The sequence below is a fragment of the Lissotriton vulgaris genome, chromosome 1_1 (assembly GCF_964263255.1).
Source record: "Lissotriton vulgaris chromosome 1_1, aLisVul1.2, whole genome shotgun sequence".
NCBI classification, from domain to species: Eukaryota; Metazoa; Chordata; class Amphibia; order Caudata; family Salamandridae; genus Lissotriton; species Lissotriton vulgaris.
In genome coordinates, this window is record NC_141685.1 from 224068868 (window position 1) to 224213046 (window position 144179).

General features: G+C 48.9%; 1 protein-coding gene, 1 long non-coding RNA gene and 1 other non-coding gene across 3 annotated transcripts; all 3 read left to right on the top strand.

The window, feature by feature from the left end:
• The first annotated feature begins 28077 nt into the window (after positions 1 to 28077).
• DTX4 (deltex E3 ubiquitin ligase 4) lies at positions 28078 to 92705 on the top strand. Its single transcript, XM_086952232.1, has 9 exons — positions 28078 to 28930; positions 59769 to 60492; positions 80241 to 80302; positions 84862 to 85023; positions 86328 to 86389; positions 86759 to 86911; positions 88802 to 88963; positions 89865 to 89954; positions 90708 to 92705. The coding sequence occupies exons 1-9, from the start codon at positions 28723 to 28725 to the stop codon at positions 90936 to 90938; spliced, it is 1854 nt and encodes a 617-aa protein (XP_086808358.1). The 5' UTR covers positions 28078 to 28722; the 3' UTR covers positions 90939 to 92705.
• Positions 49840 to 50014, top strand: LOC147740942 (small Cajal body-specific RNA 16). The gene has a single exon (XR_015300186.1).
• Positions 92706 to 92768: 63 nt separating the features above from the next.
• Positions 92769 to 98876, top strand: LOC147740943 (uncharacterized). Its single transcript, XR_015307481.1, has 2 exons — positions 92769 to 96961; positions 97197 to 98876. It is a non-coding gene; the product is annotated as an uncharacterized LOC147740943 (long non-coding RNA).
• The last annotated feature ends 45303 nt before the right edge of the window (positions 98877 to 144179 follow it).

Below are 144179 nucleotides of genomic sequence, written 5' to 3' on the forward strand. Positions count from 1 at the left end.
GCTGTCCTAAAAATGGCGGGCCAGATGCTTCATTCATCCTATTCTACCTATGCCAGGGGGGTCCTAATCTGGGTGGCACCTGGGGTTCCCTGTGCCGTGATTGTGTAACAATAATAAATGCATGGGGCTAGTGGCAGACTGTATGAAAGGAAGGGCTATTTGTATCAGGGCTTAATTTGTGCCGGGGCTTGCCGGTGCTTAGCACCGGCACCTAATTATCAGGGCCGGGTCTACACAGTGAGTCATGCATCGCATTGAGTGCCCCTTTGTGCATGTGTGCTGCTTTCACTTAGTTACCGCGTACTAAATGGTTGTGTTGTTTGATCATGATGAGTCATGACTCTGAACTACTTACTGTCTTAATGGTGACGAGTCCGACTTAATTTCTCCCCCTCACTCGTCTAGTGTTTTTCACTGACAGCAGACTTCCGGACCCAGGGGACGAGGTCACGTGGGTCAGTGTTGCCGGCCCCTAGTGGGCGGGACACTGAGTTGGGCTGGTTTTCTTCTTCTGCAGGGGTTGGCCGTTGGGGCTGTGCGCGGCAGAAGGAGTGGCGCGTGCGCAGATTTTGCAATTCAATGCCCGCGCTTTCACTTGCCTCGGCACGCCCCGGCATACCCCCATCATTCTCATTGTCGTCGTGCTCACCACCAAGTAACTGGCAGCGGTGGTTGAACTTAAACGCTACGCTGCCGCCTTTGAAAGTAGTGGGAGTCGGTCGGACCTGAGGTTGGCTGACTCGGTAGACGTAGAGACTGACTACTACTGTTGCAGACGAGCTCACCAGGTGAGGGGCGGTGAGGCATGGCCTGGGGTAGGCCGGCGGCCTAATCATCTGCATCCAGGACTGTCTGCATCATGATTTATAAAAACATAATGCTGCGCAGGTGAGGGAGAGCAGGGGGCAGGGTTGGGCAGGGTCTGGCAGGCTGCAGGTGCCGTGATTACTGTCTGGATAACATTTCATGTAGATAATTTTTTTATTTGTTGGTTGTTCCGATCATGATGGCCTGCTGGGGTAGGCCGGCGGCCTAATCATCATTTAAAAACGTTAATAAAGCGGCGCAGGTGAGGCAGGGCCTGGCAGGCAGAGGCCGCAGGTGCCGCTGTGATTACTGGTTTACTTCTTTTTATTATAATGTTGATTGGTGAGGGTTTTTCCGGTCTGATGTTAATGATGATGAGTGGCCACGGCCATTAATTTGGGGCCCTGAGTTTGATCATCATGATCATGTTGCCAGGAGTAGTGTGTGGGGCTATTGACTGCGCAGTTGTAGGCCGTCCCGGGCTGCCTGGATGGATCGGACATTACAGGGCTAGCCCTGGTTTCAGTTTCGGTTCAGGCTCGCTCGTCACCAAATCTGCGGGGGGTTGGTTGGGGCTGTGCGCAGCAAGCAGCGTGCGCAGATTTAATTTTCACATTGCAATGCAAATGCGCGCGCATTCGCTGCTTTGCCACACCCAGGGGGCCCAGAATACTTGCACTGCCTACAGTCACTGAGGCTCACCAGTCACTCACTACCACCGTAGCGGCGATGATGCCTGGCCTTGGATTGATTTTGTCACTTGTGCACGGTTCACACAGTAGGTTAATGGAAGGGTCCGTCCGACTCCGCCATGCCTTCTTCTCCCCACCCTTCCACACACCCCAATGCCACCATGCTTCCTTCCAGTGCCTTCTAATCCAGTGCCAGCTGCACCTGTGCCGTGCACAATTAATTTCTCACTCAAACTGTGGAAAAAGCGGCCTCTACCTTACGGTAATGACAGCACTCCGGCCATAATGTAACTGCGCAGTGCGCACAATCTGGGGGAGTTCGCCTGGGCTGCGTGTTTTGCCTTTTAGCTGTAGGTTATACAACCATCATTTCACTTGCTGCCTGCTACCCACCTCAACTCACCATTCGTGCTACTCTCATGCTAATGAAAGACTGAAGGGTGCCAGCAGCGCTGCCTGAACCCGTGCACTTGTCCAAGCACAGACTGCCCTCTTCACACCATGGCCCGTCCGTCCAACCTCACCCGGGCCCTGCACAGACTCCGGGTCTACGCGGGTGAGCGCTGCTGGCCAGCCATGCAGGGAATAAAGAAATGTATTTACATCTGACTATCCTCCGCACGTTTCCCTGGCTCAAAATTGCGTGAGCATAAACCGAGCAAGGCTCGAGCATGAACTGCGTCCAATTCCAAATATCTCTGAGTTCTCCTAAGGACAGTCTCCTAGCTCCTTACCTTACCCACTACAACTCTGCTGAATCACTACAATTTGTCAACACCTGCTCACAATGCTGACAATGTCCTGTGCACAACGTTGCTGTAGCTCGTTTTCCATCCTTGAATCTCTTCAAGGAGATTCACCGGAGCTCAGGGTTATTCTCATTCTGACCAGTTTCATGTAAACTGACCCAAAAGCATCGCGTGAGTCAAGAATTTCACCCGCATGGACCGAAAGGCAGTGTTCGCTTCCCAAGCCCTGGGACTCTTATCTCGCGATAATTAACGCATAAATATGTGTTCATCTTAGCAAATAACAGAATACATGGTCTGCACTTCAATCTCACGCCCTTTGGTTATGTCCGTCAAACACAAGTTACAACTGATTATTAATTCACTTTGATTTTTTATACAGTGTTACAAGTAATTCGCTCACTGAATGATGGCAGCCATTGTACATGTTCTGGAGAGTATCCATGGTGTAATAATTGAAGCAAGTAGATGTTAAAAAGTAGCAGCAGGGAAATGAGTAATCCTTATGGGAGTTCTCCTTTTACCTAGTGGGATGATGAAAGAAAGTCCCCAACCACTGTCGGCCAAGGCTGACCACAGTAACCCTACACATTCCGAGAGGCTGCTCCAAAGGAGGGTGTGGCAGGGCTGACTGTATAGCAGGCAACTTTGAGATGAGAAACGAAGCCCCTGGTTAGCCTTTGCATTGGGACCCTTGTTCTACTTACAACATACATACGCCCAAATATGCGCTTTAAAAAAAATGGCTCGTAATTATCCACATAGACATTTGTTTGCTTTCATATCCACTTTAAACTTGTTGTCAAATACATTACATTATTACAAATACAATCTTGCTAAATCGACATTATTCTCATAAAGAAATGTATTTGCATCTGACTAAAACAGATGAGGCCAGCGCTGCCCCCACTCAAAGCAGAGGCCCCCGTGGTTATTGTATGGCAAACAGGAGTGCATGTGTTAAGCATGCGCATGACTCTTAAAATAAACACAGGCGACAGTCAGACGCCCACCCTGGACCCATCCCGCTTTTTGGCCCCCTAGACTAGGGCTTTACAAACCTCCGACCGCAGCCCGGATTATGAAAAAGGGTTATTACTGCCCTGGCTCTGACCCATTCCTGCTTTCCTTCCTAGTTTCACACCCACCTTGCCATCTGTAGGGCTGCAAAGAAGCGCCACCCTGGAGTGTGATGTGAAAAGTGAGGGTATTGCGCTGCAACAATTCAAAGCTGCGTCTTTGTGGTATTTCTGTAGTGCGTGCGTTGCCAAAAGACAGTGAGTGGATGAAGCTGTGACTGCTTGAAAGGTAGTACAGGGTTATATACCTGCTGCAAAGAACCTTTACCATGCATATAATGTAAAATATCCCACTGTGTTTGTTACCGCTTCTGTCGGAGAGATCCTTTTGTTACTTGCAGTTTGTAAGTTAACATCTTATCATAGCACAGCAAGCTATTAATATTAACTAGTCTGTCAACAAAGAGCTGCATGCAAACGGCAACTTATTTATTAGCGCTATATGTTGTTTGGGCCAATCTTTCATTATCGTAATCTTGCAAAAAGGGTTAATGTGGATAGAAATCGATTTTTATTGAAGAGAACCCCTAACAATGCTGGTATATTTTAAATTCAGAATTTGCACTTTTCCAGACTTACAACTCTTAATCTATATTGCCTACAATGACAATCATGGATGACATGTGACTCCTATACCTTGTAGTCCTGTCTGATGTAACATTCCATATCAACTGATTTACACACGTAGGATTGTATGTATCTATGCAATGTATGTAACATTCCCTATATACTGATTTACACATGTAGGATTGTATCTATGCAGTGTGTGAATGATGCAGAGTGCTCTGACACCTTACACTGGTACGAGAGACGCTATAAAACTAAACGAATCTAAGACAGTGGTTATGGAGGCTTGAAGCCAAGGGCATTGTTAACAAGTGGTTCTGACTACATCTGACTTTTAGCGGTACCAGTTGAAGATGTGGGTGGAGCTAATATAATTGGGTGGAGCCTGTGGGGAAGTGGGTGGAGCCTGGGAAAAGTGGGTGGAGCCTCTGACAATTTTTTGAGCACCTGCACTTCATATTTTACAAATTAAGCACTGATTTGTATTTAAAGAATGTAAATCGAGAGAAGATTTCTGGTATCTACAGTCCAAAGACAATAGAAATAGAGGAAGGACTGACATCCTTATTCTATTAGATCGATATCTTTGGGTGGCGAATTATCAGCAGAGTATGTGGCTCACTGTCTATGTGCAGGGGCTTTGAGTGAGTTTTGACCAGGGTTCAAACCCCAGGTGGGGTAAATCGATTTTTTTTTTTTTAAATTTTATTTCTAAATTCCACAAATGAAAGCTGTGCCTTTGTAAATGACCCCCTAGCAGTATCTGGGAGAACTATGGCCTCCTTACTCATAGTGCATGTCAGGCATTGATAATGGCATGCTGGGTGGCACGTGGATAGGGGGGACAGGTTTGCTATGAAAGAAACCACTTATTTAGTGGAATGAGAATTTGGGGATGATTGTGTAAGAATTGGAAATGCATGGGGCTAGTGGCAGACTGTATGAAAGGAAGGGCTATTTGTATTTAAAGAATGTAAATCGAGAGAAGATTTCTGGTATCTACAGTCCAAAGACAATAGAAATAGAGGAAGGACTGACAACCTTATTCTATGACATAGATAGCTTTGGCTGAGGAACTTTCAGCAGAGTACGTGTCTCACTGTCTATGTGCAGGGGCTTTGAGTGAGTTTTGACCAGGGTTCAAACCCCAGGTGGGGAAAATCTTTTTTTTTTTTTTTTAATTTCATTTCTAAATTCCACAAATGAAAGCTGTGCCTTTGTAAATGACCCCCTAGCAGTATCTAGGAGAACTATGGCCTCCTTACTCATAGTGCATGTCAGGCATTGATAATGGCATGCTGGGTGGCACGTGGATAGGGGGGACAGGTTTGGTATGAAAGAAATCACTTATTTAGTGGAATGAGAATTTGGGGATGATTGTGTAAGAATTGGAAATGCATGGGGCTAGTGGCAGACTGTATGAAAGGAAGGGCTATTTGTATTTAAAGAATGTAAATCGAGAGAAGATTTCTGGTATCTACAGTCCAAAGACAATAGAAATAGAGGAAGGACTGACAACCTTATTCTATGACATAGATACCTTTGGCTGAGAAATTTTCAGCAGAGTATGTGGCTCACTGTGTAATGGCAGGGGCTTTGAGTGAGTTTTGATTAGGGTTCAAACCCCAGGTGGGGAAAATCGATTTTTTTTTTTTTTTTAATTTCATTTCTAAATTCCACAAATGAAAGCTGTGCCTTTGTAAATGACCCCCTAGCAGTATCTAGGAGAACTATGGCCTCCTTACTCATAGTGCATGTCAGGCATTGATAATGGCATGCTGGGTGGCACGTGGATAGGGGGGACAGGTTTGCTATGAAAGAAATCACTTATTTAGTGGAATGAGAATTTGGGGATGATTGTGTAAGAATTGGAAATGCATGGGGCTAGTGGCAGACTGTATGAAAGGAAGGGCTATTTGTATTTAAAGAATGTAAATCGAGAGAAGATTTCTGGTATCTACAGTCCAAAGACAATAGAAATAGAGGAAGGACTGACAACCTTAATCTATGACATAGATACCTTTGGCTGAGGACCTTTCAGCAGAGTACGTGGCTCACTGTCTATGTGCAGGGGCTTTGAGTGAGTTTTGACCAGGGTTCAAACCACAGGTGGGGAAAATCTTGTTTTTTTTTTTTTTTAATTTCATTTCTAAATTCCACAAATGAAAGCTGTGCCTTTGTAAATGACCCCCTAGCAGTATCTAGGAGAACTATGGCCTCCTTACTCATAGTGCATGTCAGGCATTGATAATGGCATGCTGGGTGGCACGTGGATAGGGGGGACAGGTTTGCTATGAAAGAAATCACTTATTTAGTGGAATGAGAATTTGGCGATGATTGTGTAAGAATTGGAAATGCATGGGGCTAGTGGCAGACTGTATGAAAGGAAGGGCTATTTGTATTTAAAGAATGTAAATCGAGGGAAGATTTCTGGTATCTACAGTCCAAAGACAATAGAAAAAGAGGAAGGACTGACAACCTTATTCTATGACATAGATACCTTTGGCTGAGGACCTTTCAGCAGAGTACGTGGCTCACTGTCTATGTGCAGGGACTTTGAATGAGTTTTGACCAGGGTTCAAACCCCAGGTGGGGAAAATCTTTTTTTTAATTTTATTTTTATTTTATTTCTACATTCCACAAATGAAAGCTGTGCCTTTGTAAATGACCCCCTAGCAGTATCTAGGAGAACTATGGCCTCCTTACTCATAGTGCATGTCAGGCATTGATAATGGCATGCTGGGTGGCACGTGGATAGGGGGGACAGGTGTGCTATGAAAGAAATCACTTATTTAGTGGAATGAGAATTTGGGGATGATTGTGTAAGAATTGGAAATGCATGGGGCTAGTGGCAGACTGTATGAAAGGAAGGGCTATTTGTATTTAAAGACTGTAAATCGAGAGAAGATTTCTGGTATCTACAGTCCAAAGACAATACAAATAGAGGAAGGACTGACAACCTTATTTTATGGCATAAATACCTTTGGCTGGGAAACTTTCAGCAGAGTATGTGGCTCACTGTGTAATGGCAGGGGCGTTCAGTGAGTTTTGACCAGGGCTCAAACCCCAGGTGGGGAAAATCGATTTTGTATTTTTTTTTTAATTTCATTTCTAAATTCCACAAATGAAAGCTGTGCCTTTGTAAATGACCCCCTAGCAGTATCTGGGAGAACTATGGCCTCCTTACTCATAGTGCATGTCAGGCATTGATAATGGCATGCTGGGTGGCACGTGGATAGGGGGGACAGGTTTGCTATGAAAGAAATCACTTATTTAGTGGAATGAGAATTTGGGGATGATTTTGTAAGAATTGGAAATGCATGGGGCTAGTGGCAGACTGTATGAAAGGAAGGGCTATTTGTATTTAAAGAATGTAAATCGAGAGAAGACTCTGGTATCTACAGTCCAAAGACAATAGAAATAGAGGAAGGACTGACAGCCTTATTCTATGACATAGATACCTTTGGCTAGGGAACTTTCAGCAGAGTATGTGGCTCACTGTGTAATGGGAGGGGCTTTGAGTGAGTTTTGACCAGGGTTCAAACCCCAGGTGGGGAAAATCGAATTTTTTTTTTTTAAATTTTATTTCTAAATTCCACAAATGAAAGCTGTGCCTTTGTAAATGACCCCCTAGCAGTATCTGGGAGAACTATGGCCTCCTTACTCATAGTGCATGTCAGGCATTGATAATGGCATGCTGGGTGGCACTTGGATAGGGGGGACAGGTTTGCTATGAAAGAAATCACTTATTTAGTGGAATGAGAATTTGGGGATGATTGTGTAAGAATTGGAAATGCATGGGGCTAGTGGCAGACTGTATGAAAGGAAGGGCTATTTGTATTTAAAGAATGTAAATCGAGAGAAGATTTCTGGTATCTACAGTCCAAAGACAATAGAAATAGAGGAAGGACTGACAACCTTATTCTATGACATAGATACCTTTGGCTGGGCAACTTTCAGCAGAGTAGGTGGCTCACTGTGTATGTGCAGGGGCTTTGAGTGAGTTTTGAACAGGGTTCAAACCCCACCTCGGGAAATTATTTTTTAATATTATTTTTATTTTTTTTAAACAATTTCTTTATTTTAGCAGAGTGAAACATAGTCCTTTGGAAATGCTCAAATGATAATAATGAAAGACCAAGTAGAAAATCTATGGCATATGTCACATAAGATGTGGCATATGCCACATGACAGAGTGACACGTGTCACATGCCAGACTTGGGCTCCAACCCTTACTGGGTGGGCGGCCGCGCAGCACTGACCCATTGCGGTGGCCTTTATAATTTATTTGGGCACACTCACTGACACTACTGTGAGTCAGTGTACCCAAATAAATTATGAAGTCTGCCGCAACGAGTTAGTGCTGCGTGGCCGCGGTTTAAAGTGCAAGCGCTGCGCAGGAGCCCTGCACGTGACTTCCTTCCTGCTTCCTGCTCGATGCGGCGTCAGCGGATGTCGGCAGTGCCTCTGTGCCTCAGAATGAAGTTGTGGGAGGCTCCAGAGGCAATGAGCGCGCCTCACACGCAAGAAGTATTTTCAAAATGACGCAGCCCAGGATGACGTCCCACAGCTCATTAGAGTAGCAACAGCAACAATTATGTTCTCATTGAAAGCCGTCACATTTCCAGACAGGAACTATGAATAATATTTCAGTGAGTCTTTGGTATTACCCTCCTTAGTTTTGTCACGTAAAAGTTGTGAGTAGTCAGCCAGTGATTAATTTAAGCGGGCGGTTGGCGGTGGGGGCCACCACACTCATTCTGGGGGCCAACAGTTATTTGTCCTCATCAGACATTTCCTGAGAGGGAGAAAAACCCTCGGGAAATGAGGGAGAGTAAAACGGGCAAAACACTCATCAAGGGAGAAAGCGGGAACCTGAAAGAGTTAAATAAGAGAGAGCAGGGAGTGTTCGGCAGTAGATTAAAAAGTCATGAGGGAATTCAGGGCTATACAGCCATGGTGTTCACACTGACCTATTACTCCTACTCTAGATTCACAGCGAGGGGCTGGATTCTGCAAGTTCATTATACCGAGACTTTATGACCCTAATGAGTTTATTTTTTCGATCCTTGCCACACTCTTTCCTTTCTTTGCCAAATCCTTTCATAGTTTATACTTTTTGATTTTTCCAAGTGACAGGCCTTTCTATCCCTTGTAGTAAGTAATAACAAACTTTTTACACTGCCATAGGTTCCTGCCTGCTAATTGGGTTTAGAAAAAAAATGAAATAATTTTTACTCCAACGTTTTTCACAGAGATCTGTTTAAGCTAAATAACCTAATGCCCTGATAATGATGATGTCTTAAATAAACACAGGCCGAAATGTCGTCAATGCACTTTATAATTGAACCCATTAAATTATTTATTAGTTATATATGTTACAATTAATTAACTTTGTACCATTAGTTTGGGTTTGTATGGTCCATTGCTGGATCTCGCATGTACATCCATCTTGCTCTTCGTGCAATCTCACTCTGCTCTTCTACGAACCTTATACAGCATTATATTATTTTCGATTGTTGTGTCCAATTGTACGGTCTATGCATGCTTGAAATTGTTATTTTTTTGTTCAGCACGTCGGTTGCATTTCAAATATATTCTATTTATACTATTTCAGAAGAAGCATATGTGCATTAATCATCTTTAAGACAGAGAGCTCTTGCAGTTCAAGTCTTCTCTTCTGTCAGTTGTTGAACTCACAGCAAACCTCACCCTTTAAAAAAATAAATAGAGTGAATTAATGGTAGCTCGCACTCTGCTAGTTAAAGATGTGATTGCTGCCTTTTAAACTTGCAGGGCCTAGTGCGCAGTCAAGATTATCTTCAGCTGCCTGCTCTGTTACAACATGTAGTTTTGCAGCCACTCACAGCCTGTGTCTGTTGAATTACTCGTTTTCACGCGACACGCCACTCCACATACAGCCGCACTAAACACGTGTTAGGCAGCTCGGGGTTTCTGAGCCACACTGTGTCATTTAAGTCAATAGAGCCTAGTGTAGCTCTGACAGCATGTGGGGGTCATGGTGTGATCTGTGCCTTGGGCAGATAGAGGTTCCCCAACTTGGGGAGGGGTGGACACGGATCCCTCAGAGTTAATGATTTTTATTACAGTTGGAGTAAAGTTAGCTTTTGGAAAAAACATTTTTACTCATTCATGTTGCATTTTTTTATTTAACCCCAGCATGTTTCCCTTGCTTAATGTTACTCTTGTGAAGGTGGCACTCATTGAAATATCACTTATAATTTCACTGAATTTATGAAAGGTCACATATAGCAGTCTAAAATCTTGGCAGCTATGGTGCTTTCTTTGTTATGTGTAGAGGGAGTGGGTTGCAGGCTCTGGCCTTGGCCTTGGACACAGGGACAAACCGGCATAGTAACAGGGGCAGTGTTTTCAGTGGGCATGCACTTCAAAATACTCTTCTCCTTAGTAATGGAACTTTTGTTTCGCCGTTTTGTAGCAGTACAGAGGTGTTTAAAGTACTACAATGTTCCTTGTATATTGAGCGGTTTTCGGGCAACACACAGTGTCATGTAAACTCTGGTGATTCATTTACCTGCAGTTCCATCTAGTGGCAGGTTTCATTTGTTTGAGGTAGCGCAGGTGGTTAAGATCATAGCTGCCAAGTATTCGCATTGCTAATGTGACATTTCCATTGATCCAGTGACTAATGAAAAACATTCCACAGAGAAATGTGACACTTCAAAAACATTTTATACTGTGTTAAAATAATGAGTTGCATATTTATTGTGCTTTAAGTCATAGGCTGGGACATCGTAGCACTTTAAATACAGAAGTTGTTAACCACCACTCCTTACCCACCACCACCAGGAATCTTTTCCTTTACTGTCTGGTTACATTCATCTGTAGTGACTAAATTATTCAATAAAATATCATAATGCAACCAAATGCATTTCCTACCGATTACTTTAACTTGGATTTATCCTTAAACATACAGTGTGCCTTTATTTTATATGCTGTTACAGGTGAAGACAATCAAAACATGGGACAGAATAACCATATTTTGTCCTTCCAGCTTTGTTTCTAACTTACTGCCCCTCCCAACCCTCTTCTCCCTCATCCGGCCTGGTACTGCCCCAACTGCAGATGATGGGGAAATACTGGCACCCTCCCAGGAGCAAATGAATGAAACTCACCAGACATGGCAGGTTTGCTCAGAAACAGAGTTACATTTATTTATTGGTACCAAAAGGATGCATCATTGCTAGTTAGCAAGCAAGAAGTCAGATCTGCCACCTTAGGGGCTCTCAGACCGCTTCTTCCCCGGTGACAAGTTTCTAGGTGTTATATATTCTATGAAATGCCATGTCAGCAGAACTAGAATAAGGCATCAAGCCAAATATGGCTGACATGAATGTGCAATGTCTGCACCATGCAAAACAGCCAGATATGGGCAGATCAGAAAGGCAGGCTCTGCAGTCAAGACAAGCAAGGTGACCTGTAAGGGGGTACAGAATAGCTTGTTGAGGCTTGTCCAGTCAAGGTTAAATAGGAAGCCCTTTTTAGCTCCAGTTCTCATTTTAATGTCATAATATCTTTTGAAGTGCATACTCATGAATTTATATCGATATTCATATATATTTTACAACAGCAGAACTCAAGTTAGTCTAGTGATCAGGTGCATTGGTCTCACCTGTAGTATCCTGAAGGTGCTGCCAGGGGAATCGTGGTCAAACCCAGGGTGGTGGAACGGTCTGCAGATATTGCTGAGGCCATGGACGGGGCAAATAGGGGACAAGCAACAAGAGTCCTGCACAAGCTGTGATGTTATGAGTGAAATGTCACAAACAGGGTAGGTAGAAGTGATATAAGTTTTGGGTTTCCTTCTGCTTTTCCTTCAGCGGCGTAGCTAGGTGTGGGTGGTCTGCCCCAGGTGGCACTATTTTGGGGACGGGCTGTCTAGCCCTGGACCGTGTCATGTATGTGCATGTAACTTGCATGATCGAGGTAACTATTAGCGGCAATACTACGTGTCTCTCGGACCTCTTTCAGGTGCTCGTCGTCATTTTTCCCCAGCACCCCCCCCCCCCCCCCCCCGGGTCGGCAATCTGAAGAATAGCCCCAGGCGCCACATGCTCTAGCTACGCCTCTGCCTTAGTGTAAGGAAAACGGAACTGAGGAGCCCTTCGGTTCTTGCTAGCCCCATACAAAATCAGACCTAGTCACCCTATTTTTCACAGGGGGTTAGGGTACAGTATAAAGAGGTGAAGGCAACACATGACAAACAAGAGGAAGCCCGGAGGGTCTTGGCTCCACAGAACAGAGCCCACCGATCAAAAATAGTACCAACTCTTCTGTATGCAGGGGCGTGTCTTTCAGAGGTTAAGGGGTCGCTGAACCCTGATTATTGCTGTATGTTATCATTCCAACTGCAGAAAGGGGGACCAGTGCCTTTTGTTTTGCACTAGAGCCCATGACACCCTTGCTACTCTACTGTCTACAAATATTGGATTTAGGGCCATATGTATTAAGCAAAATGTGGTGCAAAACAAGGAATCGCAAAATTTGTGATTCCTTACTTTGCAATTCCATTTAGGAATCGCAAATTTTGCGATTCCTTAAACGCAATGTATGAAGCAAAATAAATTTGCAAAATGTCCTTAAGGAATCGCAAATTACCACCAACTTCTAGTTGGTGGTAAGTTGCGAATTCCTTGAAAAATGCTAATTTTTGCATTTTTCAAAGTGCCATGTGACGCAGATACATGCCCTTAGGGCATGTATGTGCGCCACATGTGCACCCATGCATATTTCAGGGGTGCAACAGGGTGTCCTTTGGACACGCCTGCACCCTTGAAATTATTCTCAATTTGCGATTAGTAAATTGCAAATCGCAAATTGAGAATAACTTCTCATTCATTCCTATGGGCCTCCTGGCCCATAGGAATGAATGAGAAAGTATTCCTTAATTGCGATTCGCAATTTTCTAATTGCAATTAAGGAATTTTAAGAAATCGCAAAAAAAATGTGATTTTGTACATACATACCTATTTGCGATTCTCAAATAGCGATTTCTTAACAATCGCTATTTGAGAATCGTAAATCAGCATGAAGATACAAATGGCCCTTAATTACAACATTCAAAAGTGCTAAAACATTTCAAGCAGGGTGTTTGAAAAGTATTTCGGTCTTTACAAAATCTGCCCCGATGGCAGCCATTGGATTGGAATGAGGCAAACGAAACATCAGCTTTACCCTGGAATGCCTGCCTGGGAGTCAGCTTTCTAATCTGGTTAATGACAAACATCAAACAATGCCAGCTTCAGCCTTGTGGGAATTATTGTTGAGAAAAACGCCCTGGGCGACAAATAAACAACAGTTTCTTGTTACACCGCAGACAAAACACAAGTTGTGTACTTGCACTGAAGCTGCTGCAACACCTTCTCTTACTGAGTGCAAGAACAATATGTAAAGAAGGGTCAGAGGTCAGCACTTTCAGATCACATGTGCAGTATAGTTCTACAAAGGCTGCCTTGTGCAATCCCTTTCAGTATAAAAATGATCTCTGTGCGACACTGTCCTTATAATACAATCATTAAATGCTGAAAGAAGGAATCAAAGATTCCACGACGAAGAATCTTGGTTCTGGCTGATAACGACTTTTTGAGGAGTTCTGTGCACTACCTTATGTTTCAATGTACTGCCAAGGTGTGATTAGGAATGCAATTGCTTTACCATCCCTCTCTGTAAGAAACATGACTTGATATGGGTTTTACATTATTTTTTAGATTGTTGACACTTTATGTTGCGCCTGATTAAGGACCTTTTTTATCGTATTATGTAATTAGTTGGCTGTATGAATTTGACAGATAATGGCTACATGTGACGTGTTTTAAATGTTTTATGAGTAGTAAGTTACCTAATAAACTTTTTAGATTAAGAGAAATGTGCCTCATATATTGCAATGGTTTTCAAGATTTAAATCATGTTTTACGTCTGCCCCCAGTTGCCTGGTTTTATAAACTCTTTATTATGTCATATGTCCTTAAATAATAATATTTTTACAATCGATCTTGTCATGGATAATGGCCCCAACTGGACGTGTAGACGATGAAACCAACCTGAGGAGAACAGCAAGAACATGCTATCTCCAATACATACACACATACAGATCCCCGCCCCCATTAGTAGACCTGTGGGCATTCTCGGAATCAAGAGACACCCTGCTGAGACATGTAGTGGCAACTTGTAGGGAGGCCGGTGAGACCCAGAGCGAAGACCCATACACCCAAGGAGAAAATGTACGTGTTTCAAGGCCTACAAGAAACATAAAGCATCGTTGCAGTCCACTTCATCACATATAATGCAATGATACACATAATTAGGACCCGATGGGGATAAAGAGGGGCGGAGCTGCCAACATTGGTGCCCTTCCGAGAGATCCTATTGCATGCCACGGAGAGCTATTACGGCCTATACAACTAACGAATCACTGGGGGTGGGCGAAGAATTCCGCTCCGCCGGCAGAGTTTGAAGCGTTTTACCCACTCCACACTCCGCGCAGAGTTCCGAAAAACCCTGCAAAACAGAGCGTCGTTTTTTTCTCTTGTGTGGCTCACCAATGTTAAATTGGTGAGCGCGAGCGAGAGAAATCGCGTGCTAGAACACATCCTGGCGAGATTTCGGAACGCAGGCTGTCGCTACTGCTCGCTTTGAGAAAGCTACGGCTCACGTTAAGGATGCTGCAGCTCGATACAAAATATACTTAAGCGGTAGAAAGAAGCAGCGCACTCTGGTACTCAATGTGATGCCGTTTACACTGATTTTACAGCATGGGACAAACTCTTGGCACTAAAACTCAGCACAAACAGCGCGATGCGCCACACACCGCTGATAGCAAAACTCCGCGTAGCGTGGCCGAGTTATTGGGGCACTTCGCAGAACTCCACGTAGTGCAACTCTGCCCAAACCTACTCAATACACAAAGTTGCACTGATTGCCCAATACCCAAAGCCACCTAGGAAACCTGCCTGCCTGCGTAGCGTTGCCGAGTTTTTGAGGCACTTCGCAGAACTCCACGTAGTGCAACTCTGCCCAAACCTACTCAATAAACAAAGTTGCACTGCTTGCCCAATACCCAAAGCCACCTAGGAAACAGATCTGGGACAGGAAACTCCTGACGAACAGTGGCAGAAAATTAGGGGGCAGGTCAAATGGGTCTCGCGGAACCGGAGATTCCATGTACACATAATTTAAGTATCTCCATCACACATGCCTCACCCCAAAATGCATACAGCGCAGGTATGTGGGGGCATCCTGGGACTGTACGAGATGCCGGCAACCAGAGCCTGGATTCTCCCTTATGGTATGGCCTTGTCCGTGGATATGCCTGATGTGGGGAACGGTGAGAGATACAGTGTCGGACTTGTGTGTTCGAATGTGCCAGAGGCCCAATGTCTTTCCATGTCACCTCTCACTGTAGATATGGCTTGGCCCTGTGTTTTTTTTTTTTAGTATATTGACCACTTTTTTTCCTATTTATGAGCTCTACTCAAAAGTAAACAGCACCACTATGCGGTGGAGTGTAATAAGTGCTGGTGTTTTCAAATAAGTGCTAGTGCCAAGCACCGGAAAACACCAGCTCAAATGAAGCACTGCACCTCAATTTCCCTCAAATTCCAGATCAGTAGGACGGTGGCTACCTGCTTAGGGCTTATAAGGATCATAAAGAAGATTGTGCAGTGTCTTCCACTCGCTGCCCGCAAACAAGTTGTTGTTGCTTTAATACTATCCAGATTAGATTACTGCAACACCTTTTATTTGGGCATTAATAAGGGACAGCTGCAGCATCTGCAGCTGGTTCAAAACGCTGCGGTTAGGCTGGTAACTGATGTGCCCGAACATCATTCAGTCTCATCCTCCCTTCGGCCTCTGCAATGGCTTCAAATCGATCGTAGGGTCATGTTTAAAGCTCTCTGCCTTACTCATAATGACTACTATGGCCGGGTCCCGGACGCCATTAAAGCATTATTTCATCACTATGTCCCTACTAGGAACCTTAGATCTGCAAGTAAGCATCTTCTTACGGTGCCCAGAATCAAGCGGCTGAGATGGGGCGGGTGATCCTTCTCAACGACTGCTGCTAAATTGTGGAACTCTCTTCCTGACGAAATTGCTGGACAATGCTCACACACTCTTTTAGGAAAGGTCCGAAAAACCTGGCTGTTTCCTCAGACGATGGTTTAGGGGCACCTCTGTTGCCTGCATGTGTCTTCTGCTGTTAGCGCCTTGATGCCCTTAGGAAAAGTTAGCGCTTTACAAGTTTTATATTCATTCATTCATTCATTCACCGTACAAAAGGGGGACAGGGTACATAAAGAAGCCATACATGTTGATTAATAGAGGAAATGGTGTACCAATGTGAAAGTTAATTGTGTGTTACCAAAGACCAAGGGTCGCCACTATTAAATTGTATAATGCGTGTTGAAAACCAATAAAGAAATAATAAAAGCAAAATAATAACATTTTTACAACTAGTGGAGCCATGGTCTTTTCAGCTCCCTCGAAATCTTACAATGTGTAATGTTGATTATGCACATGTTTTAGGCACTTTAATAGCTAGTGTGAATTGTACGTTTTGACCTTTAGCTGTCTAACCAGTCTCATGCAATTTAAAAACCATAAATGGTTAAGTACATACTAGAGTGGCAGTGGATCAGCCCGTGTCTTTTCCACTGTCAGTCGCATGATGCTTCCACCCACCACAGCATCACCGGGGACAATGGGTGAACCCACTTCATCCATTGGCTCGCTATCACCTTGAGTGACAGCCTTTCTTCCTGAGAGCACACTTCAGTGCCAGGGATGGTAGGCTAACAACCAACTTTGCCAACTTTTTTTTTCTTTCCATTCTTTAGCCTTTTTTTAAGTCATCTTGGTGTGTTTAAACTGTGGGCCTGGTTTAACATGGTTTTGTGTTGTTCATGTGCCATGCAAGGGGGCGCAAGTTCAATGCAAAACCTAAGTGAGATTTATCAAGTCACGCACGGCCCCCCTGCGTGGCCCTGCATAGCTTGATAATCTAGAGCATGGGTACTCACAAACTTTCTCTCGGGGGCCGAATTTACAGTGTGGTTTGTGGCCGAGGGCCGCACCGGTGGAGGCGGGGTCAGTGGGGGAGGGGGAAGGGGCTAGAAAGAAAAAAACTGTGACCATGAAGTTGAACACAGGCCACTGCAGCGGACGCGTTCATCCACTAGCCAACAGACCAGTATATACACACACATCTCTCTTTGTCTCTCTCTCTCTCTCTCTCTCTCCCTCTCCCTATCTCTCACCTTCTATCTCTCTCTCTCGCTCCCTCCTTCCCTCTCTATCTCCCTCTGTCTCTTTCCCTCTCTCTCTCTGTCTCACCTCTCCTTGTCTGTCTCCCTCCCTCTCTTTCCTTCCTTCTCTCCGTCTCCCTCCACATGCCTCCCTCTATCTGTGTCCCACTGTCCATCTCCCTCTGTCTCCCTCCCTCCGTCTGCCCTCTGTCTGTCTCCCTCCCTCCCTCTACTTCCGTCCCTCCCTCCATCTCCCTCCCTCCCTTCCTCAGTGTCCCTCCCTCTGTCTGTCTCCCTCCCTCCCTCTGTCTCCATCTGTCTGTCTCCATCTGTCTGTCTGTCTCCCTCCGTCTGTCTGTCTCCCTCCGTCTGTCTGTCTCCCTCCCTCTATCTGTCTGTCTCCCTCCCTCTGTCTGTCTCCCTCCCTCTGTCTGTCTGTCTCCCTCCCCCTGTCTGTCTGTCTGTATCCCTCCCTCTGTCTGTCTCCCTCCCTCACCCGGGCTCTCACTCCCTGCTCTGCCCTCCCACCTCCCTCACCCGGGCTCTCACTCCCTGCTCTGCCCTCACACCTCACCCAGCTCTCAGTTCCTGCTGTCCTCCCCCCTCCCCCCTGTCTCTCCTGTGTGTCCGCCTGGCTGACACAGCCTCCCGGGGACCCCAGTACTTCACAGGTCTTTAAACGACCATTTGTGTGTTAATGAGGCTTTGTTCACCTCTTAGCGCCCCTGCAGCTCCACTCTTGACTGTGGCTGGAATCGCCCGGCCCCCACAGAGCAGTCTCTCGGATTCCGAACTGCTGCTCCCCGAGGTGTTTGCTGAAGTTTAAAAAAAAACACAGGTGCGAAGTCTCAAGCTCCACGGGCCACCACTGAAGACTAGCCGGGCCGCTACTGGCCCACGGCCGTACTTTGAGTACCCCTGATCTAGAGTAAGGTAAGGCAGCGCAAATTGCTGCCTTGCGTTACTTTGCCCAGGGAGAGCATCCGATGGGTGGAGCGTGGGTGTCCCACTCATCCAAACGAGGATTTTGGCGCCTTACCAAATTTACCATTAGTGGCAGATCTAGGAATGTGTTAAAATGCTACGCCTCCCTGCGGGTGCCACTCGGACTGATCTTATGTTTCCTGGCAACACAAAGTAGATTTTGGTTTGCTGAGCGAAGACCCCTTCTGAGGTGTAATTATTTTTTTAACTCTTTGCAGCCTTTTTATGAATTTCCTTGGTGCACCTAGGTGCAGTATGTTGGCAAAATCCAACCGGGATGTAACTAAGGCATGTCCAATTAAGTGTGAGAAACGTTAACGTCTTTTTCAAAGATTTTGATAGGGCAAAGCAGAAAGCTGCAGCTGACGGCACCTGTGACTGAAATGATAGTTCATTGTCCAATTTCACCCCCAGATCTCTGGTCACTGATGTGGGAGTCGGAGATTCCCCTAACTCTGATGGTTATCCTTTCTATATGTCCAATGGTGATACATTTCCAAAGACTAGAATTTCAGATATGGCCTGCTGTGCATTCAGCCTGCATCCACCGACCACATCCCTGAAACTTTGCAACTGTAGTGTCATCCAGTTGCTGAAATGCATCGACTGACTATCATCTGCATATGATACTATAGCGAAACCTCAAGGCTGAACTTCTAACGCCAATCGAGCCAGATATGCGTTAAACAGGGTGGGGCTGAGGAGCGACCACTGTGGAACACCACATCCTATTTCTCTAAAACAAAAGGCATATGGTGGTAAAATACTGCATTGTTGTCTCTTTGTCAAGGAACTGTTGATCCACTGCAAAGATGTAGCCACAATGCCAGCCTGCTCCAATCTCTGCAAAAAGATATCATGGTACCCCACGTAAAATGCAACACATAAATCATGAAGAAAGAACACTACCTTTTTTTTCTAGAACAAGGTTACTTCTAATAAATTTGATAACCTCTACGATGGAGTCTTGCAGTAAAAAAATATAAACAGAACCATCACGACAGCTTGCCAGGGCCAGATCAGTTGGCTTTGCCAATGCTTGTTTATATTTGTAAGGGCATGTTTAAAGTATTTCCAACCAATAATAAAATTGATTTGATTGGAGAGCTTTGAGCAGAGGAGACTAAGGATGCACACCCCACATTTTAGAGTATGTTCCATTTTTCCATTGGTTCATATTCGCCTGCTTTGGTTTTCACAATGAATTACAATTCTTCTGTTAGCAGAGTAGGGTAAGGCCAGTTCTAAACTCTGGATCACACGTGTAGGAACCCCTACAACTTAGATCATACACCTAATTCAAATAAAACCTCCACCACTCACCTCCTGGTACAGGGCATTAAAGGAAATGACACCCGAATCTATTTCAAAATCAGTCCCCCGATGACATCCAACACCTCAATACCACTCTAACGGAGATCCAAACCTGGTTCGATGTCAACCACTTAAAGATCAACCGAGATAAAACGGAACTGATCCTATTCTATCCAAAAAGCAACCATCGTCCTATCCAAGAGTGGCTCAAGAATCTGGTTGCCCTAAACTGCCCCCTCGTTCTATCCAACTCAGTTAAGTCTCTAGGCATCACCCTTGACAAGAACCTATCTATGAAAGCCCACATCAAAAACTCTGCAAAAAGTGCTCTTTTCTCTCTAAAACACCTGAAGAAATTGAAACTTTTTCTGCCCCATGAGGACTTCAAGACAGTAGTTCAATCCCTGGTTCTCTCTAAAATCGACTACGGGAACGCCATCCTTACAGAGACTCCAAAAGCTCGCCTAGCCCCTCTTAAGGCAGTGCTGAACATGGCCGCTCGTCTTGTATCTGGAGTAAAAAGATTTGAACACATCACTCCAGCTCTCAGCTCCCTCAAATAGCTTCCCATGGAAGGGAGATGTGTTTACAAGCTGGCCTGCATCACACACAAAGCCCTCCACTCTCCGGCCCCCAACTACCTGAACAACAAACTGGTAAGAGCAGGTCAAACCAGAACCCTGAGAAGCTCCAACTCACTCCTTCTCATTCCACCTAAAATGAAAAAGAAAACCACCCAATTCCGATCGTTTTCTGGCAACGCTCCCAGGATATGGAACGCTCTCCCTGGAGTCCTCAGATGCAACCCCTCCTTCTCCTGTTTCAAAAGGGACCTCAAACTCCATCTCCTTAGCAAATACTTTCCTGACCAACGTCAACTAACAAAGACGTCAATTTTCCGAGTTAACTCCCATTCAAGGATTGTTGGTGAACGGACTATGCTAATCACTTTGTCTTTTAGCACAATTATTTATTATTCATGCTGTATTCTTTATCCGTGATTTTCTTACTTACTGTCAGCCTTCTGGGTAATTGTGAGACTGTGGGCTGGGCGGGCCGGAATAACAAGCGGGGAGGCCGGATGTAGTGCGCTATGGTCAAGGATTTATTGATGGAAAGTGAATACAAAGTCCGGAATAAAGAGTTCGTAGGGAAGAATAGTTCTGCCAAGAAGCTCCCAGCCGGGAGGGAATCTCGATGGTATGTGGATATCCTGGAGGTGGTCCACTGCTGGGCTGTTGTCGTCAGGTTACGGCCGGTCGATGGGTCTCCTCGGAGATAAGTAAGAGAGAGTATAGGGGTTAGTCCCGTCCAGTAAGGACTGCTGAGTACTACCACCGTCACCGGTAAGTGAATGGCCAGGTAATGAACGTGGGGGAAGGAGGGAAGGGTAGGTAAGGATAAGATCACTCGGCAAGCAGGAGGGGTTTGTGATGGGGGTGTTCGGGATAAGTGTGGGGACTATGAATACAGTGCTCGTGATATTACTTCTAAGTACTAAGGCTGGTGCGGAGTGCTCGTGGGGGCTCTATATACAATATCTCACAGTTAGGTACAATATTTACACTAGGGAAACACGGAGAAGGATAGAGTGTACTCACGTGCCCCGCCGTAACTCTCATCCGAGTTACGGCCGCTCTCCCGCCACCTCCGGAGGTCGTCACCAATCCTCCGTCCACAGGTCTTCTTCCTCGTTCTCTTCTCCGGTCTCCGCCTCCTCTCCGCTCTCCTCCTTCCTTCCTCTCTCCGTCGGGGGTTCTGCGCCGTTCGCTGTCTCCTGCCACGAGTCCGCTGGGCTGAACACTGTCTCCTCGCTCCTGCCGTCTTTTCTAGTGTCTCGGCTGACTGCCGTGGTTGTACTTCCGGTTCCGGTCTGGTTGGTTTCCGGGTCGTCGGCGGGAGTTCTGTTTCCGGTATCCTGTTCTGGTTCCGGGTCTTCGGGGGTTTGCGGATCCTGTGGGCGAAGAGAGGGAGCCCGATGACAATGGGACGATGTTCCTCCCGGGGTGGGGGTGTGGCTTCCCCACCTACTCTGCGCTTCCAACGAGGTAGGGACCGCGGATCTTTCTCAGTAATGTAAGGCCTTCTGTTTTTCACAATGTGTATGTGAAGCGCTCTGATACCTACGGGTCTAGCTAGTGCTATACAAAACTTTAAAAATAAAAATAAAATAAAATAAAAATCCTGGAGCACAACAATTAAAACATTAATGATGTCATTAATCTTCTCCTCAAGCAAAATTCTGCAACATCAATTTAAAAATATCTAAAGAGCAAAAAGTTAGTAATGGTGCCCTCTCTCCGTGCCGCAGTCCCTTCAAACTTCAAAAAGTGGCTGTGGAAGCAATGTCTGGTGTTCGAGGGATTGAGGCCCAAACTTCTGTCAGAAATGTATCATTAAGCATTGGGGCACCTGGCTTGTTTGATACCTTTTATACCAGCGTACCCCTGCAGAGGGCAGGGTAGTGAACGCAAGGCACAAGGACAGGACCCAAAACTGATATTGAGGGATTCAAGTGATGGTAAATGTGAATCGAAATTCTTTATTGCTTGATTAATAAAAAAAACTATTAAACAAACATAAAACAGGTGGCAAGGGCCATGCATCTCTTCCCCTCTAACTCCTCTCTCTCTCTGTGATCTCTGACACTTCTATCTAGTATATCTCACACCTGCTCATCACGACGATGATGAGATTTCACCCTCTGAGTCCTGAGCCGTCATCGTGTCCACCCGCCCTGTACTGCCCTTCTACCCCACAAATCCACCATCACGGAACTCTGAAATCACTCACTACCCTTATCCCCACCCACTCCTGAACCCTACAACCTTTCTATGACTAAACCCAACCCATCCCATACCCCTTAAAACACCTCAGCACACCCAAACCCACCCATCCCTGAGCCCTAAAGAAACCCCACTGCCCTTAAACACCAGACATCCATGACCCACAGCTGTGGTCCATGTAGGTAACAGCGGTAGGGCGGTGGGGCCGGGTAAGGGGGATTTTGAGGGACGATGCCAAGGGAAAAGGAATTATTTATTTAATTTTCCCTCTGCATCGTCCCTCGAAAAAAAACCTTACCCGGCCCCACCGCCCCACCTCTGTTACCTGCACGGACCACGGCTGATGATCCATAAGTCATCACCCTAAACTACTCATCCCTGAACGCTAAAAACACCTTTGTAAATCTAAACTCCACCCATCCCTAAATCTTTAAAACACCTCACAATCCTAAACTCCACCCCATCCGGAACCCTAAAAATAATTCATCACCCCAGCCGCTACCCATAATTGAACCTTAAAAACCCCCCAGTAGCCCTAAACTATGCACACCCATGTGCCCTAAAACCTCTCAACACCCATACTTATTTCACCCGTCCCTGATCCTTAAAAAAAACTCCTGCAACTAAACAACACTCATCTGACCGTTTTGAATGACCGGTTTTCGGATCGAGTCCGCGCTACACAGGATGGTGGGCTATTATTTTGGAACACACCATTGCAATTTACACATTGGGGCAATTGTTACCCTTATGATTATACATCTGGAGGAAGGGAATTGGATATTTATACTTAACGACTGTTTGCACATTTGCTGGGATTTGCTGATCTATTACACGTCTAATACAGAGCCCTGACAAAGTTCAAACGAACGAAATGCGTTGGCTGTGGTGCAAATTTTAAAGAACCTAACTTATGGAATAAAGGATATTTTGAATACATTTACAGTTTTCTTTGTCTTCATCTCTGGTGCACCGTCCCTACCTTCAACACTCATATGTGTACCCTAAAAAGCCCTCACCAAACCTGCACTGCACCCCATCCCGAGCCTTAAAAACTCTTCACCACCCCAGCCGCTATCAATAATTGAATCTTAAAATCCCTCTGTAGCCCTAAACTATGCACACCCATGAGCCCTAAAACCTCTCGACACCCATAATTAGTCCATCTGTCCCTACAACTTAAAAACACCTCAAACACCTAAACAGCACTCATCCATGAACCCTAAAGAGCCCTCGCCACCCCTACACTATACCTATCTCTGAACTCTAAAAATCCCATTCTATGCCCTAACGCCAATTATTCCTGACCTCTAAGAACCCCCTCATCACCCTAAACATGATAGATCCCTGAGCAAGAACTCCACAGTAGCCCTAGACACCACCTAAGTTTAGTGACATTAGGGATTTACTTTAAAATTACCTTTCTTTAAAAATGCAAAATGTTTCCTTTAATTTTCAATAACTTTGTATTTCCTTATAATAATCCACATTTGTAAAGAGTGAACCTTCACCCGTTAGGGTCTCTAGGCGCTGGGGGCCGTCAGAAAGATTAAGCAAGCTTTTGCCCAGAGTCACATGGTGCTGGGCTAATCTGCCGCCAGTCCTTTGAATTGGACCGTGATCCCCAGATTCCGGAATCAGTCACCCTGGCCGCGACGCCACACCTCTCCCACCTCTCTAAAATTGTCTTTCCTTAAAATTAGTTTTCCATGATTTAGTTTCCCCTAATGCGGTTTCTATGTTTTCATTTTTCTATTAATTCACCACACCCCTGTGTATTCAGTTTGCACTGTCTTCACTGTTCTTTCCCTCCTTCGTTCCCTCTTTCTTCTGGCAATTATGTTGGTTTCTACCCAACCACCCCTGCTTTATCTAAACTCAGCAATGTTTTTAATGATAACTCTGTTACATTCTTCAAGACTTTTGCTATTTTTTGGAGTAAATATTGAACTTTGTACGTATCAATTTCCATTATTTGCCTGTACACTTGCAAGTGTGTTTATATCGTAAAGCACTTTAACACAGTTGTCCTATGTTCATGCTGAACAGAAAAATAACAGAGTATCTGCTGTCTGCCCTTGCTGAGGCCCTACACACATCCACTTCCTGTTAACTCAAGCTATCAGGAGGCTCTAGGCCAGTGGCCTTTAAATGTTTTAATGCTGTGCTCCTCCCCCACAATAAACAAAAATAATCATCAGCCCAAATCTAAATTTTTCACAATTATTCAATTAAACTAACAATATATTTATGTATTTGGTTTTATATAGCACGAGCAATATCCCGAAGTATATCAGAGTGCTTTACAAAAAGGATGTAAGGAAGGACATAAAAGCAATGTCGACATCAACTAAGAATACAAAAACAGGAAAAATTGCAAAATTACAAGGCAAATTAGACAGGGAGAGTAATACGGTAGACAGGTATACAGCAGGCTGTGCAGGGAGACACACAATGCGGTAGGGAAGAGCAGCATCAAATGTTGGTGCAATGGTTTGTAGGATTAATGGCTTCGGGCAGGTGAACTAGACCAATTAAGGTAAACATGTATTCACTAGGAATCTTTTGGCTTCCAGTTTGAAGGCAGTAGTTGAGGAGATTCATCGTATTTCCGGTGGGAGAGAGTTCCATATTTTGGGGCAGCGCCGGAGAAGGCTCGGTGAGAAGTCTCTTTTTGTTTACATATGTCTAGACTTATTTAAACAATGCAGTTGAGTTATGTTACAGTTTTAAAAATGCAATCAAATGCATGATTGGCAAACATACTAATCTGATCAGGCAGGCATTACTAATGTGTGAAAGTATCCAAGTGCGATTATTAGAAGTTGGGGTGGGGTTTGAGAATATTTGGAGTCCCTGCCCTTTTGAAACCTTTTCCCAGCCAGGATAGAAATGACAAAAGATGATAGCGATGCCCCATTACCTTTATGGTATCAAATGCCCTCTACTAACACGACTAGAATCTGGAACTCATTCACTCTGGACGCAAGCACCACCTCCTCCGCGGTGATCTTCAAAACAAACTGAAAGCCCTTCTCCTTCAAAGACATTTTAGCTAAAGACACTGTAGCTAAACCCATGAATTGGGATCATGCTCTCTCGCCTATCTGGGTTAGAACCACACTACCTCCATTTCATTAGATGCTACGTGGAGAATTGCACCAGTTGACAACTTATTTATTGATGTAACTACAACTACCTGCGTCTCGAAGAGTTGTAGATCTGTGCCTTCTGTAACGATGTACTATTTTCTAAAGATCGATTTTCTATTTAAAAAAATATATATTGTTCTTATGTAACGATCCATGTAACGATTTTGTTTTATCCATTGGAAACCACTCCAGCACCTTTGGAGAAATACGTAAGAAAGAAAGAAACCAAAAAGAAATGAATGAATGTTTGGCCGTGCAAAGTCTGGCTGCACATTAAAGCGTTGAATATCTATAGGTTCCATTTGATCAACGGGTATGCCTCTTCTCTTGCAATACTTCAGTCATCCGGCAGGTACCGCTGCCGCATTACTTTTTGCCTTCGGAGTGTTTTGCGGGCGCAGGGGCTGTGTTTGCCCCTTACCTGCCCGGGGCGGCCCCGGAGGAGGTGAAACCCAGCAGGTGCCACCCGAGCTGCCCTTCGACGCCGTCTCAGGTTCCTAATCCGAGGCGGCCTGGGAAGTGTTTGAATACATTTTGGATTACACTGCATTTTTTTGTAAAAGGAAAGCCCAGCAAATTATGAAAAAAAATGCACAAAGCCTGAAGGGGGCGGGCGCACAGGGAGTGGAGCGCACATCATCATCATCATCATCATAAAACTTTATTCTATTCAAAAAGAATCATAAAAGTATACATTTGGAACGGATGTATGACGGTACAATGCGTGCTTTTACAACGCGTACCGTTACGACGCAGGTTTTACAACGCAAGTCGTTACAACGACTTGCGTTGGGGGGCGCTGGATAGTGAATAGTTTAATTTACTATTCCAACTCCAGTCCCCGTGGATAGAAAGGAAGTTGTTGGATAGTAAATTAAACTATTACCTATCCTAGAGCGCTTTCCAGCGAAAGTCGTTGTAATGACTTTCGTTGTTAAACCTGCGTCGTAACGGTGCTTCGTTGTAAAAGTTCCGATGTAAAGGACGTTCCCCATTTGGGAACATACAAATTGACAAATGGTATTTCATATCAAAAAGGTTCAGACGCACAGCATACAGAAGGTCATAAGCACATTATCAGTAAACATTATATTCTATAAAAACACAGAGTTCAATAAAACATCTAATAAACACAATCTAACATGTATAAAGTGCACTGTGCATTTTTAAGTTACAATATCACATATATAAGTTGGTTAGCCTCTCACACTATCCAACCTAATTTTACAAATTTTTAGTTGCATATTTGCATATTCTGTCAACTAAAGAGACCGAAATAAAATTTACTATAGATTGTCAAACGACAGCATCATATATCTCAGTGTGTTAACCTCTCACGCCAACCCACTTGGTTTTTGCGAGATAGCTGCAAAGCGAAGAACAGATGAACAAAAAGTATATTCATATAAATTATAAATTTCATGATTTTCAATTTCTTTCAATTTAAAACACAAGGTGTCAAAACAAGAATCACATTATCGATAACGATTCCTAATTAAAAGTGCCAGTCTAATGAAGCTAAACATAGCGCTACATATAGCAGCTGTGTGTAATGATCTTAAATGCTCAAAACCCTCTTTAAAATTACATGGTCTGATTTCCCTTAGAATGGGTTTAATAAATCGGTCTCTTGGAGTCTTATAGAGAGTGCAAAAGAGTACAAAGTGCAAAGTGCATTGTTGGGCTTCATTATCACATTGGCATGGAGGTAGCCTCTCACACCAACCTCCTTGCTTCGGGAAGGCAACTAGGAAGTGCAGTGTATTTAATCAAAATCTTGTCAGATAAAAACACTATTGTGTGTGTACAGTAAACAATAGATAAAATTGGTGCTGTAGTTTACCTGCCTGGTGTAATGGTAGTTCATTTTTTTTGACGAACCCAAATTATTGCGGTATGCATTCTTAATTACCATCTTTGCATCTAATTTCATAGAATTTGGGTTATCATAAAAGTTTCCAAGGCCAATTTTATAAAAACTTTCCTTCACATAACACAACCATGGGATCGGCATGACATGATCCAAATGTACACAATCTTTGGAGAAATGCGTAAAGAAAGAAAGAAACCAAAAAGAAATGAATGAATGTTTGGCCGTGCAAAGTCACATTAAAGCTTTGAATATCTCTAGGTTCCATTTGATCAACAGGTATGCCTCTTCTCTTGCAATACTTCAATCATCCGGCAGGTGCCGCTGCCGCATTACTTTTCGCCTTCGGGGGGTTTTGCGGGCGCAGGGGCTGTGTTTGCCCCTTCCCTGCCTGGTGCGGCCCCGGAGGAGGTGAAACTCAGCAGGTGCCAGCCGAGCTGCCCTCCGACGCCATCTCAGGTTCCTAATCCGAGGCGGCCTGGGAAGTGTTTGAATGCATTTCGGATTACACTGCATTTTTTTGTAAAAGGAAAGCCCGGCAAATTATGAAAAAAATGCACAAAGCCTGAAGGGGGCGGGCGCACAGGGAGTGGGGGGCGGAGCGCACACAGGAGGGGGAGGGGGGCGTGAAAACTGGAGCATGAAATCCCGTCTGGGCCGATGCACTGAGGTGCGTGAGGAGCGGCGGTGGGAGGGAGGAGCGTGCAACTGGTTGTAAACACCCCTCCCCCCCCACACACACACAGACTGGGAGGAACGAGCCTCAGACACACAAAAGAGAAAGAAGCCCAAGGGGTGGGGGCTGAGTCACTCCCCCTCCACAGCCCAGCAATCAGGGCGCGGATTGCAACACACCCCGTGCATTGAAACCGGAGCAGGGACGGCGCCCAGAAGCAGGAAGGAGAGAGAGGAGCTGCAACAACAACAGAGCAGAGGAGGCTTCGGGGAGCGACCTGTGGCGATCGAGGGAACCCAGGGAATCCTGCCAGTCCCTTCCTGGCACCGTGGGCAGGATCCGGGCACACACACCATCACCTGTGACCCCATCAGAGGATCGCCTTGTTGCTGTTGCAAGGGACGCACAGCGCCCACCAAATCGCCTCCGGGCGCCTCCGAGTCTGCAGGATGCCCCAGGGCACCCGCTGCACGTGCTGCTGAGCATCGCGGGCAGGAATGGGGCTCCCAGGGCACACGCAGCGCTACATAGGGACCTAGGCGCTGTGTCGAAGCGCTACATCTGGACCAAGGGCAGTGTCGGAACGCTACATCGAGACCTAGGCGCTGTGTCGAAGCGCTACATCTGGACCTAGGCTCTGGGTACCCCAACACTGGTCGTGAACATGAGCCCCTCCGGCTGATCGCCGGTGCCCACCTCCCCGCTCCTGCCCCCACTCCCGCCCCCCCTGGAGCCCCCCGACCCCCCCTCCGGCCGCAGGATGCTGCTGGCCTCGGCCGTGGTGGTCTGGGAATGGCTGAACGAGCACGGCCGCTGGAGGCCCTACAGCCCGGCCGTCAGCCTGCACATCGAGGCGGTGATCCGGGCCAGTCCCCGCGGGGGCAGCGTGGCCCTTGGCCAGGCCGACCCCCGGCTGGCCCCCTACATCCTGGACCTGCAGTCCATGCACCAGTTCCGGCAGGACACAGGTGAGTCCACCGGAGCTCCCCACCCCCCGGGGGGCTGCTGGCACAGGAGGGAGAGGAGTGGTGTCCGAGGGACGTGGTCTCTAAAGACCCCCCCCCCCAGGGTTCCTAGTTGTGGGGGTGGGTTGTGGAGCATCTACGTGTGTTAGTTAGACAATAACTTTGTATTCAGCGCATGCCTCATTTCAGCCCGTTCTAGGCGCTTTATATAACAGGTGTTACTGATGCCCAGTTTACTGGTGCTCAGTTTGCCAACCTCTGAAGGGTGGGGGGCTGGTTCAGAATGTTTGGGGTTCAAACCCGTGGCCTGCTGAACAACATTTACGTCAGCAGCCAGCACTTCGCACTCTGAGCATCCTTCCGGCCACTCGGGGCGGTAAATTGGGAATGCGGTTTACTCTGTATCCGAATCCAAGGAATAATTTAAGAGTAGGGAAGAGGACGGCGAGCCTGGAAAGAGCACAGGGGACTCCCCCCCCCCCCCCCCCCCCCTTCACATGCAGGGTACAAGGATAGTCGGTGACCGGACTGTGTTAGCCACCTTGTTTGCTCTCTCTCCCTCCCCTGCACTGTTTACCTATTTTTCATGTTGTAGTTTTAATCTCTGTTTTGCTTCCTTCCCGCGATGTAAAGCAATTTTCTTCTATCTCTACTGTGTGTCTGTAAAGCGCTCTGATACCCACGGGTCAAGCCAGCGCTATATAAAACTGTTAAATAAATAATAAGTGCCTTGATGCCTTAGAATCCTTACTTAGGCGCCTGAGGGCAGGGGAGCTGAGGGAGCCTGAGGGTTAGAGAGGGACCCCTGTACTTTGGCGGGGTGGGGGGGGTGAGGGGCTTGATGACATGAACAGGCCGAGTTTAAGAACCTCAGGGACAGAGTTCTTGTAGCTCCTGTTGTTTAGGGTGGGGCGGCTCCCCCACCTCAGGGGTGGGGTGCATGTTTAAGACCACTAGGTTTTGTGAACTCGCTGCCTCTGTACTAAAAGGGTAGGAGTAAAGCGCCTCGCTGGCCGACGGGTGGAGTTCTTGAGAAAGCGTAAGTATCGATGAGAACCAGCTCTTTAGTGGAAGCTAGTTGTCCATGCCTAGAAGAAAAAACTTATTTTTTTAAGACCCTCCCTCACCAACCTAGTTGCTGGCATGCTTCATCGTTGGGTCCCGCGAAGGCACCGACTGCACCCTGAGTGTGCTTCGACACCTGACTACAGCGGAGCTGGTTTTGTGCTGTGAGAGTGAAGTGATGTGAATGAGTGTGAATTACAAGCTGTCCAATGGGTCCCGCATGACTAAAGGATTTTATTGATGGGCCCATGGCAGTTTTAAAAACAACAAGACTGATATATGAGGAGGTGCAATTATGTCTCCAATATCTTGTAAAAAATAGGTCGACATGTTTCAGCCAGACTATTATGTATGCTGGCTTCGTCAGGACCTGTGAGTAAGGTGAATAGGTGATGATCAGGTGTGGTTGGCTTGACCATAAGTGTTGTTGCACATGCTAAGGTGCGTTTAATGTGGGAGGACTTGTTCCTCTATTTGCTCAAAATGGTGAGATTTTCATATTGACCAACATGAATCCCAGGAGGGGGCTGGACCTGTAGTCACACATTCGTCAAGATCACTGGCCTGCTTCTCGATCATGCTACGGACGGCCACCGGGATTCCGTCGGTCCTTTAGAAAGCGTCTGCAGTTTAGTGGGGGACACGATGTGTCCTCTGGGGAGAGTGTTCTTGGCAAACACCCATAGGCTTACTGTTTCAGTTTATTTTATTTTGCAGAGTTACTTAAAACCAATGCAATGTGTGCGTAAAATAGAACCATGTATAAAATATTAATTCACAATCATAACAATTCAGCATAATTAAAACTGTAAAAGTCTGCGCCCTTTTCCATGGTGGAAAATGCTGCGTACACGGTACCACTCCAAGTCATAGCTTTAGGGATTTTAATTTCTGTGCTTTTGGGTAGCCCAGTTTAAAATGTTGTTGCAGGACTCGAGTCTTGTAAGAATTCAGAGTCATCCAAGCATGCGCTCTGGATGAAAAAGCTGCTTTATCCTCCACCAATGACTGTTTTTTCAACAACTTCCATTCGTGCATGATAAGCTTGTATTTGCCAGTGCCTCCTGAAGATACAGTCTTGCGGGTGACTCCTCCCTCTGTTGGAGGTCTTGCCAAGGGAGGTAGTTTAATGAGTTGGGGGTTGATGTTCTGATTTTATTCCAACAGTTGATGTATGCTCCATATCTGGCCCAGGTTTGCTTTAACAGGCCAAACTCCAGTCTAAGTTGCGCCGGGGAGGTGTAGTTCGGAGTCTAAACATAGTTCTGTTTGCTTTTACAATTGTTTTATCCAAAAGATTTGTATCTCTTCCTCGCAGAGCTTCGCTACCATAGGTGATTGTAGGTCGAATCTTAGCCTGTGCTACTGTTAGAAGAGGGCTCAGCGTGGGACCCAGTAGTTTGGCAGATAAACTGTTCATGGTTCTGGCAAGGATCATCCCTTTTCTTTTGATCTCTTGATGGCGGGGAAATGATCCTTCCTTGTCAAAGTAGACACCCAGATACTTCTAGGACTCTGCTGATTCAGTCTGTGCCGCCCATGTGCCATAGCTCCCTCTTTTTCTGTTTGCTGTTGTTTGTCATGGTTCTGGTTTTGTTTAAGTTTAGTGTCAGGCTGTTTTCTTCTGCATAGACCTGCAGTCCCGTTAAGAAGATATTGCAAGCCAACTACCGTATGGCTTAGCAGAACTGCGTCGTCTGCGTAAAGTAAGTTGGACAAGGTGGTGTCCCCCAGTCAGGGCGCGTGGGAGTTACATGTGTTGAGTGTCTGTGGTAAGTCTGCCATGAATAAGTTAAATAAAATAGGTGCCAACACGCAGCCCGGTTAAAGTCCTTTCGTTGTTTTAATTTTTCTTGTGAGATGAGTCCCAGATCCTAATTTTACCTGTACCCAGGTATCGGTATGTTAAAGCATTATCATTGATAAAATAGAGTTTGGAATGCCCCATCTGGCTAGACTGCTTTAAGTTGTACATTAGTTTTGCCCAGAAGTCCTGTTCCTAGTTATTGTTGATGTTCCATTTCAGCTTCTTTAGTTGAGTTCTTTGTTGCCGCAGGGATGAGAGGTGTAGTATATTCCCTGGATCGTGCCGCAGAGATCTTATGGAGCCATTTATCAATCTCTAAAGGACTTTTATTTGCACTTTTTCGGCCTTGGTTGTCTTTTTCTCTTGTGCAGGCACTGGAGAACGCCTCGTTTCATGTCAGTAGCTTTTAAATAGCTGAGGTTGATGATAAAGCATTCCCAGGTATATATACCATAGGCTTACTGAGGGACGGCACCTGTGCTTTGAGAGCAGAGCCCCTGAAGAGGCTGCAGTCTAGTAATGGGCTGCACCTGTGATGGTGTCTGCAGTGGTTGCGGGGACAGGTGGTGCTAGCAGTGGTCGCACCAGCAGTGTGTATGGCAGATGGGGTGGCAGGGACCTGTGGTGCCAGCAGTGGTCGCGGGGACAGGTGGTGCTAGCAGTGGTCGCACCAGCAGTGTGTATGGCAGATGGGGTGGCAGGGACCTGTGGTGCCAGAAGTGGTTGTGGGGACAGGTGGTGCTAGCAGTGGTCGCACCAACAGTGTGTATGGCAGATGGGGTGGCAGGGACTGATGGTGCCAGCAGTGATCGTACCAGCAGTGTGTAATCCAGAAGAGGTGGGAGTGACCGGTGGTGTCAGTCATGGTGGTAGGGATAGGTGGTAACAGCAGTGGTCGCAGGGACAGGTGGTGCTAGCAGTGGTCGCACCAGCAGTGTGCATGCCAGAAGTGGCGGCAGGGACAGGTGGTGCCAGAAATGGTCGCAGGGACAGGTGGTGCTAGCAGTGGTCGTGGGGACAGGTGTTGCTGGCAGTGGTCATACCAGAAGTGGCGTCAGGGTCAGGTCGGTGCCAGACGTCGTTGCACAAGCAGGGCATTTCTCTGCCTTCTAAAAGTGAAACCAGCTAGACAGGGAAATGTTATGTTATGTTAATAAAATGTATAAAGCGCGCTGTCACCAGGAGGTTTCATGGCGCTGATCAAGGCAATTGTCAAGACGGAGGCAGATTACACATGTGCTTGCACGAACAAACAGGTCTTAAGCATCTTTCTGAATCCCAACAAGTTGTCACACATCCGAATTGCTAATGGTAGGAAATTCCAACATTTTGGGGCAAGGTGAGTAAACCTGCACACTCCCTGGTGTTTAAGCTTAAAGGTGGGGTAGTCAGTAACTGAAGATGGGCAGACCGTAGGTTGCGGAGTGGAACATGCATTACTATCAGGCAGCTAATAAATTTGGGGCTCCAGCCATGCAGAGCTTTAAAAATTATACACCCTGTCTTAAAGGCAGCACGTTGGGCAATCGGTAGCCAGTGAAGTTTGTCCAGCAAAGGTCTAGCAGACTGCCATCTAGGTTGCTTCTGGATTAACCTAGCGGCCTGATTCTGTATCATTTGGAGGCGTTTTAAGTAAATATAATGGTAGGCCTAGGTAGATGGATTTGGAGAAGTCGAGACGAGAAGGTACTAGAGCTATCACAACCTGTGTACGGGCTGAGTGGGTCAGTAGGTGAGCAATTTACCAATTCCTGCGTAGTTGGCAAAAGCAGGTCGAGACCACTGTCTTCACTTGGCCTCTGAGTGATAGGTCTGCATTTATGATGACCCCGAGACTTTTCACAGATGGTTAGGGGGATTCCCAATTCCGCCGGCCAGTAGTGTGGGCCCCAGGAAAACTCACTCTTCCCAGGCAGGATTAGTTCAGTCTTGCCAGGGTTAAGGTCCATCCGACGCTGGATATGAAGCATGGTAGCTTGAGATTGATGGGCAGAGTCGGAGGAGTCGTCCAAGATGAAGACGAGCTGAAGGTCATCCGCATAATCGAAGGTGGTTACCGTCCTGTCTTTTAAGGAGTGGATCATGGGCAGGAAGTAAAGATTAAACAGAAGTGGAGATAGGGACGAACCCTGTGGTACTCCACATGTAGTAGCAATCTTAGGGGCAGTATAAGGAGCGATTTAATCCAGTTGTAAGCGGAGCCCTGTATGCCGGCCTGCTCGACACGGTCCAACTTGATTTTATGCGATTTTATGGTCGACTGTGTCGAAAGCGGACGACAAATCCAGAAGCACCAAAGCCTGCGAGACGCCCTTATCAGCATTCGCTCTCAGAGTGTCCAGCATAGCCAGAATTACAGACTCCGTTAAGTGGGCGGGCCGAAAGCCCGCCTGGTGCGGCTCGAAGTATTCTGACTGTTCGATAAAGTTAGATAGACCATTAGTGACACAGGGCTCTAAGATCTTAGCCAAAAAAGGGAGGAGGGGAATAGACCGATAAATAGAAAGATTCACAGGGTCAGCTCCCGGTTTCTTTAATAAAAGGACCACTATTGCGTTCTTAAAAGCGCTAGGGACCTTACCCTGCGTGAGAGACTCATTAAGGAAGGGTAACACGCTATGTGGTAAGGCAGAGAGCGCGTCCCTCATAATGTGGGGAGGTCAGCAGTCCTTAGGGGAGCCAGATTTGACGCGAGTCAATAAGTCTGCTAAAGTCTGAGGGCAGGTGATAGGAAAATGATCCAAAGTGGGTGTATTGGTTATCAGGTGATCCGAGGGTTCCCTGTATGATGTAGTAATATAGGCCCAGATGCATCAAATGGTTTTGCCCATTCTGTGTCTATGGGAAAATGTGTTCATGCAAATGGCCTATAATGTTTCATTGCTTGGTATCTCTATTTGGTGTGCCTCGTACTCGCCTTTTCCAAGTATTCGGGACACAATCCCCCCCACAGAGAGGCCAAGCAATGGCCCACCTCTTGTGTGGTGTGTGTGTGTGTGCTCAGTACAAACACAGCTGTCCTCGAAGGCCGGCCTGGGTGTGTATGGAGGACTGTGGTGCAGCAGAGCTCAACACAAGCACTGCACTGTCCAGAGACGTCATTCGTTTATCTCTCTCTCTCACCCAGAAGCAAAACTTCACGCGGGAGTGTAAACTCCCGCTCCCCTCAATGCACATATTGAGCATTTTCCATACTCTTCCCGATCTTCGCGGCTAAGGGGCACTGCAATGTGAGCGACAGTCATGTAGCCAGGATCACACAAGTTGATCTCTTGTGAGCCGGGATTAGAAGGCGTCAGCTGGTTTCGCGGTGCAGCTCTTGAAGCCTCAAGTTCATCTGTGACATTCGGTCTGACTTTGCAAACCCCGCCGCTCTGCAGTGCAGGCCTGGTGCACCCGCCTCCTCATTTGAGGGTTTCGGGGTGAACACGTCACAGGGTAGAGACCTTTCAAAGTTGCTGAATCTTTCCGTCCACGGCTCTGGGGACTACGTGTGTCTGTGTCTTTTTTTAAACGCACGTAGTGTGAGGCGCACATTCCCACCAGCACAGCGAAGACTCCGCCCCCTCGCCTCGCCACAGCACCCACAGAAAGCAGGCTTTCTGCTCATGTAGGTCTTTTAAAAAAAAATTCTCCCTAATTGGGGTGTCATGGAGACTTTTTCTGTCACGTGTTCTGCCTACAGAGCATTTTGCAAGAAGGGGTATGTGAAAGGGGTGCAGTGGGGGAGGGGCACAGGGCGGGTTGGTCCTCTCATACCCCAGCAGCAGAGCCCTCCGGGGGATGTCTCGCCACAGCTGCCAGTGCTGAATTCGTATGGAATGGGTTCCGGGTGTGTATAGCGCCATCTGCCACTGGTGTGACTCCATGGCGCTCTCTTGGTCTCGGTGCCTTTAACGTGTGGTTCTTGCTTTCCATCACAGGGTTCTGTGTTCTTGGTTGGTTGTATGTGGTTAGTAAGGGTTTCTATCAGAAGTGATTGTGTTTTGTAGGTCGGTTGTGTGTGGTTAGTATATTTCCATCAAGCAGTTGTGTATGGTTGGTGGTGTGTGGTTAGTATAAGTTTGTATCAAGCAGTGGTATTGTGTGTGGTTAGTATAAGTGTGTATCAAGCAGGTGTATTGTTAGTCTGTTGGTTGTGTGTGGTTGGTATGGGTTTCCTTCAAGCAGTCGTTTATTGCTGGTTGTGTCTAGTATTATGGGTTGGTTCCTTGTGTGTGGTTAGAATGACTTTCTGTAAGGTGATTTATTGTTAGTTGTGTGGGTGGTTAGTATGGGTTTCTATCAGATGATTGTGTTTTGTTGGTTACTTGTGTGCTAGTATGGGTTTCTATCAGGCGGTTGTGCACTGTTGATTGCGTGTGTGTGGGCGGTGTGGGTTGCTATCAGATGATTGTTTATTGTTGGTTGCTTGTGTGTGGTCCGTATGGGTTTCTATCAGGTGGTTGTACATTGTTGGTTGCTTGTGTGTGGTCCGTATGGGTTTCTATCAGGTGGTTGTACATTGTTGGTTGCTTGTGTGTGGTCAGTATGGGTTTCTATCAGGTGGTTGTACATTGTTGGTTGGTTATGTGTGGTCAGTATGGGTTTCTATCAGATTGGGTGCTTGTGTGTGGTCAGTATGGGTTTCTATCAGATGATTGTGTATTGTTGGTTGCATGTGTGCGGTTAGTATGGGTTTCTATCAGATTGGGTGCTTGTGTGTGGTCAATATGGGTTTCTATCAGATGATTGTGTATTGTTGGTTGCATGTGTGTGGTTAGTATTGGTTTCTATTGCGTGGTTGTCTGTTGTTGGTTGCTTGTGTGGAGTCAGTATGGGTTTCTATCAGGTTGTTGTGTATTGTTGGTTACTTGTGTGTTAGTATGGGTTTCTATCAGGTGGTTGTGCATGTTGTGTGTGCTCAGTATGAGTTTCTATCAGATGATTGTGTATTTTTGTTTGCTTGTGTGTGGTTAGTAGATAATAGTGCTTTAGAATCCCTTGTCTACTCATGGCTTGTGATGGTGAATGTAAAAGTAAAGTAATTGACCCAAATAAAGTCCTTTTCAGTAACTGGTGTACGAATGACTGTCTGGATATCACGGGTGAGGTGGTCAGTCAGACCTATCGAGACATATATTGGGTTGTTTTGGTTCACCTTTTCTACCATTGGCTTTCTTCAACCGGTGTCATTCAGTTATTGGCTTGAGACATTGTCAGTCATGTTTTTGGCTCATACCAGTGGAATAAGCGAATCTCACCTTTGGCTATTGGCTGTCTGGATGTATCCTTCCACCTTTCTGGGGTGCTTGCATTGAGTTGCATGGTGGTTTGTTTATGTGAACAGGCCTCACCAGCTAGCGGTATAGCTGTGTGCAGCACTCGTCTTTGCATGAAAACAGGATAGTCTGGAATCTGCAGGTCAAAGACACTGCAGTTCGACCGTGCGCCTCGTTTCCAGGCTCTTTATACTAACCATTAATATGAATCTGAAGCCAGCAGGACACATCTCCCAGAATGCACCGAACTGTTAAGTGAACGCCGAGGTCTGCTAAGAGTGGTGACCTGCCCCTTTCTGCACCGTTTACTCCGTAACCCCTGGGCGCCTTCTAGTGCTTCGAAGCAGCATACTGGTGCTACATCCAGATCAGAAATTAAATATATTTAAGTTTCAGAAGGCGGTTCGCCTTGTGGTTTGCCCCGTCTGTATGCCTTGGGCCACACTGACCCTTCTCTGCTCCAACAAGGGTAAAAAACAGCATGTTACACTCTGCGCATCTGCAGGTATGGTTTGCGCCACCTGCGCTGTAGTTCTAAAGACGGGTATATATATAACCGTGCTTGGGGCACAAGGAGTTAAATCCCTGCAGTGAGATCCACTCACAGTTCCAGGCTTTGGGTGTAAGGCGGCCATGGTACCTCTCACCTGTCCACTGGGGCACTGTAATGCTACACTTATTTTAACTAGCATGACACTAATATGTGTAGTGCATGTTTGATTGCCACTGAACACGAGCCAGTGGTTTCACCCACCTGTTTCCTCATTTCACGTAAATGCCTTCATTTCTGTGAAATCCATGTTTCGTCCAATGGGAGGCCTTGCCTCAGCCTCATGTACTTTCCTCTCGCTCATTGGCCTCCGAGCAGGGCAGCCCTTTAAACAATGGCGGCGCCAAACCAGCCTTTCGAAAGTGGCAGCCACCTGCCTCACTGTATTGAAGTGGGTGAAAAAAGTGGTTTGGGTGCTTCCTTGCTCCACCCAGAAAACGGTGGTCCAGGCACGTGTGACCTCCAGAATGGGTCATGGCAACGTTCTTTATCTAGGGGCCGATGAAGATATAGTGTGGAAGCTACAGGTAGTGCAAAACGCGGCAGCGAGATTATTATGTGGTGTTCCCAAATTCACTTCCATCACCAGCTACTTACACCATCTCCACTGGCTGAAGGTGGGAAGGCGTGGTTTTCCCGCTGTGCGCTGAGATTTTTTAAAACCCGCGTTACATGACGAGCTCAGCTCGTCATGAGCGTACAAGAACCGTAACTCATGACGAGCTGAGCTCGTCATGAGCGTCAAAGGGGTTAAAGCACCGAGCTTTTGATTTCAGATCAAGTTTGGCACTGCTGCTCAGTCTCTGCAGGCCTTGGCCCAACCTTACTATCCTTCACGGCAGCTGCGGTTTACTACTCAGGGAAAAATTTTGGTCCCAGGATTAGACTCTCACGGATGGGAGGTCGCTCTTTTGCCTTTCTTGGTCCTACTTTGTGGAACACTTTGCCTGCATCTCTTCGGCTTGAAACAAATTTCGCAAGTTTTCGCAAGAATTTAAAAACATGGCTATTTAACCAATAATTTCCATGCTTACTCCCAGCCTGGCTGGTGCCGGGAACCCCTTTTTGGGTAGCTGTGCACCTTACAAAAGTAATTTAACGTAACATAACATCCACGGTCCAATCAGCATTCTGCTCATGTCCTGTAAACAGAGCCGGAACGGTCCAATTGCAGCCAGCCCCCATTTTCAGCTCCGCTTCAAAGCTCTCACACTTGGCCCCTGAATGTGCTTTTATCAAATCAAAGTGTGCGGTTTCTAAAACTGAACATTCTCAACTATGTATGAAAATCTGTTTCTCTCCTTTTCACTACAGACAACAAAACAGTACATTCAAGTATGTCATTTGCTATAACATTTCCTTTTTTTTCTCTAAAGGGTTTATGCTCATATGTAATATAAATTGGGTTGTGTGAAATTGTACTATTGACTTCTTTGGTTCATGGTGACTTTTACATAATTCTTAGGTTTCGTCTTTTTTTTAGGGAGTTTTATATGGCGCGAAACTTGACTTAAAGGTATTGGGCGCTTTACATAGCACCAGTTGCGTTATAGACGGACACATTCATTTTCGTTAGGCACCTGTGGTTTTTGTTGTTTCTAAGTCCACTCAATCTTAATATAGGCCTATAATAAAGGGTCACTTTTTATACGGTACCTCTTTCAGAGAGATCTCTAAAATAGACCCATTTTCATTTGTATTTATTATTTATAATGTTATAGAGTGCACAGCTACCCTAAATGGGTTTCCGGGCAATTAGCAAAAGGAACATAAATCCCTATTACCAGCTTAAAACAAGCAGGCCTTCAGACCCTTACAAGCAGAGAGGTGCAATTCCTCAGGGGTTCAGGAAGAGTTCCACAGTTTCGGACCCACGACTGCAAAAGAGTGCCCGCCCATACGGGCCTCGCGAACCCTAGGCCCAGTCCATAAGGCCTGGTTCAAAGGCCTCCGCGTCCGTAAAGCCTGTGGTGGAGCCATTGTTGTGATAATACATCACTTGTGGCTGGAGTTAATGTTAAGTGGTATTTATATAGCGCCTATCACCGGCAGGTCTCTTAGCGCTTGAAGGAGAGTGGCCAAAAGCTACTAAACTGTGTCCTAGACAGTGCTTGGATATGGAGCTGGACCTCTCTGAACAGAAATGGAGTCTGATTGTGATGTGTGTGTATGTGCTGGAATCCCCTCACAGATGTCCCCAGACACAGCCTCCCCTCTCCCTCCCTCTGATAGGCTGAGACAGTGACTGGCAGGGGGCGTGACCTTCATAGAAATAGAAGGGCTACCATCTGGTGTGTCTGGGGGATGGTGGAGGCTTGGGGGAGCCTGTTGAGTCTCTTCCCATCGCTAGACAATGCATTCCCCGACAGACTAGGACTAGGAAAGAATACACTGGCAGCTGTGCGGGTGAAGGGTGGGAGCCCCCCCAGTTCAGGGTCCCTAAGTCTGTGAGCTTCTGATGGGGGTAGGGGGAGACACAGTAGAGAGGGGGGTAGAGGCAGGGAAGAAGGGGTCCTTGGTATGCTGTGTCATCCTCACGATCCTATGCCCTGGTTCTGCCCATTTCCACCCCTCACTCTCACATTGGGGAGAGTGATAATGGGCACACCTTCACATGAGCTTCCAGCGCATTGTTCTTTAATAAACACAGTACTTGAAGGGATGTATGTCGTTACAACGCATACTTTTACTCCGCGTACCATTACAACGCGGTATTTACAACGCATACCGCTACAACGCATAGCGCTTTGGGGTGCTGGATAGTGGTAAGTATAATTTACTATTCTAACTCCAGTCCCCGTGGACCCTAGGGAAGGTGTTGGATAGTAAATTAAACTTACCTCTTATCCTAGAGCGCCCCCCAGCGCAATGCGTTGTAACGGTATGCGTTGTAATGTCTGCGTTGTAGTGGTAGTGCGGAGTAAAAAATGCGTTGTAACAGGTGAATACCACTTGAAGCATTGACCGGCGTGTGTGAGGGTGGTGGCAGAGGAGATGTCCCTTGCTCTGTTGTGAGGAATGACTGGCAGGTGGATGGGCCTGGTGGAGCTATAAAGTGCTGTATAGGAATAGTGGTTGACCCTGGCTGTGCTGTGAGAGTGAATGAGCCTGGCTCTGCTGTGAGAGTAGACGGCAGAGTGGTTGACCCTGGATCTGCTGTGAGAGGAGACGGGCAGAGTAGCTGAGCCTGGTTGTGCTGTGAGGGTTGAACTGGACACAGTGTTTAGTCCTAGCTCCACTGTGAGGTATTAAAAGAGCAGAGTGTCCTGCCTGTGTGGGGTGAAGCTCTTGCATCTCTTGCTGTGTCACCTGTTTTATGGATCCTATGTTTCAAGTTGTTGAACCCTTCCTCTGCTCCCTCGGCAACACCTGCACCTGTCCTTTGTGGTGGTGTATTGCTGGGAAGATAGGCAGCATATAAAAGAGCCACAGAGATAGGCAGAACATAAGATTTTGTGCCCTGAGGAATGCTTATCTGCAACTAAATTGGCTGAAACGTGTTGATGATTAAGGCATAAAATGACCCTATAAAACCCCCTTTATGTGTTTTTATCTGTTCAGAGGGAGGTGTGATTAAAATGTTTAGGTTTTCTACCCCTTCCCAATTTCAGTTTGACCTTGTGATATTATTTCATTGTCTATCATCTGCGGCATAATCTGCAGATGTTAACCTCGTAAACATGTTTCTCGCTCATTCGAATCAAAAGTTACTAGAAACCTAGCAACAAGTGGTGCAGCGCAGCGACAGGCCCTCTGCAAAGGTGGACTGGTCTCCTTTCTATTATTAATTGCTGCATTTGGGTGTTAAACTGGTACTAACGAGGGGAAACTTGTGTCCAGGCAGTGTTGACCTGTCTTAAAATGTCAAAATAAGGAAGTAATAGTATCACAAGGTGTGCCACACACTTTGCCTGTTTTTTTGCCTCATAATTTGGGCCTCCCCTGCCGCATACTTCCAGTGGCCCTGCTTGAGAGCTATGCAAAAGGGACTCCTTTTGTAGGAGATCTTTCCCATCTCTGCGGTTTCAGATACCGTTTATCCGGAATTCTGCCTGGGGCATCTTTTCTTCCTTTTCGACAGTGAGTGTAAAATCAGTTTTTTTTAGACCCGACCTTGGATCTTGCAGGGCCGCTTCCCACACCTCCACCTGCGACAAGTGAACACCCGAGATGTATTTTCACAAGAGAAGAGAAGCCCTCGGTCTGCGGCGTCTTTAAACCCCCTCCCTCCTGAGGAGGGGTGGGGGGGCAGGAGCCGAGACCCCGTCAGAGTTGGACAATGGGGGCTTCATTCCAGCCTCATTTGGGATGCAGCCCGTCCTGGGAACCGCGCGCCCCCTTTGTCAGCCCTTGGCAGCTGTGTTTGAGGAGAACCCCCCCTCCCCCGGGGCCCTCCCAGACCCTCGGAGGCTCAGGGTGTGAGCATTGCTGGAGGGGCCTTCTCAGGCGGGGAGGGCCTCGAGGCGCAGGGAGGCATGAGGGGCTGCACAAAGACTATTTGCAAGGCACAGGGGCCGACTAACTCGAGGGATAGCTCTGCTGTCTGAGGCCTGAGCATGTGAGGTCTCTGTGACCTGAGGGATAGCTCTGCTGTCTGAGGCCTGAGCATGTGAGGATACCGTATCTCGAGAGATGGCTCTGCTGTCCGAGGCCTGAGCATTTGAGGTTACTGTAACTCGAGGGATGGCTCTGCTGTCTGAGGCCTGAGCATGCGAGGTTACTGTAACTCGAGAGAGAGCTCTGCTGTCTGAGGCCTGAGCATGTGAGGTTATTGTAACTCGAGGGATAGCTCTGCTGTCTGAGGCCTGAGCATGTGAGGTTACTGTAACTCGAGAGATAGCTCTGCTGTCTTAGGCCTGAGCATGTGAGGTTATTGTAACTCGAGGGATAGCTCTGCTGTCTGAGGCCTGAGCATGTGAGGTTACTGTAACTAGAGGGATAGCTCTGCTGTCTGAAGCCTAAATATGTGAGGTCACTTTAAGACTGAAATTGCTCTGCTGTGTGAGGCCTGAGCATGTGAGGTTACTGTAACTCGAGGGATAGCTCTGCTGTCTGAGGTCTGAGTTCGCTGTAACCCTAAGGGATGGCTCTGCTGTGTAAGGCCTGAGCCTGTGAGGTCACTGTAGCTCAAGGGATCGCTCTGCTGTCTGAGCATGTAAGCGAGGGATAGTTCTCCTGTCTGAGGCAAGAGAGTAGCCAGAAAATGAAAACACCCTCCACTCTGATCCTTACCTCGAATGTCGTCAGGTGAGCGAAGCAAGTAAGCCATACCCAGCCTTGCTGAGCTCCCTTCATCCCACCCTCCGTCCGTTTGTCTCTCCGTCCTTTAAGACTTTCATGCATCCATCCATCTCTTCATGTTTCCCTCCAACCATCCTTTCACCTTTCCATCCTTCCTTTACCATTCGCTCTATCCATTCTTTCATCACTACACTCTTCCATCAATCGCTCTGTTCTTCCACTTCGTCATTCAGCCATCCATTCATCCATCATCCATCATTTGACCCTCCTTTTATCGGTTCACCCATCCCTCCAGACTTCCATTTGTCCGTCCATCACTGATCCAGCCTTTCTCAATCCCAGTCATTCTTTCACTCACCCATGTAAATGTTGTTTTCATCCACCACTGGTCCTTTCATCCTTGCCTGTGAACTGGCCTTTCTTCTGGTCAGTTTCTTTCCTCTTTGTTCGCCATACATTGCACTCTTCATTCCAGCCCTTCTCTCACATTCGGAGTAGCATGGCCAGTGTATTGTGGGAAACACATGCCCACCTAGCTGGCATTTAATTGTAAAGTTCAGTTTGCCTCTGTGCCTCATGGACTGCACCTCCTCAAACTTTTTTCCTCTTTCCCTCATCATTTCACCTTTTGGGCCTCCCCCCCCCCCCCCTGCTTAAGCTGAGAAAGCGGGGGTTCACTACCTCACTGGTCTGAGGTTGCTGTAAGCCTGAGGGATAGCTCTGCTGTCTGAGGCCTGAGCATGAGAGGTCTCTGTGACCTGAGGGATAGCTCTGCTGTCTGAGGCCTGAGCATGTGAGATCTCTGTGACCTGAGGGATAGCTCTGCTGTCTGAGGCCTGAGCATGTGAAATCTCTGTGACCTGAGGGATAGCTCTGCTGGTTGATGCCTGAGCATGTGAGGTCTCTGTGTCCTGAGGGATAGCTCTGCTGTCCGAGGCCTGAGCATGTGAGGTCTCTGTGACCTGAGGGATAGCTCTGCTGTCTGAGGCCTGAGCATGTGAGGTCTCTGTGACCTGAGGGATAGCTCTGCTGTCCGAGGCCTGAGCATGTGAGTTAACTGTTACTCAAAGGATAGCTCTGCTTTATGAGGCCTCAGCGTGTGAGTTTTCTATAAGTCAAGGGCCTGCTCTGATGCCTGAGGGCTCAGTACTGTATAACTCGAGGGATAGCTCTGATGTCTGAGCCTGTGAGGTAGCTGTAACCCTGAGGGATAGCTCTGCTATCTTGCCATGTAAGGTCTCTGTAACCCAAATGATGGCTCTGGTGTAAGAAGGTACAAAAGGGGGTGGTGATGGGGCTGGACTGTTCCCATGAGGCACAGGGTCAAACTGATTTGCATATGGCCATGTCTGAACTGGGGTGGCAGAGTGGGCTAAAGAGCGGTGATGGATTAAACCCAGATCTTTTGACTGGGTGTGAGTGTTTGATTGGTTCAGATGCTCCGTCCATCACCACCCCCTTTTGTACCGCTTTGTTCGCCATAAGTGTGGCAGGGTATGCTCAGACGTGAGTCCCTTGCTCACTTTGCCACTGGATTCAAGCAAGCCGGGCTGAAGACGGCTGGAATGCCAGAAACCGGTCCTCGGAAGCTTGTTTCCGGTCCAGGGAAGGCATGGCTTGGCAGTCCGGGCTGGACTGTTCCCATGAGGCACAGGGTCAGACTGATTTGCATATGGCCATGTCTGAAATGGGGTGGCAGAGTGGGCTAAAGAACGGTGATGGATTAAACCCAGATCTGTTGACTGGGTGTGAGTGCTTGATTGGTTCAGATGCTCCGTCCATCACCACTCCATTTTGTACCGCTCTGGTGTAAGAAGCCTGAACCTCTGAGATCAGTGTTTCGCGACAGATAGCTCTGCTTTCTCTGACCTCAGCCTGCGAAATCTGTGTGAGCTGGGGGTAGCTCTGCTCTCTGTGACCTCAGCCATTGACATTGGTGTAAGATGGGGGTAGCTCTGCTCTCTCTGACCTCCGCCCTCACGTGAAGCCTGATTGGTAAGTGAACTGTTTGCGGCCTCAGCTCATAAGATCTGTACCTCCAGCCGAGCCCTGCATTTTAGGCCAGGAGTAGGTCTGCTGTACGAGGCTTGCTTCTTTGAGGTCTGTGCACCTCAAGTGGTGGCTCCATCTGTGAGGTCTGTTCAATTCGAGGGATAGTTCTGCTCTCTAAGAGCTGAGCCTCTGAGATGGGTGAAGACATCTCTGCAGTTGGAGGTGTCCGAGGCCTGAGTTTGTGCTCTTCGTGTGACCTCGGGTTTCACAAGCGCCCACTTGGAAAGAGCAGGCACACCCGGGCGCTACAGCTAACACCTGTAGGGCCCCCAGTCCGTGCAGGCCTGCATGAGCCATGCGGGGTTCACTTCTGGGAATGGCTCCGACTTTCTTCGCTGAACTGCCAGGCCAGGTCCGGAAACCTGGATCCTAGGACCGGTTTCTGGCTTTCACCCCTCATCAGCCAGGATAGCTTGACTCACGTGGCACAGTGAGCAAGGGACCTACGTGTGGGCTTACCCGGCCAACTTTGGGTGAACAAAGCAAACCCAAGCAGAGGAAGGACTGAGCGCTGAAACTTTTCAGACACTCACCCCCAGTCACAGATCTGGGTTGAATCCATCATCATTCTTTAGCTCACTTCGCCACCCCAGTTCAGATCCAGCCATATGCAAATCAGTCTGACCCTGTGCCTCATTGGAACAGTCGAGCCTGAACTGCCAAGCCAGGTCCTTCCTGAACTGGAAACAACCATCCTGGGACTGGTTTCGGGCTCACAGCCCTCATCAGCCCGGCTAGCTTGAATCAAGTTGCACGGTGAGCCCAGGACTCACGTCTGGGCATACCCAGCGCACTTAGGGCGAGAAAGCAAAAGACGCACAAACGATGGATGGAATGTGGAACAAATCAAACATTCACCCCCAGTTTAGACCCAGCTATATAGAAACATCAGTCTTGCCGCTGCTCTCATGGGAACAGTCCAGCCTGATCTACCAAGCCAAGTCTCCCCTGGACAGGAGACAAGCATCCTGGGACCGGTTTCGGGGTATTACCCCTCATCAGCTAGAGCGGTGGTGTGCTTGTGTAGCTCAGCCATGGTAGTCGGAGTGGTTACTGTGCTGTGGTGGGTGGGAGGGGTACCTGCTCTGAGACATTGGGGGGGCAGCTAAGACTGACGTGGCAGTTCTAGGTAGATTCCGACCCCGGCATAGCTCTGATGTGTGTGTCTTGGGGGAGATGGAGGCTCTGCCGTATGTTCAACGCATGTCTCTTGTATGTGCTGTAACCTGACTCCACTGACTAGCTTTTGTTTGTCTGTGCGCGGGATAGCTCTGCTGTAATGTCTGTTGCAGAGCTAGCACCAAGGTTGCTGTCGCAGTTCTAGGGAGATTCCGACCCCAGCATGTTGCCTCCAGGGATAGCTCTGCTGTGTCCTTTGAGGGGGTGAGAATAACTCTGCCGTGTGTTCAGTGGCTGGCTCTGTCGTGTCTGCCCCAGGGATGGCTCTTAAGAGAGCCCTGTGACTAGCCTTTCTTTGTCAGTGCAGGGGATAGCTCTGCTGTAATGTCTGTTGCAGAGCTAGCTCCAAGGTGTCCGTCTGGAGGGGGTGGACAGGTGTGCTGTGGCCATCTGTGCTGCAGTGACTCTGCTCTGGGGTAGTAGCTCTGCTGGGTCAGTTTAGGGCTAGCCTTCTCTGTTCCAGGACCCTCTGCTTCTCCGTCTTCTTCCAGGGATAGCTCTGCTGTCGGTCGGGCTAGGGCTAGCTCTGCTGTAAGCCCCTTGGCGCTCAGCTGTGATCTCACAGATCTTTGCTGCTAGTTTCGCGCAGTGTAAAGTCGCTCTCAGCAGCTCATTGTCCCAGGATCAGACAGCTGGCGAGGCAGCGCCGGGACTCTGCCCCCCTCCCCCTGCAGGGGGAGGAGAAAGATGCCGAAGATCGGGGCCTGAGGAGGAACCAGACTTGCATTTCTCAGCATTCAGCTGACCTTTCACCTCCCCGCTCCCCCACAGACAATAGGGAGCGCCAACAATAGTGCGGGACAACAAAACCCGGTTGTGTCCCGCCCGGAGGGGGCTGGGAGTCCAGCGGGGGAGGGGCAAGTTCGCAGGGCCCCTGGTCTCGCTCCCCTCTCTTTGCGTCTTCCTGGGTATCCACCGGTGCCAACCCCCGTGTCGGGGGTACCAGCCCCTGTCCCTATAGGCGCCAACCCCTGTATCTATAGGTGTCAACTCCCCTGTCGGGGGTGGCAACACCTGTGTCTATAGGCGCCAACCCCTGTGTCTATAGGTGCCAACCCCTGTGTCTAAAGGTGCCAAACCTGTGTCTAAAGGTGCCAACCCTGTGTCTAAAGGTGCCAACCCTGTGTCTAAAGGTGCCAACCCCCGTGTCCACAGGTGCCAACGCTTGTGTCTATAGGTGCCAACCCCCGTGCCCACAATTGCTGAGTCCTTCCAGCACTGATGTTGGCGGAGATGGCGCGCTGGCAGCCTGGCACAGAGTAACCCCCAGCTCATGGACAGATTAAATGCAAGTAAATCCTGTGAGCTCGTGACGAGCACGTGAGCCTGTCCGCACAAGGCAGCTCTGTGCACGGCACAGCCACGTCTGAAGAGAGAGGTGTTTCAGGAGTACAGATGTAAGCGTGGTTGTAAGCATGCCTATGTATGCGTGCCCAAGGCACCCACAGAAAACACGCAGGGTATCACACAGATTTTATAACCACACATACATCATTGTAAAATACATTTTAACACACCCCAAAAAACAAAAATAGGTCCAGAAATACAGCAACGCGAGATAAAAGCAGACACTGGTCGAAAGACACTTTAGTTTACGTGACAAGCCTTTTGTAAAGCGCTCTGATACCTCCGGGTCTAGCCAGCGCTATATAAAACGTCTCAATAAATAAATACCACCAATACGAGCCCTCAAGGCGGCCGGGGACGAATGTGTGCTCCCACCAAGTGTAAGTTTGTTATTTGCATTCTGGAGTTTGTAGTTTTGTTTGCTCGAGTTTCAAGTCGTGCCTGCAAGTCCCAGAATGCAAAGCGTGGGTGCGGTACGTACTCCGAGACCTGGGGAGTTCTACCCTGAGCATAGCATTCCCTACACACATTGCGCTGTCGAGTGAAGGCCAGGGGTGGTCTCCAGGGGCCACTGGGCCCTGGGACCCCCATCCTTCCTCTTGGCTCTGTTTGTTCAAACCATTCATAGATAGTCTGTTTTGTCCTGAGGGCGCCTCTCTCTGGGTTTGGTGGTGTTTCTTGTGGAGTTTTTGTGGGTGATCGTGTTTTCTTGATGTTGATGCACTCACTGCCCCCACCCCGATGGCGAACACCCCCACATTGCTATGTGGTCCTGTGCCTTACCACCACGTAATGGCACTGTGCTGTCCCTCTGTGCTCTGTCTCTGGTTCACGTGTGAGTTGCACCTGTCTCGTGCTCACCTGTTTCGTGTTCGCCTTTTTCGTGTTCACCCACCTCAGGCTGTAATTTTTCCGCGGTCTTGTGCTCGCCTGTCTCGTGTACACCTGCCTCAGGTTGTGATGTTCCTCTTTGGCCTGTCTGCGGTTCACGTGTGAGGAGCACCTGTCTCGTGCTCATGCTCACCTGTCTCATGTTCACCTGCCTCGGGCTGTGATGTCCGTCTTTGGTCTGTCTCTGGTTCACGTGTGAGTTGCATCTGTCTCGTGCTCACCTGTCTCGTGTTCACCTGCCTCGGGCTGTGAGTCCCTCTTTGGTCTGTCTGCGGTTCACGTGTGAGGAGCACCTGTCTCGTGCTCACCTGTCTCGTGCTCACCTGTCTCGTGCTCACCTGTCTCGTGCTCACCTGTCTCGTGCTCGCCTGTCTCGTGCTCTCCTGTCTCGTGCTCTCCTGTCTCGTGCTCTCCTGTCTCGTGCTCACCTGTCTCATGCTCACCTGTCTCGTGTTCACCTGCCTCGGGCTGTGAGTCCCTCTTTGGCCTGTCTGCGGTTCACGTGTGAGGAGCTCCTGTCTCGTGCTCATGCTCACCTGTCTCATGTTCACCTGCCTCGGGCTGTGATGTCCGTCTTTGGTCTGTCTCTGGTTCACGTGTGAGTTGCATCTGTCTCGTGCTCACCTGTCTCGTGTTCACCTGCCTCGGGCTGTGAGTCCCTCCTTGGTCTGTCTGCGGTTCACGTGTGAGGAGCACCTGTCTCGTGCTCACCTGTCTCGTGCTCACCTGTCTCGTGCTCACCTGTCTCGTGCTCACCTGTCTCGTGCTCACCTGTCTCGTGCTCTCCTGTCTCGTGCTCTCCTGTCTCGTGCTCTCCTGTCTCGTGCTCTCCTGTCTCGTGCTCACCTGTCTCATGCTCGCCTGTCTCGTGTTCACCTGCCTCGGGCTGTGAGTCCCTCTTTGGCCTGTCTGCGGTTCATGTGTGATGAGCACCTGTCTCGTGCTCACCTTTCTCGTGTTCACCTGTCTTGGGCTGTAATGTACCTCTATGATTTGCCTGTGGGCCAGGTATGAGGAACTGATGTGTGTGAATTAACGGAAAAAGAAACTGAACAAGCATTGGCATAACCAATAGGTCTCGCTTTTGAGACCTTGTAAGTAAGTATAACACTTCACGTTTACATTTACTTCGTATTTAGGATGTAGTAAATGTAAATGTGAAGTCCTACACTTCAGTTTGGTTTTTTTACTTACAAGGTCCCAAAGGCGAGACCTATTTGCTTTCCAATGCTTGTTTCATTTGTTTGAAGAGGTAGGAGGGAAGGGGCTAATTATCAGGGGCGTTTGCTAGTGCTTTATACCTGGGCTGCGAGGAGCTTCTTGAGAGCAGGAATGCAAAATATATTTGTAGTCAGTTGGAAGGTTTTATATGGCATCCTTGGGGGAAGCTGTAAAGAATGAAAGTAATCCGTGTTACCGTCTCTGGGATTTTATGATTGAACTTTAGGTGTAAACTGCTTTACTGCCTGTTCTTGCATGTATGAGTGGATATTTAATTTTGCTCTGGGTGATCGAGCGCATGGTCAAGGAGGATGGCTCTTGTGTGGCTGACCCCTGGGCTCAGTTCGATACCAACGCAGCCCGTCCTGGACCTAGAGAAACCAAAGAGCCACCTCATCAGAGGGGCTCGTGCAGTAACAGGTGTGAACATCTTAGCAGCAGTTTGGTGATCATGTATGATACTGCAAACATGCGTGACGGTGAACTACCTGTTAACTAAAATGTGTATTTTGCCTGTTTTAGTAGCTCAGCAGATGACCTGGAAAAAGGTACATATGTGCATGCTTTGATTACAGGGAAACCAGCGCTGCCTACCACCGTAGTGGGGCTATGAGCCTTGCTTGCAATTCCAAAACAACAGTTTGCAAATGGAATACTGTTGAAGTAACATTAAACTAATTATCTCAAGCAGGTTTCTGAACTTGGCTGCTTAGCCCGTTCGTCTTTAGGGAATCTGTTCAACTTACTAGTTTTATCTGTTCTGTTGTAATTTAATTTTTGTTTGCTGGAAAAGCAAATCGATTCCTAAAGGTCTCCTCCTATGCAGGGCATGCGTGCTGTGTAGGCGAGACCTAAAAACAAAATCTTAAAAAAAAACAATTTTAAGGAAAGACCATTTTAAGGAAAAAAAATGTGAAAATTAAAGGAAGCATTTAAAAGGAAGGATAATTTTAAGGAGCCATCCACAGTTACATAAAACTTGGGTGAAGGTTAAGACTAGTGTGGGATTTTTGGGTTTAGAGATGTGTAATGTTTAGGGGTTTTGGGGCTCCTGAATAATTGGAACTCCGGCATAGTAAGAAAGAGGCGGTGAGGGGTGTTTCGAGTTCATGGATGTGTGGCATTGAGTTGTGCTATGTGTTTTTAGGTTTCAGCAATGGGTAGAATATAAGGGTGTGGAGGACTTTTAGGGTTCATGGACTGGCCGAGTTTAGGGCTGGGGAGGGCTTTCAAGGTTCATTTAAGGTGGGGTTGAGGTGAAGAGTGTTTAAGGTTCGGGATGAGGTGGAGTTTCGGGTAGAAATGTTGTTTATGGTTCAGGGATGAGCAGTTTAGGGTGATGTGTTCTTATAGGTCATGGATGGCTGGTGTTTGAGGGCGTTGAGGGTTTTTTAGGGTTCAGGGATGGGTGGAGTTTGGGTGTGTAGAGTTGTTTTAAGAGGTATGGGATGGGTGGGGTTTAGCGTAGAAAGGGGTATTTAGGGTTAAGGAATGTGTGGAGTGGGGTAGGGAGTGATTTTATGGTTCAGGGATGGTGGATATTTGTGGTAGACGGGGCATTTAGGCTTCAAGGATAAGTAGTTTAGTTGTGGTGAGGGATTTTAGGGGGCAGGGAGTGATGGTTTTAGGGGTTGCGAGGGGTCATCGATGGATGGTGTTTACATATGGTGATGGGCTAGCGAATTAAAAGCATCTAAAGCAATTGTGTGCCAATGTAAAAGATATATAAATATGAAATATTGTCCTCAGAATAAAAGCACTGAAATAAATATCTCGGACAAAAGTGTTTCTGAAAGTAAGACCTGCAGCCGTTGCATTTAAACTTAAAAAATAAGCCTGTAAAAAGGCTTTCTATGAATTGGTTTCTAGGAAATGGTCAATGCCACTCATTGTGAACATTTCCATTAAACCGATTAGATGAAATGGTTTCTCAGAATTCGTCTTCTATGAAATTGTTTTTCTATAAAATCACAACAACCAGGAGCTGATGGGAGGAGCACCTGTCCCTGGTTCAATCTGTGCCGGCTGTGATGCCCCTCTGTCCTCTGGCTCTGGTTCCCGTGTGAGGCGCGCCCGTCTCGTGCTTACCTGTCTCTTGTTCACCTGTGATGTCCCTCTGTCTGTCTCTGGTTCTCGTGAGGAGCCCCCTGTCTCCAGCTCACCTGCCTGATGTTCACCTTCCTCCAGCTGTGATGTCCCTCTGTCTGTCCCTGGTTCACGTGAGGAGCCCCTGTCTCCAGCTCACCTGTCTCGTGTTCACCTGCCTCCGGCTGTGATGTCCCTCTGTCTGTCCCTGGTTCACGTGAGGAGCCCCTGTCTCCAGCTCACCTGTCTCGTGTTCACATGCCTCAGGCTGTGATGTCCCTCTGTCTGTCTCTGGTTCACACCTGTCCCGTGTTCATCCTGTGCCGGCTGTGATGCCCCTCTGTCCTCTGTCTCTGGTTCACACCTGAGGCGCGCCCGTCTCGCGCTCACCCGTCTCGTGTTCACCTGCGCCAGGCTGTGATGTATCTCTGTCTGTCTCTGGTTCACACCTGTCTCGTGTTCACCTGCCTCAGGCTGTGATGTCCCTCTGTCTGTCTCTGGTTCACGTGAGAAGCCCCCTGTCTCCAGCTCACCTGTCTCGTGTTCACATGCCTCAGGCTGTGATGTCCCTCTGTCTGTCTCTGGTTCACACCTGTCCCGTGTTCATCCTGTGCCGGCTGTGATGCCCCTCTGTCCTCTGTCTCTGGTTCACACCTCAGGCGCGCCCGTCTCGCGCTCACCCGTCTCGTGTTCACCTGCGCCAGGCTGTGATGTATCTCTGTCTGTCTCTGGTTCACACCTGTCTCGTGTTCACCTGCCTCAGGCTGTGATGTCCCTCTGTCTGTCTCTGGTTCACGTGAGAAGCCCCCTGTCTCCAGCTCACCTGTCTCGTGTTCACATGCCTCCGGCTGTGATGTCCCTCTGTCTGTCTCTGGTTCACGTGAGGAGCCCCCTGTCTCCAGCTCACCTGTCTAATGTTCACCTGCCTCCGGCTGTGATGTCCCTCTGTCTGTCTCTGGTTCACGCGAGGAGCCCCTGTCTCTCCTGCACACCTGTCTCGTGTTTACATGCCTCCGGCTGTGATGTCCCTCTGTCTGTCTCTGGTTCACGTGAGGAGCCCCTGTCTCCTGCTCACCTGCCTCCGGCTGTGATGTCCCTCTGTCTGTCTCTGGTTCACGTGAGGAGCCCCTGTCTCCGGCTCACCTGCCCCCCGCCCCCCCCCCCCCCCCCCCCCCCCGAGGCAGCCCCCGCCGTGCAGATGCCCCCCCGTGGCTCTGGAGGTCAGGTTGTGGCGCCTGAGCGGGTCGGCTCAGGACACTTTGCCTCTGTGGGAATGGGGGGGGGGGCTGAGGGATAGTGTGAGGGGCTGTTACACCCCGCATAGACGCACAGGGGGTGGGGGAGCACACAGTACAAACACACGTTTTCCTAGCAAGTCAGACAAACAGCCCTATAGCGCTGGACCCATAGGCTGGTGAACAGCATGTTCCAAGCGCTTTAAATCTCGGTGTCCACGGGTGTGACTTGGCGGTGCCACGGGCAGGCCTTGTAGTGCAGCGGGGGTGGGGGTTCAGTCCTGGGCCTGTGAGGGTCTGTAAGATAGAATAGTCCCAGCCCCCCTCCCCACCCCCCCCCCTCCCCCCCCCCCCCGCGGCACATTCTGCGGGGAGGGGGCTGAGCCTGGAGGTGGAGCGGGGGCTCCCTCAGTTTGTATTCCTCCCTGGCCCCTGCAGCGAGGACTTTATGGAGAGATGCATTTCCCTCTTATGTGATTTTAGCAGCTGCGGCATTTTCGCAGAATGATGGATTTGCCTCAGTGTCCACCACCCTCTGCATAAACTGCAGATTCGAACAAATAAATGTTTCTACCTCAGTGGATGAAAAGTTACTGAGACGCTGTTGCTGCGCAGTGGAGCCCCTTGGAAAGGTTGACTGTTCACCTTTCTGTTGCTTATTCCTTTATTTTGGTGTTACACTGGTACTAATGAGATTAACCCTATGCCCAGACAGTTTTAAGAAGTGTAACAAGCCTTGGTAATGCATCCGTTTCCCTGTGTAATGAATAAAGAGCCGTTTTCGTCAATGGTCCTCGGGAGAAGGAGAGAGCTCCTTGACAGATAACACAGGAGAGGCGAGGATGTGGCGCAGGGGCCAGAGCTGCTGACGGGAGTGCTGGGTTTCGGGTTTGTCTCTCAGGCTCTGCCCAAACATCCTGTGATTCTATGCAAATCAATCACACCAGTGATACGTTGTTGTATAAATATGCTACAAGAGTAAAAGACAAAACTTTCTGAAAGTATAGTTCCACCAAAGTGGATGTTAACAGTTTTTCGCAAGGAAACTGATTTAAAGAGAAGCAGATGATTAACAGGCGTTGGTAAATGCAAGAAAATATGCTACAGCCAATAGAAATGAAGGAAAGGCAAGTGGTTCATATAGGAACCAATGAGGATCTAGGAAAGAGGGGGGGAGGCGGGATATAAGTCCCTTTAAAAATATATTAAAAATGATAGATTTCCCAAGCACTGTGCAGGCAAAACATTAAAATGACATAATGAAATCATACATCACAAGTCTGTACCTTTACGACTACATTTCAATGCCATTTCAGTGGCTGCTGCACGCTATACGACGGTCACCTGACATAATTATAATATATTTCGGTTCTGTGCCTTGCAAAGGCTTGTGGGCGTGGCTGAGTGTTTTCTAATCGCTTCTCTGTGCGCCTGGCCGCCTGCGGAGAGGCTTCAATGCTCCTGTGATGTCATCAAAGCTCTAAGGGTGATTATGCGGGTGGGGGCGCCTTTTGAAGGATTACTCAGAGCCTCTACCAGAAGACTGATGCTCACTTCATTAAAAGGCTCGGTTCAAGAGAGGGCCTCAAAAGAGGGGGGGTCACTGGTGAGTGTGCCCGGGGCTGAATCCGACCAAGGGAAATAACCCATGTTTGGTCATAGTGAATGGACCACAGAGCCCCGAAGTGAAAACCACCTCCTTTATTCACATTTCACCCATCTATCATCTTATATTGTATGTGCCCCCTCCCTCCCCGTTCAACTACCCCTGCTTCTAAAGTATACACAGAAGCTTTTTTGGGGGGCGAGTAATATATAACAGGTTAGATCAAACCTGGCCTCCCGCCACCCTCAAGCTACCCCCTCACCCTCCACCCCCAAACAAAAATATAAATATCTCACCTCGCGCCACCCACCCACACAATGCATAAACCGCCCCTTCCCTTGTCCAAACTGAAAAATAATAACTTGGCTGCTGTCACTACCCCGACCACCCTCGGCGCCATCCCACCCTCTCCCAGCGCACCCCAGGGAGTTCGGTGCCCTGGGTTCCGTGTGCAGGACGTGTTGTGCCCTGGGGGTCCCCGTGGTCAGGGAAGGGTTCTGGGCCCTGGGTCCCCGTGGTCGGGGATTGTAATTGCATTTATATAGCGCTTACTACCCCTGACGAGGCGTCAAAGCGCTTTTTAGGCAGTTAGCGCGCTACTCCGCGACCCATAGAGGATTAGTGTTGAATTAGTATAGTGAAACATGCAAGTACATTTTAAGTGGTGGATAGGGTAGTTAGTTATTTGGATTTGAAATGATAGCAGAAGGATAGAGGAGGAAAAAAAGTTTGTATTTATATAGCGCTTGTTACCCCTGATGGGGTGGTGAAGCACTCTACTCCGGAAGCCCATAAAGGATTAGTGGTGAATTAGTATAGTTGAATATGGAATTTGAGAAGTGAACATGTTAGACTGTTAATTTTGATTGAAAAGGATAGTGGAGGGATAAAAGGGTGAAGGATTTTTTGTTTTTTTGTTTTGAGGTCTTAGCAGTAGGAGGAGACCTTTGGATAAGTAAAAATGAGTTTTGGAGGGGGGGGGGGGAAAGAGTTTAGAAAGGATTGTTTTGGCAGATAGGTATAGTGAAAGATGGGTGCTGTGCCCTGGGGGTCCCCGTGGGCAGGGAGGGTACTGTGCTTTGGGTCCCCATCGCCAGGCACTGCGTGAGTGGGCAGGGAGGTCGAGCTTCCTTCCTTGTGCTGGGACCTGGCAGTGTGGGCCCCGGGCCCCGGCTCATTGAACCCTCGGGGGGGGGGGGAGGGGCGTGCCCCTGTTAGATAGCTGTAGGGCCCTCAATGAGGGGTCTGTCCCGGCCTCTGTTCCCAGAGGTCGCTCCCCCAATCCCTGAATGATGGATTGTGCTGCCCGGGCCGGGGGAGGGAGCGGGTTCTTAAGTGGCCTCCATTGATGGGGGGTCTCGACCTCCTCTGCAGCGCCCTCTATTCATGGGGCATTATTCACACGCGGGCCTTTGTGAGCGACGCCCCCTCCCTTCAGGGCAGACTCTTTCCCAGGGGTCTGGGCCTTGTGGGAGCCGGCCACTTGTGTGCTTCGCCTACGTCATTATTCCTGCTCGGCCACCGTACTCTGAGTGCCCCCCCAACCCCTCCCAATGATGCCCCTTGGTGCACCGCGGAGGTATGCAGCCAGAAATGCCCGCGGGTGTGACCAGCGCATCAGTCGTGTGTGTGTGACCTACTGGCCAGAAATACGATTCCCACTGGGCCGGCTTCACCTTTCATCATTCAATCACTGTTGAAATGTGTACCAATAACCTCGAGCAATAAGACTCTGCTCACTTTATTGTCTTCGTTGAACGTGGACTGGTAGACCTGACGCCGATATACGGGATCAGCCCTAATCAATACACAAATAAATATCTTTGAAGCCTAATACTTTCCTTTTACGCCACTCCTGTATACGGGTCTCTCATACTCGCTGCGAGATCTCCAGTAGGCAGTTGTACTTTTTTATCTTGTCACTTTTTATTCGTATGTTTGTCGTTTTATTTGTGCAGCCTGTGGTGAACAACTGCCATCATCTGTGCAAAGGCGTGAGCTGGAACTGACCGTGCGGCTGTGTATCGACCTCTCCGTCACCCCCCAACACTTTCCATCCTTTTCTTATGACTCGCTTTAGTTTTAGGGCTATTTAAGTGCATTGCGTCCACCTCAGGGGTCTGCGGGGGGGGGGGGGGGGGGGGGGGCTGTCTTTCAGAAGGTGCTAGTGGGGGCAGTAAACCTCCCTCTTGGAATGAGCGATTGCAGGTGCCCAGGGCAGTGGGCCTCTGACCCGCCCCCTATGTGCAGATTGTGCCCTCACGGGAGGGAGGCGGGGGTCCTACCTCTCTCGGTTCAGTGCAGCACAGCCGACGCCCCGGGGCTGTTTGTGTTGAGAGGAGGGTTGTGGGGTGGGGGAGGGGCGGGTCTCACCTGTGCCGCTCCTGACGAGGGCTCCCACGGGTTCTGTTTGCTGAAGCCTGCGCAGGGGGTGTAACTGGTCACGCCTGGAATGGGTCTGCTAATGCCCCCCCGGGGGCTGTGTTTGCTGAACAAAGGGTGGTGCATTGTCCCCTGCAATGGCCCATCCGAGAGCTCAGGGGAGGGGCTGTGTTTGCTGAACGCAAGGAGGGCGGGGAGTGTTGGAGACACAACAGGTTGTTTGCAGAAGGGGACCCTAGGCTGGGGAGGATCATATCGTAAATGGCTCTGCAGGGAGTGTGGTGTGTGGTGGTCTTTCAACAGGGAGTGATGTTTGAAGATGGTCTGCTGTGATCTTTCACCAGGGAGTGTTGTTTGAAGATGGCGAGTGGGGGTCTTACAACAGGGAGTGATGTTTGAAGTTGGTGTCAGGTGGTCTTTCAACAGGGAGTGTTGTTTAAAGTTGGTGTGTGGCGGTCTTTCAACAGGGAGTGTTGTTTAAAGTTGGTGTGTGGCGGTCTTTCAACAGGGAGTGTTGTTTAAAGTTGGTGTGGTAGTCTATTCAACAGGGAGTGATGTTTGAAGTTGGTGTGTGGTGGTCTTTCAACAGGGAGTGTTGTTTGAAGTTGGCATGAGGTGGTCTTTCAACAGGGAGTGATGTTTGAAGTTGGTGAGTGGTGGTCTTTCAACAGGGAGTGATACTTTAAGTTGGCATGTGGTGGTCTTTCAACAGGGAGTGATGTTTGAAGTGTCAGGTGGTCTTTCAAAAAGGAGTGATACTTTAAGTTGGCGTGTGGTGGTCTTTCAACGGGGAGTGATGTTTGAAGTTGGTGTGTGGTGGTCTTCTAACAGGGAGTGATACTTGAAGTTGGTGTGTGGTGGTCTTTCAACAGGGAGTGTTGTTTAAAGTTGGTGTGTGGTGGTCTTTCAAGCAAGCAGGGGTGTCTGAAGTTGTTGTGTGGTGGTCTTTCAACAGGGAGTGTTGTTTGAAGTTGGCATGTGGTGGTCTTTCAACAGGGAGTGATGCTTTTAAGTTGGTGTGTGGTGGTCTTTCAACAGGAAGTGTTATTTGAATTTGGTGTGTGGTGGTCTTTCAAGCAGGCAGTTTTGTTTGAACTCTGAGTAAAGAGGAGGTAGACACCATCGTGCAGACCTTTGGGGTCTGTGATGCCTCCTCTTCACCCACTGACAGCCTATCCCTTTTTTCGGGGATGAGAGATTGGTCACTTCCATCTTGAAGTGGAGGCCTGTGACGCAGAGGTATATTGGTTTTGGGGGATTAGTGTGTTACGGGTGGGAGTAAAGGAGCCAGCCACATGCCTCCTTCAAGAGCCTTTTGCCAGCCTCCCTGCCTGACCCAGCAAGCAGGGGTGTCTAAAGTTGGTGTGTGGTGGTCTTTCAACAGAGAGTGTTGTTTGAAGTTTGTGTGTGGTGGTCTTTCAACAGGGAGTGACGTTTGAAGTTGGTGTGTGGTGGTCTTTCAACGGGGAGTGACGTTTGAAGTTGGTGTGTGGTGGTCTTTCAACAGGGAGTGATGCTTGAAGTTGGTGTGTGGTGGTCTTTCAAAAGGAAGTGTTGTTTAAAGTTGGTGTGTAGTGGTCTTTCAAGCAAGCAGTGGTGTCTGAAGTTGGTGTGTGGTGGTCTTTCAACGCGGAGTGACGTTTGAAGTTGGGGTGTGGTAGTCTTTCAACAGGGAGGGATGTTTGAAGCTGGCGTGTGGTGGTCTTTCAACAGGGAGTGTTGTTTGACGTTGATGTGTGGAGGTTTTTCAACAGGGAATGATGCTTGAAGTTGATGTGTGGTGGTCTTTTAACAGGGAGTAATGCCTGAAGTTGGTGTGTGGTGGTCTTTCAACAGGAAGTGATGCTTGAAGTTGGTGTGTGGTGGTCTTTCAACAGGAAGTGATGCTTGAAGTTGGTGTGTGGTGGTCTTCCAAGCAGGCAGTTTTGTTTGAACTCTGGGTAAAGAGGAGGTGGAGACCATCGTGCAGACCATTGGGGTCTGTGATGCCTCCTCTTCATCAACTGACAGCCTATCCCTTTTTTCTGGGATGAGAGATTGGTCACTTCCATCTTGAAGTGGAGGCCTGTGACGCAGAGGTATATTGGTTTTGGGGGTTTAGTATGTTACGGGTGGGAGTAAAGGAGCCAGCCATATGCCTCCTTCAAGAGCCTTTTGCCAGACTCCCTGCCTGACCCAGAAGTGTGGCCCCTAGCCCTGGACTATTGCTTGCATAGAGGCAGTGCCTGGCACTGCAGAGTAACTACTAGGCCTGAATTACCTCTTGCATAGAGATCCCTTGCTTGGCACTGCAGTGTGAGCCCTAGCACTGGGATTCCTCTTGTACTGTGATCTCCTACCCTTCACTGCAGTGTACACCTTAACCCTGGACTTCTGCTTGCACAGGGATCCCTTGTTTGGCACTGCAGTGTGGTCCCTAGCCAGGGCTCGAGCCGGGGATACACAACGGCGTCCCCCCCACTCTTTTCACGGGGTGGACGCTGTCTCCCCTGCCAAGAAGCTGGGCCCCACTGAAATAAGCTGCACCTGTCCCGGTGTAATTTTCAGACACCGGGGCAAGTTAAGCATGTGACCTCATGAGGTCATTTGCATATTGTCAGCCCCCTCCCCCCCCCACTTCTTTTTATAGGACTTGTGCCCAGTCCCTAGCCATGGGATCCCTATGGAGGGGACATGGGCTCTTGTAGGTGCCCTGGGCCTGTACCAAGAGATTCCTGCTTGGTGGGGACACTTCACAGGGGTGTCCCCTGTCTTCATTCACTATTGGCAGACATGCATGCTTGTGTGGTTGTTCTGTTTTATGCACACAGGCAGATCTATTTCAAGGGCAACCATCACCCTGTGTGTTGTAAGGAACTCTCAGCTGTACCTTTCCTGTGTTGTGCAACACTAATTCTCCCATGTTCCCTCTTCCCTCAGGTACGATCCGCCCGGTGCGGCGCAGCTACTATGACCCGGCGTCGGCGCCCGCCAAAGGCCTGGTGTGGGAGTGGGAGAACGACAACGGCTCCTGGACCCCCTATGACATGGAGATCGCCATTACCATCCAGCGGGCCTATGAGAAACAGCACCCCTGGATCGACCTGACGCCCATCGGCTTCTGCTACGTCATTGACTTTGCCGCCATGGCGCAAGTCAACCGACAGACTCAGCGCAACCGGCGCATCCGCCGGCGCCAGGACCAGGTCTACCCCGCGGTGACGGGCACCCTGCCCAAGTCCCAGTCGTGGCCTACCAGCCCTGGCACTGGGGTGAAAACTGCCCCCCAGCAGCCCACCCAGCCCTGTTCGTGCCCGCAGTGCCTCCTGGTGATGAGCGTGAAGGCGAGTGCGGGAAGGAACTCGAGTGCCAGCACTGCCAGCACAGGGCAGCTGGGGCGCCGCCCCATTTCAGTGGCACGGACCCTTTCGGCCAGCAAGGGGCAGGCAGGCTCGGCCATCACTGTCCGCAGCCCCACCAAGACTCTCGCCAACCAGGTGAGCAGGAGGCAAGCTGCCAGCACGCCGGCCCTGGCATCCTCCGGCATGAACACTCTCCCGCGCAGCATGAACGGGGAGAAAGGGCGAGGCAGCGTGGGCACCTTGAACCGGACTAACATGCAGCGGATTGCCATGGCCCAGTCTCGAGCCCTCATTGCCTCAGGGTGAGTACGACCCAGAGTTGTTTGATTGCTGATCCTATGAGGATGGTTTGAAACAGAGGTGGGTTTACTAGCATTGAGCACACTTAATACGCAGAGAAGGTATTGGAACTAGGCCTCACTGTGGCAAAGAAGTGTGTAGCACTAGGATGCTCCTTGGAGTGAACATTGCGCTTTATAAATGCTCTCATTCATTCATTCATGTCCAAACGACTGCTCACGCGAAAGTAGTGGTTATGGAAATTTGCGAGGTGGGTACAAGCTGAATGTGGGGTACGCAACAGGTTGGTTTACAACTGAGTGGAACAGGGAGGAAGGTTGGAATGTGACTTAGTAGAAGTCCGAATACAACAGGGAATGGGAGACCCGAAACCGATACAAGATGTGGAGGCGAGAGCTGATTATTGCTCTGTAGACATGCCTGTGATGCTGATCTGCGACCATTTAATGCGATGGTACCAATTATGCTGTCTAAGTGATCCAATGGTATGTATGGATTTATATTTAATTACCCATGGTGTGACTCACGTCTCCCATTGTTTAGGGGGTGGGGAAGCAGGGATGGGACAAGTTAATGAATTGTAATGGGTGGAGGAGGGTTGGCACTGATCGCTAAACCTTCGGCTCACATCTGGGGAAAGTGACACACACGTCTGTATTGTCACTGACATTTTGTGACCTCACCATATGCGCTGATGTCTGGAGGATACTGCACCTTATTAAGAGACCCATCCTTGAGAGAGCAAAATCAGAGGGTAAAGGCCAAGTTGTTTAGGGATAATTCTGTGGAACAGGAGGGATACTGCAGGCCTGGAGGGAGGGGTACTGGCAGAGCTGTGTGTGTCGCAGTCTTGAGGACTGAGTTGTATTCACAGAGCTGTGCGAGACTGAAGCTGCAGTGGTGTGGTGCTGCAGGACTGAGGTGTATCCACAGAGCGGTGTTTGCTTGTCCACTGCTAGAATAGGTGAGATTGCTGGAGGTCCGGCTTGCCATGCCTCGCAGAGTGTCCTGTGCTGGATTAGGGCGGTGCTACAGATCATGACCGACGTGTACTGACTCTGCTGTGTGCATGTCCACTGCTAGAGTAGGAAAGAGTGCTGCAGGCCAGGACTGATGTGCATCAGCAGAGCTGCGTGCGTGTCCAGAGCTGGAATAAGAGGGGTGCTCTGGGTCAGGATTGGTGCGGCGGAACTTTGTATCTCTGATAAAGAGATACAAAGTGTGTCACAGGTGTGGACAGGATTGTGTCGGAGATACAGAGTGTGTCACGGGCAAGGACAGGAGAGCGTGTCCTAGAGTGGAGCTGCAACATGAAAAGATTTGGATAAGGCCCTGATAGTGAGTGGCTCGGTGTTTTTCCACCCTTGTGCAAAGCCTGGTCTGCGCAGTGTTCTGAATTCCAAGGCGTGTGGTACTTTACACATCTAGTAATTGCCAGGTACAATAAAAACCTCACTGTTTTTTTTTTTTTTTTTTTTTTACATTTTGGCAAGTCACACCTGCCGGATACTTTGGGTTGCGTCAAGAACATTTAGCATTTTTAAAACTAACAACATCTTCCTGTAAAACCAATCATTAATTATCTAGGCTACATCTATTCTAATGTCAGGTATCACACTCTGAGAATAGCTTTTTTTCTGCGATAAGGATGAACTTTACAAACTGTATAGTCAGGCGAGATCCCAGAGAGACAAGTTATGACCGATTGAGGACATGTTCTCACCCCTAATTCATTAAAAGATGAACTTTAATAAAGTTTTCCTCTCTTCAAACAGTTCGGGATAAGTGGATAAAATATTCATAAAATATTAATTATAAAAAACACATAACCGACAACTGTTTGTGGGCCAATTTAGTTCCCATATAGGAATTCTATTGTTTGTGGGGTATCTCTCAAATTGTAGCAACATAAATCTGTCTCTTAAAGATGACTTTAAATGGGTTGTGATGTACGGTTGAAGTTCTAATTTAATGAATGAGTTAATAACTGACCAGGAGTGTCTCTTTTTAGTGAACTTGTCCTTATCTAAAAGAATCAATAGGTAATTAGCTGAGCAATTTATTGTCTGTTTAAACACCACTTTACTCCTAGTTACATCTTCAAAGGGCGGAGACTTAAAATTGTTAAAACTCTCCGGGTAAATAAGCTCTTAGCATGCTCGTACCTCATTAGTAGTAGTGCTGAATTGCTGTAGTGTAGGTAAAATATACCTTTGACATGTTCTACGATAGTTGCTGTCACTCTTAGAATACTGTTTTTTTTTGTGGGACCTGGTTTATTAGTTTGATTTTCTTTTTTAATAGCACAGTTCTGTGTCATTGATGACATCGGAGTTTCTTACACAGTTCTTAAAGTAAGTAACAAACAAGCCGAATACGAGGACTCCCAGAGTGAGTCCCTTGCTCACTTTGCCACTGGATTCAAGCAAGCCGAAAAGTGAGTCCCTTGCTCACTTTGCCTCTGGATTCAAGCAAGCCGTTTCTGAACTGGGGTGGCAGAGTGGGCTAAAGAACGGTGATGGATTAAACCCAGATCTGTTGACTGGGTGTGAGTGTTTGATTGATTCAGATGCTCCGTCCATCACCACCCCCTGTTGTACCGCATCTGCAGCATGGCGGCTGAGGGCCCAGGGCTGGAGAATAACGGCTGGGGGCCCAGGCCTGCACTGGTGTCATAAGGACATGCAGCCATATGGTCGCCATGGACGGAGATGGGGGCCGGTAATCCCCGGCTTTGCAGCCCTCGGTGCCCGCCCCTCGTTGTCTGAACCGCTCAGGAAGAGTAAACGGGGCTCGGGCCTTCTGTCGCCCTCACAGCGGCCGCGCCCTCCGCGGTGACCCTCACGGGAGCCTTTCCCACGGGGAGGGGCTGCAAAAGCCCCCTCCTGCTGTCTCCTTGTCGGAAACAAAAGCCACTGTGAAGCCAGCCTTCAACACTGGCCCACTCCCCCCCCACCCCCCATCCCCCCTCCCGAAATCACTCTTTCTTCAGAGGCAGAAGAGGGGGCGCTTCGGAGGGGTCTCTGATAGTCTGAGGTCCGGCCGGGCCTGGAAGGCTGGGGTCTGAGCGGCCGCGGTCTGTTACCACAGAAACCATTGAGCGTCGGGGACAGGGGGCTGAGGGGGACAGGGGGCTGAGGGGGACAGGGGGCTGAGAGGGACAGGGGGCTGAGAGGGACAGGGGTGAGGGAGGAACAACGACTGAGGGAGGGAGGGACCGGAAAGAAGTGAGAAATTTGGGGCACGTGTTGTAGTTAGTTCAGGACACTTTCATTTAAGTTACAAGTAGATGTATCTAAGGACAGAGCTGAGTGCACACCTCGCCAGCTGACCAGACCATGGAACACTCCAATACAAGTTAGAACACTCACAGGTATTCTGAGGGAGTGAGAACACAAAGAAAGGCCTAATGACCGCAGGTGGCCATGTTGAGAGAAGCACAAATATACAACAGCAGGCCTCGGGCTGTCGGCAGGGCCACCCTTCACAGAGCGGGGGCTCAAGGTTCAGGGACAGGGAATAAAGAGGGCTGTGAGAAGTCCCGGGACAGGCCACTCTTGAAGTCATGCAGGAGTCGGGGCTTGGAGGGCCGAGGACGGGAGAGTCTATGCGGGAGGCAGGCGGGGGCAGAGAGTCATCAGCAGGCCTAGTGCCGCCTCAGCCGCACAATGGACGTCCATTCTCTGCACTGCCCGGAGCAGCGGAAGTGACCTCATGCTGGCCAACAAATCCCAGTCATGCGGGAAACTCGCGACTTCTGAAGACAAACGTCCCTTTAATTTAGCTGTGTCCCTCCTAAAAGTGCCCCTCCTTCGGTGCAAGTCAGCCATGAACTACATCTCTGACTCTTTGTACCCCTTTCCTGTGTCTAAAGGTGATAACATTGCATTTCAAGTGTCATCTGCGTTTTCTGGCCACGAAAACCATAAAAACAATGAATGAAGGTTGCATGTTGTTCAAATTTGCCACATCTGACTCCCCTAAGTAGATTAGTGGGAGTGCCCTGGATTGTTTTGCGTTGGTTCGCGTCTTGAATTTGAATTTGAATTTAAAATTATTTATTAAGCGCACGTTCGCCAGCGGCTTCATGGCGCTACAACTTACAGAAACAGGGTGAACTGGACAATGAAATAAAGCAATTCAGACTGTGGGAGGAAGACTTTAATTAAAAGCTTTAGAAAACAAGAGAGTCTTAAGTTGTTTTCTAAACTGGGAATAAAGAGTCATGGTCTTTTCTATCAGACTGTTCCTTCCAGGTGCATTCCCCGCCGTACTCGCCCAGCAAGCACTCTGTGGAGTGTGGGGTCCAGCAGGGCTCGGCGCTTAGCCCCACATTGTTTAATGTGTATGTCTGCCCTCTGGCAGTGTTGGCTCGAGATCGTGGAATCAGGCTGGTATCGTATGCTGACGATACTCAACTTGTTTTCACCATCTCTAAGGACACCGAGTCAGACCATATGAAATTCCAGGAAGACATCCTGGCCATCTCTAACTGGCTGTCCCAGAACTGTCTTCAGTTAAACTCCTCCAAAACAGAGGTACTGGTCATAGGCAAGGAAACCCAGAGTTGGAACCATCATTGGTGGCCCTCCATATTAGGACCTCCACCTATTCCTAAGGAGGTAGTAAGAAATCTGGGTGTGATGTTGGACAACTCACTCTCCTTAGAGTCACATGCCAAAAAAGTGGCGGGCACTTGTTACGGCCGCTTGCGCGCTCTTAAACCCATTCTTGGCTTCTTTGAGCCTCCCACTCGTCAGGTCATAGTCCAGGCGGTAGTCTTATCACATCTAGACTACTGCAATGTTCTCATGCTGGGCTCTAACCTGACAGTGATTAATAGACTACAGAGAGCTCAGAATGTGGCCGCCCGTACTCTGTTTGCCTTGCCTAAAACCTGCCACATTTCCCCGACTCTTAGACGCTTGCACTGGCTTCCTATAAAACAACGCATCCAATTTAAAACTCTGTGCATTACTCATAGAATCTTGTATGGCTCCGTTCCACGAATTTTGCAGGGACTCTGTACCCTCTATGTCCCCACCCGCACCCTCCGCTCAGCGGATCTATCCCTTGCCGGCACAATCAAAATTCAGAGAAGTAGAGCTGGTGGCCGCTCCTTCAGGTACCTAGCCCCGAAGCTATGGAATTCAATCCCCCTAAAGGCTCGGGCCACCACGAACCACATGCTCTTCAGAAAACAGATTAAAACTTGGCTGTTTTCCTCTGTCTAGCTTTCTCTCACTGGCTGCGTTCTGCATTTTCTGTTATGTCCATAAGCGCTGGGACGCCCCGTTGCAGGGGGTAGCCATGCGCTATATAAGCAAAATTAACATAACATAACATTAAGGTTGTGCCTCTGAGACAGTGGCGTTAATTTATGCAATTTTATATAGCGCAGACTTTACCCAAAGGTGTCAGAGCACTTTACCATAGAATCAAGTGCGTAAAGTGAGGAGATTTACAAACTTACGGGTTACAGATAAAAACGGGAAAGTTGAAAAAGTAAAATGAAATAAGAGGTGGCAATCACAGCAACAAAACAAAAAACAATGGGATTAGGTTAGCACAGGCATTGAAAATATATTTACAACATTGTAATAACTTTGGCATCAGATGCCACAAAAAAATGCAAATTCGGCTCCACCCTAAGAGCCCTCCTGGACATGCGCACGTCTGCCATGTGTGGCGTTAGTTCACGCAGCGCCTAGAAGCCCGGACCTCACTCCTGCAGGCTTCAGGTTCGGTGGCACGTGCCTGGCTCCTGCGCGCTCTGTCACAGTCCACGTGATCTGTACGGCGCCCCGGAAGTTCTTTGTCAGACAGTACTTCCGGGACGTTGGGCTCGTGCTCAGCGTAGCCGGAAGTGAAGCTCGTCATTATCATTTCTTTTCTTTTTTTTAGCAGCTCGGGGCTTCGCATGGGTTTTGTTGCAGTCTTGCAAACACTTATCGTATTGTACTAATTGTCTACGGCTGAATCCCGTTCGTTGATGCCTTGTTTAAAAAATATTTGATGACGTCATGGGCGTATTTTTGTAGAGGTTTGATGACAGCTTTATAAAGGCATTATTTTGACGGTCTGTCTCCTCACTCACCCCCGAGGTCTGACTCTGAACCGGGCAGTGGCAGAGGGCGAAGGGGCTGAAGATGGAGCAGGGGTGAGGGCAGTAAAGAGCGGCGAGAGAGGTGGGAAGCAGCCCCTCCGCACCAGGCTTCCCTCTGTTACCATGGCAACCAGGAAGGACGCAGGACCAGAGGTGGACGCCGCGACAGGGCTGGGACGAGGGACAGCCCGAGAGATGGGGACCAAATGTCTGCGGCAGGCTTCCGTCTGTTACCATAGCAACTGTGGGGTGGGGATGATGCTCCGCTGGTGCTCGAGGTGGATGAACGGGAGAAAGGGACGCTGGAGTCCAAGAAAGCAAGGACAGAGGGGGAGGATTCAGGAGGATGGAGATAGGGAGCAGAAGAAGGGAAGATACTGAAGATGAGAAGAAAGATGGGGGGAGGGGGATGGAGCCCGAGTGTGGCTCATGGAGATGGGGCAGGGGCGCTATTGAGTCTGCGAAAGGCCACGTCGGTCACCATAACAACCCCCGTGGAAGCAGGGCCTCGGCCTGGTGGGCCGGGGGTGGGGGGGGGGGGGAGAGGGGTAGAGGGAAAGAGGCGCTGGAGAGCCGGGGGGGGGCATTTGTGAGGTAGAGCAGAATAGAGCTGGAACAACGAATTCAGGATAAAATAGACGAGAGTGGGGGTGCTGGGTGGGTGCAGCCGGTGGGTTTCGGCGCTCGTTTTTGGGGAACAGAACTTTACTTTTCGTAAACAGACTCGGGGCAAGAGAGAGGGAAAGGCAGAAAGAAGGGAGAGTAAAAGTAGGAAAACGGTGCCCAAGAAAGGGAGCTCGGGTGGAAAAAAACCTAGAAATGTGAGCTAAGGAGGCTGGAAGTGTGGAGTGGCGGAAAAGGAGGCTCGAGGCGGACTCCAGGCTGAGCACCCTCGTCCTCCGGTAGCACGGGCTTCCAAGGGACACTTTGGGCGCTTGCGAGCTGCCATAGTTTTTACAAATTAAGCACCGCGCCATAGCTGGGCTGAGAAGAGCACAGACAGGCCAGGGTACACATGTCCCGCCCTTAGACCCATCGAACCAGCCTCTGATGACAGCAGCTTCCTGAGAACAGATGCATCACTTAAAGGCCAACCCTCCCCCACCTTTCACCTATCCCGGAAACCACTGAACTCAACAAGAATAGAACTTGGCTGTGGAAAGACTGATATAAAACAGACCTAAAGGATCCGGAGTCGTTGTGCTCTGAAGAGGCAGTGACGGTGCATTAGAGCCCAGGAGAGCCCCAACACCTTCACTACACAGAAGAAGCCACTCCAACCAGGAGAACTTTGAGGAACAAGACAGACAACCTGAAGCGAGAGAACGACTAGGCGACGGATCTAATCGGATGTTTACAACGGGCCACGGTGGAGTGCCACACAAACACTTTCACATCGTGGGCAATAAATGATGAATGGTGTAAAATGTGGGAACATTTTGAACAGGTAATGCCTTTAACTTCAAAAGATTTTTTATGATTTGGAACTCAGAGATCCACATAAAAAATACACAAAGATCTGCAAAACCAGATCTCACAATTGATAATGTACAACATAAAATACATGCCAGAAACGGTCAGAACAGACTCAGAGATCTCACAGTTGATTATAAGCACAATAAAGTACATGACAGAAACTATCCATGTACAAACACGCTCCACGTATATAAAAAGGTTATGCACCCTGACGCCTGAAATGTGTGTGTTGGCTAAGGAAGAGTTCAACAACAAGTCGGGTGGGGGGATTGCCAGGAGGAGGGGACTCGGTAATCCAGATGTTTCGCCGACCCTGGACTGTGCAGCTCGTCGGTGTGAGTGCGACGGGGGTCCCAGAGACACCTTGGACTCGCAGGGAGCGCGGGCCGCCGCTTGGACAGTTTTGTTTGATGGCTTCCGGCTGTCAAGCCTGGAAATGTATTTTATAAACAGTTTATGCAGCTCTGGCCAGTTCCTGGGAAACGCCGCCACCCCACCGGCTCTGCGCAACAGCTGGACACAGCTGTCCCTGCGCTTCAGGCGCGGACCCCGGGGGGGGGGGGAGCTGTCTGCAGCACTTCCGCTGTCTGAGGGAGGGCTGGGCTGAGATTGGGCGGGAAGGGTGAGTGAGTACTGGGGAGCAGTCTCTTACAGAGGTTACCAAGAGCTGTCTCGTCCACGGGTCACTGCCAGCCGCCTCATCCACAGGCCACTTGAGATCTGTCTGTTCTACAGGTCACTTAGAGCAGTGCCGTCTACTGGTCACTTTGAGCTGTATGGTCCAGAGGTCCCTGAGAGGTGACTGGGAGCTGCTACAGCTCATTGAGAGCTGTCTAATCTCCAGGTCCCTGAGACCTGTCTCGAATGCAAGTAACTGCGAGCTGTCTTGTCATTGAGAGCTGTCTCGTCTACAGGTCGAGAGCTGTCTTGTCTACAGGTCACTGAGACCTGTCTCGTATGCAAGTGGCTACGAGCTGTCTTGTCATTGAGAGCTGTCTCGTCTACAGGTCTCTGATAGCAGTGTCGTCTACAGGTCACTTGGAGCTATATCGTCCAGAGGTCACTGAGATGTGACTGGGAGCTGCTACAGGTCTTTTAGAGCTGTCTCGTACACAGGTCACTGAGAGCGGTTTTGGCCACAGGCCCTTGAGAACTGTCTCAGCCACAGGTCACTGACACAGTCACTGCGAGCCGAGCTGTCTCGTCTACAGGTCGAGAGCTGTCTTGTTTACAGGTCACTGAGACCTGTCTCGTCTACAGGTCGAGAGCTGTCTTGTCCATAGGCCCTTGAGAGCTGTCTCATCCACAGGTCACTGACATAGTCACTGCGAGTCGAGCTGTCTTGTCTGCAGGTCACTGGGACCTGTCTCGTTCACAGGTCACTAAGGGGGCCACTGTGAGCCTAGCTGTCTTATGCTCAGGTCACTGAGACCTGTCTCTTCTACAAGTTGAGAGCGGTCTCATCCACAGGTCACTGACACGGTCACTGCAAGCCGAGCTTTCTTATCTGCAGGTCATTGAGACACATCTTGTCTGCAGGTCACTGAGACCGGTCTCGTCTGCAAGTGACTGCGAGCTGTCTTTTCCACAGGTCATTCAGAGCTGTCTTTTCCACAGGTCATTCAGAACTGTCTTGTCTACAGGTCATTCAGAGCTGTCTTTTCCACAGGTCATTCACAGCTGTCTTGACTACAGGTCATTCAGAGCTGTCTTTTCCACAGGTCATTCAGAGCTGTCTTGACTACAGGTCATTCAGAGCAGTCTTTTCCACAGGTCATTCAGAGCTGTCTTTTCCACAGGTCATTCAGAACTGTCTTGTCTACAGGTCATCCAGAGCTGTCTTTTCCACAGGTCATTCACAGCTGTCTTGTCTATAGATCATTCAGAGCTGTCTTTTCGACAGGTCATTCAGAGCGGTCTTGACTACAGGTCATTCAGAGCAGTCTTTTCCACAGGTCATTCAGAGCTGTCTTTTCCACAGGTCATTCAGAGCTGTCTTGACTACAGGTCATTCAGAGCAGTCTTTTCCACAGGTCATTCAGAGCTGTCTTTTCCACAGGTCATTCAGAGCTGTCTTTTCCACAGGTCATTCAGAGCTGTCTTGACTACAGGTTATTCAGAACTGTCTTTTCTACAGGTCATTCAGAGCTGTCTTGACTACGGGTCATTCAGAGCTGTCTTGTCTACTGGTCATTCAGAGCTGTCCTGTCCACAGGCCCCTGAGAGCTGTCTCGTCCACGCTGAGCTGCCTCGTGCTTTGGTCACTGAGAGGAGTGTCATGTACAGGTCACTGAGAGCAAGTGTCTGCAAGTCAGTGCCTGCTGTCTCGTCCACCGGTCACAGAGCGGTTTTGTCCTCGGGTCCCTGCGAGCTGTCTTGTCCACAGCTCATTGAGTGAAGTCTCATACAGGGGTCATGGAGAGAGGTCTAATACGCATTTCAAGAAGAGCAGCCTCACTGAAGCGTGTCTCTGGACAGACATCGGACAAGGCTGCCTGATTCACAGCTCATTCAAGGCCGCGTCTGGTGGCTTAGTGGACTAATGCGTTCACTGGAGAAGCCTTTGTTTGAATCCCGAGTGGTCAACTCAGCCTTTTATCCTTCTGAGGTCGATAAAATGAGTACCATTGAGTTTTAGGTTACAATAAAAATCTGTTATGCAGCGCCTAGATATCCTTCTGGATGAACGTGCGCTTTACAAATACACGTATGCTCTGTCACAGGGCTTGGAGGGAAGTCTCTGAATACTGCCTGGCAGGACAGTTCAAAGGTTCACCGGGCAGTCGTAGACATCGCTGGTGCAGACTGCCGCTTCCTCTGCTGAAGAGGCCGTCCTTGCCCCGACGAGAGTCCAACGAACTGAATGGGACCATGGAAGGCGTGAGGCCAAGAGACGTGAGGCCTGAGCTCGACTGGCCACAGACAGGCCACCAGCTCGCTCACTTGTGGTACCAGTGGTCTGACCATCTGCCGCCGCCTGTGCACGAGCAGAGACGGTCTAAGGGATGGGCAAAGTGGGGGTCTGGCCCTGGGCCCCGGCTTCAGGGGTGGGGGCTGATGGAGCCAGTTCCATTCTGCAGAGTCTTGCCCTCATGACCTTGAATAATTCCGAAACAGAGAGCTTTTAGATACTGTTTCTTTTAATGTATTTTTAGTGTGGGTGACGTGGGAGTGTATTACAGACATTTTGCCCAGAAAGGCTGTTTTTATGTCTCGCTTAACATTCATAGAAAGTGTTTCTTTTAGATCAAGACAGGACCTCACATATGAGGAATGGGTGGGTGTCTCCGAGATTATTTGCAGTAATATTAGTGAGCTGCTGCTGTGCTACAATATTAAAAGCACACGTCACTATCCCTGAATGTTATATGCGAAATATAGCCTGTCCGTGACCGGGCCAAAGAGGGCACGAAAGAGCTGAAACTAGATCATGAATTCAAAGCTGTCCCAAACAGGGGCCCCCAAAATACATTTGTCCCAGGGCCCATAAAATCCTTAAGATGTCCCTGCAGGTGAGAAGACAAGGTAACAAAGCACGCGCCCTCCGTCTGGCACCAAACCCGCCGTTGCTGCACCGGTGAGACCATGTCCAGCACAGCGCCACATCACTCCGCCAAGGACAAGGGTATCTTTACATCCAAAGCGTGTTACTCTTTCACCCCCTCCTCTCCACCCAGGCCAGCACATACAGAGGTAGGTCGTAGTGATCCATTCAGAGCGTCTCTCAGGACCTCTGGTACCACACCAACTCCTCACACACAGGCCACACTGACCGTGCACTCCTCACCGTGCACTCCTCTAAACGTGCCCTCCTGACCGTGCGCCCCTGACCGTGCACCCCTGACCGTGCACCCCCCTGACCGTGCACCCCCCTGACCGTGCACTCCCCTGACCGTGCACCCCCCTGACCGTGTACCCCCCTGACCGTGCACCCCCCTGACCGTGCACTCCCCTGACCGTGCACTCCCCTGACCGTGCACTCCCCTGACCGTGCACTCCCCTGACCGTGCACTCCCCTGACCGTGCACTCCCCTGACCGTGCACTCCCCTGACCGTGCACTCCCCTGACCGTGCACTCCCCTGAACGTGCACTCCCCTGACCGTGCACTCCCCTGACCGTGCACTCCCCTGACCGTGCGCCCCAGACCGTGCACTCCTCTAACAGTGCGCTCCTGACCGTGCACTCCTCTAACCGTGCCCTCCTGACCGCACTCCTCTAACAGTGCGCTCCTGACCGCACTCCTGACCGTGCCCTCCTGACTGTGCCAATGCACTCCTCTGACCATGCCCTCCTCTGACCATGCCCTCCTCTGACCATGCTGTGGGTGCTGTCCAGAAGTCACTGCCCGGGTGCGTCTCCCCTTGGCACCCTGAACTCACCACCAGTATCCCCACCCTGGCCAAGCACTGTGTTGGGCGCCGTCTCTGCGCTCTGGTGTGGTGCACCCCGTTTCCTATTTACAGAACGTCATCCTTTCGTCCAGCTGCACCCCCCAACCAACCATTGCATTATTTAGTTCCCTTGAGCCTGTTTGGGTGTTTTGGGCGTGTGCCTTATCTTGCCTCTGGGCGGGAGCCCTGCAGTGGGAATAGGACAAAGTTGCAGCGGCGTTGGTTGTTGCAACACCGCATTTGTTATCGTTTGATCGGTCTGTTCTCGCCCCACTCCTGTGACGACACCGGATACGGTTTCTGTGTAGGTTGTGTCCTGTATATCTGGGACCTTATATGAAACGTTCCAAACCAGGCCATAAATAAATATTAGAAGGGTAACCAGATCCAAGGTCCAAAGGCTGACAGGTGTTCCCGATTGCGCCTTCGTATGCGCGTGCATTGCGCTAAACACATCAATGCATAGCATAACACTCTCTGACTCCAGTGTCTGCCTCCGAAGAATTTCTCTTCTGGATTCCAGTGGAGCCCAACTGCGGCGGGCTTCGGAAGTGATATGCACTGGACTAATACTTTTGTCGAATAAGGATTGAGGTGCTGAACCAGTGGTCCGCCGCGGTTTGGAGTTTGTTGGATTCCAGTAACCCCAGACTGCCCCAGGGCCTGCAGAGGAGCGTGGACGTGTCCAGCGACCAGCCCTCTGTCATACTCTGCATACTCCCGTGGGGCACTGGCTCTGGGCTAGCCAGCGGGTGGTGGTCACCCCACAGCGCTAACCTCGCTGAGCCACCCAAAGACATTAATACTGCATACATAACATAACGTGTATTTGGAAAGCGCACGTTCACACGGAGGCATCTTGGCGCTGAAAAACAGATACTAATGTTACCCAACTCAATGGTACTCATTTTATCGACCTCAGGTGGATGAAAGTCTGAGTGGACCTGCCGGGATTTGAACCTGTGACCATGAGGTCGAACACAGGCCCCTGCAGTGGTCGCATTAGTGCACTGAGCCACCAGACGCAGCATCAGTGTGGGTCAGAGTGACCCAGTGAGAACCAGGGGGGGAGAGCTCTTGACAACCCCAGGCCTGCAGCGCCCACACATCACACCACCTCTCTCGAGGCGCTAGAGGGGGAGGAATGCACTCTTGTGAGGGGCAGTGGCCTCTCTTCTGTTCCCCATCCATGATATGTGATCTGTGAGTTCTGGGGATGGCAGTGGTTGGGCAGTGCCCGTGGTGGGCACGGCCATTCACCGCTGGTGCCCCGGGGGCGCAGGGTTCTACTGGCGTGAGTGACGTTCTCTCACTGACTCTCCGAGAGTAGCACGCAGCGCTTGCTGGGGGTGGGGGGGGGGGGTGTAAGGGTTTTAAACCCAGAAGCAGGATGAGGCGTATGTACACACGACAAACACCATGCCCGGTCAGCGCGGCCCCTCTCTACACCGATTTTAATTTTGTATAACCAAGCTTGGAAAGCTGTGGCCTTAAAATAAGGAAGCAAGAAGAAAGTCAAAGGGTTCTAGCCTCTTTTGGAGCTCTAGATGCAGTTATAGCGCTTGCATAGTAAGGCACTATAACTCACTCACTCTCGTGGCCATTGTAATTCAACCTGGGAATGTTGCGTATTTCGCAGCTCCCGCCGTACACGTCTTTGCCACACTGTGGGGTTTGTCGTGTCAGTTCAGTCAGTGGGCAGATGTGCCACTGCCAGGCAGAGGTGCCAGGTAGAGGCCTTTGGCAGATGTGCCAGGCAGAGTGCTTTGGCTGGGAGACAGGCCTCGCTGACGTGCCATGGGGGCGTGGCTAAGGACATCTGTACACTGCACTCTGGACAGGCCAGGGGCCCAGATAGAGGCGCCCACCAGACCTGTTGGAACCGGAAGCTTCAACTCCCGCCAGGGAAGTCCCAAGCACCGGTTCAGGTGTGTGCACGGGGGTGAAGGAGGTGGCGCCCCCTGGTGGGAGGTATCCGTCCCCACTGCATGTGTCTGTGCTGCCGCTACCTGCTTACATACAAAGCATGGGGCTGCTCCTCCTTTCAGCAGAGGGGTCTCTGATAATCCATGACCGGAAAGTGCAGGTGATGGCGACCGACATTTCGTGAGGGGGTGGAGACCGAGGGCAGGGTCAGAGTCAGCAGAGGCCTGCTTAAGGGGCCGTCACCTTACACACTGAGGGGTCTTACGTGTAACTAAACCTGCCCAAAGTCGCAAAGTGCCTACAAACAGCCTTCCCACGACCACACTCGCTCCCGCTCGCTTTATCGACCGGCACATGTTGAAAGCAGGAGTCGGCCCGGCGCATTCGAGGCACATGCAGGGCTCCGGTTGCATACAGTGCTCTCCAGCAGGGGGATGAACCCACCGAGCTACCCCCGCTGCACGGTAGTACAGGGAAGGACGTGCCAGAAGGGTAGCCGCGGTAGCAGCAGTGGTGAGACACGCCCGTGGCAGGCTTCCCGCCGCTGCCTGAACTGGAAAGACTGGTTTGGATAAAAGCAGGAGCTGCCAAGCAACAGGTGGAGCCACGCGTGGGGTGCGAGGGCGGGCCCTGGCAGCTCATGCTGAGGAAGGGGGCAGCTCAGGTGGGGAGGGAGAACCTGAAGTATGCTTTTATAGCGCCAAGATGCTGTATCGGAGGCACACTTATTGCAGGTGTGGGGTGGGGGGGGGGGGGGGGCGGGGCAGTTGATTTGATTGTGTGCCTGCATGTTTTCAAATACCGGCTCCTCGTGATCTTTTGAGTATAAGGCGCTTTATAAATCACTTTAATTCATCCTTGGGGAATGTGGAAAGAACACACTGCGAACTCAAAGGTGTGTGTGTGGGGGGGAGAGGTAAGGGCGCCCTGCTAGTTCGCGGAGGCTGAGAGATGATGCAGATAATGAATCGGTGCATTCTGGGACTAGTAGTCTTTTTATTCAGTTAAAGAAATTGCAGTAACTCGTGTGAAAAGATAACAAAGAGTAAAAAAAAAACGTGGCCCGGCGACGTGGAATGAACCTGAAACCAGTCACTTGGGGCCCTCCCTGTGTCGTGCAGTCAGTCACACTGTCTTTGCAGACAGGGATTGTATGTTGTATGTCTCTTGTAATAGAACCACGACGGACGGCGTGATCGTGTGCAAGTCCCTTCACTCCTTCTGGCCCCTGGTGCCTGATCTGTACACCCAGAGACCTTGGCGGGGGTTGTGGTGGCGGTGGGACGGGGGGAGAAGGGAGGGTTGAGCCACATCAGAGTCCAATATATCAGCGCCTGGAAGACAGCTCGGCGCTCTGTGGATCCTGGACGCTAGCCCAGGCACTTCTGGATTGCGCATTAGAAGCCCCCCCCCCTCCACCCCGTCTGCTATGAAATATCCCAAAATGCTGCATTTCCAGACAGATGTTATTTCTATTCTCTGGCCAGGAGACTTAAACGAGTGGAATTATTGAAGATGGGTGATTATAGGTAGTTTGAATGCAGGAAGGGTGGCGGGTATTAGCCCCTTCTGCATCATTCACTCGTTCCCTCCCTCGTGAACACCCGCCTTAGCTTCTGTACAAAGATGCTCCTTGTTTAAGGCAAAATAATTATTTGCCGTATAGGCGCTCACCTTTTCTGAGCATCACTGTTCTTGGAGGAGTGGGGGTTACATATTCCCGTGGCCATTTCTGCTTTTACCAAAAGGCTCCTGCCTACAGGAGCCACTTAAATTGAATTAACAGTACTAACAGATGCATGTTCTGACTTTCTCCTGAACTTCTGAAGGGTTAGGGAGAAGAAACCTGCCGCATGTTTGCAACGCACGGCTGCTGAGACCAGAAATGATTCTTTGTGGCAGTGCCTTCCTGATGTCGGCGTTTTTAGCAGTAAACTAAACCTGTGTTTCTCAGGGTCCCACTATAAATAATATAATTCTATTTGACCTGAATTCACCCGGACTGCTGCCCCAAAGGGTTGACAAATGACCTTGAAAAGCAATTAACACATGGCCCAGGAGCCCTGTGGTTTCTACACAAACCTCGCAGTCACTCCAGGTGACCGGCCTCCCCCGGGGGCTGCTCCCCGCCAGCAGACGGGTCTTTCGGGGCTCACCCGGCCCTGCAGGGTTTAGGTTCAGAGCAGGGCCAGGTTTGTGTGTAATGCGGGTGCCTTTGTCACAGGGTTTAGTGATTGCCACGGGTGGGTGCGTTTAGTAGAAGTTTAAGGCTCTAGTTTCATCCACTTCATGGTGATGTGAAAGGAGGGTGAGTGTGACACTGGAGGCCGTGTTACAGGTTCACGTGCATGGGTGACTTTGCAGTGTTTCATGAACCGGTCCGACCAGTCGTCCATATCCGGGTCGTGCAGATTGCTTTGTTGACCCCGTCTCTAGACAGGTGCACGCCTCTGATGTAAAGTGCTCTGACAGTTGAAGTGTATTTAAGGTGATTTCTGTGGCTGGTTTTAAGCTGTGCTGGGAATGCTGCCGGACTGGCAGAACTCTGCCCCCTGGATGCCCTCTGTGCCGCACTGCGCATGCCCGGGGCCTGCCTGGCATCTCCTGGGTCAGAAAGGTGAGTTCTGATCAGACGTGGCTGAGTCCTCCCCAGCGAGGCTTTGCGGGCTGCTGTGCACCTGTGCATGCAGCTGTGCCAGGGCGGAGGCTCGCTTACAGGTGGGTGGTACCGTCCCTGGCAGGCATGTCCTCACCCGCCCAAAAAAGACCAACCCCAGAACAAGATGTGCAGCTCGGCCGCTCCGGAGGACAAACCACGCGCCTAGAAGTGGCGGAACGCCCTCGAGCTGTACTTTTATAGCGCTTGCTGTCACAAGAGTCTTTTCGGTGCTATAAATGGGGCAGTCAAGGTCACCAAAACAATGGGGCGCATTACATCGAGCTGGGAAGGATGAAAGGCCGTCTGTCGTGATTGAAACCTGTGAATGTATGGTCACACAAAGAGATTTGCAGCAGGCCTCCTTTAAAGACAGTGTCAGGGCCAAATGCTGAGAGGCCTTGGACAAGGAGCGGCCACAGGGCCCCATGTTAGAGCTGACTCGCCGTCTGATCTTGTGCGGATCTGCTCTCGCTTTCATTGGTGGTCATTCGAATAAAAGCCAGGGGGCCTCGAAGGAGGCAGATAGTCCACGAAAGCGGTTTTCCATCTGTTCCCTTAATTTCCTTCTTCCTAATCTGATGTCACGCGCTGTCTCGGTGCAGAGGCCCTTTCTTCCCCACATCTGGTTCTATTCGCGGCCTCCTGCGCCGTCTCGTGGTCAGAGATGTCAACTCCACCCCCCGACACTGTTCTTTCATAAGACGTCTGCTTCTCGTGTTTGTTTGGCGCTTGCTTTCTTATCGTGGTCCAATGCTGCCCCCTAACGGACACATGCAGGATCGCCCTCCCAGTTTTTTTCTTGTTTCAAAACTCTGTGCTCAGTCAATAAAGAGTTTATCAACAAAGGGGGAACCGTAAGCGGACGATATTTAACGGGGTCCAGTGTACATGTCCGGAAGACTAGTAGCACAAGAGAGGTACAAAGTTCCTTTTTACCAGTCAATAAAGAGTCTCAGAGTTCTCTGCTAAATTTCCCTTAAATGTGAAGCCTCCTTTAACATGCATCAAGACCTCCACCCATCCTTTTAGAATTGTTAGTTCTGCCTCTTCGTCCCGGGGTGGTAGAAACGTTCCTTCAAATGTATATGAAGTGCATGTACAGAAGTAGTTTACGCTTTATAAATGCAATTACAATGCACGAGTGAACCGCATCCTTTCCCTACAGTTTGGTTAAAAGGATGACAGGTTGTGTTTTTCACCAACTTGGGTGACCTGTTCTTGCTTCTAAGATCACTGGGTGTTTTCCTATTTTGAAGCGCCTAGGCCGGGACTTGAACGTAAAGAGATTTAGTATAAAAACCCCTCATGAAATATAGTGCCGATCAGGGCACCTACACCACACAGCGCTAATACCAACCCTGTAAGCATACTCGGGGGAACCCTGTATTCTGCAGTTTCCCTCAGATGCCAAATTTGCTTTATTCGGAAGGAAACGTGTCAAACAGCAATTCCATAACAATGTGTATTTTTTAAAAAAATGTCCAAAGTTAGCAGTAGTGTTTGAGATGTGTAGATTTTCAAACCCTCTTTAATCAGAATAATACAATAAACACGCGAATGGAGGTAGTAAAAACAAACTTCAGAGACACTTGGTCAATATGCAGAGGAGGACGATTGTAATAATACAAAAAAGCTAAAAGCACATAAAAAGAGTTGTAACATTTATATCACACATTATTCCTCATTATATGCCGACAAATTGGAATTATAGATCTAGCCACCTTTCGACAGTTTTAAATAGAGGTGTGTGCAATGTGTGTAGTTTCTGTCACATAATTACACCACATTTCATAAAAAAGTATTCATAATTACTCTATATATATATATATGGCATTTAGCTATTTAATTTAAAATGAAATGCGTCCTCGTGTCCATTTTAGAGAAGCAAGAACCTCGAATGACCGCGGTTCACCTGCCTGTCATTCTCTCTTCTATTTTGCACCAACAAAGGTGTAATTTCGTAATTTCTGAAGCATTTGTAACATGAAATCCCCGGAATTACTCAAATGACACCAGTGTAATTAAAACCCCTCCAGAGCTTACATTTAGAGCGCTAGAACATTAATTGTTTTGGAATCGTGACTGTACGCCTTTCCTTCAGAACGGAAGGCACTTGGTAACACACCTATAGGACATGCCTGGGCTGGAACAACCGCTTGTGTGAAGTAGAAAATGTTATCACCCATTGTGAGACTGGGGCAAAAAAATCAGGTGGAAATGGAGATGAAAGGCAAATGTTCTACCAAAACCAGTTATTCAGTCTCTCAGTCCTGTGTATGTCAGTACATTTTACATAGTTTTGTACCTTTATTTGTTAAATTTGCCCCTTGAAGCTGAAGGTTATTTGGCATTGTTTGAGAGATATTAATCCAAAGCCTGTTACCCTTTCACCCCCTCCTCTCCACCCAGGCCAGCACATACAGAGGTAGGTCGTAGTGATCCATTCAGAGCGTCTCTCAGGACCTCTGGTACCACACCAACTCCTCACACACAGGCCACACTGACCGTGCACTCCTGACCGTGCACTCCTGACCGTGCACCCCTGACCGTGCACCCCTGACCGTGCACCCCTGACCGTGCACCCCCCTGACCGTGTACCCCCCTGACCGTGCACCCCCCTGACCGTGCACTCCTTTAACCGTGCCCTCCTGACTGCACCCCTGGCCATGCACTCCCCTGACCGTGCCCTCCTTTAACCGTGCCCTCCTTTAACCGTGCCCTCCTGACCGTGCACCCCTGGTCATGCACTCCCCTGACCGTGCCCTCCTTTAACCGTGCCCTCCTTTAACCGTGCCCTCCTGACCGTGCACTCCTCTAAACGTCCCCTCCTGACCGTGCACTCCTCTAACCGTGCCCTCCTGACCGTGCACTCTTCTAACCGTGCCCTCCTGACCGTGCACTCCTCTAACCGTGCCCTCCTGACCGTGCACTCCTCTAACTGTCCCCTCCTGACCGTGCACTCCTCTAACCATGCCCTCCTGACCGTGCACTCCTCTAGCCAAAATAAGTCCCTATGGCGCCATTTCCCTTAGTTGTGTAAAAAAACACAACACTCGGTGGGAGGCTTTGGGCCGTATATTGGGCCACGTGACATTGGAGGGTAGGTGGCATCCTCCGCCAGATTCCCCGCCCCCTGTGTGAGGTCATGCGCGTGGACTGAAGATGCTCATGGCTGTTTTTGTTCGTCCTAGGGTACCGACTGTCCCGGTGAAGAACCTGAATGGAACGAGCCCGGTCCACCCTGCCTTGGCTGGTGAGTAAGCAGAGACTTGTGTGCAAGGAGAGGGAGTGGAGCGGGAGACTGAGGGTTTGGGATACCAAATGTCTCTTCCTGGTGGCGGAGGTTCACCCTCCTGACAAGTGGGGGCCCTTTTAATGGTAGACAATGGGCTTGTTGTATGTCTGAAGAGCCTTGGAGCCTCTGCATGATGGGCCTGAGGTCTGTGTGTGTGAAGGGCCCTGGGCCCCCTCTCCTGTGGTTGTCGGGCCCTCTGTCTGTGGCTGGGGTGGTCTGTAGGGTGGGCTCAGGTCCTCTGTCCAATGCGCCTGGTGTCCCTTGTCTGGTGGGCTTTAGAGCTGCATCTGGTAGGCCTTAGATCCTCTGTCTAGTGGCCCCTGGTCCTCTGTGTGTGGGCCTGGTGTCCCCCGTCTGGTGGGTTTCTGTTTGGTGGTCTTGCGGTCCTCTGTCAAGTTGGCCTCGGGTCCTGGGTATAGTGAGCCTCCTGTCCTCTGTGTTGGGCCTTAGTTCCCCTGCCTATTGGGCCTCATGTCCTGGGTCTAGTAGGTCTCGTGCTGTGTGTCTAGTGGGCCTCGCGCCCTGTGTCTATTGGGCCTCGTGCTGTGACTAGTGGGCCTCTCATCCTGTGCCTAGTGGGCCTCTCATCATGTACCTAGTGGGCCTCGCGCCCTGTGCCTAGTGGGCCTCTCATCATGTACCTAGTGGGCCTCGCGCCCTGTGCCCAGTGGTCCTCTCATCCTGTGCCTAGTGGGCCTCTCATCCAGTGCCTAGTGGTCCTCGTGCCCTGTGCCTAGTGGGCCTCTCATCATGTACCTAGTGGGCCTCGTGCCCTGTGCCTAGTGGGCCTCGTGCCCTGTGCCTAGTGGGCCTCGCGCCCTGTGCCTAGTGGGCCTCGCGCCCTGTGCCTAGTGGGCCTCGCGCCCTGTGCCTAGTGGGCTTTGCGCCCTGTGCCCAGTGGTCCTCTCATCCTGTGCCTAGTGGGCCTCTCATCCTGTGCCTAGTGGGCCTCGTGCCCTGTGCCTAGTGGGCCTCGTGCCCTGTGCCTAGTGGGCCTCGCGCCCTGTGCCTAGTGGGCCTCGCGCCCTGTGCCTAGTGGTCCTCGCGCCCTGTGCCTAGTGGTCCTCGCGCCCTGAGCATAGTGGGCCAGGCGCCCTGTGCCTAGTGGGCCTCGCGCCCTGTGCCTAGTGGGCCTCGCGCCCTGTGCCTAGTGGGCCTCGCGCCCTGTGCCTAGTGGTCCTCGTGCCCCGTGCCTAGTGGTCCTCGTGCCCCGTGCCTAGTGGTCCTCGTGCCCCGTGCCTAGTGGTCCTCGTGCCCTGTGCCTAGTGGTCCTCGTGCCCTGTGCCTAGTGGTCCTCGTGCCCTGTGCCTAGTGGTCCTCGTGCCCTGTGCCTAGTGGTCCTCGTGCCCTGTGCCTAGTGGTCCTCGCGCCCTGTGCCTAGTAATCCTCGCGCCCTGTGCCTAGTGGTCCTCGCGACCTGTGCCTAGTGGCTCCTCGCGACCTGTGCCTAGTGGCTCCTCGCGACCTGTGCCTAGTGGCTCCTCGCGACCTGTGCCTAGTGGCTCCTCGCGACCTGTGCCTAGTGGCTCCTCGCGACCTGTGCCTAGTGGCTCCTCGCGCCCTGTGCCTAGTGGCTCCTCGCGCCCTGTGCCTAGCGGCTCCTCGCGCCCTGTGCCTAGCGGCTCCTCGCGCCCTGTGCCTAGTGGCTCCTCGCGCCCTGTGCCTAGTGGCTCCTCGCGCCCTGTGCCTAGTGGCTCCTCGCGCCCTGTGCCTAGTGGCTCCTCGCGCCCTGTGCCTAGTGGGCCTCTCATCCAGTGCCTAGTGGTCCTCGTGCCCTGTGCCTAGTGGCTCCTCGCGCCCTGTGCCTAGTGGCTCCTCGCGCCCTGTGCCTAGTGGCTCCTCGCGCCCTGTGCCTAGTGGCTCCTCGCGCCCTGTGCCTAGTCGCTCCTCGCGCCCTGTGCCTAGTGGCTCCTCGCGCCCTGTGCCTAGTGGGCCTCTCACCCTGTGCCTAGTGGGCCTCTCATCCTGTGCCTAGTGGTCCTCATGCCAGGTGCCTATTGGACTAATCACCCTGTTACTAGTGGTTCTCGTGCCCTGTGCCTAGTGGTCCTCGTGTCCTGTGTCTAGTGGTCACATGTCCTTGGAGTGCTGCGTTTTGGGTCCATTGCCTGGTGGGCCTCATGTCCTCCGTGTGCTGATTCTTTGGTCCCCTACCTAGTTGGGCCTCATGTCCTGTGCCTAGTGGTCCTCGTGTCCTGTGTCTGGTGCTCTTTGTGTCCTGTGTCTAGTGGGCCTCGTGTCCTGTGCCTAGTGGTCCTTTTGTCCTCTGTATGCTGGTTTCTTGGTCCTGCTGGGTCTTGTGTCCTCTGTCTGGTAGTTCTTATATCCTCTGTCTGTCTGGTGGTTATTGTATCCCCTGTCCGTCTGGTGGTTCTTGTGTCCTCTCCCTGATGGTTCTTGTTTCCTCTGGGGGTTCTTGTTTCCTCTGGGGGTTCTTGTGTCCTCTGTATGGTGGTACTTGTTTCCTCTGGTGGTACTTGTTTCCTCTGGTGGTACTTGTTTCCTCTGGTGGTTCTTGTGTCCGCTGGTGGTTCTTGTGTCCGCTGGTGGTTCTTGTGTCCTCTGGTGGTTCTTGTGTCCTCTGGTGGTTCTTGTGTCCTCTGGTGGTTCTTGTGTCCTCTGGTGGTTCTTGTGTCCTCTGGTGGTTCTTGTGTCCTCTGTCTGGTGGTTCTTGTGTCCTCTGTCTGGTGGTTCTTGTGTCCTCTTTCTGGTGGTTCTTGTATCCTCTTTCTGGTGGTTCTTGTGTCCTCTTTCTGGTGGTTCTTGTGCCCTCTTTCTGGTGGTTCTTGTGCCCTCTTTCTGGTGGTTCTTCTGTCTTCTGTCTGGTGGTTCTTGTGTCCTCTGTCTGGTGGTTCTTGTGTCCTCTCTCTGGTAGTTCTTGTGCCCTCTGTCTGGTGGTTCTTGTGTCCTCTGTCTGGTGGTTCTTGTGTCCTCTGTGTCTTCTGTCTGGTGGTTCCTGTATCCTCTTTCTGGTGGTTCTTGTGTCCTCTGGTGGTTCTTGTGTCCTCTTTCTGGTGGTTCTTGTGTCCTCTTTCTGGTGGTTCTTCTGTCTTCTGTCTGGTGGTTCTTGTGTCCTCTGTCTGGTGGTTCTTGTGTCCTCTCTCTGGTAGTTCTTGTGTCCTCTGTCTGGTGGTTCTTGTGTCCTCTGTCTGGTGGTTCTTGTGTCCTCTGTGTCTTCTGTCTGGTGGTTCCTGTATCCTCTTTCTGGTGGTTCTTGTGCCCTCTTTCTGGTGGTTCTTGTGCCCTCTTTCTGGTGGTTCTTGTGCCCTCTTTCTGGTGGTTCTTCTGTCTTCTGTCTGGTGGTTCTTGTGTCCTCTGTCTGGTGGTTCTTGTGTCCTCTCTCTGGTAGTTCTTGTGCCCTCTGTCTGGTGGTTCTTGTGTCCTCTGTCTGGTGGTTCTTGTGTCCTCTGTCTGGTGGTTCTTGTGTCCTCTGTGTCTTCTGTCTGGTGGTTCTTGTATCCTCTTTCTGGTGGTTCTTGTGTCCTCTTTCTGGTGGTTCTTGTGCCCTCTTTCTGGTGGTTCTTGTGCCCTCTTTCTGGTGGTTCTTGTGTCCTCTGTCTGGTGGTTCTTGTGTCCTCTGTGTCTTCTGTCTGGTGGTTCCTGTATCCTCTTTCTGGTGGTTCTTGTGCCCTCTTTCTGGTGGTTCTTCTGTCTTCTGTCTGGTGGTTCTTGTGTCCTCTGTCTGGTGGTTCTTGTGTCCTCTCTCTGGTAGTTCTTGTGCCCTCTGTCTGGTGGTTCTTGTGTCCTCTGTCTGGTGGTTCTTGTGTCCTCTGTGTCGTGGTTCTTGTGTCCTCTGTGTCTTCTGTCTGGTGGTTCCTGTATCCTCTTTCTGGTGGTTCTTGTGTCCTCTTTCTGGTGGTTCTTGTGTCCTCTTTCTGGTGGTCTTCTGTCTTCTGTCTGGTGGTTCTTGTGTCCTCTGTCTGGTGGTTCTTGTGTCCTCTCTCTGGTAGTTCTTGTGTCCTCTGTCTGGTGGTTCTTGTGTCCTCTGTCTGGTGGTTCTTGTGTTCTCTGTGTCTTCTGTCTGGTGGTTCCTGTATCCTCTTTCTGGTGGTTCTTGTGTCCTCTTTCTGGTGGTTCTTGTGTCCTCTGTCTGGTGGTTCTTCCGTCTTCTGTCTGGTGGTTCTTGTGTTCTCTGTCTGGTGGTTCTTGTGTCCTCTGTCTGGTGGTTCTTGCGTCCTCTGGTGGTAGTTCTTGCGTCCTCTGTCTGGTGGTTCTTGCGTCCTCTGGTGGTAGTTCTTGCGTCCTCTGTCTGGTGGTTCTTGCGTCCTCTGTCTGGTGGTTGTTGTGTCCTCTGTCTGGTGGTTGTTGTGTCCTCTGTCTGGTGGTTCTTGTGTCCTCTGCTGGTGCTTATGTCCTCTGGTGGTGCTTGTGTGCTATGTCCAGTGGGCCTCTAGTTATGCGTCTGTCGGTTGGGGTGCTGGTTTGGTGTCCGGGTTCTCCTCTGATTTGCAGGATCTTCATCCTAAACCCTGGAGTGCACCTTCTAATGATGTTTATTTTGCTTTCATTCCATATAGGGATTACTGGTATCCTTATGAGTGCTGCCGGTCTTCCTGTCTGCCTGACCCGACCACCCAAACTCGTGCTCCACCCGCCACCAGTCAGCAAAAGCGAGATGAAACCGGTCCCAGGGATCTCTGGCACGTGTCGGAAGACTAGCAAGAAACAGGCCAAGAAAGGTGAGTAGCTCCGGGGTCTCAGTGTCACTGGAAAAAGATCTGCGATCGATTGGGATCTCTGGGGTCTTAGTGTCAGTGAAAGAAGATCTGGGATTGATTAGGAGCTCTGAAGTCTTGATGTCACAGGGACTGGGAAGAAAATCTGGGCTTGATTAGGAGCTCTGGGGTCTTAGTGTCACTCGGAGAAGATCTGGGATCGATTAGAAGCTCTGGGGTCTTAGTGTCACTGGGAGAAGATCTGGGATCGATTAGGAGCTCTGAGGTCTTAGTGTCACTGGGCGAAGATCTGGGATTGATTAGAAGCCCTGGGGTTTGATGTCACAGGGACTGGGGAGAAGATATGAGATTGATTAGGAGCTCTGGAGTCTTTATGTTACAGGGACTTGGGAGAAGATCTAGGATTGATTAGGAGCCCTGGGGTCTTGGTGTCACTGGAAGAAGATCTGGGATTGATTAGGAGCTCTGAGGTCTTGATGTCACAGGGACTGGGGAAAAGATCTGAGATTGATTAGGAACCCTGGGGCCTTAGTGTCTCTGGAAGAAGATCTAGAATCGATTAGGAGCTCTGGGGGTCTTAATGTCACAGGAATTGGGGAGAAGATCTGGGATCATTTAGGAACTCTGGGGTCTTGATGTCACAGCGACTGGGGAGAAGATCTGGGATTGATTAGGAGCCCTGTGGTCTTCTAGATTGATTTGGAGATTTGTGGTTTTAGTAAGGATGAATCTTTGTCCTTTGAGTCCACTAGATTTGAGGGGAACGCTGGCGGCTTTGTGTCACCAGGAGTTGGGGGAGATATGTTTCTTTATGTCAGAGGGAGTGGGAAGGAGCTCTGGGAGTATTTGGGCCACTGGCAGGGGGGAGGAAGGAGCTCTGGGTATTTGTGTCACAGGAAGTGAGGAGGAGCTATGAGTCTGCTCGCTCAGAGAAGTTAGGCGGCTGGTCTCTATGCCACCGGGGATGGCGAGGAGCTCTGTAGCCTGTGTCGCCACCAGTGATAAACTCTGTCCTCTTGCCAATGGTAGTTTGCAAAGGACATCCTGCCAAATGATGTCGTTGCCCGAGGGATGTGAGGGCCCAGTGGAGTCCGCATGTGTGCAGTGTTTGTTGGGGTCTGACCCCTCATGGAAGCTTCGGCTGTGCCAGGTCCTTTTTCGATCTGTATGTTTGGTGCCCGAAAACGACCCCTAAAGAGTCCCGCTGACTGCGCAGCTTGCTGTTTGTCTCTCTCATGGACACCACTTCAGCTTTTCACCCCCTCGTACAACTGATGTTTATCTTTTTTTGGCCTTTTTCTTACCAGGTCAAACCCCAGAGGAGGTGGTGAAGAAATACCTGCAGAAAGTGCGAAATCCGCCTGATGAGGTGAGAGAGGCCACTATTTTGTGCATATCTCTGTATCAGTCCCTCAACCTCTCGCCCTGTCCCTTACTTCTGTTGATGGCCCATCTCTTTACACATACCTTTCTTGTTCTATATCCTCATCTCCATCCTCAGCCCGCCGTTGTCCTTTTAACCTCTGTATTTACCTCTTCTCCACTTACTTTCACCCCCATTTCCTACTTTAACCCTTAGCATGCTTGGCCGCTCCACTTTCAAACAGTCTTAGCACTTTTCATCCCTGCTTTAGCCCATCCTACTCTTTCTCCCACCCCCTTCTCTGAATCATCTGAAATCAACCCCCGTTCTCTGTGATGCTCAAACCCTCTGATCTCGCTTTCTTTCTCCTCCCAGGACTGTACCATCTGCATGGAATGCCTCTCTTCCCCGTCTGGGTACAAGGGTCCTCACCCCACGATCCGGCCTGACCTGGTAGGCCGACTGTGCAAGTGCGGCCACGTCTTCCACCTGCACTGCCTGGTGGCTATGTACAACAACGGCAACAAGGTTGGTACCTCTATGGCTCCCCCCAGCCTGTCAATGAGCTTCAAATATTCCCCAGGTAGAACTGTTCCTGCATAGCTCTCTATCAACAAAGTGAGCCACTGAGCATTAGATGCTACCTAAGGAATGCCAGGCACTTGTACTTGTATGACCGCACACCAGGATGAGCCGCTGAGCACAAGATGCTAGTTAAGAGAGGGCAGGCACTTGTATGACCGCTCATCAGGATGAGCCGCTGAGCACAAGATGCTAGTTAAGAGAGGGCAGGCACTTGTATGACCACTCATCTGGGAGTGGCCTAATGGCCAGAGCAGCTGACTTTGGATCTGGGGAACCAGGTGCGAGTCCCGGCGCTGGCTCAGCAACCTTTGATTTGGGGTCAAATCATTTTTTTCTCCTGTGATTAACATAACAATGATCTTATCATGTGTAATGTAATTTGATGCTCATGTGAAGAGATCCAGTGCCCTTTAGCCATGTTTCTGATGTATGAAACTGCAAAACACACACACACTCCCTCTTCTCTCTCTCTCTCTCTCTCTCTCCCCCAGTCTCTTTCACTCTCTCCCTCTGTCTCTCTCTCTCTCCCGCTGTCTCTCTCTCTCCCGCTGTCTCTCTCTCTCCCGCTGTCTCTCTCTCTCCCTCTGTCTCTCTCTCGCTCCCTGTCTCTCTCTCTCTCGCTCCCTGTCTCTCTCTCGCCCCCTGTCTCTCTCTCTCTCGCCCCCTGTCTCTCTCTCTCTCGCCCCCTGTCTCTCTCTCTCTCGCCCTGTCTCTCTCTGTCGCCCTCTGTCTCGCTCTCTCTCTCGCCCTCTGTCTCGCTCTCTCTCTCTCCCTCTGTCTCTCTCTCGCTCCCTGTCTCTCTCTCGCCCCCTGTCTCTCTCTCTCTCTCGCCCCCTGTCTTTCTCTCTCACCCCCTGTCTTTCTCTGTCGCCCTCTGTCTCGCTCTCTCTTTCGCCCTCTGTATCGCTCTCTCTCTCGCCCTCTGTCTCTCTTTTTCTCACAGTCTCACCCAGTCTCATGCTCCAAAATGCACCATTGGGCCCTATTTTAACACTAAAATGGATATGAGGCCTTCCCCAATACTCTGCTAAGGAAGGGGGTTCCCATATTTTCTGAAACCACATGTCTAGGGTCTGGCTGCATACGAAACCTGCCAAAAGGTCAGTCTGAAAGACCGGAAGAGGAAGTGGCCCTAAACTGGCGGCCATTTTGGAGTTTCCCTTTAACTGTGCAGTTCAAATGCCAGCCAAGAGAGGGCGCTCTGCTGTAGCCGCTTGTGTGCTCCTATGCACTCTTGTGAGCTGGGATCACTGCAAACCAGCAGGCGGGCCCACACCCGCCCCGGGCACAGGGGACAGAACTCCTAAAGCTGATAAAGTGTGACCCCTGGGAGTGCAGTCTCTAGAGTCCCATGTACTAAGTTTTTATTGATAGTTGGACCATCTTTACCAGATTCGCAGTACCTCGATTAGACAGACGTATGGAAGAAGAAAGCGCGCTATTCTAGAAATAACTTACATTCTTGACCACTGGACCGGAAGTGCTGAAGTCAGCCGCAGCCACGTGTCTCTTGCCCGCAGGGTTGGCATCTTTCCCTGTTGAAAATCCCGGCCTCCTGCTAACATTTTGAGGTTTTGCAAAGGCCTGGACATGTTAAATAAGTAAAACTGCTAATTTCCTTTCCTCTCATTATGCATCCTTGCCTTGCACTCTGTTTCCTAATTTCATAGCGGGCAATTGCAAGTGGTTAGTGGCCTACGGAGAGGTGTTAGCCACTGTTAACAGACCGCATAAAAGGCAATAACATTCAGCAGATAAACGTATGGAGATATTGCAGTGTACAGACGTATACACTGGTAATGCACAAGGCTAATGTATACTGTTCTTGCTTAGGATGGCAGCCTGCAGTGTCCGACCTGCAAGACCATTTATGGGGTGAAGACGGGGAACCAGCCCCCCGGCAAGATGGAATACCACGTCATCCCCCACTCGTTGCCCGGGCACCCCGACTGCAAGACCATCCGGATCATCTACAACATCTCTCCGGGCGTCCAGGTGAGTGCTCCAGTGCTAGAGGAGTTTGGGAAAGAACCCCAAGGGGCTTCGACGAAGGGGTGGGGGTTGGAATGTGGGCAGGAGTCATGGAACGGGGGGGGGGGGGGGGTTCCCAGCATGCAAGGTCAGGGAGTGAGCCCAGAGGGGTGGTGGGCTGGAGATGCAGTATTTGAGGATCCTAAAAAAAAAATATATATATATATATATATATATATATATATATATATATATATATATATATATAGAGAGAGAGAGAGGGGGGGGTTGGGCATCTATGGGGTGTACGCAACAACTGGTGTTAGTGGGAGGGTGTGAATCCTGTGTGGGGGGAGTTAGCACTGTGGTGGTGGGAGGGTATGTCTGGGTAGAGTCCTGGTGGGGAGTTCTTTTTTAACCTGGGGGGATAACGCAGACTGATAGGCATTGTCTGGAGGATCCCAGTATAAGTAATTCTTGGGTGTGGTGCCCTGTGCCCTGGCCCGGGGTAGAGGGCGCACTGTGCTTTGTGGCATCTGAGGTCCAAGAGGGAGAACAGAAAGGGCAGCAAGATCCAAAAAGGGCACACATAACAAAAATTCAATCTGGATGCTTGGTCCTGTGGGGTTGCAGGTGCTTTAGAGGCGGAGAGCAGCTTTGTGACTGAGTTACCGGAGGAGAGCAAATCTAGAGAACTGGTGGCCTCTGTGTCTTTTGGGAATGTCATGGGGATGCTGATGCTAAGGAGCTGGGTGATGCAAGGGGCTTAGGAAGGATTTGAGATGCAAAGAAGGGAATGCAAGAGAAAAGCAAGTGACAAGGTACTTAACGCTCACTTCTGAGATAAGGGAATTGCGAGATGTAGGAGAAGGCAGGGATCATGCTTGAAAACAGACTAAATGTGCTCATGTTTCACTCTTCACAGGGACCGGAGCATCCCAACCCCGGGAAGAACTTCACCTCGCGAGGGTTCCCCAGACATTGCTACCTGCCTGACAACGAGAAGGGGAGAAAGGTGAGTGTCTCACGCAGCATACACCCACAGCCCAGGAGACCTCCACCCCAAGGTGTCTCTCTGGCACCCAACTTAGAAAATGCGCATTGCAGTTGCACCCACCCTAGAGAATTTTTGACAGACAGTTCTGCTGCACCATTGCTATTCTGGTGACTGGTCCACACAGGGCTTTCAGTTTACCTCCGTTCTGCCAAGCATAACCGTACAAAGCGCCACAGACACAACCATGAACACCTATCATTGGTCCATGGGTGTGATCACACACAGCTGTGATATTGTTTCTCGTGCCATACAGCACTGGAGGTCCTGCTACAGAATCCTACACAACTCTGTCGAGGTAGCGCACACTTGCAATACAGTGGAGTGCGTGGAGCTGCACACACAGCTCTTCTACAACAGCACACCCTGCTGCCGACAAACCGCATTCCACACAGCTCTGCTTATGTACCACAGTTCTATCCTCAGGTACCTCCTGCTATTCCATTGATGGAATTACACAAGGTTCATTGTGCTATAATTCTTATCTGTGGTACCTGGCAGTTCCCTTCCTGAGGCTGGTACACAGGTCTTCCATGACCCTTGCGTGTCTTCTCGCGATAAGCCTTTATGCCCAATAACAGGTTTATTTACTGTGCCTCATTCCGGCCTGGAGCACATCTTGCTATGGCAGGTCTGGCTCCCATCTATGCCATGCACTCTTGGACACCATCCTTTGACGCCTTCTCATCACTCTTTCCCTGTTTCTTCCTCCAGGTGCTGAAGCTGCTCCTTGTTGCCTGGGAACGACGCCTCATCTTCGCTGTCGGCACCTCCAGCACCACCGGCGAATCCGACACCATCATCTGGAACGAGGTCCACCACAAGACAGAGTTTGGCTCTAACCTCACCGGCCACGGCTTCCCGGACCCCAGGTACTTGGACAATGTGCTGGCCGAGCTGGCTGCGCAGGGCATAACGGAGGAGTGCCTGCAAGAGAGGGACTGACCGACATTGATGAAGGATTGTGGAGCTCAGAACTGACCAAGCTCCACGCCCGCCGACATCCGACAAGGCGGGTCTTCTGGTCCCCGCTACCATGAGTCGCTGCTGAAACCAACAATGGGATCTCTAAAAGTATCAGAAGGTGGCGTCTTCTCTCAGCGGTTGACCTCAAAAGTGAAGGGTCGCCAAAACCAAGCAACCAATAAGAAAAGCCCACTCACTGCCACAAACTGTGCCTCTGCTGAATTTTACAAGCGTAGTTACCAGAATTCTGTGCTATTAAGTGCTTGAAATGGACAGGCACTGCCTGGTGTTTTTTTAGTACCAGCACTTCTGTTATTTTTGTTTTTTAAGGAAGGTACATGCACTTCTTAGAAGGAAGCAGGTCTGTGCCAACGGTATTACCTGCACTTCTGTCTTTTCCATTCCAAGTCATTAATGTTTGCTATGTGTTTCTGAAGGGGTGGGGCGGAGGACGGGGGTACAGAGTGTTTCACTTGTCTTTTTTTAGGTACAGATATTTCCTTTAGGTCATTTTCTAACCTTGAAAAAAATTGAAAGCCAGGGAAACCGAAAGCGATGGAGAAATCATAGATTTGGCAATGTGGCTGTCCGCTGACCAATTTCTTCATTTTCAAAAATGTTTTTATTTTTCACCAGCTCGACTGATATTTTTATGTCCATGTCAGTTAAATCTTTGGGAAAGTTAGTAAAAAAAAACGTTTTTGTCCTCTAAAATGTAGACCCAAGCCACAAATACAAGAAAAATGTAAAGGTATTTTCGAGTAATCCAAAGATTCTCAAATTATAAAAAATCAAAGAAGCGGAATAGCAATGTTAAAAACGAACACAGGATTTTTAATCTACATGTTATTCAAAAATGTCAAGACATGAACCGGTGGGCAGTATTTGTTGCCTCCTGCCTGGCTCAAAGGCGCTTTCTAAACAGTGGAAAGGAGAACACGTAAAATGTGTAAATTGAAGAAGTGTTCACTGTGCTTAAAAAAATGCACCTGGGCTCAACACAGATACCCAGTGAAGAGCTGATCTCGGTCCACTTACCAAAGGCCTTTTGTCCAGGTGAAGCCATTAACCGTATTCAAAAGGCCTCTTCACTTTTGTTTTCTTTCCTTAGAAAATAATGCACAAATTAACTAAATCCTATCTTGAGTAGCGGTGTGTGAAATTCACATAATTTGCTTCTGTGTACTTATGCGAAATTTCTGCAAAATTATGCAAATCTCTCATTTTGGGCTACATTTTAGGGCAAAAGTGCGTCCTTGCATCAATTTTTGATGTGAGGACGCATTTCACACCCCAAAAAAATTGTGCAGAGAAACAAAATCACTGCAAAAGCTGCTCGCGTTTTGTTGTTCCTGTGCATTTGTGGTATATTTTTACCATGAATGGCTTATAATGAAGTGAAGTGGCATAATTTTGGGAACTTTGCGTAACAAGTGTAATACGAAATTCCTAAAAATACGCAAATTATACCAGCATAATTTATAGATTGTCTTGGCCTAATTTAGAGGTTTTTTCACAAATAACAAAACCCCTATTTTGTCAGTATCTGAAAGACTTGATGGCCTTATGGGGTAAGCAATGAATGATGATTGACACATCTCCCAGCCATCACCAGAGCACTGGACATTTCTCCAGAAAGAGAATATATTTTAATGGATTGCTTTGGCACTGATCGGTTTCCCCTAACACGAAAGACCCGAGGTTACGAAGCAGTTCTCCATGTAAGTGATTTGCTTGCTGCCTCCAGTAGATGGCGCAATTTTGCTACGAAGCAGTTCTCCATGTAAGTGATTTGCTTGCTGCCTCCAGTAGATGGCGCAATTTTGCTACTTCCTATTGCCAGCTGTTGCCCCCCGGAAGTAATCGTATTTGCACGCTTCCATGGAGTTTTCTTAGAGAGTCTTGTAGGTACCCCACATTTTTGAGGAGAGAATGATTTACTGTTCTTGTCCTCGAATATTTGGGAAAAGGGTATAGTCAAGAGCCTTACCTGGATGAAGAACGGAAAGAAAAAAAAATAAGGAATAATTTCAGTTTTCTGTCTATTTGCCCTAGACATGAGACTGGGTGTACAGTTAGTGACCCCATGTCTCTCTGTTCATGCGGATCTAGACCGTGGACCTGGTCAAGAAGTTTTGGGTGGTAATCGCGGTACACGCTCTCTAATGGTGCTCCCTGACCCGTTGTAGGTCAGTGACGTCTTACGTCCCAGCCGTCCTTTTATGTCGCTGCGGTTACATTAACTGTGGGGACTGTCTACAGACCACAAATGTATTCTGCTTTTAGCGCAGAAGTCGCCGCCTGGCGGTTTTCGTCCTCATAAGGGACATTTCTTAATAGTATTTTTGTATCCCTGTTATTTTGTAAATGTTCTTTTTTTTGTGCAGGAAAGGCGGAGTGCGGAGCTGGGTGACCACGAGCAAGGACGATGCTTCTCACCCCGCCTTGCCTCAGCATGGAAGCGATGTTTGATTTCTATTTTTGTGTTTTTTTTAAATTGTTTACTGTAGCAGTGAAGCCCAGAGGGCATTATCTGCCCCTGTGTAAAATAGCTCAAATGCCATGCATTGAAGGTACAAGTAGAAGTCCCAAAATTGGGCAAAAAATTGAGAAGACGAGTCACTGAAGGCCAAAAGGTACGCGGCTCTGTCGCCATGGGCGGACGCCGGTGTTGTCCCGTCTTAGAGACGCGTGTGTTGCACATTCCATACCACCCTGTTGCCCCCGTAACCCTAAGGTACCAATGCCTGATGGATGAGTGGCGTTGTAGGGTTTTGAGATGAAAGCAAATTGCAAATCACAGTGGTGGACAAGATGAGTCACGGTTGTGGCGTTTGTAGAGTCGCAGCTCTTCGCGCTATTCTTAGTGTGAGCTGTGTCATGTAATCCACATGGCTGTAAAAGAGCTGTTGATGTGTTTACCTCCCACCCTCCTGCCAGCACACGGTTCTTTACTCTAATCAGGTAGTCCGCTGGCGGCCATTTTAGTCATGGCTAACACTGTTCCCACCTTCCTGAAATTGTCTAAAACTAAAATGTTCTACCTGTGTTTTTGTCAGCGGTCCTTGCTGGCTGCTTTTTGCCTGTTGGGATGATCCAGGTGGCCTGTTCTCCACGTGGACCTTGTGGAAGCCTCCATCACTGTTGCTTTCATCTTCAAACCCTGCACAGGTGAAGCTGGGAATAGGCAGGGGTCGGAGGCGAGAGAAGTGTGTGTTTCATTGCCAAGTCTGCTGCTTTTTATGTACAGTGTTTACTTTGTGCCACTCTGAAGTGTGTCGACCAGCCCTTTCCTTTCTTCTAGCACTTTCTTTCTCTTCATTGAGCTGTCGACTCAGGGCGCTATGACATACTCTGACTATTATATGTGTATATATAAGTTCTTTCTAAGGAATCTGGAGGGGCCAAAGCCCATGTTTTTATATATGGGATTTCATTGATTTGAGTTTTTTGCATGTGCAGTATTAATGAGGTTGTACACTTTCAGGGCAGAAGGTTGACCAAAGATCTATGCTTGTGCAACTGAACAGATTCCTGGGGTGCTCATGTGCATTGTGACATTAATCTGAAACCTGAATGTGCACCTGAACAGCCATCTGAAATGCGCGTGAGCAGTGTGACATGCCAGCCTGGGAGCTGTTCGTGTACAGTGATCCGGAGTTACTCTTTAAAATCTGCACGATCTCTGCTAAGATTTTACAAGATCCCTCTGATGTCATCAGCATTCAAGTCGGCAGACTCTGCTCTTTTGTTTACTTCCTTCTCCCCTTAAACTCTTCCCCCCTCCTGGTTCGGTCTTCGCCCATTGGTGGTAATGGGAACATGCTGAATTTGTTACTTGTAACCCCATGGATGTTTGGGGAGATGTAATCCTATCTGTGTAAATATTTTGTTTGTTTTTTGTAAATTTGACTGAAATGTTCTGCTAGAAATTACTTTAAAATGTGAACTAAGGTACTTTAAGTTAGAAGTAGAGGCCGATGAGAAGCAACAGCGACTATAACTGCCCCCCCATCCCCCAATTCTGCTGACAACGCGTAGTGGCTGGGATTGCCATTCCGAAAGATAAGATGGTGGGGGAGCCGGAGAGGCTGACACCGATGGCTGTGACTCTGAGCCTGGTAACACATAGGTTTGTCCATTCAAAATAATAAGAAACTCAGTAGGGATTGGGGTATTATCCCACTCAGGTGCCCCTTGCGCGTATAACAGAACGTGTAAGAACAAGTAGACGCTTCTACCTCCTCCCGCTCAAGGGGTAGCCGACACTACTCCTATGCAGAGGTCTCTGTGAAAGACTGGCCCTTTTGGACCTCTCCTGCGGCACCTGCCTTAAAGCAGACCAACATATTCCAGAACCCTTTGCAAAAACTTTAAATGGAAACCTATTTGTCCTGTATTGCTTGGTTCATATAAAAATTGCCAGACTGCAGCTCAATAAAAATTTGGTAAACAAATATGATGAGGGCTGGTAAGGCTCATCTTGGGCTTTACCCCCAGACTAATCTGCATCCCTGTTCAACATGGTTGATGCAGGGGCCAGTAAGCTTCATCAGGGGTTTTACCTCCAGTCTAATCTTCATACCTTTTCAACATTGTTTGAGCCAGAGCTGGTAAGGCCCACTACTGGGTTTACAACCTCCCTCCCCCTTAATCTGCATCTCTCCAACACGGTTGGAGCAGAGGCTAATCATGTTAATTCACTCAGTTGGGCACAAACTCCAATGTACTTCCCCTTTTCACAGTGTTGGTGCTGGGGCCAGTAAGCCTCATTAGTAGGACTGGGCGTAGATTGCGAAGTAGCCACACGCGTAGGTACGTGAAGTGCACTTTGCAAGCTACACGTAGCACTATACAAACTGCGCAGTACCCTGTTCGCACTGTGCAAGATGCCGTTTTCAATGATTGCACAGTGCGGACAAGCATCAGGCACTGTGCAATAATTGAAAACCGCATCAGTGCGAGCTGTAGTTTCCTGCCGCTCGAGTAGATTTTTACTCCAGCTGCAGCTTTCTCAACGCGGACTGGTAGTTTCTCATCGCGAGCGGTCGCAAGCATATGCGACCACTCGCAATGAGAAACCTGACCTCCCCACGTTGAGAATCTTGCGGGGAGGTTTATTTTACACGCTCGCGATCGGCAACTTGATGTTGCCGATTGCGAACGTGGAAAAAGTCTCACTGGGATGTCATTTTGCTTGCTTGCAGTCGCCAACTTGACGTTGAGGAACGCGAGCAAGCAAAAAATGACCGCTGCACTACGCTACGCGTGTTTGCACTGTGCTACATGCAGTTTGAGTAGTGCGAAGTAGCGCGAACTACGCGAGCGTAGCATAGTGCTTTGCCCAGGGTAACTCATTAGGGGGTTTAGCCCGGTCTAATCGCATTCCCTTTTCAATGATGTTGGACACGGGCCAGTACAGTTCATCCGCAGGTTTTACCCCCGCTCTTATCCACATCCATTTTTAAGAAATGTTAGTGTACGGGCCAGTAAGGGTTATCCCAGGAGTTTACTCCCTCCAGATGCCTCACTGAAGGCTCTTCGTCGAGGAGGTACGGTACCTGTGGTGATGAAAGGCTTGCTCGCTCCTTGGTCTGCCTCCTGTATGTCATGTGTTGGTGTGAGCTATGTGTACTAGTTGGATGGGTGTTGTGAAGATGCCGCATCGGGAAAATATGACGATAGTAAGGAAAAGGCTTTGGGAAGCGGAAAGGAGTCAGAATGAGAGACATGATTGGCCATTCACCTCAAAGGCAAACCCAACATTTCCTACACTCTGCCCCAGACAGCGCGTTCAAGCTTTTAGTTCCCTGTTACCTTCAGGATTAGGAAGTCCCTGCACCCTGCAGGTCAACCATAGTCCTAAACCCTCGAGATTGAAGCAGTAGATCATCTTAATCTGTTTCCCCTAGTTATGTCAACCAGCTACTCAGAAACTAGCCAAGGGCATCATTTTCAATGTTGATCTTCCTATTTTGAGATAATCAGTAGCTCATTAAAGAGTGAAATGCTGGGAGTTCCCCAGCAGACCGAGGCAGCATTAATGTCTGGTGTAAGCCCAGCATTCCATTGCCCATTATTGCTCAGAAAACCCTGCCCTCCAAGGGTAAGATGCTGCCATAACTTCATGCCTCTTAAAGGACAATAATCAGGGTGATCCTTCTCATGAATTGCCCCTAAAATCTGAAACTCTCTCCCACCTGAGATCAGATGCAGCCCTTCCACCTCCATCTTTAGGTAATAAGTTAAAAACTCTACTTGAGAGCAAATTCCTCTCTCACTGAGGACAATCCTCCCTCTTCCACTCTGGCAGTATGTGGTGAGTTTGTTTCTCACCATTTGCCTATTTGTCTTCTATTGTACTTTGGTATACTGCCTACCGTTATGCAACATACGTTCACTTACTATTCTTGTAATACGCTCTGTTGCCTGGAACAGTCCTGTTCACGCTATATAAAACTCTAAATAAATAAAGGCGTAAAACACAGATAGTAAAGCAGTAGTTCTTATTCCTGTTGACAATATTTTTAGCAGGTGGAAGCAAGCTTGAAAATTGTTTATTCTTTACATTTCTGCCATCTCTTCAATTTTACCATCTCAGAGAAAAACTGAGTGGGAATTAACAATGTGGTGGATAACAAGTTCAAAACGGTAAAACCACAAGTCCCACTTTGAGTACATGTTCTAACGGTGTGCTTTAGTTCCCGATCTGTCTGAAATACCTGCTCAGAAATTGGCTAAATGTCAATGTTGAGGTTCTATAAAAATTGGTCATTTATGTGATTTCAGTTCTTAATGTCTGGGATACTTGCCTACAGATGAACCAATCAGGTTCTTCAGGCTTGTAATAATTGCCTACAGATGAACCAATCAGGTTCTTCAGGCTTGTAATAATTGCCTACAGATGAACCAATCAGATTCTTCAGGCTTGTAATAATTGCCTACAGATGAACCAATCAGTTTCTTCAAGCTTGGAATAATTGCCTACAGATGAACCAATCAGGTTCTTGAGGCTTGAAATAATTGCCCATAAATTCACCAGTCATTATCTACATGGGCAGAAGGGTACCCTTTTCCTGTTCTGTTGATGGTGTGGAGATGCCATGTTGGAGGGCTCGGAGATCTCCTCTGGCCTGATCCTCCCATTGGGCGGAAGTGTTGTGGTTTGTACCTGGTGTGAGTGTGCGGCTTGGAAAGCAAGGGTGTGTTGGATAGTGGAGCAGACCCAAAGAGTGCACAAATGTTTCATCACCCCATCCTGTGCCGATTACGACGAGCAGCGACTGCTGGGGTGATGGCTATTCCAAGGGAATACTATACTGAAAATGGAAAGGTTCAGAAATATTACTCTGATCGCTGAATAGCCAGTTGTAGATATTTTGTTGCAGAAGAAAATGTATACATTCCCCTCTTGAACATCTATGTACATCAGTTGCCCACTGCCCTAATCCCGCAATGCCCATGTTTACTGGCTGCATGTATTTCAGCTGTACCCCCTAGACTCACTCGGCCTCTAGTACTGAAAGCTAGTGCCAGATGGTGCTTTTCTGAAAAACCAAAAAAAAAGCGAAAAAACCTTGAGGGACTTCGGTTCCTCTTCATGGACTGGAAGTTGACTTTTGATTCCCTGCAAAAACAAAATGGAGGATTCATTTTGTGCTTCTGTTAAACCACTGGTGTGAGTAAATGTGTTACTACGAATTAACTGGCAGAGAGGGTTCTTTTTGGGTTGCCAGTTGTTGTAAAGTCATTGTGTTTACTTTCATGCCTTTGTCTCCACTGTCTTCGTATTGTTTTTGTTCAACAGTGCGCAAGCCTCCCGATAAGACTCTGGTTCATCGCTATGCAGGTGGACGCTAATGTGTCACGTGACTGTGATGCGTTGTTTTGTAAATAATAAACTGTTATCTCAAAGTTTCCCATGATTCTGTTTTACTGTGCTATCTTGTTCGAAACTTGAATAAGCCGTGGAATGGTACACTGGCATCCTCTCATACATTCCCGGTGGATGTCTTTGGTCGGTGTCCTGGAATGGATGGATGATGTGTGCACCTACCAGGACTTAGATGCTGGCTCGCTCACGTAGGGGCCTCTACAAATATCACAGCTTGGCAGGAGGGCAATCGTCACAAGACTTCCCAAAGCATTCACAACAATTGTCCACCACATACTTCCCATTGCACTACTCACTTTGCAGCACACCACATGCAACAACACTACCGCACACTGAGGTGCACGTCAGACACTTCACACCCCAAGAAAAACCCTTCAGTCGAAAATATTGACCATCTCTTTTAACCACGCACCCATCCCCCACAGATGTGCGTGTTTGTGTGTGTCTGTGTGTGTGTATGTATGTATATATACCATTGACAAACATGAAGCAGTCTTTGGTGGCGAGTGAGTATAGAAGGAGTTGAAAAATCTCCTGTGAAATATCCAAAGTAATTTATCCAAAGTATAAAGTAATTTTCAATGCCATTGGTCTCTTGAGGCTCTCCAAAAGGGCCCCCAGTTCAAATGACGTAGTGTCAGGTGAGATTTTATAGTAAGCCATGGAAATACGTTGGACACATTTAAGCGTTTCTCCAGGTCAAATGTTCCTTTATCTGCCCTCTTCCCAGAATTATCTAAGCTAGGCACATACATAGGAACTTCAAAGAGAATTCCGCATGGAGTGCGTCCTGCCAAGGCTTGTCTCGGCATGTTATTTAATGCTCTCTGAACTCCATACAGATAATGGTACCAGCTAAGACCTGGACGTAGCACCCTAGCAGTCAAAGCTTGTTTAATCATGCCTTTAACATGCTTTACAATGCCGTTCAACTCGTCATTGAATGTGTTGCTCTATTGCAGACAAACTCCCAGAGCAGAGGTTGAATCCCTGCAAGCCTGAGAGACGAATGCAAGAACTGCCCCTGTCACTACCAGACACTGCAAATCTATATTTCTGCTGAACCACTTGCATTTCCCTGTGGCCAAACCCAAAGGAATCAAGAACATGAAACGATCATCACCAATATGTACTTAAATCAGTGAACTGAGTGGAAGGGACTGATTTGATTCAAATAAATCAACCAGAGGGGGATATTTGATATCGGAAGGGGAGCTGGCGAGGGTCTTTAGACCGTAGAGGGTTTACTCATCCGACAAATGTCCTACTGCCTAACATAATCCCTAGTCTGTTTATATAAACTAGGCCATCAGTAGCCCCACTCCAGTTGCGTTTATCTGCATGTGCAGATGCCAACCCCTCATGGGCTTCTTTGATTAAATCAAATCTAGACAGACTTTGGTATTTTTTATTTACATTTTACATTATTCTGTCTCCTACTCATGACTTCAGGAATGATATCAAAATTATGGGTGTTGGAGTATTTGGGGGGAAACTCTGCACAAGGTGTCCTACCTTGCTTGTCTGATTTTTGGCTGTTAAGATATCTGTGTCGATCTTCGTTTGAGATCTAGTTAGGACTTGTACTCGTAACAATCTGAATTGTGGCCTCTGACGCTATGTCAGCTTCACAGTTCCCTTTGGCATGAATGTCATCACACTGATGTCCCAAAGTGTGCTTCACATGGACCAATGGAAGCTTATCTTGTAAGACAGCTACCTTTCCCCAAAGCCATTTATTGTTTATAGATTTTCCCTTTGAATCCCTTGAATCCATTCAACTGCCAATGCTGCAAATCGGCATTGTAACCTTGCACACAAAAGGATGAGTCTGACACAATAAGTGTCAGTCATTTGCAGTGAAAGTAACATGGAATGTAATTCTGCATGTTACGCTGTACTGTCGCCTAACATTTTAGTGTGGGTGCATTGTGGGATTAATTCACCATCCTTCACTACACCATGAACTGCTGTGCAGGCTGTGGAGTATGTGTATACTGTTCCTACCACAGGCTGGGCAGAGCCATCTGCAAAGAAGATGCTCTGGGAAGACTAAATGGGTGTAAAGTAGCTGGAGTCGGATCAAGGCAGCTTGTGTGGCTGTAGATTCTAGTCTGTGCGCACTCCTAGAATCACGTGTTGGGATTGGTTGATCACAAGTTGGTTTTCTTCAAAGTAAAAGTTTTGGTTTTGAAGTGCCCTGTAATCTTTCCCCTGAAGCCCACAATGCAAAAGAAAACAGACTCCCTCTCAGATTCTTTTTTTTTTTTGCTTAAGGGTTTGGAGAAGATTCGAGCGCTCCCGCACCATTACAACTGAAAACATGAAAAAATACAATGTAGTGAACTGGAGATCTTTGTGGCTTGAAAATTAGCACAAGACTGCATAAGTAACACTACAGTGTAGACATCTGTTCAGTTGCCGACCTAGAATCAGGTCAAATGAGCATGACTTGGAGGAGGGGGGAGGGTATGACGAACATGCTGTTTTAAGTTCTGCCCTCTTTAAATATCAATTATGATATAATGGGGTAACCCACAATTTCCACGGACCTGGGCTTCCTCAGCTGGAATCCCCCAGGCTGCGCGAAAACTACTTTCAGATGCTGTGGGCGATTTTTCACCTGTGATTGATTTCTTCAACACTGCAGCCTTTACTTTCCTGAATTAAACTTTACCACACCGCAAATCTATTGCGGACTTCCATATGAGGGGCTGTATCCTGACTGTACCTCACCCTAGGTTGCCTCCCCTTCCCCCATCCTGAGGAAGACCTGCCTGCAGAGGATTTAAATGACCCTCATTGCACCAGGGTCGAACGTCAACACTCTCCCCAAGTGGGCCTGTACCTGATATCATCCCAGCCCTGCCTTTCCACAGATGAATGTTCTCTGTGCGTCATCAGAAAATCATGAAATGAATATTTGTAAATCCATAAGGGACAGGCCTATCTGTAAAACTGGTGCCACTATGAAGCACGACCAGTTTTACTAAGAATACAAGAATGTGTAATTGATTGGTTATTGAATTTGCTTTTTGGATTCCCCTCCTTTATAGCTGTCCTACCTCACCAGCACTTTCCTTTTTCACACTTGGAGCAACCCCTTTCTTGGTTTGTGGCAATGAATATGGTGATCCGTTCTAAAAGGAACTAAATAATAAACAGTCACTATTGGAGCGATATTTTTGTCTTTTTGTATTTAGAGGATATACTTGTTTGCATTGTAAAGAAAATGGTGGTACATTAATGATACAATGCTAATTCTATATGTACCGGGTGCCTTTTGACTAATGCATGTTTTCATAACTGAATTGTAGCTTTAAAGAAGTCTAGGACCATTGTTACGTATACCTCTCATCAAATAGCAATCTCCAGTGGTTAGACTAGCACAGAATCTGTAACCTCTATTACTCCGGCACCAACAGGAGGCCACCAGCTCCATGTGTAATTCCTTTCTTTCCCAAAACACAATCTACAGCCAATGGGACAGAAGGTGGGTGCACTCTACCAAGAGGCAGCACCCGCACTCTACAGAGTTCCTGACTTCAGTGGTAGCTAAAGATGTTGGGGGCTTTGAGCCCAAAAACAATAAGACGACCAGTTGAGTCAGTTGGGTCGGGGGGGGGGGGGGGGGCGCTAAGTCTCACGAGTCGCATTTCCATGTCTCTCAAAAACTCTGACTGTGGAGAAGCTGAATTTCCCGAAATCTATCTAAAAACCATACACGGAACAGAGCCTGAACCCCGTATTTATGGTGTTGAAATCAAGGGCCAATTCCGACAGTCTCAGGGCGGAATGAGCTAAGAGCACCATGCCTCATCCGATGAACCATCAATGAAAAGGGCTCAATCGTCAGCACTGTAGAAATCTCGTAGCCACAGGAAGGCTAACCGAAAGTCAGAATTGTACCAGAAAGCGAATGGTGGATCAAAAATTAGCTAACATTCGCGCCAAGAATTTTCAATTCTATTAAGGACACGGAGGCGAGGATTATGCTTCTTTCATTTACTGTAAAACTCACAACAGCCAATAAACATACAGTTTACTAAAATTAAACTACATTAACCATGATGCTTGGCCCAAGCCACGCCTCCTTAGCCCTACAAGAGCCCTGGTAACAGTCCCAGCTTCCTCTTTCTTTGCACGAACATGCAACATAAGTTCGATATCAAAAAGTCTTATAGAATCTCCAACATGGAATAACACGGAATCACTTCCAACTTCAGAAAATCTCCAACGTAAGATAGTGGGGAACAGCGTTCGAACTGCAGTCTTCAGTAGAAGAATCGTCACTCCTTTTTCTTGTCAGAACCTAGAAAGAAATATAAGGAACCCGTAATGTCTGTATAATCAGAATCAATCATAACAACGGGTGGGTAAGCATGATCATAGCATGACATAGCCGGGTGGGATAATCCTCACCTCCGTGTCCTTAATAGAATTGAAAATTCTTGGCGCGAATGCTAGCTAATTTTTTATTCTATTACTGGAACGGAGGCTTCAGATTATGCTAGTTTAACGCTGAATCAAAAACAACAGAAGTGATATCTCCCACCGGCTTATAGTAGAATTGTTTGAATGTCGACTCAGACGACCAATCAGCACAATGCATAATATCTTGAATATTCGCTCCTAACAGATATGACTTGGAAGCCATAGCACCCCTCACAGAGTGCGCCCCAAACAGCTGAACATCAACACCTGACTCCCTCATGATAAATTTAAGCCATCTGGCAATAGTAAAAAACACAGTTGATGGACAGAATGTAGAACAATGTCTTACATTCACCCCAGTACAAGGATCTGGGCCTAAATCCATCGTTTTTTTGCACTCCACACCACCCTGGGTTAGACACTGGCTATATGCAAATTAGCTCTGAGCCTGTGACACATGGGAACAGTCCAGTCCGAACTACCAAGCCATGTCTTTCCCAGACCGGAATCAAGCATCCAAGGACCAGTTTCTGGCTATCAGCCTTCATCAGCCTGGATAGCTTGACTCCAGTGGTGTGGAGAGCCTGGGACTCACGTCTGAGTATACCCAGCACACTCGGGGTGATAATTGCAAAAAACACAGGTGATGGACAGAATGTAGAACAATGTCTTACATTCACCCCAGTACAAGGATCTGGGCCTAAATCCATCGTTTTTTTGCACTCCACACCACCCTGGGTTAGACACTGGCTATATGCAAATCAGCTCTGACTCTGTGCCTCATGGGAACAGTCCAGTCCGAACTACCAAGCCATGTCTTTCCCAGACCAGAATCAAGCATCCAAGGACCGGTTTCTGGCTATCAGCCTTCATCAGCCTGGATAGCTTGACTCCAGTGGTGTGGAGAGCCTGGGACTCCCGTCTGAGTATACCCAGCACACTCTGGGTGATAATTGCAAAAAACACAGTTGATGGACAGAATGTAGAACAATGTCTTACATTCACCCCAGTACAAGGATCTGGGCCTAAATCCATCGTTTTTTTGCACTCCACACCACCCTGGGTTAGACACTGGCTATATGCAAATCAGCTCTGACCCTGTGCCTCATGGGAACAGTCCAGTCCGAACTACCAAGCCACGTCTTTCCCAGACCGGAATCAAGCATCCAAGGACCGGTTTCTGGCTATCAGCCTTCATCAGCCTGGATAGCTTGACTCCAGTGGTGTGGAGAGCCTGGGACTCACGTCTGAGTATACCCAGCACACTCGGGGGGATAATTGCAAAAAACACAGTTGATAGACAGAATGTAGAACAATGTCTTACATTCACCCCAGTACAAGGATCTGGGCCTAAATCCATCGTTTTTTTGCACTCCACACCACCCTGGGTTAGACACTGGCTATATGCAAATCAGCTCTGACCCTGTGCCTCATTGGGAACAGTCCAGTCCGAACTACCAAGCCAGGTCTTTCCCAGACCGGAATCAAGCATCCAAGGACCGGTTTCTGGCTATCAGCCTTCATCAGCCTGGATAGCTTGACTCCAGTGGTGTGGAGAGCCTGGGACTCACGTCTGAGTATACCCAGCACACTCGGGGTGATAATTGCAAAAAACACAGTTGATGGACAGAATGTAGAACAATGTCTTACATTCACCCCAGTACAAGGATCTGGGCCTAAATCCATCGTTTTTTTGCACTCCACACCACCCTGGGTTAGACACTGGCTATATGCAAATCAGCTCTGACCCTGTGCCTCATGGGAACAGTCCAGTCCGAACTACCAAGCCAGGTCTTTCCAGACCGGAATCAAGCATCCAAGGACTGGTTTCTGGCTATCAGCCTTCATCAGCCTGGATAGCTTGACTCCAGTGGTGTGGAGAGCCTGGGACTCACGTCTGAGTATACCCAGCACACTCTGGGTGATAATTGCAAAAAACACAGTTGATGGACAGAATGTAGAACAATGTCTTACATTCACCCCAGTACAAGGATCTGGGCCTAAATCCATCGTTATTTTGCACTCCACACCACCCTGGGTTGGACACTGGCTATATGCAAATCAGCTCTGACCCAGTGCCTCATGGGAACAGTCCAGTCCGAACTACCAAGCCATGTCTTTCCCAGACCGGAATCAAGCATCCAAGGACCGGTTTCTGGCTATCAGCCTTCATCAGCCTGGATAGCTTGACTCCAGTGGTGTGGAGAGCCTGGGACTCACGTCTGAGTATACCCAGCACACTCGGGGTGATAATTGCAAAAAACACAGTTGATGGACAGAATGTAGAACAATGTCTTACATTCACCCCAGTACAAAGATCTGGGCCTAAATCCATCGTTTTTTTGCACTCCACACCACCCTGGGTTAGACACTGGCTATATAGAAATCAGCTCTGACCCTGTGCCTCATGGGAACAGTCCAGTCCGAACTACCAAGCCATGTCTTTCCCAGACCGGAATCCAGCATCCAAGGATCGGTTTCTGGCTATCGGCCTTCATCAGCCTGGATAGCTTGACTCCAGTGGTGTGGAAACCCGTGTGGATTGTAATCGCACACTGCTATAGCGCGTTTGTGAAGCAATTCCTCTATCTCGCAGTCTATAAAGACTCTCTCTTGTTGGGAAAAATGGAGAGTTCTCGGACCGGTCGTCTGTTTGGGAGTCTGGTAGAACTCTAGTTGAAAACCCCGTACAGTTTGTAAGACCCACGCTACCTGGGTCAGAAGAGCACAATTGTGAATGAATTGCCTCGTGTGACCCCCCAATGGAATGGGAAAACAATCGAATTTCTGGGTGTGGAAACCTGCTCTGTTGCCACCTCCTTGGAATCTGCCTCTGTTGAATCTGCCTCGCGTGGGGTAGAAAGTACCACCTCTGGTCGAGTCCCAGTCACCTCGACCTCTACCGAAAACACCTCTGGGGGGACCTTGGTTGGCGAAGCGGCCTGGCGAGTGTCCCCGACCTCGTCCGGCCCTGTTGAAAACCTGCTAGTGGAACACCCGCTTGATTCCTGTTTGAGCTTTGTCTAGTTAGGTGAAGGTCCCCACGTATTTGGAGACGTCCTTAACAAAGCGATCTCCAAACAAGTTACCCTCAGCTAAGGGACCTGGTTCCGCCGATGCCAATTCAGTTAGATTAGAGTCCATTCTCATAAGCAGTGATTTGCGTCGCTCTGTGGACAGCACGCAATTGGCATTTCCTAATAAACAGATGGCCCGTTGGGTCCACCCAGCTAGTATATCCGGGTCCACGGGTACATTAGATTCCTTGGCCTGAAGGGCCATTTCGAGGATCTTTGCCAATGGACCTACCACGTCCAGCATTTTATCCTGGCAGCCGCGCCAGGCGCTGTCGATGCCCTTCTTAGGGTCCTTTGCGAATTTTTTCAAAAAGGTTAGAAGGCTAACGTCAATTTTCGGAGTCTCAGCCACCTTGTGGGCGAGGTCGGGACGAGGGCACTCAGATCGCAGGCGATTACGCACCTCCTTGTCAAACCCTTTCCTAAGGTTTTCCTGTAGGTTCTCCGCCACGGCCGTGTCTGGGACCCAATCTGACGATCTAGGGTGAACTATCTCCGTAGGATTGAACGTAAAGGGGGTATTAGGTGCCGGGGCTGATGCCGAAGAGGCAACTTTCTTTGCCTTCTTCTTTGGTAGAGGCTCCTCGTCCGTATCCGTGGTGTCTGTACCATTTGTGGTAGTAGTGTCAGTGTCCACATAGTTTTGTTTGCTCTTGACCTTGCCACCTGTAGAATATCCACGATCCTGCCCCGATGCTGGTAAGGAATTTAAAGTGTCAGAATGTGGCCATTGCTCACTGCTGCCTGCCTGCGTAGCTGGTGGAGCTTTCTTTGCAGACTTATCTTTAGTAAAACCATGGCGTTTTGCAAAGTTCTCTAATTGTTTCGTGATAGGCTTAAGAGCCGCCGTCAATGCTTGTTGCACAGTAGTAGGCACTGTGCTCTCAACAGCCTTGTTGACCGAGGCTTGAACCGAAGCGTCCAAGGCCTCAACAATCTTATCTTCCACTGCAGCAGCAGGCTGCTCTTCATAGGTTTCTTCCCCTGCCTCTTCGTCAAAATACACCCACTCTTCCATCTTAAAACACACAGTGGGGTAGAGAAATAAAAGAATTGAGGCAGGCACAAGGGGGAGTAAAGGGGGGGGGGGGGATTCAGCCCCACTGCACACAAATAATCACAAGTTTTTCTGTACCAGACCCCCTCAGCAAAGCTGTATGATGATTATTGCAGCCCCAGGGGCGTCAGAGCCGAGAAAGCTCGATATATGGAGCGTGTGCACACTCCCCAGAAAGGCAACTATTGATTTCAGCCAGTTAGGTGTCCTCTCCACCAGCTCAAACAAAAACGCGGTGAAAATTCAGTGGGAAACAGCCTAAAAACATGTGCAGCCCAATCGAGTCCAGAATCCTACTAGAAGTAGCCCAATGGACGTGGTTTGGGCTGCACGTGTTCGCCGAGTGGTTGTAGGCTCTGATGAGGCGTCCGGGCGATTAGGGAGAGCCCTGCGCCCTCCTGCGACCTTCAGGAGTGCCAGTCGAGGAGCTGGAAACCCGCAGAGCGGGCCGGTACAGATCGCGCTAAGCGCGAAGTTCAGGGAGCGAGGCTCCGAGCGCTGCAGCGCTCCGCACACGGCTGCCGCCGCCGACCCGCTAATGGGTCTCAGAGCGCAAAGCACGCGCAAATCGGAACAACCAGAGATTTGGCAAACAACAACAAAGTTGTGCAGAGAAACACCATATAAGGTAGAAAAACGGCTATAAACAATCATGAATATATATATATATATAATAAGCGTGCTGCTAATCAAGTCAATCGATATAAAATGCAATAGGGCAAGGAGCATAGCACTTATCTCTTGCTGTGAGCAGCAAAGAAAGAGGAAGCTGGGACTGTTACCAGGGCTCTTGTAGGGCTAAGGAGGCGTGGCTTGGGCCAAGCATCATGGTTAATGTAGTTTAATTTTACTGTATGTTTATTGGCTGCTGTGAGTTTTACAGTAAATGAAAGCGAAGCATAATCTGAAGCCTCCGGTCCTGTAATAGAATTGCTGACTCTAGTATCCTTCCCTCTTTACACCCCAATCAGAATGAGTGGACAGCAGACGATCAAGAAATATGGAACATACACAACAAAGAAATCGATGATGGTCCCTTTAAGTATACAGACCTAGAGGACGAGAACACGCCCCCGGATGACGTAGGTCTCCCTAGATTGAAAAAAAGGACAGAAGAGAGAACACCGGCGTGTGACATCACCGAGGAGTGTTTGTTTTGCAAAGGAGAGCGTGTACATCGGGAAGGAGACGGAGGGTGTCAGAGAAGAGAGGCGAGGTCCGGAAGAAGCGGAGAGACGAGGAGGTTGCAGTGCCCGGAGGCCACCGTCAACGCGAATCGCCCAGCCATACTCAAAGAGGAGGAGTGTGGCTCAGCCAAGTACGTCGGCGTGTGTCGGGCTGGATTGGGAAGCGGGGAGTGAACGGGGAAAAGTAGTCACTGCCCATGAAACCTTCCTTTTGTAAATACTTCGACCCTGTTCCCCCCCTCCCCACAAATACACGTACCCTCACTCCTTTTTTTCCCCGAGTATGAAGATTCACTTAATGTATATAGTAGTTGTATATACATTCGAGCACCGGTGATCCCACCACTCCCGGGTTCCCTTTGAGGGTGTAAAAGTAAAGAAAAAACAGCACCTGACAGTCGTGTTTCTTTTTCGCATGTCCTATACTGGAGAGTACCCGAAAGAGACGCCAGTAGAAGAGACCCCATCAGCTCACCCGGACTCTAGAGAAACACCATCTACATCAGCTACAACGGATCCTGCTATATTGGCACGGGAAAGACTCACTTTGAGGAAAAAGAAAACATTAATAAAGCTGAAACCATATATACCTAGACCTGGTCCCCGTGCTCTTACTACAACCCACCACAAAAGGCCTGCCAGACTTTACAAGAAGGTTTGCAAATGCCAGTGTTAAGTTCCAAGAACCATATGCATAGCATCAAGTAAGGAGCGTGTTGTTACCAGAGCACCCTAGGAAGCAGCAGCTCTTCGGAAAAAATGCAAACTGGCATTTGCAGAAGCAATTTCTGCGGATATTAGAAATTTTCAAAAAAAGAAGGCAAACCCCCCTACCTTACTGTCACCAATGTCATCACAGTCCACCCACTCTTGTTTGAATGAAGAGCATTTTTAGCATCCATCCTCAACATACCTAGATCCAGGACCAACTGATCAGCAAGATGATGACTGGAATGACTATAGGGTAGACAGACAGGATGAGACAGCCTTCGAGCCAAATCCCGTGACCACATCCCCAGCAAATGACCCCACTACCTGCGGGCGGCTATTGTGAGGGCGGCCACACATTACAATGTTGCAATGCGCGAAGAGGATGACTTCCCCATAGAGACTGGACCAAATACAGGAAAAGCAAAGCAGTTCTTGCTAAAGCCATGTTGAGGTGCTCCACAGATAATTTCAAAGAGCCTGTAAAACAGGTGAAAGGTAGAAAAGAGGTGCAAGCCAGTGTCCAAAGACCACTGTAGACCCATTGACGTGCACCAGGACTCTAGTAGTGTATACTGACAGGAAGAGGACACTCGTGCACGGAACAGAGGATACAATGCCGCCAGATAAGGAAAGCAAGAATATAGATGCGGCATGGAAAAGAGTAGCAATAGGGGCTGCAACTCAGTTATGTATGACAGAAGTCAGTGGGAGGAAATAGGTCTTTTACAGCAAGCTCCAGAACCAACAAAAAGAGGCAAATAAATAATAGAGAAAGGGAAATTCTATCTAATGTGAGCATTGGGTGCGCTTTGGATTCCACAGACAGGCCTCAAGGGAGGTTAACGACCGCAACCTCCTGCATAGACCTGCTTGGCTGCGAATATCCTGATTGCGGCCTGAGGTTCAGCAACACCTCCTTGGACTGCTATTGGGTGGTGAAGTTCTCTTCCATTATCAAGGACATGAGATGTTAGAAAACATTAAAAAGGATAATGATGCTTCCCAGGCAATGGGTGTTCTCCAACACATCACCTTTAGAAGAGGCACAATCAATCAATCAATCAAAGCATTTGTATAGCGCGCTACTCACCCGTAGGGTCTCAAGGTGCTGGGGGAAGGAGGTCCGCTACCGCTCGAACAGCCAGGTCTTGATTTGCTTCCTGAAGGAGAGGTGGTCTTGGGTCAGGCGGAGGTGGATGGGGAGGGAGTTCCACGTCTTGGCAGCCAGGTAGGAGAAGGATCTTCCTCCCGTTGTGGCTTTCCGGATGCGGGGGACGGCGGCAAAGGCGTGGCTGGTCGATCGTAGATGGCGGTGGGAGTGTAGAAGGTCAGGCGGTCGTTGAGGTATCTTGGGCCTTGGTTGTGGAGAGCTTTGTGTGCGTGGGTGAGGAGTCGGAACGTGATTCTCTTGCTGACGGGGAGCCAGTGCAGGTTTCTCAGGTGTTCGGCGATGTGGCTGTGTCGGGGGATGTCCAGTATGAGGTGTGCTGAGGCGTTCTGGATGCGTTGGAGTCTCTTCTGAAGTATGGCTGTGGTTCCGGCATAGAGGGAGTTGCCGTAGTCCAGACGGCTTGTGACGAGGGCCTGGGTGACCGTCTTCCTGGTTTCGGTGGGGATCCACCGGAAGATATTACGTAGCATGCGGAGGATGTTGAAGCATGACGAGGAGACGGCGTTGACTTGTCTGGTCATGGAGAGGGAGGAGTCCAGGATGAAGCCCAGGTTGCGTGCGTGGGCTGTCGGTTTGGGTGCGCTGCCCTTGCTGTTGTGGGCGTTGTTGTCAAGTCGTTCCTTAAATGCGGTTTTCTTGGTGGTGTGGATCAGCTGGTGGTGTTTTCGAGTGGCGAGCTTGAGGGTGGTCATGTTGTCTGTAGTAGGGTCTCTGCGCCAGGCTTTCTCGAGGGCTCGGCAGTTCTTCTTGGAGCTCTTGAGTTCGTCACAAGGGACGGGAGGTAAACAAGCATGACTGTTACCGCAGTCCATCCTCGACACACAACAGCAATCTAGACAAGACCCGATGCCATGAGAATTTTTTGTGGCAACGGGAGAAGCATGGACATGATGTGCATAAGGGAGAGATGCCAGATCTCCCAAGCAATGACATTCTCAGCGCTCTCCGGATATTTCAGCATCTGTCTGGGGAAGATTACGGGGTTATGCCTCTCAGAGATGGACGACATAACCCCAGATCAGTGGGTCCTTCCCATCATTTTTGGCACCCCAGCCAAAGAAGGCAGGAAAAAATTTGGGCTTTTGGGTCAACAGCGAACTTTCATTTGAGGTGCAATTCAAGGCCCTGGCTGGATCCTGCTTTGGTCTTTTAAGAGAGTTGAGGCCCCTACTGGGCTATTTTGCACCAAAAGTTCGCCAAACCATACTGCAGGCTACAATTTTGTCAAGGCTGGACTATGGGAATTCCCTATAGTTAGGCGCCAACAAGTCCTGTATTGCTCGTCTGCAAAGAATTCCGAACGCAGCAGCTCGCGCCCTGTTCGCTTTACCCAGATCTTGCTCAGTCTCGCATCTTCTGCCTAAATTGCACTGGCTGCCTATAGTAAAAAAAAAATCAGTTTAAGTCTCTGTGTGTGGCCCATATATATTGACCTGCCAAGGACCGTAGATTTTGTCGGATCTGCTGGTCCAATATGTACCGAATCGCCTTTTGCGTTCGGTTAATGCGGGCTTGGTCTGTACTCCCCTCTTTTTCAGAGCCAGAGCGGGCGGTCGATCATTTAAAGTTCAGGCGGCGCGCCTCTGGAACTCTCTTCCTACCTCCATCAGAGGACTCCAGAACCACCTGGCCTTTCGTAAGGTGTTAAAGACCTGGCTCTTTCCAGCTTAGGCTCTTCTCTTTCCTTTGAAGTGTTTCTGCCGTGGCTTAGTTAGAGCTGGGACGCCCCGTCACTGGGGCAGCTACCCGCTTTATAAAATGTTATATCAATAAATTGCCCATGGTAATTGGTTGTTGGAGCAATAACTTGTTATTGGGAGTTTCAAACCATTCCTCCAAACTTGCCACTATGCCTCAACAAAGTCAACAAGGCTCATCTCAAACTATTATTAGAGGAGGTACTGGCATGTCTACAGGAAGAGGCCATCAGGTTAGGGGCTTACAAAGAAGGTGAAGGGGTCTTATTAACAGGGTCAAATCTTGGACCTAAAAATGTAAAATTACTATTTTTGAGAATGTTACATTTCTACATATACTTGGAATACTTCAAGTTGGCTACTCTGCCAGACATCATCTCACTTTTCAGCATGGGAGACCTAATGAGGAGACACAATTTAAAAGATGCATACTTCCACATTCCAACCCACCAGACACAATACCAGTAGCCAAGGTTTGTGGTTTATATTTCTAATTCCATGCTCTTCCGTTCTGAGCAAACGCCGCTCTGAGAGTATTATACAATGCTTAGCTGTGGTTAGGCTCACTTGAGGTGCAGACAAATGTGTATCTTCCTGTACCTAGGCGATTGGCTGGTAAAGGGGACAAGTACTATGCAATGCCTTGCTCACACCCCACAAGTCTTGCACAAACTGAGGTTCAGAATCCATGCCAAAAAGATGCATCTAAGCCCTCAACAAACAAAGGGGTCTCTGGGAGTAGCACTCACTCCAGTCACAGGACAGCTCACCTCCGCCAAGAGAGAGAAAGTGATTGAGTTCCAAAAGCTGATTCCTCTTTACCAGACGAATCATCCTCTAACAGTAAGAATGACCATGAAACTCTTAAAGCCTCAGGTTACTTTATTTCCCCAATGCAATGGCTGCACATGCAACCTTTGCACTAAAGTCTAGCCAGGCAACAGTCCCAAGCGACAGGGAACTGGGAAGATCTAGTCTTGCGTGGTGTTCCAACCATAACAATCCAATAACCAGCTACTTCTACTATTTCTCCTTTTCACTGTATGCTTGCCTCTTTTCACTGTATGCTTGCCTCTTTTCACAGTATGCCTGCCTCTTTTCACTGTATGCTTGCCTCTTTTCACTGTATGCTCGCCTCTTTTCACTGTATGCTTGCCTCTTTTCACTGTATGCTTGCCTCTTTTCACTGTATGCTTGCCTCTTTTCACTGTATGCTCGCCTCTTTTCACTGTATGCTTGCCGCTTTTTATTCTAAGCTTGCCTTTGACCCTGTAAATCACTCTGCTGCCTTTTAGGCTATGTTTTCACTATGCAGATACCACACAACATAGAGCTCATTGTCCAACACAACCTGCAGCGGAACAAGAAAAATGTATTACTGGGCAAATCATGTCTAGATCCCCAGTTACAAGTGAAAATAAGAATGGATGCCTCCCTCACAGGCTGGGGAGCTCACTCAAAGACCCTAAGTATTCAGGAATGATGATGAGCTCAGGAGCAGATCCTATGCATAATTTTGCCGCAACGTACGGCAATTCAACTAGACCTGCAAGCATTTCTTACATTAATTCAGGACAAAGCTGTCTTATTTCACAGAGACGACATAACCACAATGTATTTACTAAAAAACTATGGGATGGGGCAGGGGGCTGGTGGAGAAGGCCTGGAAGGCTTGTGTGCCAGTAGTTAAAGTTTGCTCAAGAGATTTGGCATTGGGGAATATACCACCTGGTACACATTTTGGCAGAGCACCTCCTCGGGGTGGCGATGACTTTGCAAATCTTCTAGGGAGAACACATCAAGAAATTCATATGTAAGAAATCAACTCTCAAGCCTTCAACAGGTACTTCCAACATTTGGGACCAAAACAGAAGGCTTGTTTACTCTGGGTCGGATCGCAAATCATCTAAACTTCGCCTGTAGGGGCCATATTACACATACGGTGCATTTTTCTTGACTGCGCCAGGCGCACCTTTTAAAATGGGCGCCTTTCGCAATCAAGGAAAATGCGCCTTATAAGTGCCCCGAACTCACGCTGTCCTGGGGGCAGTGCATTCCTGTAAAAAAAGGAGTGGCTGCTTTGAAGCTGCTCCGTGTTTTCACAGTGCAGGCGGCAACTCTCCTTCACATTGAAGGGGGATTAGAGATCCCCTTGCAGGCGGGTGCAGTCATGGTCTTAATGCGCTTGTAAGTGGATGTTTTCCCCCTGCCAGAGGGCTGCAATCAGGTGGCTCACTGTCGGTGCACCTCCTGAGAGCTTCTTTGGCTGTGCGCCCGTGTCTGTAATATGGCGCTGGCTCAGCAGCATCGGGGTTCCCTCATTTGCATAGGTCTCGCCCCCATGCAAATGAGGGAACGCACTCTGAAGATAGCGCTGGCGCTTTATGAGCACCAGCGCTATCGGTATTACAGAATGTTATGTTATGTTATTAGTGGTTTTGTAGCGCGCTCAATTACTCAGGAGTATCCTGGCGCGTAAAGATGCAGATAGGCAACAGAAGAGCTTGAGAAGTTAAGGTGTCTTTTTAAAGAGGTGAGTTTTGAGTGCTTTTTAAAATAGATTGAAATTCTGAATGGCGCGTAGCAACAGAGGAAGGGTGTTATAGCGACAGCCACTTTCACGGTGATGGAGTGCCCACCAAGACGAGCATTAGTTGGGTGGCTGACCGTAGGGGACGGTTGGGTATGTACCAGGAAAAGCATTTCCTCAGGTACATCGGCCCCTGATCATGGATGGCTCTATGGGCAATAGTGAGGAACTTAAACAAAACCCGTTGAGCAACGGGGAGCCAGTGCAAGTTGCGCAGATGTTGCCGGATGCTGGACTTCCGTGAGATGTCAAAGAGGAGTCTGGCCGCTGCATTCGGTATGATCTGGAGGCGGTTGATTAGGTAGGCAGGAATGCCAATGAACAGGGCGTTAGCGTAGTCGAGGCAGGAAAGAATGAGGGCTCTTGCCACTGTTTCTTTGGACGTCCTCGGAAGCAGGGGAAACAATTTCTGGAGAGCTTTAAGGGTACCGAAGCATCCGCAAGTGAGTTTTTTGATATGTTCATCAAATTTTAAGTTTTCCCTGAACCATACCCCCAGGTTTTTTGCTGGTTTGCCAACAGAACTTGGGTATGGTAGATCAGGTGGCCATAAAGATTCTCTGAAGTTAGAGGGGAACTGCCCGTAGAGTAGTATTTCCGATTTATCTTCATTGCATTTTAACTGGGCATGGGCGAGCCAGATGAAGACTGAGGAGAGGCAGGTCTGGACCGATGAAGTGTCCAAATCCGTACCCGGTCAAGTGAACAGCAGCTGCGTGTCATCTGCGTAGGCAATTATTTAGAATGGGATGCACAAGCTTCTGCAGCCGCTTCTGTAAGTGCCGCGGGGCACGCAAAGCAAGCACAACCACTTGTTGCGCCCCCGGGTCACTTCCATAATATGGCCCTAGATGTCCACACTCTAATCACTAGTGAAAGCACTCTGGATCAAGTGATCAAAGATATTTGCTGATGCTTTTTCTATGCGTCCACTCATTCCTTATGTGGAGTGGGAAATGCATTGAGTACTAATGAGACTGATGGAAAATGCATGTCAAATAAGGTACAACGTGGTTAGAGATGCCTGTCCATTGGCACATCAAACTCGAATTATGCCTAGACATACCCCGTCAACTCCAAACGAAGATACTACATCCAACTCTCAAATAACTCAATCTTGCATTTTGGTACCTGAGATCCCAGAATGTGGTTACTTGCAATTATCACGGTAGTACAAGCACATTTTTAAAAAGGCTAAAAAAAACTACCACTGATGCATGATGTGTGGCTAAATGAAAATGTTTTGTGACTTACTGTTCGAATACCCAATTTCAGTCCACACTTTGGGAATACCCTTTCTTTTGAGGAAGGCTGAGTTTAGTCGGGTTTTCCACATCTTAGCATAATGATATGAAGTGTCTAACAATTGTGAGCACTAGCCCACATATGACATTCCTAAAGCCACACAGGGGGCATATAAGGCCAGGTGCAGGTTTGCTAGGACCTCAGGTGCCTCTGGTCCCATGTACGCGAAAGCAACTGCCAATGAGTGGCTTCGGCTAGCACGCTCCATACTTGAAATGCAGATACCTTTACTGTGTCTGACAGCATGCACACAGCTTGAGGAATCAAGGTATACCAGCTGGTACCTTTCCTATACAACTTAAGTTTAATACGTTATCCCATTATATTTGGCGTCTGTCTGCCGTTCTACATTTCTCTATTACCTTATATAAGGAAGCATATGTACATGGCGTGTAGCTGTAGCTACACGTGTTGTGCGTAGTCCTGCCATCTAATGTCTAGAACCGACGTAAGTTGGTTTTCTTCAAAGAAGTCTTTTCGAGTCACGAGGTACAGTGACACCACCTCCTGCGGGTAATGCACATGGGCATTGGCTCCATTGTTAGACTTTTTTAGGTCTCGCCTGTCGATGCGCATGCGCATCGAGCAAGCGAGACTATGGGGGCTTATCCACTCTTTATCCAACTTGCAAGGAATCGTGGCGATTCCTTGCAGTGCCCGTGACTTTTAAGCTCAATGCGCATACGCATTGAGCTTAAAAGCGCGTGCACATGCCCCCAGCCGCCTGCCTTGCCTACTCTCCCGCCCCCTCACTTCTTGATTGCACGGCCGCTAGGCCGTGCCTCCCCTACTCTCCTCCTCCTACTCTCCTCCCCTCGCCGTCTGTTCCCGCACTCCTCCCACACCCCCGCTCCGCCCCCTCCCCTGCCTGCCATGTCGCGTCTAACTTCACAAAAACCAAGACCTTGCTTAGACCATTTTGTGCACACCAAATGTAATTTGTATTATGGAGAATTAAGAAAGGATTATTAGATAGAGAAGTTTTCTAATTTGTATCATTGCGATTTGAACTGTGTACGAATTTCTATGCATAATACCAAGATTTTCAAGATTTACCAACAGCTCTATGTTAACATGTCCGATATCGGCGTAGATTCTGTATAGATTCGATTCTCATGATGGGGCTGTACTTTCAATCCTGAATGATCCGATTTGTGTCCAAATATGTGTTTTCAGCCCGTTACATCCGAAATGTTGCCTCATGTTAATCTTCACATTTTGTTTCTTTCTAATGCTGGCACACAAATTAATATTCTTTCACCAAGTTAAAATCCACTTCCTATATGTCGAATTTATAGGTTCCCTTTCTACTTTAATTGGGACTCAGGCTTCCCTTCTTTACCAACATCTGACCTTTACACACCAACCCTTCCATGCACGTCTTTATTTCTATTAAGTAAGCATACTATGTCACGCCCTCAGCAACATTCACTGAGGCAAACCCACAGCGAGGTTTACGTTTCAGCTGTTTTGATGCGGGCCATTACTCTAGTCACGGCAGGTGACTACTTAATCACTTCCGCTTCCAGTTTGGGTTCCACACACGGAATGCTCAGAACGGTGATACAGATACTTGTCGACCATCAAGTAAGTCTACTGGCACTCTGTGAATGATAACAGTAACGTCTACGGCACCATTATTTATTTTTTCTTGCTTAAACATGGGAGCTTACCCCAGTCTCCCTTTATGTATTCATAGACGGCGCTGTGACGCGTAGAACGGTGATACAGATACTTGTCGACCATTAAGTGAGTCTGCTGGCACTCTGTTAATTTTTAACTGTAACTTTTACGGTGCCATATTTTAATTTTTTCTTGCTTAAACATGGGATCTTACCCCAGTCTCCCTTTATGTATTCACAGACAGCGCTCTCAAGGACACGCCACCTACACGGACGTTGTGCTCATCTTCGTGGAGCATTTACCTATGGAGAATGGTCATATATAGACGTTTTCCGCTACCCGATCTCATATTTAGGATTCTCATCCTCGCAGGCTAAATCCCTCTACTGGACCCCCCCCCTCCACCGCGCCCCCTTGTTTTGTCACCACTATCTTTTCCCAACCCAGCGAAACGCTTTTATCAGGAACTGTGGACAAATCTGGTGAGCATAGATTTACCAATGAGTTTGCTGTCCTCACACAAATGCTGCACCAGTCAGCAGGTCGAATGCTCCCTTTGGGATAAGCTGCGGTTTCTGGATGCTTAATGCGGTGGAAACAAGGAATGTTCCGTGGTTAACTGTCTCTAACCTGCCACCTTCGCTGCATGTCTGTGGGACGTCACGTTTCTCGTCCTAGGCTTTCATCTGACGCCCCAGTAGGTTCTGGGAGTTGTAGTCTTGGTATTGTTCCTATAAATCAACTGGACCTGCTTACTCAACAAGGCGCACTGTTGACAAAGACTGATGAGCCAACTGGTTTAACGAGGATAGCGATGTTGGCCACCCCTCACCCACCCTCAACCCCTCACCCTCACTCATCCTCAACCCCTCACCCTCACTCACCCTCACTCACCCTCACCCTCACTCACCCTCACTCACCCTCAACCCCTCACCCTCACCCTCACTCACCCTCACTCAACCTCAACCCCTCACCCTCACCCTCACCCTCACTCACCCTCAACCCCTCACCCTCACCCTCCCTCACCCTCACTCACCCTCACCCACCCTCAACCCCTCACCCTCACTCACCCTCACTCACCCTCACCCTCACTCACCCTCAACCCCTCACCCTCACTCACCCTCAACCCCTCACCCTCAACCCCTCACTCATCCTCACTCACCCTCAACCCCTCACCCTCACTCACCCTCAACCCCTCACCCTCACTCACCCTCAACCCCTCACCCTCACTCACCCTCAACCCCTCACCCTCGACCCCTCACCCTCAACCCCTCACCCTCACCCTCACTCACCCTCACTCACCCTCACTCACCCTCAACCCCTCACCCTCACCCTCACTCACCCTCAACACTTCACCCTCAACCCCTCACTCACCCTCACTCTCACTCACCCTCACTGCCTCACCCTCACCCTCACTCACCCTCAACACCTCACCCTCACTCACCCTCACCCTCACTCACCCTCAACACCTCACCCTCACTCACCCTCAACACCTCACCCTCACCCTCACTCACCCTCAACCCCTCACCCACTCACCCTCACTCACCCTCAACCCCTCACCCCCTCACCCTCACTCACCCTCACTCACCCTCAACGCCTCACCCTCAACCCCTCACCCTCACTCACCCTCACAACACATATTGTGTTACAATAGGTGTCACATTTGCGAAATATAAAACGATTGGCATTGTAAATAACAAAGCTATTATTTCGCTATTTTAAAAACAAGCACATACATAAAAAATGTGTCCTTTACAATACCAATAGCTCAAACTTTCCTAATACGAGACATATTGCATTGCTGTGCTTCTCTCCCCTGCTGCACTCTCCTGCTCTCTAGAGATGTAGCATAACGACGAGAGCTGCCATATAAGTCACGTAAATACAAAACATGTTGCATTCCAAATGCTATAGGTGTCACATTCGCAAAAGTTATAACTATTGGCGTTGTAAATGACAAAGCTATCAATTTAGCTATTTTAAAAACCAACAAATAAATAAAATATTTGTCATTTACAAAACCAAAAGCTCCAACTTTTCTAATGCGAGACCTATTGCATTTCCAATGCTTGTTCACTCCTGTTGGGTTCATATGTGTCCCTTCGAGCCCTGGTCAATGACATGTGTTTTTTTCACTGGTAGAGTAACAATCGCATGTTCGGATTCTCCTACCATGTACTCCCTTTGACTTCACAGATCGAACACATTTATTGATGCCCCACTCGAAGCCTCGTGGAACTCCTCTGTGCCATCTTCAACCCATGAGAATGGTCTTGGGATGGAAAGGACACTATTTGGATTTTGTCCCAAGTGTCATTCCGAGTACCTGAGGACAGACCTCCATTTAGTCTGTAACCTCTGCTTGTCTCCAGATCACTGCGAAGACACCTGTGCAGCCTATCTTGCATTCTGCAATAAAAAGACTCTTCGGAACCAACAAACTCATCGCATTGCCTCAGCCTCCATGGCGCACCAACAGCAGGAGGACACCATCGACCAACAGCAGGAGGACACCATCGACCAACAGCAGGAGGACACCATCGACCAACAGCAGGAGGACACCATCGACCAACAGCAGGAGGACACCATCGACCAACTGCAGGAGTACACCATTGACCAACTGCAGGAGGACACTATTGACCAACAGCAGGAGGACACCATCGACCAACAGCAGGAGGACACCATCGACCAACAGCAGGAAGACACCATCGACCAATAGCAGGAGGACACCATCGACCAATAGCAGGAGACCAATGGCGGTAAAGCAGAGGAACTTTAATTGGTCAAGGGTTCTGGCAACGACATAGAGGAGGAGGAGCCCCGGCCAGCACAAAGAAAGTCCAAGGTTGGTGCAGTGAGTACCGGGCACCCACCCCACGACTCTACATCATCCCTTACCTCCTCGGAAGGTCAGAGCCTTGATCTCCCAAAGAACTCATGAGGCCTCTGGGTCACCACTGGTGGAAGCCCATGGTCGGCACTATGTGGAGAGTTCGGACCCAATGAACACCTATACTTCAGCGCAGATGTCTGCCTCCAAGCCTCGCCCATCCACCTCGGCAGCCGCACTGGCACCTGCCCCCAGAATGGCCAAAAGCTGTTTCGGAATCTAAGATACCTGTTTCAGAGTCAAGGGCGCAGCGCTGCATGGCCTCAAACTGTCAACTCAGAGGAAGGCGCTGTCCTGACTTGCATCTTCTGCTGCTTTGGAGGACTTGAGCAGCCAATACTTCAGCACCTGCTTGACAAGCTTGATGCCAGACTGTGTCAAATACACATCCACTCTGGCACTGGTGTATCCCTGCTAAGCCTCCAGACAAGCCTAAAGACATGGCTCCTCCTAAAAGGAAATTAACTTTCAAGGGGGAACTAACCCAGCCTTCGGAGCCAAGGCTCTGGAAGCATCAGCATCATGACAAAGGCACTCCCTCCCCCTCCCCCCCCACACCACCACTGCCTCCTCCTCCTACTCCTCCTGCCCTACCTCCTATGCCTCCTTATGTGCCTTCTGCAACACAACCTCCTTACCATCTGTGGATCCAATGACCCATTTTCCACTGGGATTTCCCCCTTCAAGGGGTGGGGAAAGTTCAGGGTCTCTATGAACCATATTACCCATTTACGAGAGACAATCGCATGATATCGAACCCCAGGTGATACAGAGCTAAGCCGTCAACCTCTGGATGAAACAACCCTGTATCATATTGTGCTCCAGCATGGAGCCACCTTCCACAAGGTGGAGGTGCGCAAACAACCTGAGGAGGAAAACAACCTCATGGAGACCTATTCCTCTATGCTTGGATCAATGCAATAGTTACCTATATTGAAGGGCCTGCTATGACCAGCACATGACATCTTCAAAGACCCAGGAGGGATCGTGTTCCCACCCCAGGGAGGATAAAAAATATAAAGCACCCCCCTAAATCCTCCCCCATCAGGCCTCGGCTTCCAACAAACTCTGGTGGTACACGTGGCACGCAAACATGCTAATGCATAGGGTACAAGTGATGCTCCCCTCCAGACTGGGAGAGCAAAAAGATTGACATGGCTGGCAAGCATGTCGCCACCTAGTCTGCCACAAATTGAGGGATTGCCAATTCACTGGGCCTGCTCTCTCGCTATGACCACACCCAGTAGGATGAAATGTAAGATCTGGTTCGTCATCTTCCCGAGCAATACAGAAAACGTGGAAGGAGTTGGTGGCAGAAGAAAAAATTACTTCTAATACTTAAATCAGGTGTGCCCTAGGTGCAGCAGACATGGCTGCACGTGCAGTCAATACTAGTATGGATCTCTGCAGACATGTGTGGCTGTGCATGTTGGGCTTTAAACCGGAGGTTTAACAACTTCTCCTCAAGTTGCATTTTGATGGAGACACCTTTTTGGAGGGCAAGTTGATGAGTTGTTGGAGAAATTCAAAAAGGACACAGAGACGGCCAAAGACATGGGTGCTCTGCAGACACCAGTTACCCACGGCTTCGTTAGCCACACACCATATCCTGGTGGGGCTTAAACCACCACCCCTGAAAACTCTACATCCTTCCCCAGGCAGCAACAACAGCAACCACCAACCCGGGGCTGCTATAAGGGAGGTTATAGAGCCAACAATAGCCGAGAGAGAGGAAAACGCGCAGCTCCCTAAGGGACTGCACCTGCAAAAATGTAACTTCCTCCCCCTTCACCTCAACAATCCAACACCGGTCAGGGTAAGATTACAAGGGTCAAGGGGTTCTAGATATTATAGCGGAGGGATATTTCATACAACTCACACAAACACCACCAAACATTCACCCCCCACACACAGGCTCTCAGAGGAACATCAGTGCCTCCTCTAAGAGGAGATGCACGAATACTCCGCAAAGGGCCTATAGAACCCGTCCGCCCAAATACAGAGGCAATGGGGTGTACTCTTTATATTTTTTCATCCTCCAAAAAGATGGATGCTTAAGGCCTGTACTCAACCTCTAGCCACTCCACAAGTACATACTTTGGGAACATTTTGACATGGTGACGCTCTAAGATGTCATCCCACTGCTACAGCAAGGCTATTTCACGACCCACTCTCGGCCTGAAGGACGCCTATTTCCACATACCTAACCACAGTGCACTTCAAAGGTTCCTGTGGTTTGTGGTGAGTTGTCAGCATTATCAGTTCAAACAAGTGCCGCCCTTCAGAGTAACCACAGCTCCCAGGGTGCTGGCAGTGTCTTGCAGTGGTAGCCGCTCACCTCAGAAGAAGCGGCATCCACGTCTTCCCTTATCTGGATGAGTGGCTGAACATGACCGTCGCACATCAGCAATGCCTGGCTTTTGGAAGGTGATTTATTAGTAGGGTCAAGTAGGTACTTACCAGTATTAATAAGGCACAATCAGAGTAAAATTATTACCTGGATCACCCTTGGTAGCTGGCAACAAGCAGGCAGACAGTTGTGTGACGCATTAAAAAATGCCAACACATTAAATAAGTAACAGACAACTCATAATAGAAAATCCAAAATCCATTTATAAAAATAGAACATATTTTTATGATTAAAATGACACCAAACAACAAAAATCCAATGTAGGAAGCTGAAGATATGATTTTTAAAGATTAGATAGTCTTTAGTGCCTAAAAACAGAAAGCCCCAACATGGGTCATCTGACCGCGCTACACCGGGACAGAGTCAACGCTTTTGGAGCTTTTTCTCTCGATGTTGAGCAAGGCTCCTCTTCAGGCCGGGTTTCGAGTCAACATCAGTGGGTTGGTTCAGCGCAAAGCCTTAGTGAAATCCTGGAAGTCTTGAGCTCTGGAGCTTTCAGTGGCTCAAACTTGAAATCTAGGTCGGTACTATGCGTCGACATTGGTGGCTTGACTCTCGATGACAAGTCGGTCAACTTATGGAGCTTTTCCCCAAAAAATTTCCAAACTTCTGGAACTTCTTCCAGAAGGTCCTTTTGTGGATTCAGAGTGTCCACAACACCAATCCAAGATTTCAGAAGTTCTGAGTTGCTCCTTGGGATATTGGGACTACGTTTCCCACAATGCACCTGGCCAAATCTTTACAAACTCCCTTGATGCTATCCAGCTGGGTTCTTCTTGGTGGAGATAATGCAGGTGGATCTCTTTTGACTTGTTGCTTTCAGGTAGTCTACTCCTTCGACTTTAAAAGTCCTTTTTGGGCCGAAGACCAAAGTTTGCAGCAGGTGCAGTCCTCACTTGTGCAGTCCAAGAGTCCAGCAGGACAGTCCTTCTTCTGGAAGTTTCAGGAAAGAATCTGAGTTGCTGCGCAGCTCTCCCATATTTATCCAGTGTTCTTGAGTGACCGCGTGCGGATTAAACAATCTACAATGGAGCCGGTGCTCATGCGCATTAACACCAACAGCTGGAGTCACAGTACCTTGCGACTTGAAAAGACTTCAAAGAAAAACAACTTGCACATGTCTGAGCCCAACACAAGATGGAGGAGTATGCACAGCATGTGAATCTACAGCGCTACATGCTGCAAACAGATGCTTGAAAGGTAAGTAACATTTTGCTTTCTTATAATTGGTTATTTTCTTAGTGTCACTAGAGAGAGGTGCCATCTCTCTCCCTCAATGGGGTTTGATTCCCATTATACACAGCCCAGCACACAGATCAGATGACACCAGCATGGCACATCACAGCACTGCACACAAAAAGAAACAGATGTATCTCCAGGTGTGAAGAATGTCTGCAGAAAAGATCGAGCACACGCCAAGTATCATGTCTGTTAACTCTCAGGACACCTGGGCTGTTGATATACAGATGGTGGTGTCTGACAGGAGGTGGAGGGAAAGGTTGCCCTTTCTGAAGCCCAGATGGAGGTGTGTATGGGTTAGGCTGCCCTCATTCACCTCCAGCATTACCTGCTGGCTCTCACCTCCACAGCCAGTGCTGCCTCCTGTCACCTCCACTACCAGCACTGCCTCCTATCACCTCCACTACCAGCACTGCCGCCTGTCACCTCCACTACCAGCACTGCCGCCTGTCACCTCCACTACCAGCACCGCCGCCTCTCACCTCCACTACCAGCACTGCCGCTTGTCACCTCCACTACCAGCACTGCCTCCTATCACCTCCACTACTAGCGCTGCCGCCTGTCTCCTCCACTACCAGCACTGCTGCTTGTCTCCTCCACTACCAGCACTGCCGCCTGGCGCCTCCACTACAGCACTGCCATATATCACTTCCACTACCAGCGCTGCCGCCTGTCACCTCCACTACCAGCACTGCCGCCTGTCACCTCCACTACCAGCACTGCCGCCTGTCACCTCCACTACCAGCACCGCCGCCTCTCACCTCCACTACCAGCACTGCCGCCTGTCACCTCCACTACCAGCACTGCCTCCTATCACCTCCACTACTAGCGCTGCCGCCTGTCACCTCCACTACCAGCACTGCCGCCTGTCACCTCCACTACCAGCACCGCCGCCTCTCACCTCCACTACCAGCACTGCCGCCTGTCACCTCCACTACCAGCACTGCCTCCTGTCACCTCCACTACCAGCACCGCCGTCTGTCACCTCCACTACCAGCACTGCCGCCTCAGCTACCAGCAAAGCTATCTATGACTTCCACTGCCAGCACTGCCGCCTCTCATCTCGACTACCAGCACCGCCACCTCTCACCTCCACTACCAGCACTGCCGCCTGTCACCTCCACTACCAGCACCGCCGCCTGTCACCTCCACTACCAGCACTGCCGCCTCAGCTACCAGCAAAGCTATCTATGACTTCCACTGCCAGCACTGCCACCTCTCACCTCGACTACCAGCACCGCCACCTCTCACCTCCACTACCAGCACTGCCGCCTCTCACCTCTACTACCAGCACGGCCTCCTCTCACCTCGACTACCACCACGGCCGCCTCTCGCCTCCATTACCAGCACTGCCGCCTCTCACCTCTACTACCAGCACGGCCTCCTCTCACCTTGACTACCAGCACTAACTCCTCTCACCTCGACTACCAGCACTAACTCCTCTCACCTCGACTACCAGCACTGCCGCCTCTCACCTCCATTACCAGCACGGCCTCCTCTCACCTCGACTACCAGCACTAACTCCTCTCTCCTCGACTACCAGCACTAACTCCTCTCACCTCGACTACCAGCACTGCCGCCTCTCACCTCCATTACCAGCACTGCCTCCTCTCACCTCCACTACCAGCACTGCCGCCTCTCACCTCCATAACCAGCACTGCTGCCTCTCACCTCTACTACCAACACGGCCTCCTCTCACCTCGACTACCAGCACTGCCGCCTCTCACCTCTACTACCAGCATGGCCTCCTCTCACCTCTACTACCAGCACGGCCTCCTCTCACCTCCACTACCAGCACTGCCGCCTCTCACCTCTACTACCAGCACTGCTGCCTCTCGCCTCCACTGCCAGCACTGCTGCCTCTCACCTCCACTACCAGCGCTGCCTCCTCTCACCTCCACTGCCAGCACTGCCATATATCACTTCCACATCCAGAACTGCCGCCTGTCACCTCCACTACCTGCACTGCCGCCTGTCTCCTCCACTACCAGCATTGCCGCCTGTCACTTCCACTACCAGCACTGCCGTCTGTCACCTCCATTACCAGCACTGCCATATATCACTTCCACTACCAGCACTGCTGCCTCTCACCTCCACTACCAGCACTGCCACCTCCCACCTCCACTACCAGCATTGCCGCCTGTCTCCTCCACTACCAGCACTGCTGCCTGTCTCCTCCACTACCAGCACTGCTGCCTGTCTCCTCCACTACCAGCACTGCTGCCTGTCTCCTCCACTACCAGCACTGCTGCCTTTCTCCTCCACTACCAGCACTGCCACATCGCACCTCCAATATCAGCACTGCCACCTGTCTCCTCCACTACCAGCACTGCCACCAGTCTCCTCCACTACCAGCACTGCCACATCTCACCTCAACTACCAGCGCTGCCGCCTGTCACCTCCACTACTAGCGCTGCCGCCTGTCTCCTCCACTACCAGCACTGCTGCTTGTCTCCTCCACTACCAGCACTGCCGCCTGTCGCCTCCACTACAGCACTGCCATATATCACTTCCACTACCAGCGCTGCCGCCTGTCACCTCCACTACCAGCACTGCCACCAGTCTCCTCCACTACCAGCACTGCCACCAGTCTCCTCCACTACCAGCACTGCCACATCTCACCTCCACTACCAGCGCTGCCGCCTGTCACCTCCACTACTAGCGCTGCCGCCTGTCTCCTCCACTACCAGCACTGCTGCTTGTCTCCTCCACTACCAGCACTGCCGCTTGTCTCCTCCACTACCAGCACTGCCACATCTCACCTCCACTACCAGCACTGCCGGCTGTCTCCTCCACTACCAGCACTGCCTCCTCTCACCTCCACTACCAGCGCTGCCGTCTGTCACCTCCACTAACAGCACTACCGCCTCTCACATCTTTAGAGTGTGTTGTGACTCCCGCCAAAGTGGTTCCTGTGTGTAGTCCTTGTGCGCCTGGTTCGCCATGCACCATCTGAGCTTAGTACATGCTGAAGCTGTAAACTGTGTTTATTTCCTTGTTTTTGTTCTCTATACTGTGTCTCCTTCCTTCTTCCTTGATGGTTGGTTGTTCCCCTGGTGTACACTATGTGCCCTTGCAGTCTGTTCACTGGATTTCTATTTCCAGACATTTAAACTGTCCTGTTCCCCTCTGTTTTGGGGATGTACCAGGCCTCTGGGATTTCTCCTGCCTTTAATATGCAGCTGCATTTTGCCTGTTGTATGTAAAGGCCTCTTTTTGCTGGTCACCCCCAGGTTTCTGGGCTGATGCTGCTGGTTTAGCTGCTCTTAAGAGTGCACAGAGGTCTGCTAACTAGAGTGGCCCTAAAATGTGTCTATTGCATTGGCTATGCCCATCTGACAAGGCTCACTTACCTGTAAGTCCACAGTAGCAGTAAAAACTTTTAACTGTTGTTTTTTACTGTGGAAAGACTTGGTCGCCCCATTACGAAGTACAGGATTACACAATGACCCCTCAGAGGTGCAACCAACCAGGACTGAGAAGACTTCAAGGTATATTCACCTTGTGACCAGAACCACCTCACCCACTTCTTGGTCGAAGGAGTAGCCGCAGGAAGACCCCCATCGGCCACATCACATCCAGAGCATCCTTGAGCATCTTCATCACCCTTCATCCCTTGCATCAGGAGCACTTCCATAGGAAACCATAGCACAGGATAAACCATAACACAGGATAAACCATAGCACAGGATAAACCATAGCACAGGATAAACCATAGCACAGGATAAACCATAGCAGGATAAACCATAGCAGGATAAACCATAGCACAGGATAAACCATAGCACAGGATAAACCATAGCACAAGATAAAAGTGCCTGGAGCTGACTGAAGACAGCTGCCCCTTCTGAGGTAACTGTTTCTAAGGCCCGTGCTGCCCCCCCCCGTACTGGCTCCCTGTTGGAGCCCCGAAGCAACCCTAAGTGACCGCAATACTATTAGCCAAAAGTTTTTGCTCAAAAAGTTTCCAAGTGTCAAATTTGTAGAATTTGCAACTGCTTGTTTACGTTTGAGTAAAAAGTGCACATTCACTGTACCTTGTGAAATTTATATCTCCCGAACCCCCTGGTGGATCTTTTGTATTGGGGTGTCTACAAATACATAATGCCTTCTATTTTTACAAATTGGTTTCTGATTTCTTGGGTCTCTAGTGTGTTTCTTCGTTTTTTTTGGTCCTGTTGAAATGCTTTACACTTGTTTCCTTGTCTAAGTCTTGCTCCTCATAGCCACAGCTACCCACGGTTGAGCTTGAGGGTTTAACAGACAAAATCTACGTGTCCTAAAGTGTTTGGCAAGGGTAATACACAGTGAAGTTGCAAAGCCACACCATATAATACACCCCATTTCCTCACCACTAGTATATTTGAGTCTTTTTTTACTTCTTTGTAAAAATCCAGGTTGGTCCCTTCCCCCAAGAGTTGGGTGATGCTGTGGTGGTCATAAGTGGGTCGGTTCTTGTCAGCCCAAAGTGGCTCCCACTGGACACCGAGAACAAGCTGGCCAACCCAAGGAAGGAAACCCTTCTGTGCGGCTCTCTGCCCTCTTATTTATTTTGTGTTTTTTTATGGTTCAGTAATTTTCCTGGCCGCAGGAAGTCTTCTGAGACATCATCCCCAGGCTCGCCATGACTACACATCTGCATTTATCTTTGTAGTATCTTTAGAAACCCTGAATCAAATCCCTGATTTCGCCATATACATTCCCTAAATGTCAAACCGCATTAGGCATCCTGTAATATTTACATTATTTAAATCCGATATTTTTGAGCTGTCGTTTTCTCACAAACCCACAATAGTGTGACTGCAATAAAACCGATACCACCTTTCCATATAAACCAGAGGTTCACTTGGCCACTTTCCTCCAAACCCTTCTGCATTATAGATCTCTGGCTTCCTCTGCATATGAGTGGCAGTGACAGACCGGGTGGAAGAGACACAGGACCCTTTACTAGGTGCATAACAATGTCACTTATGTTACTTCTACAGCACTTCTACTTAGAAGAAAGGTCTTCCCTGGTTTTCTCTGGTGATGTTTCGTTCACTGACATGTGTGTGGCCAAGGATACACGGTTCTACATAGAATTACAGAGCAGATGTTCCAAACAGGAAGCAGGGAACAACTGTGGCAAGACATTTGTCCACTATTACTCACACTTCAGTCCCAGCTGACTTGGTGCAAGGCTGTTGTGCAATTTGTACATCATTTGAAGCTACAATGGTCTCAAGCTACAACATTGTTGTTACGGTTAAGTATATGTTTTCTTTCCTGGGCACTTGGCGTTCTTTAGCTGCTAAATGGAAAGCACCATGCAGCCCAGGGGAGGGAGAGGGGACGGGAGGGAGAGGTAAGGTGAGAGAGAGGGAGAGGGAAAGGAGGGAGAAAGAGAGGGAGGGAGATGGGGGGATAGAGAGGGAGGGGGAGGGGGAGAGAGAGAAAGAGAGAGGGAAGGAGGGAAAGAGGGAGGGAGAGGGGGGAGCGAGAGAGGGAGGGGGAAAGAGAAAGGAGGGAGAAAGAGAGGGAGGGGAGGGGGAGAGAGAAAGAGAGAGGGAGAGAGGGAAGGAGGGAGAGAGAGAGAGAGGGAGGGGAGGGGGAGAGGAAGAGGGTGAGGAAGAGAGGGAAGGGGCGAAAGAGAGGGATAGAGAGAGATAGAGAGGAGAGAGGGAAGGAGGGAGAGAGAGAGAGGGCGGGGGAGAGGAAGAGAGTGGGAGGGAGAGGGAGGGAGAGAGAGAGGGATAGAGAGAGGGAGGGAGAGAGAAAGCGAGGGAGGGAGATGGGGGGATGGAGAGGGAGGGGGAGGGGGAGTGAGAGAAAGAGATAGGGAAGGAGGGAGAGGGAGAGAAGGAACGAGGGAGAGAGAGAGAGGGAGGGGGAGCGGGAGGGGGAGAGGAAGAGGGAGGGAGGGAGATGGAAATGGAAAGGAAGGAGAAAGAGAGGGAGGGAGATGGGGGATAGAGAGGGAGGGGGAGGGAGAGGGAGAGAGAAAGAGAGAGGAAAGGAGGGAGAGGGAGGGAGGGAGAGGGAGAGAGGGAAGGAGGGAGAGGGAGAGAGGGAAGGAGGGAGAGGGGGGAGCGGGAGAGGGAGGGGGAGAGGAAGAATGAGGGAGAGGGAAAGGAGGGAGAAAGAGACGGAGGGAGATGGGGGATGGAGATGGAGGGGGAGGGGGAGAGAGAGGAAGAGAGAGGGAAGGAGGGAGAGAGAGAGAGAGAGGGAGAGAGGGAAGGAGGGAGAGAGGGAAGGAGGGAGAGAGAGAGAGGGGGAGCGGGAGGGGGAGAGGAAGAGGGAGGGAGGGAGAGGGAAATGGAAAGGAGGGAGAAAGAGAGGGAGGGAGATGGGGGATAGAGAGGGAGGGGGAGGGAGAGAGAAAGAGAGAGGAAAGGAGGGAGGGAGGGAGAGGGAGAGAGGGAAGGAGGGAGAGGGAGAGAGGGAGGGAGAGAGGGAGAGGGGGGAGCGGGAGAGGGAGGGGGAGAGGAAGAAGGAGGAAGAGGGAAAGGAGGGAGAAAGAGACGGAGGGAGATGGGGATGGAGAGGGAGGGGGAGGAAGGGGGAGAGAGAAAAAGAGAGACGGAGAGAGGGAAGGAGGGAGAGAGAGAGAGGGAGAGGGAGGGGGAGAGAGAGAAAGAGAGAGGGAGAGAGAGAAAGAGAGAGGGAGAGGGAGAGAGAGAGAGGAGAGGGAGAGAGGGAAGGGGGAGACAGAGAGAGGGAGGGGGAGCAGGAGAGGCAGAGGGGGGAAGGAAGAGGGCAGGAGGGACAGGGAGGGAGAGAGAAAGAGGGAGGGAGGGCGAGAGAAAGAGAGAGGGAGGGCGAGAGAAAGAGAGGGAGATGGGGAAGGAGGGGGAGGGGAGAGTGAGAGTGAGGGGAGAGGGGGAAGAGGGGGAAGAGGAAGAGGGTGGGATGGAGAGGGAGAGGGAGGGGGAGGGAGAGGGAGAGGGAGGGAGGGAGAGAGAAAGAGAGGGTGAAGGGGAAGGAGAGGGAGGGGGAGAGTGAGAGTGAGGGGGAGCAGAAACGAGAAAGAGGGAGAGGGAGAAAGTGAGAGGTAGAGGTGGAGGGAGTGTGAGGGAGGGAGGGAGGGAGGGAGGGAGGGAGGGAGAGAGGGAGAGATAGCGCGGGGATACGCCGGGAGGCGTCACCGTGCGCTCTACAAACCCCTTTATTATTAAATGGAGGGAGGGGAGGGTGGGGGGTAGGGAGAGGGAGAATACTCCTAAAGCAAACAAACTGAAAGAGAGACTGTGAGAAATAGAGAAAGAGAGAGAGAGCAGGAGATAGAGAGACAGCAATAGAGATACAAAGACAGAGGGAGAGAGACTTAGAGAAAGAGGTACAAATAGAGACAGACAGGGGGCATATCGAGATAAAAAGGAAGAAAGTCAGAGTTATAGAGCTACACATCCAGAGAGGTAGACAGACAGATGGACTCTTAGAGGAAGAGAGCATCTTGCCACAGCATTGCAGCCACAGTATGAATGAACAGCCAAGCAGAATGTGGTTGCAACATCCACAGCTTGCCACACAGGAACAAATCAAGCATTCACGAGACCAAGAAGCTGAATGGACACATCTCTGCATGTGAGAAGCCTTCACTGGTCTACTAGGAATGAGTCAGCAGGATTGACTCAGCCTCTGAGCTATGAGTCAGCATCCTCGGGTATTCCTTGGTGAGTTGAGCAGGAAGCCCTACAGGATGCATTTGTATGTCTACAGGCTGAGGAACAGCATGTTTCTAGAGCACCTGTTGGTTGAGTTCACATGTCTTGGAGGGTTCGAAATGCCCCTGTCATGTGTAATCTCATGACCGCACTCAACAAAAGATGGACACTTGGGGGCAGATCTACAAGAAAGTGCCGCAGCACGGCACTGCAAGCCCTTTGGCTGTGCCACGCGGTGGCACTTTCAGAGCACAGGAATGTGACATATCTACAATGATATGTCGCATTCCTGTGCTCTCGTCTGCGCTGGCGCAGAAACAGCTGCCATGCTCCGGCTCAGGCACCCTGCACCATGCTGCAAGGATGCCTGCGCCATGGGGAGATTGTTTTTGTGAAGGAAGGGGCCCCTTCCTGCGCAAAAGCAATCACTGCAGGCATTTTCGTCTCTCAATGCGTGCTGTAGAATGCAGCACGCATTGAAAGAGGAAAAAAACGAGGATAAATGAAAACATTTCTCCCAGTTTCGCTTGGCTACGCCACCCCTATCATGGCGCAGCACACTGACGCATTTCTAGGTTTACGATTTCTCGTAAATCTGGAACTGCATCAGTGGACTTGAGTGTTGCGTGGGAACGCCCACAGCAACACGCAAAGTGTTGCGTGAACAGGGGCGATATTTACAAGCACAGGTTAAGTCACGCAGGGTGACTTTACCTGTGCTTGTAAATATCCCCTAGCAGGCTGCGCCACCGGTGCGTCATGCATCTTGATGCACCAGCGGCGCATGGGTTTGTAAATCTACCCCTATCAGCGTATCCACAGCCTTGTGCAATTCTGTAACACACTGTAAAGTTCAATTTCCACACACAGGTGGGTACAATTCAGTGCTTGATGTAAGCCGGTGGTTTCCGGTGCTCGGCACCGACACTTAATCATCAACACCGGCACTTTTCATGAACGCCAGTTAAGGGCACATTCACTTACGATGAGATTAAGTGATTTGCCCAACAACACAGGACGTTAAGCTGATGCCGAGACTCAAACCTGGTTCAGTTCCGAAGTCAGCAGCACTAGCCATTTCGCCACATCCTCCCCCCCACTTTCATGGTTAGTAGTTGGTTCGGTTTTAGGTGGCGCTAAGAGAAGAAATGGGCTGTTACAAGCACCCTCCTGACAACAGGCCCGGCACTTATATGTTTGCAAATTGACCACTGATACAATTCCGATCCATTTATTAAGTATGCACATGTAAGAAATTGGGGTATTAGTTGACATGGGTAGGGATCCTCTGATAATAACCACAATCCTTGTCTGGGTGAATGACTAAAGTCACTGATTAAACCTGAGCTCAACCCCTGGCAGCTGTGGCAAAGAGCAGACAGGCCTAACTTAGAAACAGCGTTTAAAGTATTTATGCAGTACTAAAACAGTAATAATGTCAAAATGCAAAACAATAAAGATCCCAAAAGAAACTAGAAAAATTAAGAAAATGTAGTAAACAAAATGTCATGAAAATGACAAAACATCCAATCTGGGGAACCAGAAATATGATTTTTAAAGTTTTAAGTAGAAATAGAGCCAAGAAGCACAAAGTGCAAATGTTAGTCACTAGTCGAGGTGGAACATTACCTATGTGCTATTTAACAGTGACCTCAATGGAGTGAGGGGGTGGGAACATCAACCAGGTTCGTACTAAGCAAAATATTTTACCTTCTGACTTAGTCCTTAAGTCCCAATCCACCACAGGAGTCAACTTCTAAAGCCCCTCAGGACCTCTGGGGAGGCACTTAGAGACTTTCAGGGTGTCAGGCAGAGGCCAAACAGCAGAGTCCAGTCCAGGTCCAGGGGTCAGCTGGGCACTTGAAGGAAAAGGCGTCCTGTAGATTTTTGCATCCCTATACCTGTAAAAGGAGAGGTGCGACGCAGCGGGCAGAGCAGCTAACTCCGGAGCACGGGGCTCACAGTTCAATTGCCGGCAGCAGCTCAGCGCAGCACCATGTGACTCTGGGCAATAGTTCGCTTAATCTCCTCAATGGCCTCCTGCTCCTTGAAACCTTATGGGGTGATATGTTCGCGCTTTACAAATATGGATTAATATTTTATTCATTTTAACTCTTGGAGTCTACTTCTTTGTCCCTGTACAAGAGAGAGAGCAGGCCCAGTCTTCTAGGCTCTCTTCAGGTCGCAGACATTAGCTTATTATCTTCTACAGGTCCATGTGTTTTCTGAAGTGGGTGCCAGGAAATACCACATGTATACCTGTCACGAACTAGTGGGTGGTAATGACTTCATGTGTCCGTCCTAAGCAATGGGGTAAAAGTTCCTGGGACTAACACTATGAACATTGGGCATTATCAAGATGGGGAATGTCTTTGGCCACACTAAAAGTAGGCTCTGGGTGTGGGGGGTGTGGGGTGTGGAGAAGTGTGCTATGGTAATTCTAGGTCCTCCCACATCCAACACTAAAATCCAAATTAAAATCACATACCCAAAAATAAACTCAGAAACAGAAGTCCGGTAGAACAAAAAAGTATGGATTCAGCAACCAGAGAGTGGATACAGAAATGTTTTGGCATCCTGTGTTTCTCCTTTGAAGTGTGCCCATATGCTGAATATAAAGCCAACAGATTTATCAAGCAGGCTTTGACACAGATGTCAAAAGAGGACCACTGTGACTGGAGCCTGCCTGCCCGGGGGCAGAGGAAGAATTCTGCCCAGGTGTCAATTAACATTTGCCTTTGATGGGAGGACTCTTTGAAGTGTGTCCCAAGTGTTATATGAAACCCCCCAGCAGACCTGTCAAGCAGGATTTGAATACAAGCAGGATTTGATACTTCGTGTCAAAAAGGAAGTTCACTGCCACACCCAGCACATTGTGTCAGGTCCAGATAGGTCATCTCTGTCCAATCAGGTCAGCCTACTGTTTGCTCCTGGGAGGCACTTCACAGCTACACAACAAACTTGGTGGTAGTGTTTCTCAACGAGAGAAAACGTCCGCACCTTCTGTTAATGATTATTCTCACTAGGCACGTTATACGTGAAGTATCAAGGGGTGTTTAAACAAAGCAACTTAATGCAAGTACCAAGAATCAAGAAGCAACCAAGTTACACAAGCACCCTCTAAGAAGTCAATTGTCAGAGAAATTTCCGTAAGGTAATAGTTTTTTCAAGGTTTTTACACCAACATCAACCATAGGTTCATTTGGAGTTAAGGAGCTTCAAAGTATGGATCCAAAAACAGTTGTTGTGCTTCAAGTTCTTTATTATCAAACACATTAAAAGTTTTCCAGCTTTACACTGCCGACACGTGTTTCGCCCTCTCCGGGGCTTTTTCAAGGCAATCTTAGTCAGTCTTGACAGGTCTGGCGGTCGGGGAGATCTTATGAATCAAAAGATACAGATATAATGTGTCGAAGTTAAGAATCCTATTGGGTGTGGTGATCACAGCGAGCTATTCCAGGTGTGGGTTCCACCTTTGTAGCTTCAAGATATTAGGCCCCACGTTGAGTATTATTAAACATAAGGACAGTGGTGGAAGTATGTCTTGATAGGGTAGTACGACTCGCTGCGTGGAGATAAGTCCTTTCTTACTATAGTTAAGATTCTTGAAGACCTTGATAAGTCTTCCGGTCGTTAGCATCGGGCCGGATCTCCACTGCTGGGCACTTCACAGCTATTCGAATGCTAATTACTGGCTGAAGTCTGAGAACAAAACGCAGATTAATCTACAGGAACTTCAAGCATGGAAAAGGTAACTGTCTAAAAGTTATTTTTCCTTACTATTTAGTAAAAATCTGATTTCACCATTGAATTGTAATTTTAATATTTTTATAATTATTAAATTAATGTTATTTTATTTTAAATTATTTAATAATTATTCTTAATAATTATTAAAAATAGTTGTTTAACTATTTTACTAAGTAACCCCATTCCCGAGATACAGTGTAAGTATTTAGTATTGCTTCCCAGTGTTTCTCTGTGGAACATGCAGTCTTGCTACAGCGAAAATAGGGGCCTTTTCAGTGTAAGCACATGTGTAACATTAAACATTAATGTGCCCTACTTTTAAATACCCTACACCCTACCCTTATGGGAATTAAGGCCTACATATGGGTAACTTATTGATATTTAAAATTAGATTTTAGGTCTATCAAAAGGGGTTATTTGACAGGTCGAATTTGCAGTTTGAACTTGCACAGCGAGACTACACATGGTAGGCCTGCAGTCAAGTTTTTGGACATTCCCTTGGCCACTTAGGGTCTTACATCAAGCACACAAAAGGTGAATGGAGGAATGCTTGCAATAAGTCCAACCTGTTAGCCCAGACATGGATTCCCTGCTCACTGAGCCACTGGATCCAAGCTACACTGGACCAAGAAGCCCCAATCAGCGAAAGACGGTAAGCATTCCCCCTATCACCTTTTGTGTATTTGATGTAATGTCCTAAGTGCCAAGAGTATGATAAGATGGGGGTCCTTTGCTCACTGAGCTACTGAAATTAAGCTGCACCTGACTGAAGAGCTCCAATGAGGGCGAAACCGGTTAATGGAGCAGGGTCAAGACTGATTTATATATGGCTGAGTGAGATGAGTCTGCTCATGCAGTCTTGTAGCCCACGAACGTACTGTCTCTGTCATCTTCCAGCATGATAGCACCACAGAAATCGAAGTACCCATGTAAGTTTTTGGAAGATGAGGGAAAGGGCTACAACTCCTTCTGCAGAAGTGGGAATAAAAACCTCCCTCTCTAATAAATTCTTTCAGAAAATGGGTGAGAACTACAACAAGTCCTGAAAGAAGCAGATGGCCTCACAGTTTTCAACTAATGTGACAGCATAACAACTTGAGCACTTGAATCGAGGCCTCATTGCAGTGCTTCTTTATAGCTGGTGGTTTTCGGTGCTGGGCACCAGCACTTAATTGTCAGCTCTGGCACGTACGACAGTCTGCCACATGGTGGTACTGTTTGTTTAAATTAGAAAAGAGCACAACAACAGCTTTTTATTAATTCAACTTAAATTAAAAATGACTTACAGCTGCCTCCCAAGCCATTCATATAGCTGTGGGGGCAGGAATAGTCTGAATTGTCACACTTGTAGGATTGTGATGGTTAGTAGTTGTGTTGGTACTGCCGCTGGCAGCCCTGGCAGGGGCAATGGGTGGTGAAAGCTGCGGTGGCTTCTTGATGAGAGCCCTGGCACTTATTTCTTTTTTACAAAATAAGTACTGCCTCATTGCTTCTTTATCAGTGTCACAATATGAGTGGAAGGCCCCTCGCATCTTCCACACCAGTGTCACAACAACATTTAATCTTGGAACTGATGACAGAAACGCAATCAGCTTCTCCAACAGTATCATGATAACACAAGATGCTCCCAGGTTCACCACCAATGCCACAATAGCACAACACCATGAACACCAACACAGAGATGCTCCCAGCTTCACCACCGATGCCACAATAGCACAACACCATGAACACCAACACAGAGATGCTCCCAGCTTCACCACTGATGCCACAATAGCACAACACCATGAACACCAACACAGAGATGCTCCCAGCGTCACCACCGATGCCACAATAGCACAACACCATGAACACCAACACAGAGATGCTCCCAGCTTCACCACTGATGCCACAATAGCACAACACCATGAACACCAACACAGAGATGCTCCCAGCGTCACCACCGATGCCAAATAGAACAACACCATGAACACCAACACAGAGATGCTCCCAGCTTCACCACCGATGCCACAATAGCACAACACCATGAACACCAACACAGAGATGCTCCCAGCTTCACCACTGATGCCACAATAGCACAACACCATGAACACCAACACAGAGATGCTCCCAGCGTCACCACCGATGCCACAATAGCACAACACCATGAACACCAACACAGAGATGCTCCCAGCTTCACCACTGATGCCACAATAGCACAACACCATGAACACCAACACAGAGATGCTCCCAGCGTCACCACCGATGCCAAATAGCACAACACCATGAACACCAACACAGAGATGCTCCCAGCTTCACCACCGATGCCACAATAGCACAACACCATGAACACCAACACAGAGATGCTCCCAGCTTCACCACTGATGCCACAATAGCACAACACCATGAACACCAACACAGAGATGCTCCCAGCGTCACCACCGATGCCAAATAGAACAACACCATGAACACCAACACAGAGATGCTCCCAGCTTCACCACCAATGCAACAATAGCACAACACCATGAGCACCAACAGAGAGATGCTCCCAGCTTCACCACCAATGCCACAATAGCACAACACCATGAACACCAACACAGAGATGCTCCCAGCTTCACCACCAATGCCACAATAGCACAACACCATGAACACCAACACAGAGATGCTCCCTGCTTCACCACTGATGCCACAATAGCACAACACCATGAACACCAACACAGAGATGCTCCCAGCGTCACCACCGATGCCAAATAGAACAACACCATGAACACCAACACAGAGATGCTCCCAGCTTCACCACCAATGCAACAATAGCACAACACCATGAGCACCAACAGAGAGATGCTCCCAGCTTCACCACCAATGCCACAATAGCACAACACCATGAACACCAACACAGAGATGCTCCCAGCTCCACCACCAATGCCACAATAGCACAACACCATGAACACCAACACAGAGATGCTCCCAGCTTCACCACCAATGCCACAATAGCACAACACCATGAACACCAACACAGAGATGCTCCCAGCTTCAACACCAATGCCACAATAGCATAACACCAAATAGCACAACACCATGAACACCAACACAGAAATGCTCTTAGCTTCACCACCAATGTCACAATAGCACAACACCATAAACACCAACACAGAGATGCTCCCAGCTTCACCACAAATGCCACAATAGCACAACACCATGAACACCAACACAGAGATGCTCCCAGCTTCACCACCGATGCCACAAGAGCACAACACCATGAACACCAACACAGAGATGCTCCCAGCTTCACCACCGATGCCTCAATAGCACAACAACATGAACACCAAAACAGAGATGCTCCCAGCTTCACCACTGATGCCACAATAGCACAACACCATGAACACCAACACAGAGATGCTCCCAGCTTCACCACCAATGCCAAAATAGCACAACACAATGAACACCAACACAGAGATGCTCCCAGCTTCACCACCAATGCCACAATAGCACAACACCATGAACACCAACACAGAGATGCTCCCAGCTTCACCACCAATGCCACAATAGCACAACACCATGAACACCAACACAGAGATGCTCCCAGCTTCACCACCAATGCCACAATAGCACAACACCATGAACACCAACACAGAGATGCTCCCAGCTTCACCACCAATGCCACAATAGCACAACACCATGAACACCAACACAGAGATGCTCCCAGCTTCACCACCAATGCCACAATAGCACAACACCATGAACACCAACACAGAGATGCTCCCAGCTTCACCACCAATGCCACAATAGCACAACACCATGAACACCAACACAGAGATGCTCCCAGCTTCACCACCAATGCCACAATAGCACAACACCATGAACACCAACACAGAGATGCTCCCAGCTTCACCACCAATGCCACAAGAGCACAACACCATGAACACCAACACAGAGATGCTCCCAGCTGCACCACCAATGCCACAATTGCAGAACACTATGAACACCAATACAGAGATGCTCCCGGCTTCACCACCAATGCCACAATAGCACAACACCATGAACACCAATACAGAGATGCTCCCAGCTTCACCACCAATGCCACAATAGCAGAACACATAGGCGGCGGCAGGAGCTCTGATCCTGCCAGGGTCAAGGAGCTGGTGCAGTTCAGAGTAGGTCGGGGAGCTCCTGGGCTAAGCAGCCAGATAGTAACACTTGCTCGCCTCACAGCCCTACAAAAGAGCTTGTCCTGGCGCATGGTTGCCCCCAAGAAGGTCAGAGAGTGGCGCGAGGACCACGCTGCAGAAAATGGAATTCCCCTCATCCTGCAGTGGGACTCAACATCAAGGTTGGGATGAAACCAAGAGATGTCAGCTCAAGGAAGGCGGTTGACACTGGGGCAAACTTTACTTGCTGCATACCTTACTAAACTAGCAACAAGTTGGGGAAACTGGTTAAAACTTGTCATTCCAGTCAGGCTTTCTCTAGTCTGGCCCTTGAACTCTGATTGGCTGCTCTTGCAGGCATGCGGTCGGTCCAGATGTTTTCATAGAAGAGAGGAACAGATCTGAATCTCAATCACTTCCTCTTTCAGGACCTTATCATCCAACCACACGTCTCCAGGAGAGCAAAATAGGCAGCACTGAAATAGAAGAAGCAGCCTGAGCAGCAGTCTCCGCCTCACACCTCCCCTGAAGGGCCCTGCTGAGAATTGATGACAGCGAGATGCTGTGACCCGATCCGGGTGGACACACTCGCCTGGCTTGTTTTCCAGCGAGGGGACCTGGGGTCCGACTTCAGAGCCTGCTGTAGGCGCTGGTTGAACCATCCTTCAGGCCTTGTTATTGTTGTGGCCGACCCTGGTAGCTGTACACAATGCTTGGGTGCGTTCTATATACACAGTGACATGATGTTTCCTCTTTCTACATGTGCTGCAGGATGCACCTCTCATAGAGGAAATAATGAGGAGAAATAAACATGTCTCCGCGTTACGCCTCACCTGGGAAGGCGTCGCATTTTGACACATTCCCAAGGTTACAAGTCTTAGCAAATCCTGGATTGTGCCAAAAACCATGGGTGGATGTGTGGGAACACCCGAGCTCCACCCATGTATTCCACACCTCTTCATGACCCACTGACAGGCACTGCGAGGAATGATCACAGCCTTCAGCATGAACTCTACAGCTCTCACTGGTGGCCCACCCACAACCTGAACTCACACAGCTACAGAGGAGGTTTGTTCACACTGCACACTATACATGAGTAGCACGTTGCATGGAAAGCTACAGAAACACAACATCCCGAAAAAAGAAAATGCTCTGCAAGACTACGTTTACCATGAAATATATACAGGAACAACATCACTGCTCACAGGCTGTGGGATGAAGCCTGGATGCACTGTCTGTTTTTGCTGCCACTGTTGGGGCACCTGGAAGGGGACTTCCCCTATTAACACCACTATATATTGAGCAGAACCGTGGCTGTGTACCATGAGTGTCAGTACCATGGGATTGTCTTACAAAATGTAAGTAACTACAAAACTGAATTGTCACGTCAGGTTTCCAACACAAACCACTACTGTAGGCTTAACACCAACCCCACGAGAGAACTACAAACCCTGATTAGAAAGGTAACGACTGAGGCTTTTGAAACCGGATTCCTCAGCAAACATGAACTAAATTTCTTAAATGTGGATCATCCCCGTATTCCTTTCATTTATACCCTCCCAAAGATTCATAAACGGTTGGAGGACCCCCCCGGCCGCCCTATAGTCTCTGGCTGTGGTTCTGTGTTGGAGCCCCTGGGACATTATGTGAACCATTTTTTGAAAGACTTTGTGCCTTGTACAGTATGCTATGTGCGTGACAGTATGTATATGATCAACTTAATCGAGAACCATCCATTCGACCCAACTACTGAAACTCTCTGTACTCTTGATGTTGAATCGTTGTACACCAACATTCCTCAAACAGAAGCCCTACTAACCATGGAAAGAATTCTCAATACCCGACCACGCCCACACACTGTACCTACCCTTTTCATTATTCAATTACTTGAAATTTGCTTAACTCAAAACTTCTTCATGTTTGATGGTGAATACTATCAGCAGGTGAAGGGAACTTCGATGGGCGCAATTTTTGCCCCGACCTTGGCCATTCTTTACATGGACTGGCTTGAATGTGACATCATCTTACCAGCCACGAACCCATTCCACCATGGATTGGTACAATGGAAACGTTATATAGACGATGTCTTTATGATCTGGAAAGGCCCTGTTGAAGCCCTGCCATTATTCCAACATTGGCTTAACAATAATTGTAATGGTCTAACGTTCACCTTAACCCACAGTAAAACTAGCATTCCTTTCCTGGATCTCTGTATACAACACAGTGATGGCGTATTGTTTACATCCCTATTCCGTAAACCTACGGAAAGGAACACTTTACTGAGTTACAGTAGCTGTCACCCGCGAGCCCTGAAAGATAGCTTACCCTATTCACAATTTTTACGTCTGAGACGCAATTGTTTTCTCAAGACGGACTATTTTAGGGAAGCGAACGTACTGGCAGACAAACTAAGATTCAGAGGTTATCCACATTGGCTAGTCAAAAACGCTATGAAAAGGGCGTGGTACTGCCCGCGTGAATCCCTCTTGGAACCAAAAGAAAAAAAGCAATCAGACAAACTAGTATCTGTCACTACTTTCTCTGCAGTATCCAATAAGATTAGCAAGAGTATCAAAATAAACTGGCACATCCTTAATTCTGGGGACTTAAACTTTGACCCTCCCATGTTTGCTTTTAAGAGAAGCAAAAATCTCAAAGACCATCTGGTAAGGGCTGCCCTCCCCTCGCCCAAACCGTCGAACCCCCTCAGAGACTTATGGGAACTTCCCCCTCTTAGGGGACACTCTAAATGTGGCAACTGTGTGGTTTGTGATTTGTGTACTGAATCAAAAGAATTTACCTTTGGTGAGGTGAAAAATGTTTTGCGCACTTTTACTAATTGTAACAGCTGTAACCTGGTATATGCCATCTTGTGCCCATGAAATTTGATCTACGTGGGACAGACCAAGCAAAAGATTAAACTGAGAATTTCGCAACATCGCAGTAGGATCAGATGCAAAACTGAAAAAGCCCCTCTCGTTGAACATTTTATTGACAAAGGACACACCAAGAATATTTTAAGATGGACTGTGATCAGCCAAATCATTTTTCCACCCAGAGGGGGATATTTGTCTAAGCTTCTCAACAAGGAAGAACTAAAATGGATTTTAAGGATTAATAGCTTGAATTCCGGACTGAATCAGCAGGAGGATTGGACTAACCTTGCATAGATTGTGCTAGTAGGGCTCTGAATAATGAATTGCTAAGTCGAATATGTGGAACTTTGAACTGTGCATGTTTAAATTGTCCTTCACTGGTTTTAGCGTCACATTATGCTATCACACTCTCACTTTCTTCACTTTCACTGTAATCCTAGGAACCCTTCACTCACCCTTCATGGCCGCCCCCATGTCCTTCTTTTATTTTTATTTTTATTTTGATCATGTGACTGCCCTTCCCACCCATCATGGCCGCCCCCATGTCCTTCTTTTATTTTTATTTTGACCATGTGACTGCCCCTCCCAATCAGTGTGCATCCTCTATCGTCACTCCCATCATGTGACCGTTCCCTCCAATCACCAAGGTATAAATTTACTTCCTGGTTGCTCGCCTGTGCACCGGCCCGGGAAGCACTTGCAGTCGTCTGTTAAGGTAAGCGCATGGCTACCCACCACCCCCCTCTCCAATCCCTTGAGGCATTTTGTACCCCTTTGCTTACTAAGCCTAAATTCCCCCTTGTTTGATTCCCTCAGGCTCGTGAGGAATCAGCCCATTGTTGGCGCCTCAACCACTCCACGGGGTAAGCTCTTTTCTTACGCGCTTCACCACGAACGACCTGGACTCCTATTACCTTGTTAATGTTCCCTCTCGTAATTTTAGGAGATTGATCTCCGTGGCATACCTGCCTGAAACCCAACCCTGCCAGAAACGTAATCACCGTTTCAGCTGCCCGTTTAAAATGGGAGTATCCGTTTCCTCCGCGGGTGAGTTATTTAGCCAGCGCCCAATTTTTGATTCCTGTTTTCAGAACTAATTGATTACTTATAGACCCTCTGGTCCCTTTGCAGATAACGACTGCCCCCTACTCCCTGCCACCGGCCGGCACCCACTGTGTGCGCCTCGCCCAATGCAGTAAGCTTATAGATTGCTTGGTAGGCGATCACGACCCCTCACTTCTCACCGATAACCTAGTTACTTCTTTAGTACCGAGTACGTGCCGCTCTTTCTTCGCCGAAGTAGAAGTCCCTGTGAGTTACATGCATGTTATGCACGCCTTAGGACACGCACCCATCACTACTGCAGGATCTCGCCAAAACTCTGGTGTTTAGCACACGGCCTGGGCACCAACTAGGCACACGGCAGTATAAAGGTCATTATTCTCTGTCAGGCACAATAAGAAAAAAACACGGACGTTGAATGAATGCATTAGCTTTAAAGCAAAGTTTTTAAATTCTTTACTTCACTTCTCGTGCACAAAGCCTT

Bases quoted from the DNA above. Each gene is read 5' to 3' on its own strand.
- DTX4 (XM_086952232.1), top strand. From the start codon at position 28,723: ATGCTGCTGGCCTCGGCCGTGGTGGTCTGGGAATGGCTGAACGAGCAC. The intron at 28,931-59,768 runs GTGAGTCCACCG...CTCTTCCCTCAG, and splicing joins CCAGTTCCGGCAGGACACAG to GTACGATCCGCCCGGTGCGG. The intron at 89,955-90,707 runs GTGAGTGTCTCA...TTCTTCCTCCAG, and splicing joins ACAACGAGAAGGGGAGAAAG to GTGCTGAAGCTGCTCCTTGT.